Source organism: Chlorocebus sabaeus, chromosome 17 (assembly GCF_047675955.1).
Source record: "Chlorocebus sabaeus isolate Y175 chromosome 17, mChlSab1.0.hap1, whole genome shotgun sequence".
NCBI classification, from domain to species: Eukaryota; Metazoa; Chordata; class Mammalia; order Primates; family Cercopithecidae; genus Chlorocebus; species Chlorocebus sabaeus.
In genome coordinates this window covers 52,911,597-53,052,743 of record NC_132920.1, presented here as the reverse complement: position 1 = coordinate 53,052,743, position 141,147 = coordinate 52,911,597, and the positions used below count along the sequence as shown (strand labels likewise).

Genomic DNA, 141,147 nt, shown 5'->3' with positions numbered 1-141,147 from the left:
ATAATACATTTCTTTATTCTCACCCAAAATGAAATGAAAGAGCTAAGGAAACAGTAACTGTCTGAAGGAAACTTTAGCTCCTGTTGGTCCAAGGCTTTCTGGGTATTGCAAACATTTTGCCTCCACCAGACTAGGCATCCTGTTATTCCAAACCTATTCTCATTTTCAAAAACTAATCTTGGCCAGGCATGATTGCTCATGCCTGTAATTCCAGCACCTTGGGAGGCCGAGGTGTGAGAATCGTTTGAGCCTAGGAGTTTGAGACCAGCCTGGGTAACATAGCAAGACTCTAAAAAATATTTTTAAAATTAGCTGGGCATGGTGGTGTGCACTTATAGTCCCAGCTACTCGGGAGGCTGAAGCAAGAGGATTGCTTTAGCCCAGGAGGTCGAGGCTGCAGTGAGCCGTGATTGTGCCACTGCATTCCAGTCTGCGCGACAGAGCCAGATTCTGTCTCAAAAATAAATAAACAAAATCCAAAAACTATTCTATTGATATTTATCAAAGTGAGAACATACACGTAGCTCAAAGGTCAGCTAGCATCACAAAGCTTACTATGAACAACAGCTGTCTCTGCTCCCAAGTCCTATTCCCAACCCTCCAAGAGGTTTCCACTTTTTAACTCCTTGAGTTATTTCTAGTACTTACTTCTGTATTATTAGAGAATGTGCTTACACGTCTTTTAGTTTTGTATGTCTATTGTTTTCTGACTATAGGATTTAGGACATATGCACCACTCCCTGCCTAGATCATGCATTCTTCCAGCAAATTACAAAGATCAGTTGTATTGAAAAACAGTTTACGTACAATAAAACTCAACTCGGCCAGCATGGTGGCTCACGCCTGTAATCCCAGCACTTTGGGAGGCTGAGGCAGGTGGATCACCTGAGGTTGGCAGCTCAAGACCAGCCTGACCAACATGGAGAAACCCTGTCTCTACTAAAAATACAAAATTAGCCGGGCGTGGTGGTACATGCCTGTAATCCCAGCTAATCAGGAGGCTGAGGCAGGAGAATCGCTTGAACCCCGGAGGTGGAGGTTCAATCTTGCGGTGAGCCGAGATTGTGCCATTGCACTCCAGCCTGGGCAACAAGAGCGAAACTATCTCAAAACAAAAAAACAACAAAAAAAACTCAACTCATTTTACAGAGTTTTGAACACTGTACATGTGGTCATTGTATACAGTGAAACCTCACCAAAATCAAGATATGGCCATTCCCCTGAAAAGTCCTACTGTGCCTTTCGCAGTTAATTCCCTCTGGGATCCCCAGCCCCCAGCAACTCCTGGAGCCTTTTATCTCTGAACAAGTGTGGGCAGGCTGCTCTCTGATCCTGCTGCTCCTTCATCTTTGGGCTTACTTTCCTCTCCTCTCGATTGGGTTCGTGTCTTTCTCATCCTGGGTGTATTCCATCATTTTGGTAGCGCACACACCCCACTAGTTCTCTAAGAAAAGTTGCATGGGAGATACATTTTTGAAGCACTTGAATGTCTGGAAATGTCTTAATCATATACTTGGTTTTTGTTTTTGTTCTTTTACTTGATACAGAGTTTACCTGAGATTAGACGTGCAGGTTGAAAGTAGTTTTCATTCAAAATGGCCGGGTGTGGTGGCTCATGCCTGTAATCCCAGCACTTTGGGAGGGCAAGGTGGGTGGATCACCTGAGGCCAGGAGTTCGAGACCAGCCTGGCCAACATGGTGAAACCCCATCTCTACTAAAAATACACAAAAAAATTAGCCGGGTGTAGTGGCACATGCTTGTAGGCCCAGCTACGGGGGAGGCTGAGGCGAGAGAATTGCTTGAACCTGGGAGGCGGAGGTTGCAGTGAGCCGAGATTGCTCCATTGCACTCAAGCCTGGGGGACAAGGCAAAACTCTGTCTCAAAAAAAAAAAAAAAAAAAAAGCCGGACATGGTGGCTCATGCCTGCCTGTAATCCCAGTACTTTGGGAGGCCGAGGCAGGCGAATCACAAGGTCGGGAGTTCAAGACCAGCCTGGCCAATATGGTCAAACACCGTCTCTACTAAAAATAATAAAAAAAAAAATAAGCTGGGTGTGGTGGCCCATGCCTGTAGTCCCAGCTACTCGGGAGGCTGAGGCAGAAGAATTGCTTGAACCCAGGAGGCAGAGGTTGCAGTGAGCTGAGATCGTGCCACTGCACTCCAGCCTGGGCAACAGAGCGAGACTCCTTCTCAAAAAAAAAAAAAAAAAATCATTCAAAAATCTGAAGTTACTGCTCCACTGTCCTCTAGTATTCAGAGCTGCTGTTGAGAAATCTGGATATCATTTAGATTTCTGGTCCTTTGAACATGGCCTAATTTTTCTTTCTAGGAGCTTTCAGATAGTTTTATTATTTCTTGTTACTTGAAATTTCATGACAATAAGGCTTGAGATGGGCCTTTTCATTTCTTATTCATTGTATAAGGCCCTGAGGCCTTTAATATAATCATTCATATTTTTTAGTTCTTGGATATGTTCTTGTATTTTTCAAAAATTTTTTTTTTCTTTCTTTTTTCTGGTTGTCTTTTTGGAACTTTTTTCAGAAGAGTATTGCATTCAACAAATTTTCACGGAGCACCTAAGAATGCGGTCATCCTGGGCACTGTGCTTTTGTGGGCTGCTCTGCCAGGCAAAACTGCATCTGCTCTGTTTAGTGAGCATTGACTGAGGGCAAGAACCACACTTGGGCCTAGAAAATGTTACAGGATATTACACCTGACAGTGAGGATTCAAACCTGTTAAGGTTAAGATAAAATACAAACAGAAAAATATAATAGGGACCAGGCATGGTGGCTCATGCCTGTAATCCCAGCACTTTGGGAGGCCGAGGTGGGCGGCTCACCTGAGATCAGGGGTTTGAGATCAGCCTGGCCAATGTGGTAAAACCCATCTCTACTAAAAAGACAAAAATTAGCCAGGCATGGTGGCTCATGCCTGTAATCCCAGCTACTTGGGAGGCTGAAGCAGGAGAATTGATTGAACCCAGGAGGCGGAGATTGTAGCCGAGATCGTGCCACTGCACTCCAGCCTGGGCAACAGATTGAGACTCCGTCTCAAAAAAAAAAAAAAAAAAAAGGAAAGGAAAAATATGAAAGGTAAATAAAATGGGAACATGGATATTACTACAGCACTAAAATGTATTATATTTGATACTGTCTTGATTTGTACGTGTAAATCATTTCCTGTTTAGCACCTGGCTCAATGCCAGGCTCCCAGAGATGCTCAGTGTGCATAACTGCCTCAGAATGGACCAAATGTAAAGAATTATCAAAGGCCAATCAAAAGCAACTGTTGGACTGGACGCAGTGGCTCACACCTGTGATCCCAGCACTTTGGGAGGCCGAGGCGGGCTGATCACTTGAGGTCAGGAGTTTGAGACCAACCTGGCCAACATGGAGAAACCCCGTCTCTACTGAAAATGCAAAAATTAGCTGGGAGTAGTGGTGTGCACCTGTAATACCAGCTACTCGGGAGGCTGAGGAAGGACAATTGCTTGAACCCAGGAGGTGGAAGAGGTTGCAGTGAGGTGAGATTGTGCCACTGCACTCCAGCAAGCCTGGGTGACAGAGCAAGACTCCGTCTCAAACAACAACAACAAACCACCGTTGGGACTATTACCCTGATCTTAATAAAAATGTAGTATGAATAAAATATCCAAAGTAGGGACTTGTTTCACTGCCTGTTTCATATAAAAAGTCATTTATTATATAGCTTAAGGTAGCAGACCAAATGTATGCCTTTGCTGGAAATCTTAATTGTCAATAATGAGGCATAAAAAAATGAACCAAGAGAACATAAGGGAGATAATAAGTGCATCAGAAATGTTGACAAATTTCTGGGAGATGGGAAATGGATAGAGTATATGGACCTATAAGGAGGAGTCACAAAGAAGTGAAATGGAAAAGCAGGACCCTGGAAAGGCTGTGGGCTGACGTCACTGAGCTGAAGGGTAGGAATGAGGAGAGATGGGCAGGGGAAACAGAACCAATACTTGAAAGTCTTTCTGCAGATCAACTGCTACCAGTCAGGACTTCACCCAAACATGCATCCCAGGGAATACAGTTAAAAATAATAAAAATATAATAAAAATAAAAGTAAGACTTGTCTCGAGAGAAATTGAATTAACTATTCTAGGGGAACTGAGGCTTCTACTTGGGTACTTGTTCCTGAGAATAAAGCACTTTGTATTGTTGCATTTTGGAAGTCAAGGTCTAAAGGCACCCTGAAGTGAAGTCTGTCTGACATTTGATCTTGATGCTGGAATCTTTAAAGCCACAGATAAGAAAAGATGGCCCTTGCTACTATGTAGCTGTGTCCTAAGCTACTTGCGTAGACACAATTAATGGGTTCCAACTTTTTAATTAACTGCAGATGAAATACAGAAGACCCCATAATAGTTCCAGCACAGAATGTTACTGTGGTAAAGGTGTAGTTGACAGAGGCAAAAGAGAAGAAAAAGTGGAAGAAGATCTGGGTAGGGTCAACACATCTGTGTGTGCTGGCTAAGGATAGAAGAATAAACAGTGATTTAATGTTACTTTAAGTTGCAAAGGTATCTAGCAGAGGCATGGAGAATAATCATACAGCAGCATATGACTGCAAAAAGTCAAGAAGAAGAAGGTAGAGACAGGGAAAGGAACAAAACCACAAGTGAGGAAAACCCCATTTTTCATCCTGGGCAATCACTAGAGATCCAGATTTGATACATTAGGAAACTGAGGAATGAGCATGTGATTTAGAAAGATGAGGGTTACCTCAGAAAAACCAAAGTTAGAAAAGGTTTAAATTTGCTTTGTCTTGGGGAGCATTGGGGGAGGGGCAGTACTTTTTAGTATAAACTCTGTGTACTATCGTATTTCTTTACCATGTACAAATGTTTTTGATCCAAAAATGAAATAAAAATCACTAGATGAACTTATCTTAATGTGAATTTGTCACACATATTTTTAATGGCTTATGTTGTTAGTTGCATATGATTAGTATATTTGTGGAGGTTGTTTTGTTTTGTTTTGGTAGAAACAGGGTTCTCCCGTACTGCTCAGGCTGGTCTGGAACTCCTGGGCTCAAGGGAGCCTCCAGCCTCAGCCTTCCAAAGCACTGGGATTACAGGCATGAGTCACCACACCCGGCCAACATTTGTGTTTATATGCAGGTAGTAACAGCTGTGCTACTATTCAGTATTTTTCTACAAACTACTGACATATTAGCTGATCCCAAGGGCACTAATGGCCCTCCATTTAGGGGAGTGCTTTGCTGTTCACTTGTGGGTACTATTTAATTAGGAAATGGGTAAATGGAGAGGACTAAGCTCAGAGAGGCAAGGGAGAAGATATTCCTGGCCTTGTCAATGGGGTAGGATGGGGGGTGAAGGCAATTGGCTGAGGTGCTGCCAGACTGTATGTGGCCTTGACCCCAGATGGCACCCTAACAGTCGTTGCTTTTGTCCACCTGCCTCTGCCATGGAGTCCACCAGGAGGGGTCAAAGCTAAGCTGGACTTGGACATCTGGGCTGGGTTGGTAGGTGGAAATGCTGTCTTGGTGGCCAAATGGGTCCTTCCAAGCTCCTGGGATGAGTGAGAGAGAGAAACCTTCAAAAGTAGGGAGAGGGGAGGACTGGGGAAGACAGAGTGGAAGCTAAACAATTGTATGTCGCAATGAAGGGGGAAAAAATGGGACAAATTTTAAAACCAGAACCAACTCCTACACTTTAATTATGATGTTCACAACAGAAAGAATAAAGCTCAGATTCTGACTAGAATCCCTCCCTTAAATTTAGAGCGTTGTCCTGGGAAGAGAGAACGTGTCAGGCCCTGGGTGACTTCAGCGGTTTATGTGCTCATTCTGCAAATATTTACATAGAGGCCACTTCCACAACAGTTTTTTTCTGGCCAGGAGAGAAGATACATCCCCATAGCATTCTTTTCTTAGCTATTTTTTGCCTTGCCAGGAAAAAGTGATTTTGGAATCTAAACATTCCCTGCTAAGCCTTGGGATTTTTGATTTGTCACAGAGCACCTGTGTTCCTTTTGGTTTCAAATAAAATGATAATTGGATTGTAACCTAGAGACATAAGGTTTTGTGGGCTGATGGATGGTAAGATTTAAAAGCCTGAGTGTTCTTGTTTCTTCACCTTCCCTTTGTGAGACTTCATGCCAGCATTTTTCTCTTTGTGCGTACAACAAAAACAAAATTGCTATCCTCTTCTCTGAGGATAGTAAATCACTTGTATCTAGTTCCCTGTCAGTCCAGGGTCTTCACATGTCCACATGTCCACGGGATTGTTTTTCTCCAGGCTGTTTTGACCCATTGGTATTTGCTCTGAACATAAGAGAGACGGAGAACATTAATTTGGGAAACTCAAGTCCCCGAGCTGTTGAAACTTCGTTTTGAGATGCTGAACGTTTTCTATGGAGGTTGGGACAGGAGGTTAAATATTCTAATACTTTTTTATTGAGAGTGTAGAGTGTGGCAGACATTGTGCCAAATGTTTTATGTAATTATTTAATGCTTATCATGATGGCGAAGAACACGTTGTTTTCCTCACTTAACAAACAAGGAAACTGAGCTGTGAGATACAAGGAGGTAACTTACAAGGATGCCTGAGAGAGAGTATGAGTAATGGTCAGTGAAGAGTATAAGCCTTCAAACCAGGCAATACTGCCTCGTGTGTGTGTGTGTGTTTGAGTGGGTAGATGGGGTACCCAGACACCTTTCTTTTCAATTTTGGGAAGAATGTTCAAGGCAGTCTTCGCCTGAAGAGGAAATGGCAGGGGTATTTGCTGCTGCAAGTAACTGTGCTCAAGGCTAGCCTGGAGGCCAGGCACAGTGGCTCACACCTGTAATTTCAGCACATTGGGAGGTCAGGCAGGAGAACTGCCTGAGGACAGCAGTTAGAGACCAGCCCGGGCAACATAGGAGGACCCCTTCTCTACAAAAAATCAAAAAGTAGCCTGGTGTGGCGGTATACTAGGTGAAGGATGGCTTGAGCTCGAGAGTCCGAGGCTGCAGTGAGCTATGATTGTGTCACTGCACTTTAGCCTGGGCAATAGGCCAGTACCTGGGCAATAGAGCATATATATATACACATATAAAATAGAGCATATAATATATATAAAGAATATATAAAAAATATATTCTTTATATATATAAAAGAATCTTATATATAGATATATAATCTTATATATATATAAAAGAATCTTAATGTAGTTTTCCTTTGCATTTCTGTGATTATAAGGTTGAATATCCTGAAAAGAGTTCAAAAGGGATACTGAAGTAGGATATCAAAAATAAACTTGTGTGATTCACACAAATCTATTCCAGGCTAGCCTTTTATATATATATATAAAATATAATAAATATATATATATATTTAATATATATATAAAGGGCTATATATATATATGGCTAGCCTGGAATAGGTTTGTGTGATTCACACAAGTTTATTTTTGATATCCTACTTCAGTATCCCTTTTGAACTCTTTTCAGGATATTCAACCTTATGAACTCTTTTCAGGATATTCAACCTTATAATCACAGAAATGCAAAGGAAAACTGCATTAAGATTCTTTTTTCACCTCCCAGATTAGCAACAATCCAAGATTTTGACCATACAGCCTGGTGGCCAGGTACTCTGATATACATTGATGGTGAGGGGATTCATTGGTACAACCACCAGTCGCCTATCTTCTTTCAAAATTTTTTTCACGGCCGGTCACAGTAGCTCACACCTGTAATCCCACCACTTTGGGAGGCTGAGGAAGGAAGATCACTTGAGGCCAGGAACTCGAAACCAGCCTGGCCAACATGGCAAAACCCCATCTCTACTAAAAAAAAAAAAAAAAAAAAAGTAGCCAGGCATGGTGGCATGCGCCTGCAGTCCCAGCTACTGGGGAGGCTGAGGCAGGAGAATCACTTAAGCCCAGGGGGCAGAGGTTTCAGTGAGCCAAGATCACGCCACTGCACTCCACCCTGGGTGACAGAGCAAGACTCCGTCTCAAAAAATAAAAAATAAAAAATTCTTTTCACAAACACAGTCCCCATCCGTGTTTCCTTGGAGCCAGTCTGGGTGTGTCCTTTCCTTAGGACCCAGGAACCTTCCCCACAGGGTTGTGTGAGAACTACCCTCCACTTCTGTGAAAACTATCCTCTTTGTTCAGTTTTCTGCTAAAGGTCATAACGAGCTACCCTTGCAAGATTTAATGACTGCATGCTAGTAGGGGCCCTTGTGGGTCAACAATTTGGGCCTGGAGGGACTTGGATGAAAAGTCTACCTTAGCAGGATGCTGAGACATGCTAGCACCGGGGGGGTGCTTTATAGGTACTCCTCAAAACATACTCCATCACGTTGGCCCTGCTTATTTTCTAGCTAGTGGTTCACATTTACTAAGCATCTACCACATGCCAGGTTCTGTTTTAAGGACTGTATATTCATTTACCCAGTTAAGATTTACAGGAACACTGTGAGGTTAGTGCAAGTATCATCACTCCCATTGTATAAGTGATAAACTGTGGCTCAGAAAGAAATAATATTCCCAGGAGCATTTAGTTCACAGTTTGACAAAGCCAGGATTTGGACCCAGGTAGTTGTGTTCAAAGCTGACGTTCCCTCAAAGCTCAGTGATGTCCAAAACCTTTGGAACGAGGAGGAATTGCTCATGGGTAAAGGAGAAGTGCATACGTCCAACAATTGCTCTGACACCATTAGGGTGTAAAGCATCAGCACTTGGCTACCTCTCCACCTGCTCCTAGTCACCAGTACTCAGCAATCTCTCCTAGAATAGGGGCAGACCCTCTCCTTTTCACACACAACTTTTCCCAGGGAAGTCCCACTGCAGAGATGCTCGGGCTGGAAGGCCCAAGTCAGTGGTGGGAGTGGTGTCTGGGGTGTGCTGCCTTCAGAGTTTCTTTGAGGATCTAGGTCTCGGTGCTGAATCTGGCCTTTCTGCCACACTCCTTAGCAGTCGTGGAGTTTTCCTGGGATCCCCATTCTTCCTCCTTGTAGCCTCACTTCCTGCAAGCCTCCGCCACCCTTCTCAAGTCCCTCATTCATATTTGTATACACCTTTATCCTAGCCATGGAAGGATTTTATTCCACTCCTGTAGAGCTCCTGACCACCTGCAGGGCTCCCTGGCTCAAGAAGCAGAAGAAAGATGGACTGCTACATAGCAGGGGAGTAGACTTCAGGGTAACTACCAAGTGACCAACTGTAACTGACATTCAAGCGGGTAAGCCTGAGGCATACCTGGGTTACACCTGTCACACAGTGCTTAGGGACTCAGACACTGTGGCCAGGTGGGTGCTCACAACATCCAGTGACACTTACCTAGGTCCCACCATTAGGGCCCAGCAAAGCCCCCTCTGTAATACTTGGAAATAAGAATTCTTTACATTCCGTGGTGTCCCCAAGGTTCCAATAAATACATACATTTGCATATCAGTTGTCACTCCATCTACCTCAGCCTGTTTAATCTACTAGTGTTGTGGTATCTCTGGCTGGATTTTATTGCTTCTGTAGTAGCAGAAGGCGCCAGGGCTTAGGATAGAGACGTGGCACACTGGGCTGAGGTAAAGAATTCTGGGCCTAGATGTGGAAACATGCTTTGCATGAGCAGAGGTCAAAAGCTGACTTTAAATGATAGCTTTCATAGAAATGCTTGCCATTTCTTAGAAACCATCAAAGCTTGGCATTGTTTGTGTCATGAAGAAATTGTAAACAAAACACAATTTGAACCTGTCTCTCTTTCTGGCTTCTGGTTTCCCTTGGCTGGGCCACATCATCATAATGTTGATGAGATATGGGCCGCAGCTTGCTTTGGGCTACTGACGCTGAAAGATGCTGCCAAGAAACCTACAAAATGCTGGCCATGAAGACTGAGATCTCAAGCCTCACCTCACAAAATAAAGCCCATTTAGGAAAGCAGACAGAGGGGTGAGAAGGTCAGGTTTGGGTAAAAGGAGCACATGAGGATTAAGAATGGAACAATCTGGTAAATGTCATTCACTGCTGACTCAGGAGTGTGGTATCAACATCATGAAGTAGAAAGGGCATAAGTTTAAGTGCCAGGAGATTTTGTAGGGGAGGGGAAAAAGCTTTTTTTCTCTATCCTTTTCAATTCTGCAGCTGTGGCCCTGGAAATTCAATTGACAAAAGCCATAATTACAGGAGAAAAAAAGCGTATTTCACATGCACATAAGGTACCTCAGAGAAACGAAATGAAAATCCCAAAGACATGGTGAGACTTGGAGGTATATACACCATTTTAACAAAGAGCGATGAATTTCTGGAGAACTAACAAGACAAATGAAAAGGCAGTTGAGCTTCTAGAGGCAGGAAGCTATGAGAAGGTAAATATATGGGGAAGCTAATGGAAGGTAAGTGTTATTTTAGTAGAGTTTGTGTTACAGATTCCTTTTGGTGTCATGTTTGGGATGAAAAGAATCTAGAGTTATCTCTGGTAACTAAGACTTATTCTGCCTTTCCTGGTATGAGAGAGGGAAGGGGAACACCTTCACAAAGAAAAATACATGCCCTGCTTTTAAGCAAATAGGGGAAAGTAGAGAGCCTTTCTGCAGTCTGCTCTTCCCCAACTGCCTTCAGCTCAAAACAATCCTTCTACGAAGGTGATACACTCTGATCCCTCTAAATTTTATGTAATTTATTGACGGTCTCTTTCCTGCTAGGCTGGAGGCACTTTGAAGGCAGGAACTGTGTCTATTTCACTCACCTTTGTATCTGCAGAACCTAGCACAGTGCCTGGCCCATTTATTTGACTAAAAATTAACAGATGAATGATTTTGAACATCACTTTGAGTACAACTACCTGGGTCCAAATCCTGGCTTTGTCAAGCTATGAACTAAATGCTCCTGGGAATGTTAGTTCTTTCTGAGCCACAGTTTATCACTTGTACAATGGGAGTGATGATACTAGCACTAGCCTCATGGTGTTACTGTAAGTCTTAACTGGGTAAATAAATACACAGTCCTTAAAACAGAACCTGGCACATAATACGTGCTTAGTTTGAGTTGCCCTGAGTCTCAGTTTCCTTATCTGTGAAATGAAGGTAATGATCTTGTCTTAGTACTTCAATAGCTGCCTTCCTCTATTGACTTACTCTTCAGCAGAGATTCCCATGATGGCATGAGAACAAATAATAATCTCTTATTTTGAAAAAGTAGTGTAAGTGTAAACTATCTTCTTTTTTTCTCTCTCCCTTTTTTCTTAAACCAGACAGCCCCTGACCCAGAACAGGTTTGGAGAGGCTCCCAAAATGTCTTTTCTTGACTTTCATGGCAGCTATTCCTCATTTGAACGTTCCCAGGGAAATATGGCAACTGTGGGAGACCAGAATATACCTCCTCAAAATCTGAGGATTGTTGACCCAAAGATAATTAAGATGCTGGGGAGCTCCGTGTCTTCCCTTTGCTTGCCTAAAAGCGGGAGAGATTTACAGAGACAAAAGGTCTTTTTATCCTCCCTGTCTCTTTTCTTACCTAAAGATAAGATGTACATTCTTCATTACTGGAGACAACGTTGATCAGCTCAGAGATGGTGCCAGAGGGACCTGTGAGCAGACTTGACTCCACTAGTGTTTGCCCATATATTTTCCTTCCCATAGCTTCCCATCTTTGGAAGCCCAGGACTACTTTCCTTTGTCTTGTCACTTCTCTGAAATTTATTGTTCTTTATTAGACATGCTATATACGCCAGACTCGTAAACACTGCCTTGAGTTAACGCTTCACTGAGGTTTCTCCCACATGATGTGCCCTGTACGTGTTGATAAGCTGGACTGTTCTCTTGTTAATCTGTCCTTTGTTGCAGAAGTCTGTCCCAACTACAAACTTAGGAAGGTTGAGAAAGAGAGCAGACCAAGAGACACTGCAGCAAACTACCAGTGATTATTTTCTCATTTTGTCTACTTCTGTGACACGTTCTCCGGGGAGTTTGAAAAGTAGAGACAAGCACACAGACACATACCACGTATCTTCCTAAGCTAAGGAAATTACACTGAGATCAGAAGTGGCTGGAGCAGCAAATGTCACGCTCCAAATGCCACGTTCACAGAAGCAGAAAGGACAAAAACAAATCGGCAGCCCATTTTTGCACAGCTGTGAGATGGAGTGTCTGAAAAATGTAGTCTTGAGATATCTCACTTGTGTTTTTATCAGAACACTTCAAATGATAGCAGCAAAACTTTGGCTTAGTGGAAAAAAGTCTCCAGAGTTGGAGTTAGATGTCCTGGATCCTATCTAGAGTTCACCCTTATCTTGTCCTCGGGCAAATCATGCTTCTCTGGGTTTCAGTTTCCTCCTTCAGTCTAAATGGCTATATGGCCTCTCATGGCCCTCACACTGTGAGACGATAATAGTGGTATTAATTTGGATTAGTCAAACAAGGGACAGCTGCCTCAGGGCATAACTTTCTGCTTCCAGGTGATGCTGGCATCCCTCTACCAGCACCTGGATCCACTCTCCCAGGAGGAGGAGGGTGTGATTTGTGCATCCAGCTCTCCTAGCCTGAGACCTTGAGTGACCCAGGATGCAGCTAAGAGATGCTGGCCATGCCCACAAAGAGAGCAGAGGGGCTGAGAAGGGGCTGCAGAGAGATGGGAGAGTTTTGCTCTGCTTGCAGCAAGCCCAAGAACTTAATTTAAATCTAGTGAGTTAATCAGCTGCAGTCTTCCAGTTCAATCCCTTAGAGCCAAAGCTTTCAAGAAGCCTTGACAGTCTTCTGGGACCTATGAGACACTGTCCTGGATCTTGGTGGTGGTGGGAGGAGCTGGGGCGAGGAGCTGGCAGTGGGGGGGCTCTGCAGACAAGTTGCTTATGATTTAGTAGGAGAAAAGTGACACAAGTCAATTAGTCACAATTTTTTCTCTGAAGCCTTCTGAGGTGTGGCACAGGCCAGGATGTGGTAGAAAGTAAACACAGGTGAAACAGAGCTCTTTGAGAGTGCCCTGGAGGCCCAGGGGGAGTAGATTGTGTGTAATTATTTAATCATTCATTGGCTGGAGTTAAACTGTGAAAAGCCTCCAGGAGGAATATTAGAACTTCCAGGAGGAGCTGGAGGGTGGGGAAGGTGAGAGAAAAAGCATTCCAGATGCCAGCAGAGCAAAGGGGCAGGGGTAGGGAGGGGCCGCGGGTGTCCTGGGGACCAGAACCACTCTTGGCTAGCAGCAGACCTGAAGGAGGAGCAGGAGGTGAGCTGGAAAGGTGGGCCAGTGTCAAACCCGTACAGACCTAGAATGCAAAGTTTATGATTTGGGCTTTAACCTGCATACAAAGGGTCAAAAATTGGCCGATTCCACTCATCCTGCAGATGGCTTTTGTTTGATCTGTATGGTGTTTTGTTTTTATTTTTTTAATTTGAGTTTGCTTAAACATACAACATTTCACATACAACACAGATTTCCAGCTTCTCTTTAAAAATGGGAAGGCCAGGCCTTATAGAGAATCTTTGAACGAAAGCTGAGGAGCTGCTTCCCTTTCAGATGAGAGACACAGGGTCCGGCTTGCCACTGTCTGCATACCTGGTCCACCTCATTCACTAGTGGTGCCCTCTGGACCTTCACAGGTGTTTAAGTTCATCACCTTTGCCAGAGAGAACAGGCTGTAGAAAGTTTGGAAGGTCACAACTTGCGGATAACAGAGGAAGGCTGTGCCTCAGTTAGACTAACCTGAAGTCAGCGTTTTGATTGGGCAGTGGCCAATATATAGAGTCAGAATATCTGATAGGAAACTGTTTTATAGGTTCAAGCCAGAGGTGGTGAGGTCCTGACCCAGGCAGTGGCAGTGAATGAAAATACAGAGGTGGCCTTATATGCAGAAGGAACAGGGGCTGCCCAGTGCTGTGCTTTGAGGGCCAACAAGTTCTCTGTCTCAGATTCATGCTCAACAAGCTTGAAGCCCATGCTCTAATAAGAATACCACCTCAGCTAGATCAAGGCTGCAGTGAGATATGATCGCACCACTGCATTCCAGACTAGGTGACAGAGTGAGACCCTGTCTCGACAAAAAGAAAACAAATGACCTTAGCTCTAGGTAGTGAATAACACTTTAACACTTTTATCCAATGAGATCAGGAATGTCATTCCCCACCAGAACCTTGTGAGCTTGGTATTGTGACTGTCATCTTCGTCCTGCAGATAAAGAAATTGAGACTCAGAGATGATCTATTATTTGTCTACGACCATTCAGCCAGCAAAATGGCAGAACCAGAACAAACCTTCGCTCCCAGTCTGAATCCATCTCCCTTGGGCAGGGTGTACTCCTCTGCGTGACACAGAGCATCACTCTCTGTGCTCTTTAAAACTGCAAATACATCTAGGAAGGTAGGAGAAAGCACTTCACCTCCCAGCGATGGTCTGAATATTATCACTGGATCTGTATTTGTCTAGAGGCACGCTAGCATTGGGGACAGAGTGTAGGCTCTGGAACCAGCGCATCTAGATGTGAATCCCATCATAACCACTCACTGGGAAAGTTACTAAATATCTCTGTGCCTTAGTTTCCTCACTTTTAAGAAAAGGTGCTAACACCCACTTTACAGGGATGCTGCAAGGATTCAATGAGTTAATGTGAATAATGCATTTAGCACATAGAAAATGCTGTGCGAGTGTTTGTACATTATTTATTTTATTTTTGAGACAGAGTCTTGCTCTGTCACTCAAAGGCTGGAGTGTAATGGTGTGATCACTATTCACTGCCGCTTCAACCTCCTGGGCTCAAGTGATCCTCTCACCTTGACCTCCTGAGTAGCTGGGACTACAGGTGGGCATCACTGCGGCCAGCTAATTTTTGCATTTTTTGTACAGTGTTTCGCTATGTTGCCCAGGCTGGTTTCAAACTCCCAGGCTCCGGTGATCCGCCCACCTCGACTTCCCAGAGTGCTGGGATTATAGGCATAAGCCACCACACCCATCTGTTTGCACATTATTATCCACATTTTTCATAAGCCAGTCTGCAGTCCCAGGTGTCTTGTGATGAGGAGAGAATTGGAGGGAGGGAGTTGCAGAGGAGTTAGGAGAGACATAGCATGGATGTGGCAAGATAATTGGCACAACTCACTCCCCATGGTGTTTGCCAACAGCAAGACACACCACTGCATCCATCTGGGTTGTTATCTGTGGTGGAAAGTGAGCGGAAGGGATAAAATGGGGGTGGACCTTTCTTTAGCCCTCCCTACCTGAGGGTCAAGCACGGTGCTATGTATTTCTGAGCCAGCCAGAGGAAAGGGATTGGGAGCTGATGGAAGTGCCAAAATGCAAATGTCTACAGGTGCCTGAAGGAAAACTAGATATCTGAAGCTTGCTGGGATAATCGTAGGTGCCAAACTGCTGGTATTGTGCTGAGGCTAATATTAATACCTACTCTAGTGACACCATCTTCTAAAAACTCTGAGCTCATGACCTGTGTCCAGATCCCTAGAAGTGGAGGCATAGAGTGCGAGCAGTGTTGCTATAGCCCAGGAAGTCATGGCTATGGTAGGCGGAATGATGGTCCCTCAAAGATGTCCACGTCCCAACCCCTGGAACCTGTGACAAAACCTTACGTGGCAGAAAGGGCTTTATAGATGTGATTACGTTGAGGACCTTCAGATGGGAAGGCTAACCCAGATGATCCAGGTGGGTCCAATCTCATCACATGGGTCCTGTTGTTCCTGGTGAGTCCTGAGGAAGACACCCTGCTCCTCTGACTCCTCACTGAGAGGCAGCCACCCCTCAACTCAGTCCTCTGAGTCCTGAAAGTCTTGTGGTCAGTTTTTCTGCACACAGGTAGATGCAACCACAACTCAGGCATTTATGAATGGCAGTTACCTGGGTAACTGAAAGGAGATAGTTTTAATTTTGAATAGTCACTAATTGCAAAGGGGCCATCTTTCTAGAAAACACCTCCTTATCTTTTTGGTGAGTGTATCTACTGTTTCTCCTGCAGTGTTTGCACCATTCTGGCAATTATCCCCTTGACGACATCTTCCCAGGACTGAGCAGAGAATTCCAAAGACTGTTCCAATGATCAGGAACTAGAGCTAATCTTAGAACAGCATCTAATGCGTCTTTCTCCCTCTGTATTCCATCACCTCTACCAATCCAGGTAAATCGGGCAGTCACTGCCTAACTAGAGAAACGTGGCCTGGTAGAGGGGTGGGACCCAAGGTTGAGATTTATAGGCACTATTGGCAAAATCTCACTGTGTGTCTTCTGTGTCCCATAAACGGATTTGAAACAATTACTTCATTTCTAGGTTGCAGGGAACTTTGCACAATTGATCTGGTGTAAACAAAGGTCTTGAGGAGTGAAGAAATTAGGCCTTGAAAGATGTTTCTCAAACTGTGAAATACTTCTTCACCTACCAGAACACATCAGAGAAGACTAATTGTCACCAAATTATTCCCCCGTTCAACCATTTGTGTTGCCATATCTATAAACATAATACGTTAAATTTACACCATGCTCACAAATACTTTCCATTCCGCCCCCCAACTTCTTAGCATTGTAGTGATCACTGTTTTTGTCCCCTTCTTCTGCCTCCCCCATCCTAAACCCTGCCAGTACTGCTCCTGGTGAGAAAGTGGCAAGGAGACACTAAGAATCCCTTCCTAACACACCAATGTCCCACAGTACGTATGGAGAAGGATGACCCGGGTACCCATTAGTCAGTGATATATACTAAGCCAGTGAATGTAAACAGTGGTTATCTCTGATGGTAAGTTTATGGGCAATTCCTAATTTCTTTTAATGCCTCTCTGCATTTGCCAAAATCGATATATTAATGTTTGCCAAAAAGTTTGAAAATGTCACAGGTACTTCCCAGTCTGCTGTGGCATTGGAAAATGTAGGAAGAAAAGATAAAAGAATATTGGCTGTCTCAGAACTACTTCAGTGGGAATGGTACCAAAATTAAAAAGATTTACAAAAAAAAAAAAAAAAATTAAAAAGGAAAAAAGAAAGATTAGGGGGAGAGATGGACCACGCCCCTCCACGCAGCTGACCCTCGGGGTACAAGCAACAAAGTGACCACATGAGCAGCTGTCCTCACGTCAAGAGAAACCTGCTTAATGACAGTCTTTGTAGGAGAAGAAGAGCCTGTTCCAAAACTTGTTCTTTCTTAAAGTTAAGGCTCTTGATCTTTACTTTTCTCCTGACTCTTCAAGTTCTTCAGGATTATTTTTCCTAACTCAGAAGGTCTGCTTCAAATGCTGCTATTTCTTGTTGAGTCGGGGCAGGGGGCACGCAGGGCTAGGAATAGGAATTTGCTATTTATAATCTCCATGACCTCTATAAAGGTCATCTTTTCTACTCTATCATTAAGAAAGAAACAGGCTGTACTTACTCAATTCTGCTCAAGATTAGAGCTCTCAAAACAGATGTATTGAGACGTCATTCAGCAATTACAGGAAGGCCATTAGATTTTTGGAAGGAGCATTACTTTGTGGGGCATTTAAGGCTTTCTTGCTTGCGACCATTTTGGTTGTTTCCAAGCTAGTGCTTTTTTTTTTTTTTTTTTTTAAGATGGAGTTTCGCTTTTGTTGCCCAGGTATGATCTCGGTTCACTGCAACCTCTGCTTTCCAGGTTCAAGCGATTCTCCTGCCTCAGCCTCCCACGTTGCTGGGATTACAAGCATGTGCCACCACGCCAGCTAATTTTTTTATTTTTTAGTAGAGACGGGGTTTCACCATATTGGCCAGGCCGGTTTCGAACTCTTGGCCTCAGGTGATCCACCAGCCTCGGCTTAAAGCGCTAGGATTATAGGCGTGAGCCACTGCTCCCAGCCCAAGCTACTGCTTCTTAATCGAATGTTTCCAAAGACAAGGTTGGGCATTTGCTTTAATTTTACCTTATACTCTGTTGCTCTTCCCATCTCCTCCTGCACTTTAACTCACGCTCTGTGGACTGATTTAGGGTTTCCCAATATTCAGAATTTTCTCTTGGCTCTTAGAGGCAATTGCTCAGGCCCTTTTGACTACCCTTGTGGGGCTGTCCATGGGTAGAGTTAGGAAATCATTGAACTTTGCCTACATACTATCAAGATTTCCCACGATCTTCCAAACCTTCCTATTTGCATCAGTCTTTGGTGCATCACTACCTTTCATTTATTTCCCCTAAGCTACCCAAAGCCTGAGTGCTGTTCTAGACTTGCAAATTCTTCCCTGTATTAAGAGCAGTCTCATCCGCTGGTGGGCGAGGAACACAGGGTAACTATGTGGTATGCTTGCTTCTGCTTCCCAATCCTGTGCCCAGAGCAGGCATCGCTGATCAGTCAGCCACGGCACGCGTCCCCACTGAGTTGACTCAGCAGCATAATATTTCTTAACCAGCATTTCAGACAACCACTACCAATGAATCAAGCCCAGCCATTGATTTAAGTTGAAGCTTAACTTGCTGTAGTGTAAAGGGATTTCTCCTATAAACTACATAGTTGAAATGGCTCACAAGTACAGTCTTAGGGTTGTTGTTTTGAGATTTATGATTTTAGAGTCTTCTTTCTGGCATCTGGCAGTCACTGGTTCCTTTTTAGTACAGAGCTATTTTCTCAAGTGACCCTAAGTGTTACTGTCCTTTTAAATAACAATAGATTCCATATGGAGAGTCTATTATGTGCTGGAACCTAACATCTGTAGTATCTTGTTGCCATAGCAACCCTGCAGGTCGTTTTCATTATCCCCAGTTTACAAATGAGGCTCCAGGTGTTAAGTGACTTTGATTAAGTAGATGCTGGTAAGGGTAGGTGTTCAAACTCAGGGCTGGCCGGGCATAGTGGCTCATGCCTGTAATCCCAACACTTTGGGAGGCTGAGGCAGGCAGATTACCTGAGGTCAGGAGTTCAAGACCAGCCTGGCCAATATGGTGAAACTGCATCTCTACTAAAAATACAAAAAAAATTAGCTGGGCATCGTGTCCCTGTAGTCCCAGCTACTCAGGAGGCTGAGGCAGGAGAGTCCCTTCAATTCAGGAGGTCACACCACTGCATTACAGCCTGGGCGACAGGGCAAGACTACATCTCCAAAACAAACAAACACAACAACTAAAAACCCAGGGCTATCTAACCCCAAAGTCCTGATTCTGTCCACTGTTTTATGATACGTCCTTACTTCTCCTGTCAAATTCTGAGTTAGAGGAAGGCTTAACTTTTTCATGTCTGGGTAGAATATGATCCTTTCTTATTCAGGTCCCCAGGGACCTAAAGGAATCATGTTTAAGATTTAAAGGATCCATAGCTGAAAGATCCTTGATCTGTAGAGGCCTCAGTGTTGGTAGTTCTCACTTGCTCTGGATGGTCCTAGCATCTACTAGGTTTGAACTGGGGGGCACCCAGGCAAAGAACTCTTCTGACACAGTGTTGGTAGAGGCCACAGAAGTCTCCCCTCTGCTGCAATGGTTAACTAGAATGATCTGATTGGGAATCAGCTCACATTTACTGAGTATCTACTAGGGGCAGGATCTGTACCAGGTTCACTGATCTCATGTCTTCTGATCCAGTTTGTGGTCTTTGCACCACACCATGCAGCTGGCTTCTTATATCGCAGTGCTCAAAATAAATCCACTCCTCTAGGAGATCATGCAGAGGTACACACCTCTGCTGGGGATGAAGGAACAAGCAAGGAGAAGAGACTTTGCTTTTAGCCATACGCTTCAAGGACATACAAACTATAAGGCAAAGAAAGACATCTCTCTGCAACTGTCCACATTAATTTGGGATTATAGGTCTAGGCCTGGAGGAAATTAGCTAGTCTTTAAATAAATCAGACGGAAATAAAGAACAGATCATGAGAAAAGTAGAAACTGATATCTGATATGGATTCACTTTTTTAAGCTGTTGGGAATTCCTGGTACCAAAGCCTCTGTTAGCCAAATGCAGAAGTCACTGAGCATTCCGAGGGACTTCAGAATCCACTGCAGAGCAACAGATACGTTGGACTCTTCTGCAAAGTGGTTTTCCTGGTAAAATTATGGAAATTAGTGAGGTCTAATCGCAGTCACTCTGCTCATCATACACTAGGAAACACCGCTGGTATTTTCTTCTGTTGAGGAGGAAAAATAGCCAGAACAGAATGGATAACCTTCATTCTGAGTTACATCTGACAACAAGCTGAATAGGGCACTGGCCACGCCTTGTATATAGAGTGACCATCCATCCCAGTTTGCTCAGGAGCCTCCCGATTTTTGCTTGCTGTTCCAGTGCAATTACAAAAAAACACTACTCTTTCCTCTGAAAAGTGTCCTGATTTTGACAATAAATTGACTATTTGACCATCCTACTTATATAGCAGGTTTCAACTTACTGCTCCTTTGGCCTGAATACAATAAATTGGGCTGGATATATTTCCAGGACTTGAAGAATAGTCTGCACAGAAAAGCCATTTTAGCAGAAAGAAGCCTGTGTTGCTTATGTAATCTCCACACTATCCTTCTTCAGTCTACCATACACACACATGCACACCATGTCCAGAATTGGCCAGCATTCTTAGGATAGTCTTGCACAGTTTTCTGAATCTCAATTCTGCTGCTAGATATTTACTGGATTCATAAGACGAAGGTGCAAATATGGAAGCCTTGAGTGGATTTAACAGTGGTCCCCCCAAAACTCTGCACTGAGCATTAGACCCCAGCAAGAGGGGCTGTGGGCCTCCCAAGAGAGTCACAAATCAGGCACTTGCTTGTCAAATGGGGACAGGTTGGCCCCTCTTCTGGCTCTCAACAGCCCCAACCCCAGATACTAATCCCAGGATCCCTTTCCTATTCATTCCAAATCGGGATATTCAATTTCCTCACGCAGCCAGGACAAACTGGCCAGGTTTAAAAAAACAAAACAAAACAAAACAAAAACAAGAAAACAGATTTCTGGACTGCTTGCTGAAGAGCTGGCATGACAGGAGTTAGGGCACTGTCACCAATATGGCATTTCCCTTTGAATATACACCTTAAATCTTAGATCCTGTCACTTGGAGCTTTGAAGGTCAGCCAGAAAGATCTGGGATGCTTCTATTTTCTTGTGAATGTGAAAATCAGCTCCCCCTAACACTATGAAGAATAAGAGCAAAAACAAAAAGCCTGGGACAAGAGTGTCACCTAGTGACAAAGGCATGCTTTTGTTCGCTTTTTCCAATAGAGCATCAAGAGCCCATGAAATGTATCCAGTGCTTTATAGGGATTCTTTTATTTCATGTTCACAACAGAGAGGTGCTTTGGAATCAGAGATTTAAAAGAAATGGGCCCTGTCCTCAACCCACAGTTTGATGGAGGCCATTAGCATGTAAAAGCAGAATTAGCATGGAGTGTGATAACTGCTGGGATAGAGGCAATGTGGAATATTTTGGAGACAGACAAGGGACACCTTCTGGAGGAATCAGGAAAAGTATACATAGGCACTGAGCCTAACAATTAATTGGGAATTAGCTCCCTGCTCAGCTTACCTATCCCTAGGCCAATTACACAAGGAGAGAAACTGAGGTTGAACTTGGCACAAACAATCCTCTGACTCTCTTTCTTATGATGCACCCCTTGGTTGATGGCTGCGCTGTCCATTGCAGTAGTCACTGGTCACATGTGGCTAGGAGCACTCGAAACATGGCTAAGCCAATCGAAGTGTGCTGGAAGTGTAAATTACACTCCAGATTCCAAAGATTGAGAATTTTTTAAAGTGTAAAAAAATCCCATTAGTAATTTTTATTTTGAGTACGTGTCAAAATGATACTGTTTTGGATAGTACTGGATTAAAATAAATTATTAAAATTAACTTCACCTTTTTAATAAAAAATGGCTCTAGAAACTTAAAAATTACATGTGTGGTTCAAATTATATTTCTACTGGGCAGCACTGGTCTAAGCTTCAGTGGGAATTGTAACATATTGGAGTTTTGATATTATTTCTTTAGAACTGGACTCTACTCCTGGCTCTGGCTATGAGAAAGCATTCTGGAGTTAGCCTTGCTTCACTATTCAGTAATCAGGATGAGCTTGACAGGTTTATTTAAACTCTCTTAATCTGAAATTTCTTATTTATAAAATAGGAACAATAATACCTGTGTGTTGTGAGCACAAATGAGATAATCCATATAAAAGAAGGCCTTCTGCCTCATACTTAACACATAATCCCTCAACGTTTTAAAATGACTTTATTATTACTTGCATATAAGTTCTTTCTTTATTTTGAAAATAGGGTTTACTCTGTCGCCCAGGCTAGAGTGCAGTGGCATGATCTTGGCTCGTTGCAGCCTCTACTTCTCAGGCTCCCGAACAGCTGGGACTCAATTTTGTTTTTCTTTTTTCTAGAGATGAGGTCTATGTTGCCCAGGTTGAACATATAAGTTCTTGATTCTCTGCATTGTTAAATTAGCAAATAATGGTACATATTCGTGGGGTACAATGTGATGTTTTGATACACATACACATTGCAAAATGAGCAAATCAGATTAATTAACATATCTATCACCTCATATACTTATCCTTTCTTTGTGGTGAGAACATTTAAAATATACTCTTCTGGCCATTTAAACATATGCATTGTTAATAACTACAGTGAGCATATTGTGCCATAGATCACTAGAATGTATTCCTCCTAGCTGAAACTTTACATACCCTTGGACTAAAATCTCTGCTTTCTCCATCCACCCTTCCCTCCAGCCCCTGGTAACCACCACTCTACCGTCTTCTATCAGCTTGACTTTTTTAGATTTTACAAATAAGTAAGATCATGCAGTAACATCTAAGTTCTTAATAAACATTATTAAGACTAGAATTTACTGAGTGCTTACAACTGCCAGGCCCTCTGCATGAATACACGCCTTTAATTTGTGAGGGTCCTGGTTTTATCACCTGAGGCAAACAACTTCACCCTTCGTGAGCCCCTATTTCCTCACCTCCACATGGGGATAGTTGGTCAGTAAATGACCTCTAGGGAAACTTCCAGCTTTGACATTCTATGTGTCATCTGACACTTAAAAATATTTGGCTATCGCGTATGTATTATTCAAAGGATCTGACTTCCAATGTTTTCTAATAGCCTTTTATTCTTGTTTCTTCTTGCATGTCTCTGAAGAAATAGAATTTTGTCTTTCAGATTTCTTCTACTACCTGTATTTTTTGATTTCCATCACATCCCCTTTCTCTGCTTACTTAAAAAGTCTGATTCTCTGTCACTCATTTAGACTTTCTCTTCAAATGCCTGGTGTTCGTTGCTTGTCCATTGATAGCCAAGCAGCAGCCACTATGATATTGACTAGAAACTACGTGGGTAGGTGGTACTTGCTGACTGAGAGGCGTGGGAGAGGACCTATTTTGTTGATTACTAAATGTCAGTATCCGCAGGTCTTTTTTCGGGGGGAGAGATCTTTTCCTAGAGGGGAAGGCTCCACTTTCCTGCCTGATGGTGTGAGCCTGACAACTTGAGTTCTGGGAATTGGCTGCAGATGCTTCCCGCAGGGTCTTGCTGTTTCCATGTGGTAATTTACCTTCCGTGGGAGGCTACTTGAGATAAGTTGCCCTTTTTAGCTTCCCCTGCTTCTGGCTGATGTCTCAGATCTCTCTGGAACAGCAACAGTTATAATACATATAATGGCTGCTATTTATTGAGCACCAACTCAATCAGGCATTGTCCTAAGCAATTAACATGGAGTGTTATCCGTTACTCCTTTCAACTCTGTGGGTAGGTACTATGATAATATTTCCTCTAATTTATTGTGACATGGAGAGTTAACCAACTTGCTCAGACTCTGTCGTGGATCTAGCACTTCAACACAGAGCCCATTCTTAATACCACTTTACCACTTGCCCACCTGCTTTCTATTTTCCATATCCTAACCTGTCTTGTCTGCTTTCAGCACCTCTCCTCTTCTCCCTGTCTTGAAGGACTTAAGCCTTTTCTTGTTTTTTTGAAAGACGGGGGTCTCCCTATGTTACCCTCTAAAACTGGCTATGTTGCCCTCACTCAAGTGATGCCCTGGCCTCAGCCTCCCAAAGTGCTGGGATTACAGGCATGAGCCACCACACCTAGCCCTTTCTATTTCTTTACTACCATTTTAGTGGAATTTCAGGAGACAGTGGAGATAAATGTGCAGGTGTTGTTCACTACACATAACCAAAGACTGAAATCACTTTTTGGATGTGGAGGCTATCATGACTGGTCACAGTGACTGATGGATGGTCACTGTGAAACTGGGATCCCACTGCCTCACCTTGGCTTCTGTTTCTGCTCTGACTGCAGTTGGGTTCTCTGTAGCCAGAGAAGCCTTGTGAGCCTTAGCCCATACATGTCATGGTTGCCAACTTACCTAGAGCTGTTGCTGACATTCAGCATCCATTACTGGGGAAATGATTGGCCAGGTTTTAAGATCCAGAGCATGAAAGCATCAGATAAAGGAGACAGAACTGGAAGTGTTTCAATGTATGACTGAAAAATCACACATACATGTGAAAGGCCAGGATGATTAAAATCAAAAAGTGACTACAGGTGATTTATATTTTCTTCTGTCTGCTCATCTATTTTCCAGTTTTTTTAGAGTGTATATATTATTTACCAAAAATGTATATTTTAAGGTATTTAAAAATGTTCATTCTTTGATTCAGTCATTCTACTTCTTGGAAACATCTTAAGGTAATAATTCAAGAAGTATGCAAAGATTTAGCCACAGGAATGTTTATTCCAAAAACATTTACACTAGCATTAAATTAGAAAACCAAAACGCATAAAGAGGAGTATAAAGTTGGACTCTAAAGTCATTAAAAATATTTAACAAAATGCTTACATAGCATTCTTATGTGGGGAGAGAAAGCTTACAAAGCATTATTTACAATATAGTCCCATTTTTAATAGATGCACAGAATAATCCAAAGATAAATACCATAGGTTGAGGGCCTGGGATTGAGGATTCAAAGCTAATGCTTTTCCCTGGGGGCTGGGGGTGTAATTGAAGTCTACACCCACAGCCCCTATGGGCCCAAGCACTCTTACCTGGCCCTCTGCTAAGGGGTAGGAAGGGGGCTGGCAGGAAAATGCAAGACAGGAGGAGGCGATTAGACATGATGGTGCTCAGGCCAGATTCCCTCTGAGGGTATCTCCTGAACACAGACAGTTCCAGCACTATCTGAAATGAAATTTCTGTAAAATGCTTTCATTGTTTTTAAAAAGTTAATCCAGATACTGCTGCCAGCTTTCCATAGTATTGGTTTCTGTAATGTCCTAATAGAGCAAAGGAAGGGCACTCCTGAAGTTTAAAAAAAAAGCTTCTATGGCAGGATTTGCAGAGACCAGAAGAAAAAGGTTACATAGCAAAAATTTTCTTCTGGTTATCTTTGCGTGTTTTTTAAATTTTATTTTTAAATTATCTGTGTATTCTAATTTTCTCACAACAAATATATATTGCTTTTGTATTTAAAAAAAAGACATTTTAAAAATATACAGAAAATGTAATCTGGAAAAAAGTTCCTTTTTCCAGTTCCAAGTTAAATAAGTGAAAGTCACCTTACTGCTTACAAAGAAATCTTTAAATTTGAACTTGGTATGTATCATCTGCAACAGATCATTCAGTCTAGGGATGCTGCAGAACAAAGGGACTCCTCAAATCTCACTTTCCTTGGGAATTAATTTTTCTAGCTATATTTATGTCCTAATCATGTTCTATTTATTTGTATATCAAAAATAATAGTCATATCATGAAGAGCTACCTTATCTTAGGCAAGCTGCTTTTCTCCCTCTTTTCCAACTTGAAAAACACACTTCTCAGATTGCTACAAAAGGTCAAACTAAGAACTCTTTTTTTTTTTTGAGACAGGGTCTTGCTCCTTCACCCAAGCTGGTGCACAGTGGTGCAATCTTAGCTCACTGTAGCCTCAACCTCCTGACTAAGAACAAGCTGGGACCACAGGTGTGCACCACCATGCTTTTTTTTTTTTTTTTTTTTTTAATTTTTAGAAGAGATGAGGTCTTGCTATGTTGTCCAGGCTGGTCTCAAACTCCTGACCTCAAGCAATCCTCTTGCTTTGGCCTCCCAAAGTGTTGGGATTATAGGTGTGAGTCACCACACCTGGCCAATTCTCTTCCTTCTATATGCACACTTGATGTATGCTTTTCACCTTTAACATAACATGTACTATCATTATTTTTTTGAGATAAGGTCTCACTGTGTTGCCCAGGCTGGAGTGGAATGGCATGATCTTGGCTCACTGCAACTTCCACTTCCCAGGCTCAGGCAATTCTCCTGCCTCAGCCTCCCAAGTAGCTGCGACTACAGGCATGCACCACTGTACTAGGCTAATTTTTTTTTTTTTTTTTTTTGGTAGAAATGGTGTTTTGCCATGTTGCCCAGGCTGGTCTTGAACTCCTGAGCTCAGGTGATCTGCCTGTCTCCACCTCCCAAAGTGCTGGGATTACAGGCATGAACCACCATGCCTGGTCTGTATTTGCTTTTTAAAAAGCCTAACCCATACTGAATTGTGGGAACCTACAAAGCGTCTTTTAATGTCAATTAAAAGTAACAGTGGCTGCAGATATTGATTTCTGAAAGTACATGATAAATTGTCTCTAACTATGGTTGAAACATCAAAACCAAATCTGAATCAGGTAGAGGTCTACCAGACACAAACTCTGAAATTAAACACTAATAGGACTGTTACTGGGAAGGGGGACTCCTTTGAGTAAAAAGGTAAGATACAATTTTCCTAGGTGGCTGGTGCTCTCCCCCAAGTTTCATACTGGAACTAGAGTCAGGCTCAGGTTTACATGATCCTCTACTATTCTTTTGTGAAGAATGACAACTGAGTCAGTTGGTTGAGCTTGAAGTGTTCCAGTCCTAAGGGATTCCACTCTCACTTAATGTCATATATTGGTAAGGTGCCTACATGAGGTCAGTGTTTGTGGCTACATATAAAGACCAATGATGAAATGACAAAATTATTTTTTTTCTTTTAATAAGAGATAGGGTCTTGCTATGTTGCCCATGCTGGACTCAAACTCCCAGACTCAAACTCCTGGGCTTAAGTTATCCTCCTGCATCAGCCTCCCAAATAGCTGGGACCACAGGTGCAAGCCACCACACCTGGCTAGGGGCAATGATTCTTAAAGTCTCTGCTGGCTGTCTAGGACTCTTATTAAATATCCTCTTATTTTTAAAAGGCCATCCAAATATATTTTCTTGAAAGAAGCATTTATTTATGATCTTTATTGGTGAAACAATTTCAAACAAATCCAGAACAGGTTCTCACACTTTGAGCCTTTAGTGCAAAAACATTATGCCATGCGGGAAATAAAATGCTTATTCAGTGGAGCTCTCCCCTGATGCATTTAAATATTAGGATGCTCAAGTAGAAGACGACTTATGTGACAGAAATCTGCTCATAAATCTGCTTGAAAAAGGGCATGATAAACTTCATATGAAGGTTTCTCACAACATAAATATGCTAAAGCAAATTAACTCCAACTTAATTTCAAAACACCCCAAGAATCAACTATCCCTTTAAATAAAAAAAATAATCAATTTATACTCTTCTTAAAAGAACTCCAACAATTTAAAATAAGTTCCAATTCCATATATATATATACATTTATAACTTAGGTGCTCTTTTGCGCTATATACTTTAATTCATGCAAAAGTGATAGAGGACTGGACTTGAGGCTCTACAGAGGCCTTTCTGAGAAAGCTGTGTAGCTCCTAACTCTGGCGAAGAACAAAGGGGTGTACATTTTGTCAATCTCAAAAGCACTCACTGCAGTCTCACCAGTTGATCTGTAAAAACAAAGCACAAAATTACTAGTACGAGGAAATTTCAAGTCATTTAAAATCCTGTGTGTTTGGGGAAAGTTATTCTATGCTTTAGCCTTTTTTATTTTAATTCATCTTAGGAAATTCTATATAATATAGGCATATTGTAGAAAACTCAAAAAATTTAGAAATGTATATAGAAACATCACTCATAATTCCAACACCCAGATAGAGCCATATGAGGGATATTTTCTAGTGTTTCTTGAGATCAAAGTTAGTAATTTTGCTTTTTATTTCATTTAATTATTTGCATTTTCCCATACCATTATTTTTCAGAAAACATTTTTAGTGAGGATGATATTTCACTGTCTGCTTGTACCACAGTTCACTTAATTGGAGATTTAGATTGTGTCTACTATTTCTCAATGTAAAATTATGTGATTTTGATGTCCTTCAGAGAGATTCCTAAGAGTAGAATTTTTAAGTCAGAAGCTATAGACATTAGGTTCTTGTTAAAATATTTCAGAAAGAACTATATTCCTAGAATATAATTTGATTATTTAATAACTGCATGATCAACAGCATAATTATAGGCATGGGGGAGGGAAAGTAGGTGGTAAGTTATGCTACTACTGCCTTTTATTCTTTTCCTTCTGACAGAAAGAGAAACAAAAGCAGAGAATTCAAGTGATTTTATAAATATTATAAGAAGTCAACGTGATAATTAGCAGCTACAAATAATGCCTATTGTAATGTCCTTTTTTCTCCTAAATAAACAATGTTTTTCTAATGGGTCAATATAAATTATAACCATCCATTGTTCATTTGCTTGGTTCTACTTCAGGGTTTGGTTTCTTTTTTTCTTTTTTGAGACAGAGTCTTGCTCTATCACCCAGGCTGGAGTGCAGTGGTATGATCATAGCTCACTGCAGCCTTGAACTCCTGGGCTCAAATGATCTTCCCACCTCAACCTCCAAATTAGCCGGGACTTCAAGGTGCATACCACCATGCCTGGCAAATATTTTTATTTTTTGTAGAGATGGGGTCACCCAGTTTTGCCCAGGCTGGTCTCAAACTCCTGGCCTCAAGTGATCCTCTTGTCTCAGCCTCCAAAAGTCCTGGAATTACAGGCATAAGCCTTCACACCTGCCCAGGTTTCTTTCTTTGAAAAGTAGAAAAAAATTCCACAGCATTACAGAGAGAAGCAAAAAGGAGATATAGTAGAATTGGTAGGCAAAAGTGAGAAAGAAAAATGTTCTGTTGTCAGGACCTTCCAAATGAGTGGGGAAAAGTTATTTGTAAAGCGGAAATGTGACACAGTTTTCAACAATGTGGTTAAGGTTGCAAAGAGGCTAATGAAAGCTGACCTCAAAACTTCTCTCTCAGAATTTTGGATTCAAGCAGAACGAAGAGCCTTCAGTCACGTACCAATATTCTTTCAAATCGAACAAGAGCTAATTAACCTTAATAGCCACAGGACTTGATATTTCACTTCCTTTTTAAGTTTTATGTATTTCTGTATGGTGGCTCTTTTCTCACACCTCCCCTCTTCAGTTCACTGATTATGATGTACAGGTAAATGCTACTGCATAGAACAAAGAGTTTTAAATAGGAATTACCTAACAGATTTGGCTTTGGAATACCTGCGATCTTATTTTTTTAGTAGACTTACTTTCCTAACTACAATTTTATTAAATCAGTGTATAAGCCCTGAGGATAAAACAAAGGAAATAAAGCAAAAAATGGTAACTGAACTGTGGGAAAAGAAAAATGATGTGGTATTTTAAAATGGCTTTAAGTCATGCATGGACAGCTCACAGCTGACTAAGTACCATTCTCCCCATGGAATGCTACTTTTATTTCCAAAGTGGTGGTACCAATTCACATTCCAATGGGCACTATATGAGTGTTCCAGATGCTCTGCTTCCTCAAGCATGCTTAGTCTTTTTCATTTGGGCCATTTTCTTGGTTTGTAGTAGTTTGTAGTAGTATTGGTTTTAGTTTGTAATGTAACTCAGAGAAATTAGAAACATATCTGAAATTCTTAAGCTGGATATGAAGTATATATTTATAGTGTAACCTTGTTATTTTTATTGCATTCACCTACTTGTAAGTTATATGACAAGAATGATGTATCCAGATGAGTTTGTTGAACCTCTGGTGGCCACTGGAACATAGCTGTAGCCCCACATGAAAACTCTGATCTGCTTCTTGTACAGGGACACGACGAAAATATCTGTATTTATAGTCAAGTGGTTTCTGTAAAAGAAAAGATGCATAAACCTATAATGAAACCTTACCTCACTTCTACGTTTATAGAAATATTATGCAACGGTGACACTAAAAGTAACATAATATTTGCATGCAGTAAAGAGTTGTTTTGAATATTACCAGAACATATGAGTGCTTTAAAAATTGTTAAATACTCTAAAAATATCAGGTTTTCCCCATCATCATCATCTCAGTTAATCATCACAATAACCTCATGTGTTAAATACGATTGCGTTATTTCTATTTACTAGCTAAAAAAATGAAGATCCAGGGAGGTAAAACTACTATGTAACCAACGTTACATAGATGGGATGTAAAATTATTATCTCCTACCTTTAAGCCTAGTATTTTCCTTCTACTGGAAAACACTTGGACATTTTTTAAGAGGGAAAGTGATAAATTGGTGAAGGATGTAGAAAAAGCACAGAGTATAACTTATCTTTTGCAATAACAGTAAAATAAGTGAGCAAACAGCTGTGACAAGTTTCATTAGAATTACACTTCTGCAAATACTGCTGCTAAAACAAAACAAAACAAACAAAAAAAACCACTATGAATGTTTCATCACATTCTGAAGAGAAAATTGACATTCTACATGGGAGTTCCTAAAAACTCTTTTATTAGATAAAACCTAAGCAACTAAGGCCTTCCAAATTCCCAATTTTGACTTCAGGAAACCTGCAGTCACAGTCAAAGCAACTCTCTCTGTCTCTCAGGTTAGTGCTGCCCAGGCTCCAGGAACCCATCAGAGGGAACTGGGGATGCCAGCAACAGGCAGCCACAAGGTTATAGGACTTGCAGATGAAATTCTGTCCTGTCTTGACATATGATGTTAGAAAAGGGGGCATTTCATACAAGAGAAATATCCTTCAAAAGCTGCATTAATTATAAAGGCAACAAGTAAATATTAATATTTATTTCAAATACCATACAACTGGCTTCTTGGGTACACATAACAATTTTTAACCAGGATTGAAAACATGCATATGGAGAAAGGTTGTGAAAAAATTAGGCTACCATTCTGTTAAGAGAATTTAAAGCACTCTATAATGTCAGTAATCATATTTGCTTGGCATTTTTTTCCTTTTATAAGAGCAGGAAGAAAATTATCTGAAGTTACATTATTTCCAGTAGAAACTAAAGTTCTAACAGTATCCTTATGGAAAGAATTAACTGTATGAGCTAATTTAGGAAGGAAAAACCCCTGTGATTCGAAATGAGAAGAGCCAAAAACATATTCAGGTATAATTTTAGTAGTTATTTCACAAGAGATTTCAGCTTTACATTTTCATATATAAAAAACAATCTGTTAAAAAAAAACAAGCTGATCCAATAAAAAATAACCACATTTTAGAAAACTCTCCAGCTTTCTTCAGTGATTCCTAGAAGTTAATATACATTTTATAATAATCAGACAGGGTTTCTTTGTCGTTCTAATCGAGAATGCTTGCATGAATAGGCTATTAAGGTAAGAAAACTATTAATTCCACCTCGTATACTCACTTCTTCTTTTTTCTTAGTTATTACAGCAAATACTTTGGTCTGATTGTCTGTGTCTTGTGACAAGCGATAGTGACCCAGTAGAATTGCATCAGTCCTTAAAAAAACCACAAATTGAACCTAAATCAGTTATTAGGTGGATTTAAGTAATCTAAGAAGTAACAAATTACAACAGTGTTTATTCTTGCTTGAAAAGAATCAGTTAAGATTGAGTAAACCTCAATTCCAAGGCTCCAAAGACCTACTGAAGTAGATTTTCTAAGGAAAACCCCAGAAATTGGTATTTTTCCTAAGCCCCTGAATGACTGCTTTTAAAATCATCCAGTATTAAGTGAAGGAAGCACTGGGTTACTTTAACCTGCAAGCAACCATATAAAACATAGACTGGATGGAAAGCCATTAAAAAAAAAAATACTACCTGGTATTCCTAGTTCTTAAACGGGGAACAATGGACTGAGGCTCTTCAGGGGTTGTCAACATCATCACATGGCCGTCAGGAAAGAATCTTATGTACCTATGTAATAAGAAAAAGAAAACCAAAACACAACCCACACACGAAGTATAAAATATGTCCTTACCTATCAGTACCTACACCTATTCATAGCTATGAAACCAACACTGAAATACCATGGGCTAAAGAACTGCTAAAACATTAAAACAAATATGACTGACTACCTGTTAGTCCAGCAACAAAGAACCAAAGATACTTTATCATCTTCCTCAGGGAAAACTGTTGAACTTTTAAGTTTTACTCATTGAATAAGTCAAATATTGTCTTACCAAAGTTCTGTGCTTTTTCCAAAGCACAATTTCAAACAAAGTGAGATCCACACACAATGGTTAACATGTCTATTTTTTTCCTAAATGCCAGTAATATTTGGCAAGCAATAAAATGGAATAAAAGCACAAGCTATTTGAAAAGGCAAATACACCCAGGGCAAAAGACAAGGAGAAATCTAAAAGAGGCCAGAAGAAATTCTGTAATTTATATTAGCCTATTGGTTTTTTGAGTGCAATTCTTATATTGTAGTACTAGATAAAAATACTGAGGGCCATTTTGTGGGTCAATTAAAAGCAACAAAGAACAGATGTCCATTTAACTAATACATGGAGAGAGAGAATTTTCCACTCACTCAGTGTACTACAGTGGTACCTGTAATATTCCACTTGGTGCCAGGCTCTATAGAAACCATCAAGAGACTGTTCCCCTTGACGAATATATGTGGTTTTACTGATATACACTCCTATGAAAATAATTTTAAAAAGTTAAAAATTATAATATTAAGACATTTCCAGCATTATTTTACTGTGGTTTCCTTTAAACATGCTTACAGTACTCACATTCATCATGGAAAATTGAAATGGCATATTTATCAAAATCAGCATTACAGATCACTATTTCTGCTGAGTTCTACAGAATCCAACCTACCATCAAACCGAACACGAGGCCGTTCTAAAAACATCTCTCTCCAGGATGTGTATGGAACAAGTTTAATACAGCTTCTGCCCCAAACTTTCAAGCAGGCCAGACGCCATATTTCAGGGTCTCTAGGGAATAAAAGCACAATGTCAATAAAGACCAAGTCCCTACACATAGACATAAATCTTTTTGCTAACAGCCATCTTCTATTTAGCAAGTATTTGTTGAACACCTGGGAGGCACTGTTCTGAGGAGAAACTAATGGACAAGACAAAGGCCCTGCTCTTTTACTGTGGGAAAGCAAATTGAGAGAAAAGCTTCTGGTAGTATGCTTAGTGCAAAAATCAACCAACAGACAAAGTAGAGTCAGCAGACAGAAATGATGCTGATGAGGAAATAGAGGCTATCTCAGATAGGGAAGCCAGGAAATGCCTCTCTGGGAAGGTGATCACTGTGATGGGGATAAGTATCTCAGGCAGCAGTCAGAGCACGTGCAAGGCCCTCAGGCAGAAGTGTGACTGGTGGGCTCGCCCAAGGGTCAGCAGGAGCACACAGCTGTGGCAAAGAGGGCATTGTGCAGAGGGAACTATACGATGAGGCAGTTGGGGCAAGTGAGGTGGCATCATGTAGGCAGGAGTGGTTATTTACATGAGATGGATGCCACTGGAGGGTTCTGAACATAATTTATGCTTTTATTTTAGAAGATCACTCTGGTGGTTTATGGAGAATATGCTCTAGGGGTATAAGAGTGGAAACAGGAAGACCAGATAGGATGCCACTATGTAACCCAAACCAAACAGAACAGTGGCTGAGTTGGAAGGGTTGTTGCAGAAGCAGTAAAATGGTCAGACAGGAGATAAATTTTGAAGGGCGCACCAACAGGACTTTGTTTAAAAAATTAGTGCAGGGACTGGGCACGGTGGCTCATGCCTGTAATCCCAGCACTTTAGGAGGCCGAGGCAGGTGGATCACAAGGTCAGGAGGTCGAGACCAACCTGGCCAGCATAGTGAAATCCCTTCTCTACTAAAAATACAAAAATTAGCCGGGCATGGTGGCAGGTGCCTATAGTACCAGCTACTCAGGAGGCCGAGGCAGGAGAATTGCTTGAACCTGGGAGACGGAGGTTGCAGTGAGCCACGACTGCACCACTGTACTCCAGCCTAGGCGACAAGGTGAGACTCCGTCTCAAAACAAACAAACCAACCAACCCCCACCCCGCAAATTGACATGATTCTGCTTAACTAAAAATATTTTCAACTCCATCTCTAACTTAAAATATTCAGGGTTTGTTCATTTTGCTTTTTTAAAGTGATGAGGTCTCACTATGTTGTCCATGCTGGAGTGCAGAGACTATTCACAGGTATGATCCCACTACTGATCAGCATGGGAGTTCTGACCTGCTCCATTTCTAACCTGGGCTAGTTCACCCCTCCTTAGGTAACCTGGGGGTTCCCAGCACCTGGGAGTTTACTACACTGACGCTGAACTTAATGTGGACACCCAGTCAGCATAGTGCACTAGAGCTCAGAACTCCTAGGCTCAAATAATCCTCCTGCCTTAACCTTTTGAACAGCTAGGACTACAGGCACGTGCACCACCACACCCAGCTAAGTATTCGGTTTTAAAGATGCAAAAACTAGCCTGGGCAATATAGCAAGACCCTGTCTCTTAAAACATTTTTTTTTTAAATTAACCAGGGAAAAATACAAAATGAAAAAAAAAAAATTAAACAGGCATGGTGACACATGGCTGTAATTCCAGTTACTCAGGAGGCTGAGGCAGGAGGGTGGCTTGAGGCCAGGAGTTTGAGGCTGCGGTGAGCCATGATGGCGCCACTACACTCCAGCCTGGGCGACAGAACAAGACTTTGTCTTGTTCATTCATTCATAAATAAGTAAATGAAGCAAAAACTACTTATCAGTGTCAGATTGAAATAAGTCCTCTCAAATTTATGTTAAAATGTATATTTAAAACGTTTGCTTTTAAACAATTACTTTTATGATGACACATGAAGTTTTATTCCTGAATACTTGCTTAACCAATTCTTTTTTTGTTTTTAGGCTAGGCAAGTTAAGCAGTGGGAGTGGGGAAGGAACAAACAAATCTGTAACTGGTTGTGATCAATTAGATGTAAACGACCACTGCACTCAGACCAACCCAATTCCTTCTTTATAGTATTTTCTCACATACAAATACAAGTCAATGGAATAAGTATGAAAGTTGTCAAAATCAAAATGAAATCACTAATGTGAAGAAAATCCTGACAGAGCTGGGAAAGGCCATGAAAATAAGGTTCTCATGCTTGTATGCCTGATAACAAAAAATACAACCCTGCACAAAGGCCATTAAACCTTATACAAAAAATGCTTCTACAAGGACATCTGCCCAGCAAACTGCCTGTGCAAACTTGAACTGGCATTACCCTTGTTAATGATCTTTGTAGCCAAGGATAATTATTTCCAAAACAATTATGTAATCCTTCTCATTTTTTCCTTTAAAAACCTGCCTGCCTTTACCTCCCTGAATAAGCACATGGTTTACTATGGCATGTGTATTCCCATTGTGATGCTCTAATCCCAAATAATTTTTGGGAATTTGTTATTTAGGTGGTTTGTTATTTAGGTTGACATACCAAAGTGTCAGAAGTGGGATCTGAAAAGAGTATTACCTGAAGGAATCAGAGATTCTTAGAACCAGTGTGCAGTACTGACTTGAGTGCTCTGAGCACTCTACTTCCATGGCTTGCCTTTTCTGCCCTGGTGAATTTTCTCTCAGGCTGAGCCTCCTTCCTTTTGGTAGAGGCTTCTTGATATCATTTGGGATCTGGTTTGGATAAGGTCACCTTAATAAAGGATCATACATCCCTTTTTGAGATGATAAACTTTATGTATTTCCTGGTAAGTCCTTTCTGGTGTAAAGAAAAATGTCTTTTTAGATTGGGTATTCTTGGTTTCTACAGAATTTACATTCTGTTCACGTCTTCTGGTGAATTTACTTTTCATTTTGTCTGTGTACTCAGTTTAATATTTTGTTTGATCTGCAATGCCTGGGCTAAAATATTTGTGAACATTCTTATTTTGGCTTTTGATTTGGTTTGACTCTTTTTCCCTTGCTGCTTCTGAAAATCTTCCACGAGCAAAAATAAAGATTCTGAATGGTGGGCACAAGATGGCTAACTAAAAACCACTAGGGCCAGGCACAGTGGCTCACACCTGTAATTCCTGCACTTTGGGAGACTGAGGTGGGCGGATCACCTGGGGTTGGGAGTTAGAGACGAGCCTGGCCAAAATGGTGAAATCCTGTCTCTACTAGAAATACATAAATTAGCCAGGCGTGGTGGTGCATGCCTGTAATCTCAGCTTCTCAGGAGACTGAGGCAGGAGAATCGCCTGAACCCGGGAGGTGGAAGTTGCAATTAGCCAAGATCATGCCACTGTACTGCAGCCTGGGTGACAGAGTAAGACTGTCTCAAAAGAAAAAAGAAAAAAAAAAGACAAACCACTAGGGCAGTCACCACCACCTAAAACACAGGTCTAAACTCCTGACTTTCCCTGACAGGATTTGCAGAATTTTCTTTCCTCTCAAGAGGGTAATAAGAACAGAATGGGATTCTCAAATGTTAAAACATGTCAGGTTTTCTGGGATTCCAGCAGACTACATCTTACAGCCTATTCTTGTGCACATTTTTAAACTGATGAGCAAAATTACATCAAGAAAAATTTACAGCTCAAATTATCATTCAAAAACCTGCAACTATAGAATATATATAGTCTAAGTTCTTTTTTTCTTTATACTTTGAAATCTGCTGACTTTTCCATTCTGTTGAGATAAAACTCACTGCTTATGACATGTTAGCCAAGATTAAATAAAGAAGAATTTTGTGTAATTTGAAGGTTATTTAAAGCCTATTTCAAAATATGGAATAAGAAACAAATCAGTAAGTAGGAGAGAGAGATGTGAAGAAAGTTACAAAGATATATTTTTGGTTAAAAAAAAGGTGAAAAGGAGAATAATTTTGTACACTAAAGAATCTTGTATGGTAGATTTTTGTCCTAAAGTAAAATGACTGAAGAAAGAGGAAGGTATACAACAGAGCAGAAAGTCCAAGCATGTCATCAATGTAAGCTGTGATAAGGTTCATAAAAGATTTTGTATGTGGTCAAGTTGGCTATAATTGAAGAGAATTGTTTACAAGTCTTTCTAAAGATTGAGCTTTGCTATTATAAATACACTAATACAAAACTAAAAAGCTTGGTCCTCTGTTAGAACAATAAGGTTTTCTTAAAGTATTAATTTGCTCTTAGTATTAATAAAACTGAAAGAGGTTTTGATTTTAAATTCTAAAATCTGTTGAACAGCCATCTGCAAAACTACAGTTTCTATTTCTTCCTGGGATCTAATTAATTTCCCTAGTTCCAGGTTGGAAATGCTGTCTTTTTCACTCAGAATGGTAATTTCACTTCTCAAGGTAAAACTGTTCTTTCTGAAACTTCTCAGATTTATATCAGAAGTTCAACTTTTGCTGTACCCCTCCTGCACATGATTTGCAGGTCATACACCATTGCCTTCTGTTCTTTCTACCCTTGAAAAAGTGTATCTTTTTGCTTGGCTAGGGTGATAACTCTCTCCTTCAACCTTTTTGTCAGCTCCACTTAATTTTTTCCCTCCAGTTCTTGCTCTGCTGTTAATAGCCTGACACTGAAATGTTTATCTTTTTTTTTTTTTTTTTTTTTTGAGATATGCTTTCACTCTGTCATCTTGGCTGGAGTGCAGTGGCATGATCATGGTTTATTGCAGTCTTGAACTCCTGGGCTTGGGTGATCCTCCTGCTTCAGCCTCCTGAGCAGCTGGGACCGCAGGTATACAAACCATGTCCAGCTAATTTTTCTATTTTATCATAGACATGGGGTTTCACCATGTTGCTCAGACTGGTCTCGAACTCCTGGGCCCAACCCATCAATCCACATCAGCCTCCCAAATTGCTAGGATTATAAGTGTGAGCCACTGCACCTGTTTTTTTTTTTTTTTTTTTTTTTTTTTTTGAGACAGGGTCTCACTCAGGCTGTTGTGGCGTGATCATAGCTCACTGCAGCCAGGCTCCAGCCATCTTCCTGCCTCAGCCTCCCAAGTAGCTAGGCGTGCACCATCACACCTGGGTAATTTTTTTGTTTTAGTACAGATGTTGTCTAGGTTGGTCTTGAACTCCTGAGCTGAAGCAATCCTCCCACCTTGGCCTCCCAAAGTGCTGGAATTATAGGCATGAGTGACCATGTCCGGCCTGAAATGTTTAGTTTAAAGGTCTAGAAGAGCAATGTTTTCCTCCAACATAACTTGATTCTGTACTTTTGGCTTTACATAGTATCTGAATTATTCCATGTAACCAGGAAACTTCCTATGCTACTTAAGAGCAAGTTACTAGTTTTCTTGTTTATATTCCTCTCTAATGTAGATACGTAACCCTGGACACTTCCTGTCCCTAATTAAATTCAAGTACCCTTTTTATCAGGTTTAACTTCCAAGTTACCTAAATAGGTTTCCCACAAGGAGAAGCAAATACTCTACAAAAGGTATTTCTTTATCTTCTTGGCAACTGGCCTAAAAAAAATTTAATGTTCTATCAATATAACACCTGTGTTTTCTTTGTTAGGTTTTTGGTTACTTAGGAAAACTGAGCTTTAAAAGGATTAAGGCTTTTACATCCATGTAACTTTCTGCATTGCTTTTAAGATCTTTTGATTATCAGTATGGTTAAATGAGTAACTTCACAGTAGCCAGCAATTTTGTTTTGATCAAATGTTTTGAACCTTTGACATCTCTGGCAGGTTTCCCCAGAATCAAGATCCTAAATTAAGGCCTTCCAATCTAAAAATAACTTTGAGATTTTCTTTTTTTTTTTTTTTTTTGAGATGGATTTTCGCTCTTGTTGCTTAGGCTGGAGTGCAATGGTGTGGTCTCAGCTCACTGCAACCTCCGCTGGGTTCAAGCAATTCTCCTGCCTCAGCCTCCCGAGTAGCTGGGATTACAGGCATGCACCACTACGCCCAGCTAATTTTGTATTTTTAGTAGAGAAGGGGTTTCTCCATGTTCGTCAGGCTCATCTCGAACTCCTGACCTCAGGTAATCCGTCTGTCTTGTCCTCCCAAAGTGCTGGGATGACAGGTGTGAGCCACCACACCCAGCCAACTTTGGGATTTTCTAGTTGGGCTCCTGGAAAGCCTCAAAGAATGTATCTCTCATCCTGTAGATATATCAAATGATTAACCTCACTTGGTAAATTGTACAGGAGGCAGTGCTAAATAATAAGTATTAGATCTTCTTTCAGTTACATTTATGGGTATGTTATTGATATAAATGTTTCAAAAACTATGTAAACTCATAAAAATCTAGTATGCTATTACTTATAAATTTCTATTATATCAAAAATTTTCTAAAGTTGTATTTGTATAGATGTTATTAATGTGAGTATTCTAAAGATTTGATGAAATTTATATAAAAGTCTGATAGTCCTGATGTGACACTGTCAGTCATGATTCTGGTTATCTTAAAATGCTACATGTACTAAAAATAACTACATTTCCTTGTCAACTGAGAACTTTCACCAAATTTTACATGGCTATTCTAAGTTTTTGTCATCACAATTATTATTTTGAATTCCCTAAAAACATTTGCAATCAGCTACAGTCCAAAGCTGCTGTTCATGGAAAAGACTCTAGCAGTACTCTTGAACAAAGATTTCTGGTAACTTTAAGATCAATGGACTAAATAAAAATTTCCAGAACTCTAATAAATTCATGAGTTCATAGAACTGCTAATAAAGATCAAGCAGCAAAACAAAAAATTACATAAAATTGATGTAAATTATGAAGAGAATGTCTTTATGATGTCAGTAGACTTTGGTGAACAAACGTGGAACCATTTGCTTTTTCTCCCTACTTGATTTCTCCAAAATTCAGAAACTATTCATATTATTTTTATTTATATAAGTTCAATAAAAATCTACTCTCTTTATATGAGGACACAATTAGAAACATTAGTTATATTACCAAGGCTTTGACTGAAAATGTCATATTTAAGAATGTGCATAAAACATCTGGCTTCAAGAGTTCTCAGCCTTATCCTGAGTAAAACCTGTCACTTCCCAGCAGGCCCAAGAACCTTAAGACCCTAAGTGAAGTCTAAAGTCTACCTGTCTTTGACTTCCTAACCTTAAGAGATTTTTAAATCTGAAATTCCTATATGATCAATGTAGGAAAAAAATTTCTTAAAAAAAAAACTACAATATACCTGTTGTTATCCACACGTACACTGGACTGTTTCATGAATTCTCTTAGTTTCCCTCAGGATTGGACCGCAACACTCCAACTAAAAACAAAAACTTCTGCTCCTAAAGCCCTGTAAGCTGAAACTATTCAAAGTTTAAGAAACAAGTCTCATGCCTGATCTATGAGCCACACAACAATGTCATGACCAGAGACATTCAAACATAAATTAGGAGGAGAAGCTGATGTTTTTGTGAAAGCTGTAGACAGCTTTTCCCATGACACCAGAACCATTTCATAATAAGACTTTTACCCCCATTTAATGCTACTTTTTTCACTTGACAGGATAATGGTATAATTGAAATTTCATAATCAATAGCTTCTGCTGGTAACTTAACAGAACCTAACCCAAGAAATCCTTTAGTATTCATTGGTTAAAAAAGAAAATATCTGTGCTATCACTAGTACTACATGCTGTACCTAGAGAAATCCCTCTGATAAAGCTGAGACCCATGTACACAAAATAAGAAAACAGATCGCATGATTACATGGTCTCACCTAATCCCCTGTGGTCATGGATCTACTCAATTAGTGGTTTTTAAGCCTAGGTTCATGGCTCAAAACCATTATGCAAATTGGAATTATATATTACTATTAACTTTGTATCTGTTACTTGTTAAATTTCTGCAGAAGTATCACACCTAACAATAATGCTGGCCCAGCATTTTGAGTAACAAAAGACTATGGAACAGACAAAAATCAAACTTAATAATGGAATCCAGGTAGACACAGCCTGGGAGTCATTCCCTTCAAACGTCCCTTCTTGCCCAAATGCACTTTAAAAGGGTTTTGACACGGACTCCTAGTCATTAATCTATCTCCCCAACATGGGATGAGATTAGCAACCAGGATCCGTCTATCCTGGTACTATGGGATGTCAAAACCTAACTACAGGATGACTGATCAGAGAAAGATACTGATCAAAAGGGGAAAATATGAAAGTTGTTAAAATAAAAATGGAGTCACTAATGTTAAGAAAACCCTTACAAAGAGAGCTGCGGAAGGCCATGAAGAGAAGGTTCTCAGGCTTCTATAATAAGTATGGTTAACAAAAAAGACTATAAAAAACACAACTTTGCACAAAGGCCATCACGGAGTCACTAATGTTAAGAAAACCCTTACAAAGAGAGCTGCGGAAGGCCATGAAGAGAAGGTTCTCAGGCTTCTATAATAAGTATGGTTAACAAAAAAGACTATAAAAAACACAACTTTGCACAAAGGCCATCACAACCTTACACAAAAAATATTTTTGCTGCAAGGACATCTGCCCAAGAAACTGCCTGTCCAATCTCAGACTGGCATCACCCTTGTTACTGATCTTTGTAGTCAAAGATTACTTCAAAACAATTATGTAATCCTCATTTTTTCCTTTAAAAACCTTTGTTTCCCTGAATAGTTTAATATGGCATGTGTATTCCCATTGCAATGTATTATTCTCAAATAAATTTCTTTTAGAGAGTCTCTCTGCTTGTTATTTAGGTTGACACAACAGTGCTAGAGACCCTAGTGGCAATTCACTAGGTGTTTAATAGGTACTTGTTAAATAGCACACAGAATTGTGAAAAAGAGTCTTCAAGAAATTCAAACATTTTATGAAAACTACAAGATTCCAAATGGAATTAATTTTAAAATAATGCATCTGAATTTTAAGAACAAAAGTTATTTTTAAAAATTCTATATAAGGACTAAGTATATATTTTTATATAAGGTGCCCATGACAGACTAGTCTCAAATGACCTTATATTAAACTAGAATTATTCTTTGCATAGCAAAAAAAATTTTTTTTTTAACTTTTTAGTTTCGGGAGTACATGTGCAGGTTGGTTCTATGGATCAATTGTGTGTCATGGGGGTTTAGTGTATATGTTATTTTGTCATCCAGGCAATAAGCATAGTACCCAATAGGTATTTCTGATCCTCACACTCCTCTCACCCTCCATCCTCAAGTAGGCCCCAGTATCTATTGTTCCCTTGTTTGTGTCAATGTGTGCCTACACATTTAGCTCCCACTTATAAGTGAGAACACGCGGTGTTTGGTTTTCTATCCCTATGTTAATTCACTTAGGATAATGGCCCCTAGCTTCATCTACGTTGCTGCAAAGAATATTCTTTTTTTTTGAGACAAGGTCTTACTTTGTCAGGTTGGAATGCAGTGGCATGAACATGGCTCAACTCACTGCAGCCTCGACCTCCTGGCTCAAGCAATCCTCCCACCTCAGTCCCCCAAGTAACTGGGACTATAGGCGCACGCCCCCATGCCCAGCTAACTTTCATATTTTTTGTACAGATGGGGTTTCACCATGTTGCCCAGGCTGGTCTCAAACTCCTGAGCTCAACTGCTCCTCCCACCTTGGCTTCCCAAAGTGCTGGGATTACACACATGAGCCACCACATCCAGCCTGCAAAAGTTATTATCTCATTCTTTTTTATGGGTTTGTAGTATTCCCTGGCATGTATGTACCACATTTTCTTTATCCTGTCTACTGCTGATGGGCGTTTAGGCTTGAGTCCAGGTCAGCCTATTGTGAATAGTGCTGCAACGAACATGCGTGTGCATGTGTCTTTATGGCAGAATGATTTATATTTCTTTGGGTATATGCCCAATAATGGGATCGCTGGGGTCAAATGGTAGTTTCTCTCCTTTTTTTTTTTTTTTTTTTGAGACGGAGTGTCACTCTGTCGCCCAGGCTGGAGTGCAGTGCAGTGGCCCTATCTCGGCTCACTGCAAGCTCCGCCTCCCGGGTTCATGCCTCCGCTTCATCAGCCGCTGGGACTACCAGGCGTATGCCGCCAGGCCTGGCTATTTTTTTGTATTTTTAGTAGAGACGAGTTTCACCGTGTTAGCCAGGATGGTCTCGATCTCGTGACCTCATGATCCGCCCCGCCTTGGCCTCCCAAAGTGCTGGGATTACAGGTGTTAGCCACCGCGGCTGGCCGCTGGTTTCTCTTTTAAGTTCTTTGAGGAATCGCCAAACTTGCTTTTACAGTGACTGAACTAGTTTACATTCCCACCAACAGCACAGAAGCGTTCCCTTCTCTCAGCAGCCTCACCAGCATCTGTTTATTTTTAATAATAGCCACTCTGACTGGTGGAAGATGATATCTCACTGTGATTTTGATTTGCATTTCTCTAATGATTAGTGATGCTGAGAATTCTTTCACACACTTGTTTGTCACATATATATCTTTTGAAAAGTGTTCACATCCTTTGCCCACTTTTTTTTTTTTTTTTTTTTGAGATGGAGTCTCAGTCTGTCGCCCAGGCTGGAGTGCAGTGGCGCGATCTGGGCTCACTGCAAGCTCTGCCTCCCAGGTTCACGCCATTCTCCTGCCTCAGCCTCCTGAGCAGCTGGGACTACAGGCGCCCGCCACCTCACTCGGCTAATTTTTGTGTGTGTGTGTATTTTTTAGTAGAGACGGGGTTTCACTGTGTTAGCCAGGATGGTCTCGATCTCCTGACCTCATGATCTGCCCGTCTCGGCCTCCCAAAGTGCTGGGATTACAGGCTTGAGCCACCGCGCCCGGCCTGCCCACTTTTTAATGGGGTTGATTTTTGCTTGTGAATTTAAGTTCCTTATAAATTTTATTTATTCTTTTTTTTTTTTGAGACAGAGTCTTGCTCTGTCCCCCAGGCTGGACACACCCAGTTGCTGGCACAACTGCAATCTCCATCTCCTGGGTTCAAACAACTGTCCTACCTTAGCCTCCCAAGTAGCAGGAACTACAGACTCATGCCACTACGCCCAGCTAATTTTTGTATTTTTAGTAGAGATGGGGTTTCACCATGTTGGCCAGGCTGATCTCAAACTCCTGACCTCAGGTGATCTGTCCGCCTTGGCCTAAGGGTTTTTGTAGTTTTAGGTTTTACATTTAAGTCTTTAATCCATCTTGATTTGATTTCTGTGTATTGTGTAAGGAAAGGATCCAGTTTCTACCTTCTGCACATGGCTAGCCAGTTATCTCAGCACCATTTATTGAATAAAATCCTTTCCCACACATAGAAAAATTTTCAAAATATAGAATAACTTTTAATGAGCCACAAGAAAATTCGAGTGCTGTTTTATTCTAAACCATTACCACAATGGATTTACAGTTACTATAAAGATGACTTGAATATATTTTTCTAATATAATTCTTTTTCCCAAATCAGTTAGGCTGGCATGCAAACCCTATGGAAGCAGTATGGGTTACTACATCTGTCCTATATATTATTCTATACCCTAGAAACCCAGCATATTCTAGCCTTTAAATTCTAAGTTATTTGAGAAAATTAAGTAGAGCTTAACAAAACTTGTTTATTTTAAGCTTTAACTCAGAATACCAATCAAGTAATTTTATCAAAATTGGCAAAGGAGCATCTTTCTTTTCACCGTTGCCTGAGTTGTTTAAAAAACAAAAACAAAACTTAGTACCTGGCACAGATGTAGAATCCTCTGCATACCAGCGACAACTGCTCCAATGATCTGAGGTCCAAGTCACTAGACACCACCCATCGGAAGATGTACATCAAGACCTCCATTGGCAGCACTGCAAAAGAAAATCAGCCTTCAGCGACTCTTCTGTATGTCATTCTGTTGTCACAACCACATTCCCAGTACATTTATACCTTCCTAGAAATTTATAAATGACACCCTCTGTATTGCTCAGAGCTGAAGCACGAATGTATTTAGCTACTCAATAATAATAATGAATGGTTCTTAACATCAAGACATAAATATCTTTGTTTTTTCAGTATAGATCTAAAACTACTTTTTATAAAACACTATTTTCCCTCATACCAGATATATTAAATGTTTTACAAAAATAATCTACTGTGTGTGATCCATATTGCATCTATTAACACTAAAGTTATTTTCATCTCCTTGAAAACTTTCAATTGTTCTCCTCTGAAAAAGCCCCGAGCCAAACAATATTTAACATATTAAAAATACATTAATTTCTTTCTTTTTGTTTTGAGACAGAGTCTTGCTGTGTTGCCCAGGCTAGAGTACAGTGGCGCAATCTCAGGTCACTGCAGCCTCTGCCTCCTAGGTTCAAGTAATTCTCGGCCTCAGCCTCCCAAGTAGCTGGGACTACCAGTATGCGCCACCACGCCCAGCTAATTTTTGTATTTTTAGTAGAGGTGGGGTTTCACCATGTTGGCCAGGCTTGTCTTGAACTCCTGGCCTCAAGTGACCCTCCCACCTCAGCCTCCCAAAGTGCTGAGATTACAGGTGAGGCATGAGCCACCATGCCCAGCCAAAAATACATTAATTTCTAAACATTCAGCCTGTCTCAGGACAATTGTCCAACATGGTTGAAATGCTTCATGATACTAGTATTCCTCCAGTTTTCTTAGGGCTACCTCAACAACTCAGACTTACCCTGTTAGATCTTTACTGAAAAAGGTATGGCATCCTTAAACAACAGCACTACAAACTGTTCTGCTTTAGATTTTAAAACAGCTTACTAGTGGGTTGGGTGTGGTGCCTCATGCCTGTAATCCCAGCACTTTCAGAGGCCGAGGCCAGCGGATCGTGAAGTCAGGAGTTTGAGACCAGCCTGGCCAACATAGTGAAACCCTGTCTTTACTAAAGATACAAAAAATTAGCAGGGCGTGGTGGCACACGCCCGTAATCCCAGCTACTTGGGAGGCTGAGGCAGGAGAATCGCTTGAACCCGGAAGGCAGAGGTTGCAGTGAGCCAAGATTGCACCATTGCACTCCAGCGTGGGTGACAAGGTGAGACTCTGTCCCAAAAAAAACAAAACAAAACTACAAAACAGCTTAATAGTATATGCAAATGATAATTATAACTAGATCTTCCATCATATTCTGAACTAAAGCAGCAGTTATCTGGCAAATTATCTGACCTTATAAATTTGGAAATCTTTAATCTAAGGTTAAGATATTTCTCACTGAGTTATAAAAAACAAGTATTCACACCTGATATATGAGTCTGACTGCTCTCAAGCTCAGGCTGACACAGTTTGAGCACAGACTCCTGAAATGTGAGTTGCTGCTGGAAGTAGGACAAGAGATCTGCCATTTTGCTATCATCATCATTATCTTCAATGCTGAAAAAAGGAAGGTGAATAAATTAAGTGCCTCAGTCTATAAGCGTATAGTTTAGAACTGATTTTTCATAGCATTTTCAAATTTGCTTTACAAAAAGTCACCTAAAGCTTATTCAACATGTGATACATTTTTAAATGTGATGAATTTCTCCTGCCTTACAAAGGAATACCATACCAGTTTTTCAAAGAAAAAAGCTTCAGTAATTATCATCCAGAAAGAATTAGAATTTTTGGATACAGGTGCTGAGATTTAACTAATTTTATTGTAACGTAGAGATTTTATGAGTTAGTGAAAACTTTCAAATGATTTCAAAAATCTTAACGTAATATGTTCTTTAACCTTAATTTATTCTAACTGGATAAAAACCAAATCTACAGATGTCATCTGAGGTACTTACTTGCCAAGAGTTTTCTAACAGATTTGCCTTATCAGTCTACCTTCAGAGAGGAAAATACCTACTTTCAAAACATCTTAGGGTTCACAAATCATCTATCAATATATGCAAATATGTAGTGAAGGGTGCTAGAAAAAAGTCTGAGCTTTCTATTTTTACTGAAGGTAAACCTTAAAAATGATCAGACTTACAAAGAGGATTGGATGAAGGCGAAGTTAGAAAACCAGGAAGTTTCAAGTGATGCAGACTTAAAAAAAAAAAAAAAAAAACCACGAAGGGCATTTTATAATACAACAAAATATAAGTGTGGCTGAGGCTAGATGGACTCAATGGCTATTCTACAAACATGTTACAGGAAAGAAAAAAAAAGGCAAACTTTTAGGGCTTATCAGATCTTATTTAAAAAAAAAAAAGATGAATCCTTAAAGAACTTTCGTAGCCTCTGGGTTTGTATAAAAAATGGGAAAGAAAAGAAATGCCTCTTCAATATTTTAATATAATCTTTCTTAACAGCATCTGGCACACATTTACAAAACTGGCGAAGAGCTGAATCTAAACAACTCTACCCAAATATAAAGAAGGTTTAGAAAAAACCCAAGTGATTCATTTTAAGTATGAACTACCTCACACTGTTAACTCTGATTTGGTGAACAATATTATTAGCTGAAAATTTAAACACTTCTATTAATATTGACCTCGTTGGGATGTTTTTAATATGACTTATTCAAAGCTTAAGTGTTAATACCATATGCAGTTAAAAAACATTGGCAATAAGCATATGTTATCAATAAAGGTGACAATTATTTCATGACAGAGGGAATATATTAATATAACAGCTAATAATTCATTACCAAAACTTTTTTCTCTGTACTGTCTATTTTTAACCTGACATTCTCTCATGGGTACAGACCCCCTTCCCTTCTAATATCAGCAAATTGAGTTTTGGAAGACAGTGGAATTAAACCAAAACAATTTTATAATTGTCTTGCAAACAGCTTCAAAAGTATTGCCTTAAAATTATGTTTTCTTGATCTTTATCCACACAAAACCAGCGCTACTTCATGGCTCTGATGCAAGTGGCAACTATATAATTCAAATATGATTTCCTTTAGGAATATATTAGCACCTGTGTTTTTAAATAAATGTTCGAGTTTTAATGTTCTACTAAAAAACATTAAGAGAATAATAACGACTTTTATAGTTCAGCATTTTCCTAATAAAATTAGAAGCTTTTAAAATGTAAAATTTCAAATATATACAAAAGGAAACTAGTGTAATAAAATCCCATGAACCCATCACTCAATTTTAACCATTATTAACATTTTGCCAAATTTAGCCTAATTACATTTTAAAACTTTCTACTTAAAATAGGTTTCAGAAAGTTGAAATGTGTCCTTTAATTTACTCCTTTCAGTAACTACTGCTTTTATTTTTTTAAACCGTTTTCATTATTTTTGTATCTGTTTAAAAGGTGCATTTCCATGTCTTAATCTTTCAATTTCCCTAATTAAAAAATTTCTACAACTTTATAAACAAAGATATACTAAAGAGTATAGAGCTTAATAGAATTAGCACCATCTTATGTTAAGAGTCAACAGGACAAAGATGCTTAACTTTAACAAATTCTATGCATTACTGTCTATCAAATTATATACGCACTAGCTGTTTCCAACGCCATCACCATCTGGAGACCGGGTGTAAGTAATCTTGAACTCTATATCAGGTACAAGTTGCATAGCCCTACGATAAAACTTGATGGCTAAAAGAAGAAATAAAGCTAAATTAGCTATGACCACACATTTTTGTCATTTCCTTTGATTACCCTTAACTGTGGTTTAATTTGGTAACTTTCTCTACAATCAGCCAAATTCTGTTTTTCTACATGCAACAGTAGTTCAGTGACACAAAACTATTTCCAAACCTTACTGCTCAGAAAGAAACTTTTCCCTAAACTTTAGATGTTGTATTTTACTCTTACATATTAGCCCTTCCCATCTTTTTCCTCACCCTCTTATGTATCATGATTTTTAAATAGTTGTCTTTCTTTGGGCTCTGAAGATGCAATTGTTATAGCCAACAAAAATACTTCTTTTTTTTTTTTTTAAGATAGGGTCTCACTCTGTTGTCCAGGCTGGAGTGCAGTTGGCACGATCTTGGCTCACTGCAGACTCCACCTCCCAGGCTCAAGTGATTCTCCCACCTCAGTCTCTTGAGTAGCTAGGGCTACAGGCATGCATCAGTCAGCACTCTCAGCTAATTTTTAAATTTTTTGTAGAGACAACGTCTTGCCATGTTGCCCAGGCTGGTCTTGAACTCCTGGATTCAAGCGATCCTCCTGCCTCAGCCTGCCCAGTGCTGAGATTAGAGGCATCAGCTACCACGCTTGGCCAAAAACACTTCTAAGCAAACTTTTCTAAGACACAAAGTTGAGGAAAATTAAATGCTTCCTACAGGGTGGAATAAATAATAATTTTTTTGTTTGTTTAATTATCCTTTAAATTTAACTTCCTTTAGCCCAGCTGCCTCTTATTTACACAAGCAATCTTCAAAACTTATTTTTTACAAATCTAGACAAGTAGTTTAGAGCTGTAATATTCACTAACTCTCCCCACAGAGATACACCAGTAGAACTTGGAGCTGTAGAGGCTGACTAGTTCTTTTTCCCTACAAAGAAGTTTATAATTCAATATATTCTGCCATGTTCTATCATTCTGGATGAATTACCATACACTAAGTGGAGATGCGAATTTCACAAACCAATGAAGGCTGCACAGGGACTTGATCAATTGGGCCTTTCTAAAAATCTAAAGAAAATTATCACTAGAAGAAACTTGCACATAAATGCAGTAACTCTGAATGATGTAACTTTTGGGGCATTTTCAAATGATTCAAGCACAAGGATTTTTCCTATGCCTCAATTATTATCTTTGCTATCACAAAATGAAAGCATAGTTACAAACTTAATATGGTAAATAGTCCTATCACTTTATTTACACATTTCTATTGGGTTAATAAAAGACACAAAGCTGACACATATATTACCACATATTTCTGTTAGTAATATGTAAATTGGAACTTAGAAAGAAAAACATGTATTTTTTCCTCAATTTATCCTTTATATTCCCATCCTCTGAAGTAATTTTCACCTATAAAAAGAGCATATTGTAAAATTAACAATATTAAATACTATATTAATGAAGAAAAACTAAAGTTAAATGTAAAAAAAAAAGTTATTTTGCTTATCCTACCAATATGATGATGTTTCCCAGCAATATTTTTTTGCAAAAAGACAGGTTATATAGAAAAACAATTTCTATTTTTCATTTCTTAAAAAACAATTTCAAATATAGTTGGCCCTCTGTATTCATGGGTTTCACATTCTCTGATTCAACCAACTGCAGATCAAAAATATTTAAAATAAAACAAAAAAATACAGTATAACAACTATTTACATAAGTAAGTTATATGTAAATATTAGACCATTCATATAAGGGACTTGAGCATTTTGGTAGCTACAAAGGCTCCTGGAACCAATTTCCAATGAGTACTGAAGGAAGAATGTATTAAGAAAACTGATGTTCTATACCAAATATGTTATAGTAAAAAAAAAATATGGTTAATAACAGAGTCATTATTCAGAAATGTTATGATGATATGAACCTGGGCTCTGAATTCTTACCTTCATAGAGAGCTCCATTTTGTTCTTCTTCTACTGCTTTTAGGAAGAGTTCTCGAGCCTATAAAAATATAAAATAAAAATTTTTGAAAACCTGCATTAAAAATTAGTATGGGTGGCAGGAGGGCCTTTTTAATAAATTGTGTCAAATAACTGGACATTCATAGGCAAAATAATGAACCTTGACCTAAACCTCATACTTTACATAAAAATTAACTTGAATGGATCATGGACTTAAATGTAAAACCCATAAAACTTTTAGAAGAAAAGAAAACAAAGAAAATCTTGGAGACCTAGGACTCAGCAAAGAGTTCTTATATTTGACACCAAAAGCACCATTCATAAAAGGAAAAATTGATAAACTGGACCTCATCAAAATTAAAAATTTTTGCTCTGTGAAATGCCCTGTTAAGAGGATGAAAATATTTACAAGCCACATATTCTATAAAAGACTTGTATCTAGAATACAAAAAGAACTTCCAAAACACAACATTGAAAATATTAGCAATCTGGCTGGGCATGGTGGCTTACGCCTGTAATCCCAGCACTTTTGGAGGCTGAAGCAGGTGGATTGCTTGAGGTCAGGAGTTCGAGACAAGCCTGATCAACATGGTGAAACCCCGTCTCTACTAAAAATACAAAAATTAGGCCAGCATTACTGGCGGGGCCTGTAATCCCAGCTACTCAGGAGACTAAGGCACGAGAATCACTTGAACCCGGGAGGCAGAGGTTGCAGTGAGCTGAGATCACGCCACTGTACTCCAGCCTTGACGACAAAGCGAGACTCTGCCTTAAAATAAATAAATAATAAAAATAAAATTAAAAAGTAGAGCAACACTAAATGCTGATGAGGATGAACTGGATCACTCACACATTGCTGGTGGGAACTTAATATAAGATACTCTAGAAAACACTTTGGCAGTTTCTTTTAAAATCAAACATGCACTTACTATAGAACTTAGCAACTGCACTCTTGGGGTTTCATCCCAGAGAAATGAAAATTATGTTCACGCAAAAACCTACACATATATTTCCACAGCTCCATTCATAATAGCCAAATATTGGAAACAACTCAAATGTCCTTCAACCAATAAATGGTTAAACTGGGGGTACATCCATACCATGCAATACTATTCTGCAATAAAAAGGAACAAGCTACTGATACATAATAACTTGGACTGATCTTGAGGGAATTATACTTAGTGAAAAAAGCCAATCTCAAAAGGTTACATACTGGATGATTCCACTTATACAACATTCTTGGAATATCAAAATTACAAAATGGAGAACAGACCAGCGGTTGTCAGTGGTTATGAATGACTAGGGAAAGGAGTATATAACTATAAAACAGTTCTGTATCTTGATTGTGGTGGCGGTTACATGAGGCTACCTTGTAATAAAACTGCAAACAACTATTTATACACATACACACAGACAAGTGCTTATAAACCCAGGAAATCTAAGTAAACTGTGGATTATTCCAATGTCTATTTCCTCATTTTTGATATTGTACTATAGTTATGCAAGTTGTTACTATCGGAGAAGGCTGAAGGGTACACCGGACTTCCCTATACCTATGGACTTGTAATTATTTCAAAATACAAATTAAGAGGAGATAGAAGATAAGTCATTATGGTAATGCCAATTATTTAATGACTAATTGTAAACACAAACTTGGGTCTGATGGTAAAAAGATGGCAGCCTCTATAGAAGAAGAAGAATAAGAAATGAAATGGTATGCTGTGCCTGCTCTGTGTAAGTACCAGAAGAGATATGAATATTAGACAGCATTCAAAATATTATCAGTGTGAAAATATTTCAAAATTTCCCAGAATAAGAAAAAGATTAATGCATTATTGTAAGCTGATCAACTCAAAATATAACAAAATACTGCATGAAATTAGGACCTCTGGAAAGACACTAACATGTGAGCAATCTTTTCAGTTCTATTAATAAATTCAGAAAATTCTGTTTTTTCTTTTTGGTTCTGTTAATAAATTCAAAGACATCAATCTTTTAGAAACCACATGAATCCCAGAGGTCTATAAATTAACAAGACAGCTCAATGAAGATAGTGTACCTACAGAGAAAAAAGCCGTGCAGGAGTAGTGGTACCATCCAAAGTACCTAGAAGAAATTGTGAGAAATAGTATACTAGTCAAAATTTTTATTTTACAAGATACGTGTTTATGTCCCAAAAATCTGGTTTTAATGACTACTGTGTCAGTGAAAATGTCCATGTGCCAAAATAAAATTTTTAAAAAAGGTAATTTGTTACAACATCTGTAATACTTAACTTTTCTTCTTTTGCCTGTTCTTGTTTTCCTTTGGTATCTGCTGCTGTTTTCTGGAGAGAGCCTCTTGGTGCTCTGCAAGGTCGATTTTCTAAATTGCTAGAGCTTACACCTGGAGCAAGTTCAAACATCCACTGAGCTCGGAACATCTGGAGTTGTGCCTACCGGGAGAACAGCATTTTAGGACTCATCAAGGAAGGGTAGCTCAACTCTGGAACAATGTATCGATATGTCCAATATGTCCAATACCTACTTCCATGTATATACTTATTACTCTAAGTCCAGTCTTCTAAATTATTAAATATCCATTAAATACATGTTATCTTTTAAAATAATTTTCTGCTCAAAACTTAAAGAATCAAGAAATTAGCATAAAATACATATCAACACAGCAAAAGTCGAATTATATTAAAGAACTGAATTTTAATTAGGATGAAAATATAAGCCATCACTTACAGGCTGAAGTTATAAGCTTCCAATAATTTTTTAATGACTATATCATCTAGTAGATATTAAGAATGCTGCCAAAAATTCTATAGGTAAGCCTGAAGTCTTTCTCTTAATTAACATTCTGTATTTCAAAAAGAAAATATTTTTTCAAATATTTGTTATTTAAAAAATTTAAAGGTCAGGCACAGTGGCTCATGCCTATAATCCCAGCACTTTGGGAGGCCAAGGCAGGTGGACCACCTGAGGTCAGGAGTTCAAGAACAGCCTGGCCAACATGGCAAAATCCTGTCTCTACTAAAAATGCAAAAAAGAATTAGCCAGATGTGGTGGCAGGCACCTGTAATCCCAGCTACTCAGGAGGCTGAGGCATGAGAATTGCTTGAACTTGGGTAGCAGAGGTTGGCAGTGAGCTGAGATTGCACCACTGAACTCCAGCCTGGGTGACGGAGCGAGACTCCATTTCAAAAAAAAAAAAAAAAAATTCAAAGCACATAAAAAGTAAACCCTATAAGGTAGACTCTGGTGTGTTGCCCAAATTCCCTTTTAGAAATAAAGAACTTGTTACCCAAACTGCTGAGAGTTTTATCTGAAAACACTTGAGTTATCAGTCCTTCTGGGTACTGCCTCAGCAAAATCACACTGTCCTCTCAATCCCCACCCAATGACTGATCAATGGCTAATAAAGGCTTGGCTCTCTGCAAATCAGGTCAGCCCTGAAAGGGTATTTCATCTTCAGAACTCCCTCGAGGATGGCTAAGCAGTCCATTAAGACAGCATTGCAGCTGGTCTTCTCCCTGCCCATTTGTTTCCCTCACTCCCTTCCACAGGTGTTGATCCCAAGAGTACTCCTTAACGAACTTCCTGCATAGCAGTCTTCACCTAGTCTGCTTCCTGGGGAACCCAAACTGGGTTACACACTCTGCCCAAAGGCAGCCATTGCATATGTTATTCCTGGCTTCCTTTTTTTTTTTAAAAAAAAGACATATCTAGAAGGTTTTAAATTAATTTTTCTCTATATTCTGTACACTGCTTTGTTGCTATGCTTTTAACATGTTACACACAGATCTCTGACCTGCAGAATCTTTAGTAGTATTCAATGTCTACTAGACGATCCATTCCAATTATTAACCTTACAAGTGCAGTGAGACACACTTAACTAGTTATAGTAACTTTTTTTCTCTTTTAATGCATATTTACTTCATCCTTTTAAATGGCTGTAGTGTTTTCACTGTATGGATGTATCACTACTTAATAACAGGTAACGAATATTTAAGTTGTATGATGTTTTTCCAGATAAACAATGTTATACCAAACATCTTTATACTTGCATATTTACTTACTTTCCCCACTATTTCCTTAAAATTAATTTCCTGGAAGCAGAATTGCTGTATCAAGGGAATGCATGTTTTTCATTTTGATACATATTACCGGCCTGCCCTCCAGAAAGCTGTAGCATGTACATTTTCATGTACACTGCATGAGTGTTCTCACAGCCTGGATAGCAACACACATTATTCACCAATCTGATTAAATTATTAATGAGGCTAATTATCGCTTCAAATATTTAATGGCCATTTGTATTATTTTGCCATTAACAGTCCATTCATATCTTTTTATCCTCTGTTCCTCCAAATATATGAGTGCTCTATGTAATGAGAAGATGAACCCTCTGCCCATATATGGTAAACAGTTTTTCCAGTTGGCTATTTCTCTTAACTTTATTTATGATGCCTTGCCTTTTCTTATACACAGGTTTTAAACTTTTAGGTGGTCAAACCCATCAATCTTTTTAAGATTATGGGTTCTGAGTCATGTGTAAGCCTTAGTTTGAATACTTTAAACCCATATGTTAAACTACAAGCAGCCATTATTGATACTTCTTTTCACAAAGTCATAACATAGTTTAAGTATTCTACAAACCAGTAAGAAAACAGTTAAATTCAATGCAAACAGTAATAACCTACAAATACCCATGATTATGATCAATTTCTGCATATGTATGGGAACAATGGAATAAAAATCAAAGATACAATTGAAGAAACATGCCTGTAGATCTGTTCCAGCAGGACTTTCATTTTCTTCATCATCATCTGCTCTGACAGTATCAGAATGACAATCTTCCTCAGCTTCTGCCTGAGGGGAAAAAAACCCAAATAACATCAGAAATATACACACACCAGTTGCCCTCTGTAACCTACATTTCCCATTCAGCCACTTGCTATTTAGTACCATACTGCCCACTTAAGAGTAGCAAGGCTGTAGGGTGCACTTGAGACCTGACTATTAATTTCCAAAGGAAAATGAGTCTGAAAAGCATATTCTCTACTCCAAACCACAGCACTCACGTTATCGTGAATCCTAACGTTCCCCACCTCGCCGCCCCTGCCAAATTTAACATCAGTTGCGTCCATCCAAAAATCAATTTAATTACAGTTGTCCCTCAGTATCTACAGGGGATTAGTTCTAGAAGCCCCCAGGACACCAAAATCCCTGGGTGTTCCAGTCCCTCATATGCCATATTCACATATGACCTATGCACATCTTCTCATATACTTTAAGTCATCTCTAGGTTACTAATAATACCTAATACAATGTAAATGCCATGTAAATAGTTCTTGTAGTATATTGTTTCATAATTTGTATTATTTTTTATTGTTGCATTGCTTTTTTTTCCCCCAAATATTTTTGATCCACAGTTGAATCCCAGGATGCAGAACCTGCAGGTACAGAGGGCCAACTGTGTCATAAAAAGTAACAATTCAAGTTTATTACTATTCATAAATGATTTATGATTAATCTAATTAGGTAAATGAAGCCAAATCCTTCATTAATATACATAACTACTGATAATCTGTAATAAAAATTATTTTCTCTTCTTCTGGCCAGGCATGGTGGCTCATACCTATAATCCCAGCACTTTGGGAGGCTGAGGCAGGAGCATCACTTGAGGTCAGGAGTTCAAGGCCAGCCTGGTCAACATAGTGAAAACTCATCTCTACTAAAAATACAAAAGATCAGCCGGGCGTGGTGGTGCATGCCTGTGGTCCCAGCTAATCGGAAGGCTGAGGAGGGAGGGTTGCTTCAGCCTGGGAGATGGAGGTTGCAGTGAGCAGAGATAGAGCCACTGTGCTCCAGCCTGGACGACAGAGACCCCATCTCAAAAAAAAAAAAAAAAGAAAGAAAGAAAGAAAAAAAATAAAAAGAAAAAAAGAAAAATTATTTTCACTTTTTCTTCTTAGAAAAAAATGAAATAAAACAGGAACATCTTTAGTATTCTTTTAGTTCTACAAGATTTTAAAAGTTTTTAGGAGAAAAATATTTAAAGAGAATCCCTAAGTACTCATGACCCAACTTCAATAATTATTAATGTAATTCCTTATATCAAATACCAAGTCACAGTATTCATATTTCTCAAGATGTCATATGTAAAATACATATATTTCAGTTTGTGAAATCAAGATTCAAATAAAGTCCACATTGTAATTGACTGATAGGTCTCAAGTCTTTTATAATCCTCTCTTTTTCTTGTAATTTATTTGGGATGAAACTGGGTCATTTTTCTGTAGAAGCTAGATTTTGCTGAAGTTTTAATAAATATGTTCCTTTGACCTCTTACTCTTATTTTCTGTAAATTGTGGCTGGATCTTGAGAGGCTAGATTAGATTTTGCCAAGATTTTTTTTTTTTCTTTTGTAAGACTACCTCATAGGTCATGTTGTATTTTCCATCAGGAGGAGAAATGTTCTAGAATGCAGTTGACAAGGTGCTGTGACAGATGTTCTAAACATAATTGAGTCTAAGGCAAAAAGCCCAAATAATTTTAGTGTCCATAAACTTCTACAAGTACTAAAACAGAAAATACTATAATGTTTCATGCTAATGAAATACAACATTGCTTCTTTGTAGATATCTTCTTCACAGGTAAGTTTAACAATGCCAATCAGATATAACTTGATACTTGAATTTTTTTTGATACTGTAGAATAAACAAATTCACTGGGCTCTAGTTTAAAATGTATTGTTAGGTGGCTAAAAATAACAACTTTATTTCAGAAAACAGTAACATTTAGTTGTCCTATGGAGTTCAGCAAATAATTTGTTTTCTTGTGACAGAGTCTCCTAAGGATGGCCTCAAGCTCCTGGGTTCCAAAGATCCTTCTGCTCCACCTCTTGAGTAGCTGAGACTACAGGCTTGTGCAGTCATGCCTGGCTGTAGCAGATAGTTTTTGTTTCATGGATCACTTAAGAAAATATAGTTCAGGCAGGGTATGGTGGCTCATGCCTATAATCCCAACACTTTGGAAGGCTGCGGTGGGAGGATTGGTTGAGCCCAGGAGTTTGACACAAGCCTGGGCAACATGGCAAGACCCCGTCTCTACAAAAATTACCAGGGCATGGTGGTGCCCGCCAGTAGTCTCAGCTAATTGGGAGGCTGAGGTGAGAGGATTGCTTGAGCCTGGGAGATGGAGGTTACAGTGAGCCGAGATTGTACCACTGCTCTCCAACCCGGGAAACAGAGTGAGACCCTGTCTCAAAAAAAAAAAAAAAAAAGAATATAGTCCATAAGATGATGTCACTTCTTTTATACAGCTAGCATGTTATTAAATGTGTTCTATGCAAATAAGACTTCTGTGTATTTTATATGTACTAGGAAAGCTTCTTTGTCAGACTTTTAATAGTAAATGCTTTTGTAAAGAAACCCCTTCTATTTTATCTGTCTATAAATTAAATTTTTATATATTGGATTGGCTTCAGTGGAATAAAGCTAGACTGGAATTACTGTGTGACTTGGAACTTAATAGAGGTTTCAGTCAGATGACTTTCATTTTATCCTTTTGTTCTCCATAAATGTTTGCTAAATTAAACTAAATCCTACCTTCCAGTGAAAATGGCATGTTGCCTCAGCTCAGTCTGTTAGCTAATAGACTTATTAGCAAATGAAACTTGCTCCACACTTACTGTAAAGAAATGTGGCAATCAGGGAAATGACCTTAAAGGTTAGCTAGACAATAATAAAACCCATTTAATTTTACTAGTTCCAAAGATGGTAAGTTTTACAATTGCAAATTTTAGTCATATGTTATTTCGGGGCAGGACGGGGTGGGGGGGCGGTATTTATATTAACACACGTCTTTAACACAGCTACCAGATATACTTGCACTATATTACAGAACATAAATTAGCCTTGCCTCCTATCTTATCTCTGGCAAGCAGACTCAAAGCAGAGGTGCCTTTCATACTTGAAGCAGTTAGTATATGGTAAAATGCTAGGCACACTGTAAAGCATATATCTGTGAAGAAATAAATGAGATCAGGAACTCAGATGCATTTCTAGAAAAATGGAAAATTTAAGGATTAATGTATTGTCAAATACATTGCTTTTTAGTCTCTTCAAGTTGGGAGATTTTCCTACTAAGAACACCACCAGCAGGAAAGTATGTAATGAAAGACTGAATGTATAAATCCCACTGAGAAGTGTATTTCTCTCTCTTCTCAAGTAAGAGTCTGCTTTATTATTGTAAACTCTAAGTAGAGGTAATGGGGGGGGGGGACCTGAGCTCTGTGGGGCATCTTTTGTAATTCAGTTTTCTAACTCTTGCCTAGTAGTCATTCTAAACTGACTTCAAGAGCTTCCCCTGCTCTGTCCAGTTGGCTTGCATAAGCTGCTTGCTCTATCTGGAATGCCTTCTTCCTCACTTAGCTATTTCTTCTCACGCTTCAAGATTCAGCTCAGGGTTCATCTTAGAAGCATTTTTCAACCTTTCTAATGGCCTCTTTTGTGTTCCCATAACACTTGTGCTTATTATTATGACAACATTTGTACTGAGGTTGGCTGTTTCATTTACTAGAGTTAAAGCATCGAGGACAGGAACACATCTCAGTTACCTCTGTAACCATAAGGCCAAACACATTGTTTGATTTGTCGTAAAGGCCCGTCTAGGCCTCAGCTGTCATGTCTGTGGGACATCAATAAAAAGATATGATGATCTACTGAGGTCCCTTTTCATATGTGACATTCTCTGATTAAAAGTTTATCATAAATCACCTTGCAGGTTTGGTTATACTGAAGATCTAGTATTGTACCAGAGTCTCACACTATGCCAGGCTGATAATAGGTACTCAAAAATACTGGTTGAATTGACAAAATGTCATGTGGATAATGTGTATCTGAAGGATGAGGAAAGGAAATGGGAGAAGTGTAATATAGACAGCACCTTTCTTCTCCCCTGTATTATAGTGGAACTCTAAACCACTCTTACTTTGATTTTGACAGTATGATCACAAAAACAAACTATTGTATCTGGGATCTGGCTGAGTTGACATTTGGTCAATTCTACTACTACTTGAAATAAGTAGGGCCTCAGTTACCACTTGGAAGTTTTCCTTTTATTTTTCATAATCGAGTTTGACCTAAATATCACCTTCACTTGAGTAGTTCATGTGTATGAGTAGCCCATGTCTTCATCATGTTACCCCCGTTTCACAGGTGGGATTAATAAACCCATAAAGGCTAAGTGCTTAATCCTGGTCAGAGAACTACTTTTGAGAGTTTAGGAGCAGGGGCAATTGACGCCTTTTCTATCCTCCAGATTAATTTAATAAAAATAAATTCAGCCATTCATTTATGCAATAAATATTTGAGTCTACTATAAATTAATTCGTTTGGAATTATTTCATCCCTGATTCTTTAAGCCCCAGTCACAGATTAGTTTCTCAGATGAACAATTTATTCTAAACCAAAGGAAGGCATAGGGCAGAGAATACGTATTCTAGTAGAGAACAGTCCCATGGAATCTGCGCTGTCAAACTCTGCAACTTAGCTCAGTCTCTCCATTTGCACCGCACCGACGCCGCAGAGACGAACCCTCCAACCCCACTCCGCCAGGACCACCTGCCAACATACTACCCAGGGAACTGACGCCTCGCGGGGTAAATGCGTCCTCCACCCAGGGCTCTTCAAGGTGCCGGCAGGGCCTGTCGGTGGGCCTGGCTTTTCGGCAGAAGGACAATCAACAAGTGTCTCCGCTTACCAGAGCTCCCTTCCGAATTCAGGCGCTGTGACAGCTCACCTCAATCTATGCTCAATGCTTCTGATAAAATCCCTCGAGAGGACCGAGACTGGTTCAACATACTCAGCGAGCCGAGAAGGGACATTTTCCCCGGCTGTCCTGCAAACCCTCCTCCTCACATCGAGCCCGGCGGGGGTTGGGGAGGCGCAGCAGGAAGGAACCCTGGGGAGAAGCCAGGGTTGGCAACCCCCGCCCCCCGACGCACTCCCTGTCAGGCCAGGGCCCTCTAACGGGTGGTGGCCGTGAAGCTCCCGCTCCTCCCAGAGTCCCCGCCGACCCCCAGCCCTAGGCCCGGCCCCTCCTGCACACCGCGCTCCCGCCCCGCGGCGTCCACCCTCGAGCTCCCTGGCCAGGTTACCATGCTGGCGGGGCGGCCTGCTGCGCTCGAGGGGCTCTCCGTGCCCCCACTGCACCGCCCCCCGGAGGAGGGGTGCTGGGTGTCTGGGTGTCTACTCCTGCCTGTCTCTGCAGCAGAGCTTAGCAGAGTTCTCGGTCGGAGAAGCGCACCAGGCAGCGGCAATAACTGCGGGCCCGGCGTACGGCAGCCATCTTCGCGGGGCAGGGGGCCAGATCGGGGCGCGCTGGGGTGGCGGCGGCGGCCGGGGACTCGGGGAGTGGAGGGACGCCCGTTGCCAGCCGAAGCAGGGGATTATGCGAACACCGGAGCGTCAGCCCTACGGGAGACCCCGGACGCCGCTGCGGTGCTGCCCCCTCAGCTGCGCAAACCTGCGCCGACGCGCCGAGCATGCGCAGTGTCGGTGCTGCCCGTGTGCGCTGCCCGGCCACCTAGTCCCGCGGGCTGCCTCGTGGTAGGCTAGGGGTTGCGGACCTACTGTATGCGCGCGCCTGACGCTGGGTGAGGCTGCCCGGGTGCCGAACCTCAAGCTCAACCCGCGTGTTGGGCTAAGTGAACACTTAAGCGAACTTGAACAAGCACTACCTCAAAAATGTTTACAACCCAAATTTAGGGGTGGGCCCCTAAAGCAAGCCGCCCTGAGAAGCATCGAACTGGACGCTTGGGACAGTCGCAACAAAGTCCTCGGAGCCTCTGGCTAGAGTCCCGCGCCAAGAATGCGGGAAAACAAACTTCTCAACAGTCACAGTTGTTATAACGACTAAAGTTTTTGAGAGCACAGACAGACTGGAGGTTGAGGAAAAGACACGCTTTGGTGCCCAGCAGGAGGAAAGAGCCCACGCAAGGCACGTCTCACTACAGATCCCATAATGCAGTGAGAGAAGGGCTTGCGACTCCATAGCCCTGAAACCCAAGTGCCGTGGAGACGGCGCCCGCGAGGCACTCTGGGATTTGTAGTCGGCCTCTCAGGTTTGAGCACCGGAACTTACACTTGGTCCTCCGCCCCCCCTCTTAAAGCCCATACTACCTTATTTCTTCTCAAGTGAATGTACTTGTTTATCAGGTGATACTTTGTTTTTACACAATTTAAATCTTTTTAACTACGGGTTTGCCTGTGAAAATTGACAGTCTTCATATTACCTTCATTTAGCAAACATATACTGAGTTTTTAAAGTTTTTACTGGTGCCAGGAACTAATAGGCTTCCAAACATTCAACGAATTTACAGAGTTTAAATTTCTAATCCATTCTATTCTGGAGAGATTAAAAATGCGGTACATCGGCTGGGCGCGGCGGCTCACGCCTGTAATCCCAGTACTTTCGGAGGCCGAGGCGGGTGGATCACGAGATCAAGAGTTCGAGATCAGCCTCACCAACATGGTGAAACCCCCGTCTCTACTAAAAGTACAAAACTTAGCCGGGTGTGGTGGGGCGCGCCTGTAATCCCAGTTACTCAGGAGGCTGAGGCAGGAGAATCGCTTGAACCTGGGAGGCGGAGGTGGCAGTGTTCGCGCCACTGCACTACAGCGTGGGCGACAGAGTGAGACTCCGTCTAAAAAAAAAAAATTGTAGTACATCTTTGGCACAGAAATGGAGGTGAAAGTGCTGGGGGAGAGGGGAGAGAGAGAGAGTGAAGGGGAGGGAGAACGAGCTACAATAAGGTAGTCCAAATGCCATGTTTTGTTTTGTTTCGAACGGAGTGTCGCTGTCGCCCAGGCTGGATTGCAGTGGCGCCATCTCTGCTCACTGTAACCTCCGCCTCCCGGGTTCAAGGGATTCTCTTGCTTCAGCCTCCTTAGTAACTGGGATTACAGCGCACGCCACCAAGCCCAGCTAATTTTTGTATTTTTAGTAGAGACGGGGTTTCACCATGTTGGTGAGGCTGGTCTCGAACTCCTGGTCTCGTGATCCACCAGCCTTGGCCTCCCAAAGTGCTGGGATTACAGGCGTGAGCCACCGCGCCCGGCCTGCCATGTTTTAATATTGGGATCCACCCTTCGGATACGTGTGTTTTTATTTGCACGGTAAGTCAGGTACCTATAAAAGATGCCTTAGTGTTTAAAAGAAGCCAAAAAATTTAAGTTTTTAGTTTTAAAGGAGACTCTAGGGCTTAAATCTTTTTAGGGATAAATTTCCTCCCAAAGAACTCCTTAAATTTGGACTTTGAAATTTAAATTGGGGGGAAAGGTTAAATCTAAAGATTTACAATAGAATAAAATGATAAATGTGATTCTTTTACAAACTGAGAATGAAGTATTGAAATAGTTTCAGAACAAATCTGTTTCATTTAAAATGTTGAGTGCTAGTTTAAAATAGCCTGGTCAATTACACAGATGGTTTCTTTTATTCTAGCAAGTAGTTAAAGCTTAATAAAATAATATTTGTAAAGATAAATTGAGCATTAAAACACTATTATGCTTCATAGCTACTAATTTTCTATTTTCAGTCAATTCCACAGTATACACTAGACCTCATTACAAGGTTATATTCTTATATTATATTTACAAGATTATAATTTCCTGAGGCCAAAACTACTGATCTAAGCTACTTACTAGCCTAGCGGACTCTTGCTAAAAGGTAGACCTCTGTTTGCCAGGTAGACCTGCTTGGACAATTTGACTAAAACTGATCATTTTACTTTAGAAATTGCTTTTCATGGCCGTAGTATATGACTTGTTAGATTCCTTGTCATGTCTCTCTATCTTTTCACTGATAATGATTTTCAGTTTTCATTTGCCATATGGGCTGGCTGTTAAATAGGTAAGCACAAAGGTAGATATCAATGTTATACATACGTCAAGTGACCAGATGACCTTTTTCCATTTGGGAGAGGAAATCTAAAGAAGCTTGACTATCTTATATCTTGCATGCTTCTTCCACAAGATCAAGAGGAGAGAGGGATTCAGACCTTGGTATAGATTTTTTCAGTAAAAAACAATCTTCAGTCTGTAGAATTAAAAAATAAAAATAGTGAGAAAAAACTGATATGATGATCAGCTGGGAATTGTAAACTCAGAGAACAGTCCACGAAGTGTTAAAGAGTTATTGCTTTATTGGTTAAATTTGTGTTGCTTATGGCAGTGTGACCAGCAACATTAGCACCAGAATCTGAGAGTGCAGTCCAGATACTTGGTTTAACAAGTCCTCCAGGTGGTTCTGATGCTTCCCGCTAATGCTGAACAACTGTTGGCTTAGAACAATTATGTAAATTTAAAAATCAGGGACCTGGAAGCAACTTCTTTATTCAAAGCCCTGTAGCCTCATAAAGATGATTTTAGGTAATGTCTACCATATCACTTATGACATAAATGAATTTGTTATAAAATTACATGTTAGTGTTAGATTCCCTATAACTAGTTATAGGGAATCTAACATGTTGTGTAGAGGATAATCTGACTAGAGTCAGTTTCCCATCTGGATAAGAGTCTAGTCTTTACAACTACTTGCTAACAACATAAAAACTGTTAAGAGTTCAAAGGAATGCTAACAATCAGTTGGGTTTTCATTTTATTTTTCTATAAAGGTAACATGAAATTTGCTGTTTAACCACTTTGAATCCAATTCAGTGGCATTGATTACTTTATTAGGTGCCATTAATGTCGTGCCACCTCAGCTACGTTTTTTCAAGTAAGAAAAATGTTTTCACAACGATTACCTTTCATTAAATGTGCTCAGAACGTCCATCGACAGCCTCCATATTTCTAAGTCTTGATGGTTGGTCGAGCCGATCTGCAACGAGGCGTTCGTTTGGAGTCGGAGATGGCCTTGTGGTCAGCACGCGTTAGGGGTCCCCCGGGCTCTGTGCCGCCCTAGGCCCAGAGCTGCGCCGCGCGGCTCGACCGGGCGAGCCGGGGCGAACGGGACGCGGTGCAGGGACGCGCAGGGCCAGCGAGGGGAGCTGCAGGGTAACTTTTCCCAGGGAAAGCAGCCGGTCGTCCCCAGCAGAAGCCACCCAGCCTTTTGTTTGTTTTCCTGCCGGAGGCTGGAAAACGGCCGGGTTCCTGCTGCACTACCATGCGCCGCGCGGCCCGTGCGACTCGGCGGACCTCGCGGGCGTCCCTGCACGCAGCCCTCGGCCGGTCTTAGCAGGGATTGTCCCCATTTCCAGCTCCGGAGCTGGCGGCTGTGCCCCGCTCGTCGAGGAGCTGCGCTCACCGCAGGGGCGGGCCCCTGCCTGAGTTCGCGGCGCCAGTAAGTGGGGCTCCGGGATTTGGGGGCTTATGCCGGGCGACCTGTCACTTTAGTAGCTGCTGGGCTGGGGCGGCTGGGAGACCCCTGGCCGGTGGCCCCGTGACGGATCGGAGGCGCAGGAAGAGGCTAATGGGTTATAGTTTCTTTCTGCGATCATATGGGTCTCTCCTTCCTGGTATGAAAACTCGGAGCCTAGAGGATTTTGATGGGTGTTTATCTTTTAGTCTTAAAGAAAGGGAAGACCCTAGCCCATCTGAAGCCTCGATGCGGGGCACGTTGAGGACTTGCTCTTGGAATTTCCCTGACTAGGCCCTTGGCTGTCCCACAAGGGGTCTGAGCAAAAATCCTCGCGTACTTATTTTGCAACCATTTTTTTACTGGATTTCTTTCTGCTCTGATTTCTTTCTTATTACTCTGAGTAGCTGTTATGAGAAGGATATTGAAGAATTTTTCAGAACAACTGATTCTTTTGTAATGTTAACCTTTTAAAGTTTGACACTAACATTAAGGACTTATATGTAAGGTAGCTAATGCATCATTCTGCAGAGAAGAGTATTCCTTTCCACTTATAACTAAATAAGACCTGCTTTTGCTGGAGCTGGGCTAGGCTGAGGGATTTCCATACTGAATTTTACAAGTGGGACTGGATTTCTCTAAGGTATTGGCGCTTGTGGGTTTTTTTTTTTTTAAACCGGGAGAACTCTTTGTAGTAACAGAAGTTTGATAGTTACAGTTTTCATTTCTCACATTTCCCAGTGAGTGGGGTTTCAGGGTGTGCTTCAATAGTGAATGGCACCATTGCCGAATATAAAGTTTAAATGAGCTTTAAATTTCTGTAGTCAATATATAAATTATTAAGAAGAATTTGTGTCTCAATCATATGCTGAACTGTGCTGGGAGTTAATATATGCATAAATATGCACATTTAAAATAGTTTCTGAACAATGCGCTACAATTTGGTAAAGACTCTTTAAGGCTTTCCTATCTACTTGAGATCAGGACTTGTAAAACACTAGGAAGTAAGTGTAGAAAGGAAAGCAGTCCTGGAATCCTTTATTTAAAATGACATCCCGTACCATTCCCCATTCTCTAAATGACCCTGCCCACTTTTTATTTCTCCCTTTCCACTTTGCCTTGTCCCCTTCTCCAAAGTCAAAACTGGTGGCCAGGCAGCGGCGAGGCTGCCACATTTCCTAATGAAACCAATCTAGGTTCAGATGGTGGAGGGGGTTGCTGGAGGGTTGATGGAGCCTGTCTGATTAGGCAGACCCCTGCTGTCCTGGCCAAGGGAACTCAGCATTTAATCACACAAAAAAGGTCTTTTCACTGAAGTTTCTTCTCCACAGACTAAGTGTAAATGAGCTACTAGGATGTCAAACAAGCCATTTAGGCGTTTTATTTATTGACTGTTCAGTATCATCAGAGCCCTTTTTATACTTTATTGTTTGTTACTCTCATTGCTTTTTGAGATTCCTAGTACAGTGGAAATTACGTTAATCTTGAAACGTTGGAATTATCTTTAACCATCTTTTCCTTCGTTTCCTTCATCCTCTGTATCAATGAGTCATCAAGACCTTTGAAATATGTTTTATATAGATCCCTCCTTCTATATTCTAATCTAGTCCTCACTCTTCCTCTCCTGCAGTACTGCAACAGCCTCCCAAGCCTGACTCTTAGTAAGCTCTCATTAAATGTTTGCTGAATAAATGAATGAGAAGCTTCCCTCTGGTCTTTTCAGTGTTCTCTTGCCTGTCTAATCTTTAAAATGACCACTTCATCATGTCTATTCTGGATGTGCAACCTTCAGTTTCTCTCCATTATGTACTATCTCAAGTCTAAAATATTATGCCTGACTTCCCAAGGCCTATCATCATCAGCCTCGCCCTTCCTGTCTAAAATCCTCTTTTCTTTTCAGCATGCATCTTTGCACTCTAAGCAGTCTTGTTTTCTTGCTGTCCTGCTAGTGGTGCCAGGCTCCTTCCCACCACAGTGCCACTGCTCATAGTGCTTTCCCTAGAAACCCCCTCCCTTCTCTTCACTCTCCTGTGTGACTCCTACCTGTCCTCAGAGGAGCCTAAGTCTACTTCTCTTACAATATTTTCTCTTTCTATTTCTCAGGATACTTGCTTGTTGGCCCTTTATTATACTGGCTGTATTGATCTCTGATTGGTTTAGGTTAGTTTAAGCCTCTTTAAGGCCGGAGCCATATTTTATGCATGGTAATGTGGTATCATGGGCTTTGAAGTACGGCAGAATTGGGGCAAGGGCCTGACTCCACTTATTAGTTGTGTGGCCTTCTGTAAATCTCCCAGTGTTAATCTCACATGCAAAATAGGGAAAATGCTTCCCCACAGTTTCACCCCTGAGTTGTGGTGTGAAGATGGTCTATAGTGCCTACCCATAACTAGCATATACCTGATAAAGATCTGCTTGTCCCTTGACAGTAACTTAACAGAGTCCAATTCCTGAACACTCAGCCTGGAGGCCTAGAGAACCAGGGTAACCATGCAGTGAATCCTTAGTAAGTATTATCCTGCCCTTACTTAAAATGGCTTGAGCTTAGGTTATTCCTGGCTGCAGCTCTGCTTCTGGGATCTGTTGCTGTTTTTCCATCTGAACCATGCCAGGAACACTACTGCTTAAATCTTTTTTTTTTTTTTTTTTTTTTTTTGTATTGCTGCTCTTGCAGCAGTCTCCTCGGTTTCATTTTGTGGGATCTTGCAGAGCTGGAGTGGTCCCTAACCCTTCTATTGATGTTTGCCCTGATAAAATGCATTTTTCTGCTTGTGGGATCTGTGTGAGTGTGTATATTTGCCTGGTGGTTCCTTGGGAGAATTCTGGGTCTAATGACCCCTCTGTATGTTGATCTGAAAGCCTGTGAATAGTATCTCACTTAACTGTTGAGTCTTTCACCTGTGGTCTTTGATAACTGTCGCTTTCTGAGAAGGGCCTATGTTTAGAGTATTAGAAATCTCCTATCTGTGGACCTCAGTGTTTATGACTGACGTGGTTGACAGGGAGAATGTGCAAACAGAGGTGTGTGCCAGATGACTTATACACATGTTTTGGGATTATAGTATAATTGTATCTTAGTTTGTGGTTGTGCTTACCTTTGAAATACAGTTTTAACTTCCTCATAAAAACACATGTGTTCTAGAAAATTACCTAGTAAAAAGAATTTAGTGAAACAGATCATTTTCTGGGGTGAATTGCATTAAAATGCTAAGGAAATGTTGTGGCAGTAAGAGAAATGTTGTGGCAGAAAGAAAATCAGAGATGCCTTTGATTGCAACCAAAGAAGTAAAAGCAGCAGTTTAGCTCTATGTCAAGATGGTACCAAGGTTGATGTGGGCATCCTCATTCAATCTGTCTGCTCCTAGTGAAGTGCTGTCCAATATTAGGAAAAACTACTACTCAACAGGTTTTAGGGAAACGCTCAACCCAAACAGTAGGCTTCTATTCCTGATTTTCTTCCAAGGAAACTGAACTATCCTTGCACATTAAGTACCTGACTCACTGTGCTTTGAAAGTCTTCCTGGGTAGGAAGAGTGTCTTGTGGTGGCACTCACTTGAGCAGGCTGAAATCAAATCCAGCATATGTTGACATGTCGTGGCACTCACTTGAGCAGGCTGAAATCAAATCCAGCATATGTTGACATGTGAAGTCATCTTTGAGTTTGAGGATAGCACATCTTCAAAGATCTGCTCCCCCTTTTTTTTAAAACTATATGGGCTCAGAATTAGCAAAATATTCATATGCTTTTTACTAAGGGGAACGTGGGGAACATTTGATACATCTTTAGTTGGCTAGAAAACATGTATTATATTCACACATTTAAAAAATATGCTACTTGGGGCGGGGCGAGGTAGCTCATGCCTGTAATCCCAGCACGTTGGGAGGCCGAGGTGGGCAGATCACAAGGTCAGGAGATCAAGACCATCCTGGCTAACACTGTGAAACCCTGTCTCTACTAAAAATACAAAAAATTAGCCAGGTGTGGTGACGGGTGCCTGTAGTACCAGCTACTCAGGAGGCAGAGGCAGGAGAATGGCGTGAACCTGGGAGGCGGAGCTTGCAGTGAACCAAGATCGTGCCACTGCACTCTAGTCTGGGTGACAGAGCGAGACTCCGTCTCAAAAAAAAAAAAAAAGGAAAAAAAAAGCTACTCAGAAGATAACAAGGATTCTGTTCTTCTTAGTTGGGTCTCTGGATCTCATCTGTAAAGTGAGGATGTTGAATAATCATTAAGGTCCTTTACAGAAAAAAAAAATTGTAACTCTATTGTCTGAAGTTTCTTCAACATTAGGCTTTGAACATAGGTCCTAATGAATTTAGCATTCAAATCTATATTAATTAGCATTCAGTTATATTTTATCTTTAAATAAGCTAATCATAGCTGTATAAAAAATAATGCCTCCGAACCAAACGATAAAGTATTGTAGTGTGATGTCCAACTGTATTTGACAATATCATGAAAGTAACTATCTGCGTGAACTTGTAGTTCCTAGCAAATGATTGTCATCCTCACTCACTTTTTTTGAAATGAAAGGGCCAAAATGGTGCCTGGCTTTTCATTTGGTGCTTTTCCCACCATGTCAAGAACCCTTAGTAGCCACTTGATAAATGTACAACAATGGCCCAGAGCTTATGAGAACCACACGTTTTTTAGGAGAGATCAGTGTGAGTTATTTTTTTACCTTTCTATAGGTGAAGCATGACCTGTGATAAAGTATTGATAACATGTAACTGCCCTTGTGACTACCATAAAAGATGATGCCTGAGAACCGGAAAGGTAAAGTACTGCTGTGTGATGCCCAGCTACATGTTTGGCAATATCGTGAAAGTTACAAGCTGCTTGAACTTGTGGTTCCCCGAAGATAGTTATTAATGGTTTTGCCCTCTTGGACATTGCCTTTGCTTTAAAAGAGAATTTACTAGAGAATGATTTAACTAAGACAAAGGTGAGGGAGAAAAATGTAAGATATACATGCCTTCATGTTATCTTAGCTGTTGAAAAGCAAATTTTTTCCTAAATAAGTGTAAAAGTTTTTAGAAGGAGTCATAATTTTGGTACCGTAGTCCCGACACAGTTGTCCAGTTTGCAAAGAAGTGGGGCGTGACAGGATGGCAGTGAGGGTGGACATGGTAGTATAGGAAAATCACCTAAGGTCAGGATTGCCTTTTGAAGCTCCATAAGTTGTTCATTCATTAGTTAATTCATTCAACCTGTCTTTATTGTGAGTCCGTACTTGTGCCAACTATGCCAATTCTCTGGGAACTGAGTACTAGGAATACAGTTGTGAACAGAGGGCAGCAATGTTTCTGCCCTCACAGAGCTTATATTCTAAGGTTAAACACAGCTTGTATGTAGCCCTGCAACCTACGGGTAAATGAGGGTTCTATGGAGAGTACTAAAGTGCTTCTGCTTATTTGGGAGGTTTCCTCATTTTCAGGGCTTGACAAACTATGGCTTGTGTGCCAATCCTTCCTGCTGCCTGTTTTTGTAAATAAATTTGTACTGGAACACAGCCATGCCCATGTATTTACATATTGTCTTTGACTGCTTTCATGCTACAATGGCAGAGTGAAGTTGTGACGGAGATGGAGAGCCTGCAAAGCCTAACCTGTTTACTGACCCTTCACAGAATAAGTGTGCTGATCCCTGCCCTATTTTATTTTTACATTTAGCCTTTACTTCCTTTATGTTAATTCATTTTGATTTTTTTATACATGCTAGGAAAGCATCTTACCCTGAGATCAGCTCCTCTGTCAAATGTGTTGTAATATGTATATAGATACTGATAATACGTGGCTGACCTTGTAACTACCATAAAAGATAATGGTTTAGAACCAGAAAGGTAAAGTATTATTGTGTAATGTCCAGCTACTTATTTGCCAATATCATGAAAGTTATTATCCACATGAACTTGTATATGATATGCTCTTAGTCACTCCCCTATCTTCACTATCCCTTATCTTGCCCACCCCTGAAACACAGGCAAGCAGGACTGTTGCCACCCTCGGCAGTTTTCATTAAGCTGGGGACTGTCATTCTAGCTCATCTACAGTTTCACACATGGCAGGGTAAAGGTTTGTTTTTCTGGCTGTTTTATTTTTTATTTTTTTAACATTTCACCTTTACGTCAGTTCTTTACAGTCCACCAAAGCCAACTGTGTGTCCTAGTTTAAAAATCATCTGCAAGCAATTGAAGAATTTTTTTAAGGTTCAAGGCATGAGCACCTTTGATATTGTAAGAGAAGCAACAGGGAGTTGTGGAAGCTTCTCGTGGGATTAAGGACCTAGTGCAGGATGAGTTCTTTTTTCAGATGCTGGGATTGAAAGAGGAGAGGGATGGTAAAGGTATGAAGCAGTTTCTGGGGCACAGAAGAGGGCACATCACGTAACGGATTATCTTCTCTTGTTAGCATCCAGTTGATGAAATAGCTGAATGCATCTTTAATTCACTCCTCTGTCAAAGTAAAGACAAAGCAAGATCCATGTAAAGAAGGTCCCTTTGGCTTTGTAGCTACTATTCCATATGCAGAAAAAAAGCAGTAGTCCAAGAGGCAAAATGCTTTACAGTTTTGCTTGCTAAAATGTACAGAGGCAGAAGAATTAGGTCCAGGAGAAAAATGAAAACCCAGATGTACTATTTCTAGTAACTTTTTAAAAGAAATTAACAGTGTTCACTGACTTTTGTAAAGTTAGGACACATTCAAACCTAGAATACAAAGTGTAATTATAAACCTGTAAGGGTAAAATGGAACTCAGAAGTACCATGAGAAGGGTCATCTAATGATTTTGCATATAAATCCACTTTTCCCAGGAGGATAAATGAAAGTAACAGAATCTTTTCCATGTAAGATAATTAATGCAAAGGGCGACAAGCTTCTTCTAAGGAACTGAATGGTGTCAATGGGCCTGGTAAACCACAACTCCCAGAGAACGCCAAGTTTGTTGTAATTTTTTGTCTTCTGTCTTAGAAAATGTGTAATGATGGCATTAATTCATTGATTAAGATTTCAAAATAAAGAATGAACTACAATTTTCCCTGCCCCTCGCCTCCGTTTTTTAGGCTGTGAATGAGCAAGGCACCTGATGCGAGCTGCTGGCCATGAGCAGATGTTCTTTGCCTGCACCGAGGATTGAAGCTGAGGGGAGGGAATTGGGGCAAATCACAGGAAGGTTTTTCCCAATGTCACCTAGCCAGGAACATCCTAACATTGACTTCAGAGGTTTGCTGGAACTCTTTGAAAGAGAGATAAAGCTGTCTTTCTTTGTTAGTTGGGTACAGCCTTACCCAAAGGCCAGAGGCCTGATCTGACCGCATGGAGGGGCCTTTCTGTGACTCTCTGAGACTCAGTCGTCCTGGCATTGTTGTGGGAGGGCCCAGGCTGCCTCCCTGCCCCAGCTATTCTGTGGTATTCACTGTTCTTCTACTTCAGAACTTCCAAACTTTTAGTTGGACCCAACAGTTTATCTTTATTTTGCGTATGACAAAATAGAAGCACTGAGAATTTTGAGGTACTTAGCCAAGGTGGTACAGAAAATAAATAGCAAAGACTAAAACTCAAATTTGGGCCCTTCAAACAATCTTTGAGGACTTGCTACTGCCAGTGGAGTGAGAACACGAAGATAAAGGAATCTTGGAGAGTGTCGAGGATGAAGCAGAGGGTGCACCTGCAGGTCACTGCCACGGGGAAGGGGCCGGCAGTGAGGTGAGGACAAGGCACTATGGCATCAAGAGAGAGGGGCCATTCTCTGGGTCTATATGTGTGGGTTGGGGCAGGAGGCTTAGAAGATGTGATGTGTGATCTCGGAAGAGAAGGAATTGATGTTTAATGTTCACTGGGGCCTGGCTGAGGCACTGGGGTGCTTGTGCGTCTCTTGAAAGAAAGGTGTGTAGCATACGGGATCCTTCAGTGGTACTGTCTTCTCCACTAACCTTTGTTCTTGTGATGCAAAAAGCAGAAATATTTATCCGTTTTTTTCTTAGACAAATACTAGCTCGATTCCTGATACAGAGTCACAGAATCACGCAGCTTTAGAGGAAGAAACCACCTTAGAGCAAGTCCAATGCCCTGATTCCACTGAAAGTAAACCCAAGGACCAAGAGATGCCCCGAGGCACAGCAGGTCAGTGCTGAGTGGAAACTGGGACCCTCACTTTGCCTCCACCGTGGGCCTGTTGGTGCTGCTGATGGCTCCAGTGGATTCGCTGATGTTTAATTGCGGAATGAAGCCAACAAGAGCATAGCCATATCACTGGTTTCCATATTTGGGCTTTGAGATACAAAGTACTACTTCTGTTCCTCTTGTTTTCAGATCCTCCAAAGATTTCATGATCTTTTGAAACCTTTTCCTTAAGTTTGCTACAGTCAGCCTGGGTTCCTGTCTCATTTCTGCCATATTAGTCGTATAACCTAGACATGTAACTTGTGTCTCAGTTTCCTTCTCTGTAAAATAGGGATAATAGTAATAGTACCTACCTGGTGGAGTTACGAGGGTTAAATATACTAATAATATATGCATAAGCACTTATAATAGTACTGTGTACATACTACTAAAATTACTATGTTTTCGGCATATTTCATATATTAGGCTGCTAAGTGTAGATTCGTTATAGTGAATGATTTATCCAAGTGAATTCTTAGAGTCAAAGTAGAATTTAGAAATACTGCAAGTTAGAAATACATGCTAATTCTCAAGGTAATGGACAGGCTGCTACATTCCATTCATTTCTCAAGCAGTGTTAACTGTCTGTACCAGAAGCTGAATTTAAATGCTGTCAGGGCAGAGGAGGAAAATAAAAGACTCAAGGAAGCTGGGTGTGTGCTTGTCAAACAGTAAGAAATTGCTCTTCTCTTCTCAAAAAGAACAATTTTTGTTCCCTTCCAATTTTTCTTTAAGCATAAGGTGTTTTTTTTTGTTCTTCAGGCTTTTACTTTGTCACTTTTGATATAGGCATAGGAACAGAGAAATATTTTTCATCCAGTAAAACAAGTGGCTATGAAGGGACACACAAAAAAGGACAGCTTTAAAAAAAAAAAATGGCAAGTGACAACAAGGAAAAAATGGGGACTGTGGTGAGCTGCAGAGCACACACCCAGCCTGAAGAGGTGGGGACATTTCTTCCATTTCTTATTACCATGAAGGGCTAAGGACCCCAGGTGGCTCCAAATCGGGATTTATATAGGACATTCCATTTTTTCTTTTGAGACGGAGTCTCACTCTGTCCCAGGATGGAGTGCAGTGGCGTGATCTTGGCTCACTGCAACCTCTGCCTCCCTGGTTCAAGCAATTCTCCTGCCTCAGCCTTGCGAGTAGCTAGGATTACAGGTGCACACCACCATGCTCGGCTAATTTTTGTGTTTTTAGTAGAGACAGGGTTTCACCATTTTGACCAGGCTGGTCTCGAACTCCTGACCTAGTGATCTGCCACCCTTGGCCTCCCAGAGTGTTGGGATTACAGGTGTGAGCCACTGCGCCAGGCCGAAATTCCTTATTTTTAAATCTGGGATTCAGCCCCCCGAGTGCCAGTGTGCCATCCCTGGTCCACACAGCATGGAATCTCCATATGCTAATGTCGTATACTCAGAGATTTCACGCTAGAATTGTCAAGTCTTGTTCACTGTGCAAAGTTAAAGAGAAGTACGCTTTGATAAAGAAAATGTGGTACATACACACCATGGAATACTTCGCTGCCTTAAAAGATATGAGATCATGTCCTCTGCAGGGACATGGATGAAGCTGGAAGCCATCATCCTCAGCAAACTAACACAGGAACAGAAAACCAAACACCGCATGTTCTCACTTGTAAGCAGGAGTTGAACAATGAGAATACATGGACAGAGGTAGGGGAACAGCACACACCAGGGCCTGTTGTGGGGTAGGGGAGCAAGGGGAGGGAACTTAGAGGACGGGTTAATAGGTGCAGCAAACCTCCATGGCACACGTATAGCTATGTAACAAACCTGCACATTCTGCACATGAATTCTGGAACTTAAAGTAAAATCAAAGAGATGAGTACATTCTATATTTTAAAATGGAATGTCCTTGTTCACTGGGTAAGTAAGCACAGATTTCTGATTTCATTTCTAAAACACCCAGCTTTGAATGAATGAAAATCGCTGCTGTGCAATTTAGATGACTGTGTAAAAGTCTTTGGGATGTTTTGCTGGGGAGCGATAGGCTAAATAATAACCTGCAAATATACCAGGTTCTAATCCTTGGAACCTGTGAGTGTTACTTTATGTGACACAATGGACTTTGCAGATGTGATTGAATCAAAGAATCGGAAATGGAGAGATTATCCTGCAGTATCTTGGTGGCCTTAAATGAAAACACAAGTCCTTATAAGCGAGAGACAGAGGAAGATTTAAAAACAGAAGACAAGAAAATGTGATCATAGAGGCAGAGATTGGAGTGATGTGGTCACAAGCCAAGGAGTGCTTGCAACCACCAGAAGCTGGAAGAGACAAAGAATGGATTCCCTCTAGAGCCTCTGAAGGAAGTGCCAGCACCTTTACTTCAGTGCAGGAATGTTAGTTTCGGACTTCAGACCTCCAGAAACCTGAGAGAATAAGTTTCTGCTCTTTTCAGCCACCAACTTTGTGAACATTTGTTGGAGCAGCTGTGGGAAATTAATATAACTGACAAGGAAAACTTTGTATAGTTTAAAAAAATTAATTTTTGTTATCTATACCTGGATCGGAATATGGCTAAGTGACATGTCCTTAACAAGAAAAGTTAGCTGTAGTTTAGAAATTGGTGGCCCAGAGCCTTCCTTGAGATTCCTAGCCAGTGATCCACAAAGTAACTCCTTCCTTGTGCACCAGTAGCACTCTCATCTCCACTCCACGTAGGAACTTAAGCCAGTGTCCATGTCTCCTGGTCATTTGTGTATTTCCCACCTCTCCAACTGCATGAGAAGTCCCCAGAGGCCAGATCTGCCACCCACAGCTCTGTGGATCTTCTATCTCAATACTGAACATAGGGCCTTATACTTAATTTTTCACTTGAGTGATGCTTTGTTGATACTTTAGTGTCTTGAGCATATTTCACATATTGCTGTATATCAAAAACGTTTATTTATATGCTTTTTTAAATTAAGAAAAACCTTTTTTTGTGGGGGGGATGGTCTTGCTCTGTTGCCCAGGCTGGAGTGCAGTGGTGTGTCCTAGGCCCATTGCAACCTCCACCTCCCAGGCTCCAGCAATCCTCCCACCTCAGCCCCATAAGTAGCTAGGACTACAGGAATGCACCATCACGCCCAACTAATTTTTGTATTTTGTAGAGATGGGGTTTTGCCATGTTGTCCAGGCTGGGCTTGAACTCCCGGATAAGCAGTATGCTCACCTAGGCCTCCCAAAGTGCTAGGATTACAGGTGTGAGCTACCACACCCAGCCTATATAATTTTATAAAATAAATATCACATATTTACATATATATTTATATATAATATACTTATATGAATATTATATTTATATGTATGTGAATATGTGTATAGATACACACACACACAAATGCGAGTAAACCTCACAACCATAGAAAAGACAATAGTTGGCTTTTTTAACAAATTGTAAAGAATCCAACAGTAGAAACAGCCTTCTACTTATGGACTGAGGTCTCAATGGAGTGACTTATGGGTAAAATATTATGCTGCCAGTGTGTGGTGTCTGGTCTACACAGTGTGAAATCTTTGTATGCTAATGTCATATACTCAGAGATTTCAGGCTGGAATTGTGATGTCTTGTCAAGTATCAAATTTTTGATATTTGCCTGCTTCTTTGAAGCACTGACTCTGTAGATGTAGATGTCTCCCATTAAGTATCAAAGAAGGATGTATTAATATTAATACACTAAAAATAGTCATTAGAGTGCTGAAACCTTTTTTCCTGTTAGAACTCCGATTGAGGCTGGGCACAGTGGCTCCCACCTATAACCCCAACACTTTGGGAGGCTGAGGTGGGCAGAGTGCTTGAACTCAGGAGTTCAAGACCAACCTGGGCAACATAGCAAGTCCCCGTCTCTACAAAAAATACAAAAGTTAACCAGGCATGGTGGTGTGTGCCTGTAGTCCCAGCCAATTAGGAGGCTGAGGTGGGAGGATTATCTGAGCCCATGAGGCTGCAGTGAGCCATGATCACACCACTGCACTCATCTGGGAGACAGAGCAAGACCCTGTCTCACAAAAAGAAAAAAGAACTCAGCTTTAGAGTTCTGTGCTTGCCTTGGTTGTCTTTGACTGAAGCTCTGTGGCTGTCTATAGTAAATGTCACTATCGATGACATGCAGAGTGGTCCCCACGCTGTGCCCCACTTGTCATGCAAGGTGGAATCCTTTCATGTTTCCCACCTGCCATGTTACAGGCACATGACTGGTTTCCACAAGGTCACACAGCTTCAGCTAGCTAGTTGTCCAAGCAACCTGGAGTGATACCGAGTGCTGTTTTTGGACATTCTTTTACCACAATAGGTTTGTATCTTATTTGCATCATATTTTCTTTCAAAATGGAAGCAGATAATGGAAAGGAAATGAACATCAGGCTGACAGTTACTTCTAATTTGTCTCCAGCTATACACCTCTTTCAGTCTTCAAAACTATGCTAACCATAAAGGTCTATCTGTCACCTCCTATAGAGAATTTTGTATTTTGTCACTTAAGTTAGCATAACCCACTGTATCAGGAATGCCTTCAGCTGTACTGGATAGATTAACAGTGACTTCAACAGAGACCTTCAGTTAGGTTGCAAAACAATAAACCCAAAGGCATATATTTTCAGGGTTCAAGCAGCAGCCCACTGATGTCATCAAGGACTCAGCCTCTTTCTATGAATACATCCTTCACAGATGGGATTCTCATCTTTAGGGTTGATGTCTTGTCGTCATCTCTGCTTCAGCCCTTAATGTCACAACTTTACACAGCCATGTTCAATGCAGCTTCTTTGTCAACTGTCTTTATTAGGGAGTAGATTCCTTCTCAGAAGCTCTTCTCCTTCCTCACCAGCTCACTTCACTTTCATTCTCATAAGTCCGAGCTACGGCACCACTCCCAAACAGATTTTAGTAAGGAAGTAGAATTCCTTTGCTTGGCTTAGATCTATCGTAGTTCATGCCCTGGGGTGGCTGCTGTGCCTGAGTATGTCGAATCCTGAGTAAAATCAGGGCCCTGTAAACTAAGCAAGAAGGGGAGCATTCCTGTGGAGTAGAGCAGCGAAGGTGCCTGCCATGGCTCCCTTCTTTTTTCTAGTGCGTTGTCGATCGCCCTGTTTTCCCAGAGCAACAGTAGGTTTTTGTTCTTTACTTTCAGATTATGACATGAGTCATCATATTTGGGCAACCACAAAAAGGATGAATAACTGAACAACACCATTCTCAAGTGTATTTAACCACATCCTGCTAGGATATGCTCAGATTTGACTATGAGCTGACTGGTGCTTCTTGTCTAATGCTAGTTTGGCTAATACCATTCACTTTTTTTCAGTATGGGAAAATTCACTAATGTGAATAATAGAAAGCTCAAAGAGTGGTCATGGTTCTGTCTTCTGGATCCCTATCTAGTGTAACTAACCCTTCTCTCTGATGTCCCTTTGTACACTTGGGACAGTTATCATGGCTTTCCAAGTCTCCTTTGCTTCCAGCATCCGGTGTTTCTTCATCTACCCTTCTTGTACTTTCATTTAGATGCCACACTATGTTCTTCAATATTTATCTTGAAGCATCTGGAGCAGTAAACCAAGGGTGTGATGGGACTATTGCATTCCTTATTCTGAACACAGGCTGCCTTATTGAACGACTCCAGTGGGCACCTTTCACATTGTGTTCTTTGTGAATGGAGTACCCTGGAGTGATACGGTGTATCAGCCTTGTCTGAATGCTGTGTTCCCAATAAGGGCTCCAATAATACTCTGTCTTTGGGGAAAAATAAAACAACCTTAGAGCTATTTGCTTATTGAGCATCTCCAGTGAGAGGTTTGGTACATACCTCAAATTCAGCCCCCCAGAAAACAGAACCCATATCTCTGTACATTGTCCAAATAGCACAAGCACACACATTCGCTATCTCAAACCCATAGTCTCCTGTTGTATCTAAGACTCACCCAGTCCAGTGCCTTTGTTCAGGCCTTCATCATATTTCACCTGGGCTACTGGAGTAACCTCCTAATTAGTCTCTGCCTCTGATCTCTGTATGCTAACATCTATGTAGTCTCCAGAGGAGTTTTATTCATGCTGTTTCTCTGCTTTAAAAACTCTGAGAAACTCCCTTCTGTAGGACAAAAATCAGACTCCTGCATGAGGCCAGGTGCACTCACGCCTATAATCCTAGCACTTTGGGAAGCCAAAGTGGGAGGATTGCTTGAGCCCAAAAGTTCCAGACCAACCTGGGCAAAAAAAAAAAAGAGACCTCGTCTCTTAAAAAAAAAAAAAAATCATGCCTCGTATTGTACACTAAGTACCCCCAGCTAGTTGGGAGGCTGAGGTGGGAGGATGACTTGGGCTTAGGAGGTTGAGGCTGCAGTGAGCTGTGTTTTGCGCCACTATACTTCAGCCTGGGTGACAGAGACCCTGTCTCAAAAAAATAACAAAACAAAAGCAAAAAAAAAATTCCTGCATGACACACATACGTTCATAATTGGGCCCATCCTAACTTTCTAGCTATTTCCTGCCATTTCCCCCACTGCCCTCCGTTGGATTGATTTTATACCCTAGCCTTGTACTTATCCCTGGTTGCACATTAGACCTGGAAAACTTTCAGAACTCTCAAAGCTCAGCCCCCATCCCGACCTGCTTCTTGGGGCTGGGGCTAGGCGTGAGTAAATGTTAAAGGTTCTCTAGGTGATTCTGTATTCAACCAGGGTGAGAACCACTAGGCTGTGCCTGCCCTCTTGTGAACACACCAAGCTCTTGTATTCACCAACATTTTTACAGTTTCTTCCACTTATAATTTCTTTCTCTCCTTTTCTGCGTAAGAAAACCTTTTTCATTTTTTAATATCTTGATACTACCTCTTCTCTGAAGGATTGTCAGATCTCTCTCCTCATCCCAAGAGTTGGTTGCTGTCTACTGCATTCTCATAGCAGTTTCTACATTTTTTGTGTATTTGTCAGTTGTGAGTGATTTAAAGGAGAGACCCTAGCCTTATCCATAGTGTGCCCAAGAACCTTGCATAATGCTTAGCATCTCATTAAAGTTTAAATAAAATTATACCATCTGCCATCAATGCTTGAAGAGACACTAGTCTGATCCATTGTATAGTTGTTAGGTAATTACCTGAAGTAGCATAAGAAATTAGAAAGTAACTACCATGGTATAGTGAGAGTCATATCTTGCCAGAGTACTTAGATTTTGTTCCTTGATAATATAACAGACTATAACAAGGAGGAATTGTTGGGGTGACTGTGCATTGAATGAATCCAATGTATCTGGATTTCCATGAAGCTCTTAATTCTTTCATAAATAGCTTTCTCAGTGATAATCTAGGAAACCATTGTTCCCATTGTACAATTTAAGTGGATGATGAAGGGACATTAACTATCCAAAAAAGACTTTATTATTAATAACTGACATAAATCAGTAGTATAATGCCATTGCAAAAAGCATGAGGGAATCCACATGCTACTGTAATACAAGTTATTATTAAGTTTTGGTCACTATAGTTCATCAAGGAGATGGAGAAATGAGAAATGTGTGAGGATTCAGAGATGAATGCCAAAGGTAATTAAAGGAGTGGAAAATGCTTCCTCTGAGAAAAGGTCGTGTAATTAAGGCAGGAGAAGGCTGAGAGACACATGCTTGATTACTAATTTCATGTGCATAGACATTTTTATCACATGGCTTCTTTATATCCACAGGTACTAGGCATGAAGAAATTTGCTTAAATTAGACTGCAAGTTTTGGTTGGACATGAAAAATATTCTAACTGGATTACAAAATGCAGATCTGATCATGTTAGCCCCTAGTTACAAAACTTGAGTTGACTTCCCATTGTCTCTAGGGCAAAGCCTCCTTCAAACAAAACATTGTTTATCAGTTGGCTGATTTTTTTTGACAAATCAAGCTTCCAGTGATTTTTTTTTTTTAGGAAGATGACATACAACAATGGTTTGGGAGTCTTAATTTATTAGAAAGTGAAATGACGAATGATAGAGAATTCATACACAGATGTGTCTCAACTGAGAGTGGGATTACATCATAAGTTAAAAAATCATTGGAAAAAAATACACATTTAATTCACCTAACCTACTGAGCATCACTGTAAGCCTCCCGTCTTTTTTTTTTTTTTTTTTTTATGAACAAGTGTAACTCTTTATTAAGATAGAATTGTTCTTATTCAAGAAATAGATGAAAATGGTTAAGTACAATTAAATGGCTCCAAAAGTCTTAAAATGAAAACAACAGTCCTGCCAGTTATTCTTTCCAGAGGCAAACACTTTTCATTCTTAGTTTTTCCTTCTGTTAGTTACCTTCATGGGTTTTTCCAAATTGTTATCTTTTTAGTTTTTCAAGTGAATGCATATATTAATACATAAAATTTTAAAAAGCTTCTTCAGTTTATAATGCATCCTAACAGTCCCCTGCCCCATCCCTCCTAATTCTCCAGAGCAATGACTTTTAACTCTTCCAGCAATGTCTTCTGTTTTTTCCCTCACATAACTACTTAGTCATTTCTTGATTATTTTATACATAATATAGTGATTTCTGGATATGACAGGTGAGGATTTAGCTCTTACACCATCGTTATCTTCACTTCCTCCCATATTGTCCCAAAGTGGTTACCATATTTAGGGGCTAAGCAGTCACCACATCATTATGACTGTGTATGTATTGCTCCTTGTTGAGAAAAACAGCGTATTATGCTCTTCCTATCCTGTACTTCTTTCTGCCCTAAAATTAATGATTGCCTAACCAACCCTTCCCCCTCATTTTTTTACTTTTGCTTTATCTTCAATGAACTTCTTTCCAAATGCCCCAAATTTGGCAATAACTTGTTATTTTTAAGAGAAGGGATCTCACTAAGGTAGCCAGGCTTGTCTGGAACTCTTGGGCTCAAGCCGTCCTCTTGCTGAGCCTCCTGAGTAGCTGGGACTACAGGCATGGGCCATTCCACCCAGCTAACCTATTAATATTTTTACTGTTTCTTTTTAAGCCAGCTCCATAGCTGGAATATTGCCTGTGTTGGATCCTATTTGCTGGATCTATGTCATTCTCTGGTTTGTGTACTCCTTCACTTTGCTGGAGTATTTTCTCCAATAGCTTCTCAAAAAAGGGTACATGGAGGTAACCCGTGAGTCTTTGCTTGTCTAAAAATGTATTTTACCTTCACCCTTGATTATTCGGGTGAATATAGATTTATCAGTTGAAAATAACTTTCTAGAATTCTGAAGGCATGGTTCCATTGTTTTCAGATTCCTTTTCAAGACAAGGTCTCTTCTGTCACCCAGGCTGGAGTGCAGTGGCACAATTATGACTAGCCTCCCCTGTCTTAAACATGTTCAGAACACTTACATTGGCCTATCATTGGGCAAAATTATCTAACACAAAGCCCATTTTATAATAATGCATTGAATAGCTCATGGATATATTGAATACTTCACTGAAAGTGAAAAACAGAATAGTTGTATAGGCACTCGAAATATGATTTCTACTAAATGCATGTAGCTTTGGCGTCATTGTAAAGTCAAAATATCATAAGTCAAACCATCATAAGTTGAGGACTGTGTGTATGCTATATGAAAAAAATAGTTGAAGATAAATATTAAGAAGAAAAAGGGGAAAACAAATGCAGAGCCAAAACTGCTTGTGCTGTGGTCCAAGTGTACTTTTTGGGCTAAAGCACAGCCTGAATCCAATCTATTCCATAATACAGTAATCATGAAGTGAAGGAACCATGGTATATGATAGTGTTCTGTCCTCTCAACAAGTTGTATTAAATAAGTCTGCATTTGTATATTTTGATCTAAAATAAAACATTTAAGATGCCTGTATCTTTTAAAAATTTCCCTTCTACCATTTTAGGGATAATTGAAATTTTTAATCTATAATAATTTAAAATTTACATAAATTGCAAGAATACTAAAAGAATACCCATACATCCTATCTTAGTCTGCTTGGGCTACCATATATAACATAATATCAAAGACTGGGTATCTTAACAGAAATTTATTTTTTTCACAGTTCTGGAGGCTGGAGAGTCCAAGATCAAATGGTTTGGTTTCTGGTGAGGGCTGTCTTCCTGGCTTTTAGATGGCTGCCTTTTTCCTGTGTCCTCGTGGTAGGGGGTGTGGGGGAGAGGTACAAGACACTAGCCCTATTGTATCAGACCCCTATCCTATGACCTCTGTAGCCTAATTACCTTTTCGTAAGTCTGTCTCCAAATACAATCACATTGGAGGTTAGGGCTTTAACATGTGAATTTGGAGGAGGGATATCATTCAGTCCATAGCATACCCTTTACCCAGATTTACCTGTTGTTAACATTTTACCCCATTTGTTCTCCCCGCAATGCACATAAAAATTTTGTTCTACCCACTTGAGAATAAATTGCATACATCATGGTCTTTTAACTGTAAACCCCTCAGAGTATATTTCCCAAGAATGAAACTACATTCTTACTGAATCACAGGACAGTAACTACAGCTACAGTACTTTAACACAGATAAATATTTTTTTTTTTTTTTTTTTTTTTTTTTTTTTTTTTTTTTGAGACGGAGTCTCGCTCTGCCGCCCAGGCTGGAGTGCAGTGGCCGGATCTCAGCTCACTGCAAGCTCCGCCTCCCGGGTTCACGCCATTCTCCTGCCTCCGCCTCCCGAGTAGCTGGGACTACAGGCGCCCGCCACCTCGCCCGGCTAGTTTTTGTATTTTTTAGTAGAGACGGGGTTTCACCATGTTAACCAGGATGGTCTCGATCTCCTGACCTCGTGATCCGCCCGTCTCGGCCTCCCAAAGTGCTGGGATTACAGGCTTGAGCCACCGCGCCCGGCCCCAGATAAATATTTTTATCTAATATACTGTCCATGGTTTCAGGATGAAACTGTTCCACCTCACATCAGGCATTAGTGTCCTAAGGAGCATGCAACCTAGATCCCTTCCATGGGCAGTTTCACAATAGGGTTCGTGCTTCTGTGAGAATCTAATGCCGCCGCTGCTGATCTGACAAGAGGCGGAGCTCAGGCAATAATGCTCACTCACCCACTGCTCTCCTCCTGCTGTGTGACCTAGCTCCTAACAGGCCACAGACTGGTTCACAGCCCTGGGTTTGGGGACCCCTGCTTTATAGCATTTTCTTCTCCAGTGCAGATTCCAGTCAAAACCTGTATTTTAAAAAATGGCATCTGGGTTCCTCCATAAACAAAACTCTGCCAACTCTTTCTACAAGCTCCCCCTTTCCCACCCCCCAATTTCAAGCCCCTGTCTCTTAGTTTCTGCTTCTTGGAGTACTAGAATCCCATTTGCCCTACAAAACACCTGCTTTTCTCTTTTTTAAGACAATCTTTTATGAAGATTTTTTTCTGCCCTCCCTAAGCCCAGATGGAATTGACCCAGCTGGAAACCAAGAGGGCTTTCTCCTTAATTCCCCTCCACATCTTGTGCCCTAAGCATACTGGAAATATCTTAGTTTGTATTCATGATTGGTACATATCTGCTTCCCCCTTCCCATCCACACCCCATCCCCTGCCAGGAGACTCTAAGCTCTTTAAAAAGAAGGGACCATATTTTATTGGTCTTTGTATCCTCAGAGCTTAAAGATAGGATCTGTCACACAGAATGTACTTTATAAATATTTATTAGTCATCAATGGAATACATCAGCCTAAAGAGCTGCTGAAGGAGGTTGTAGGGAGTCTGATCCTGAAGAGTTTCAAGAAGGAAAATGCCCCTCCAGCCAGTGGTTCTAGGGGAAAGGGAATGAGCGCAGGGTGGGTAGAGCGGGGCTTGATCTGTAAGCTTGTTTGATTCTGTGATAAAGCATGGTGAAATCAGGCAGGATCTTTATATTTCTTAAGATTTTTCAAGCTCACACACAGCTTTCAGGAGAACGTAGTCTGGATTTATTTATTTATTTATTTTATTTAAGAAAATTGTTTTTGAGAGCGAGTCTCACTGTGTTACCCAGGCTGGTGTGCAGTGGTGTGATCTTGACTTAACTGCAGTCTGTGCCTCCTGTGTTCAAGCGATTCTCCTGCCCCAGCCTCCCGAGTAGTTGGGACTACAGGCACATGCCACCACGCCCGGCTAATTTTTGTGTTTTTAGTAGAGACGGGGTTTCGCCATGTTGGCCAGGCTGGTCTCAAATTCCTGACCTCAGCCTCCCAAAGTGCTGGGATTATAGTCGTGAGCCACCGCGCCCGGCCTATTTTTAAATTTTTAATCTTGAACTAATTTTAGACTTACAGAAAACTTGCAAAAATAGTACAGAGTTCCTAGAAACCCTTCACTCCACTTTCCCTAATATTAATAGCTTACATAACCATAGAACATTGATCAAAACCAGGAAATTAGCATTGGCACAATACTACTAACAACAGATCTTACCAACTTTTTCACTAGTGTCCTTTTCTATTCCAGGGTCCTGTCAAGGATCCCACATTGCATTTAGTTGGCATGTCTGCTTAATTGCCTCCAATCTCTGACAAATCCTTAGTCTGTCCTTGTCTTTTATGATCTGTACACTTTGTAGGAGTACTAGTCACTTTATATTATTACTATAGTTTCTTTATTATAGGCAGACTGAATTATATAAATGAAAAATCAGTGACATTTTTTTAAGACACAAACTGAATGACTTTAAAAGGAGCACACCCTGCACATAGGCCTTGAATTCCTAGTTCTTTCTTTGGCTTCTGAATGTCTAGTAGTGATGATAATACAATTGATGCTTGGCCACACATAGTTCATGGAGCACACATAAGTTCTCTATCAGGAGAACTTTAGTTTAGCATTTCTTAGCTTTTGTATGTTTACATTGTTAATTGTAGCTCAAGTGTACAGAACACAGTATATTTAGCAGAAATTTTCATAGCTTGACAATTTTCATCGACCACAGTTATCTCTCAGTGTTTGCCCAGAATGGTTAGTCAGCAGAAAAGCATTGAATTGGAGCTGATTCATTTCTGAGTCAGTGACAAATTTACTTTCCAAGCATAATATCTCTAGTTGTATAAGAAATTATAAAAGAGCATTATTTAGACCAAGGGTTAGTGAACTGTGTAAAGGGCAACATAGTCAATACACTAAGTCCTCATTTAACCTATCAGTAGATTCTTTGGAAACTGCAGCTTTATGCCAAACAACACATAACAAAACCAATTTTGCCATAGGCTAATTGATAAAAACAAGAGTTAAGTTCCTACAGCATATTTCTGGTCATAAAAACATCACCGAACTTCTAAATAAAGACTAAAACACTTTGAATATTAAACATTGGAATACATGTAAGTTATAAATACATTTAAGAAAGATTAAAAAAAAAAGGTAAGGTAATTATTACCTGCTTATTCCAGTTTACAGTTGTGGGTGGTAAACCTAAGCCTATCCCAGCAGCTTAGGGCCCAGAGTGGGAACCAACCCTAGACAGACACCAATTGCAGGGCACATTCACACACACCCCCTACACTCACTCAGGCCTGGGACAGTATAGACATACCAGTTCACCTAGTGTGCACCTCTTTGGAATGTGGAAGGAAACTGGAGCACCTGGAGAAAACCCACACAGACACAGGGAGAATGTGGAAGTTCCACATGGACAGCAGCCCCAGCTGGGAATCAAGTTTTTTTCCCTCATCAACATTATAACGAAACAACATTGTTCCAAAACCTGCTGTACTTTGGGCTTTGCAGGCTATACAGCATCACACAACTATTCAGCTCTGCTGTTGTAGTCATGAATGGTATGCAAGTATGTGGGTATGACTGTTCAATAAAACACAGATTTAGACTTACAAAAATATATATACTCAAAATGTATATATTAGCATTTATCCTTGTCTCTCATTTTTCTCTGCAGGCAGAAGACTGATTTTTGAAAATATGTATTTGGGAGATAGTCACGTCCTATTGAATACCTTGTGCTGGTGCTGCCATCGAAAAATCTGGTTACATTCTGGGGAGGACTGCTACCACTGCAGGACTGAACCGCTTCGGCCGTGAGATGAGTGTCTGGCCTGAGCAGGCACACCATGAATAGATACACAACAATCAGGCAGCTCGGGGATGGAACCTATGGTTCCGTGCTGCTGGGAAGAAGCATTGAATCTGGAGAGCTGATTGCTATTAAAAAGTAAGTTTGATCCTTCACTCCTGTGATAATTTTATCTCTACCCTCACCATTTCCCGTCTTTGAAACAGTTCTAAAGGGGAGTGGGTGGGATGCCTGGAGAAGAACCTTAGATAATGATTGCTGTGGGTTAGATGATTATTGATTCTGTAATACTCATGTTAGAGGTATTAAAAACATTTCCACTTTACATTTACTACTTTGCGCATAGTAAAAGTACTTGTTATCAAAGTGTTTTCTCATATTGTGAGGTAGTAACAAGCAGGTTAATAAACATCATTTTACATGAGAGGAAACTGAAACTCCAGGAAATTAAGTGACTTTGTTTGGGCCATCTACATGCATGTGGTGGTCTGGTGACTGCTGTCTTGTTCCCTCTGCCCCCTTTGCCCTTCACAACCTGAGTCCAGACACATTGTATTAGTTATCTGTTGTTGTGTAACAATTTACTCCAAGACTTGGTTGTTTAAAACAACACACATTTATTATCTCAGTTTCTCTGGGTCAGGAGTCTGAACACAGCTGAGCTAAGTTCTTTGCCTCAGTATCTCTCATGAGGCTGTAGTCAAGGTGTTGGCCAAGGCTGGGGTCTCATCCAAAGGTTGGACTGGGGAAGAATCTACTTCTGAGCTCATTTTGTGATTGTGGGTTGATCTATGGGTGGTTGGCCTGAGGGCCTCAGTTCCCCGCTGGCTGTTGGCGGGAGGCTGCCCTCAGTTCCTTGCCATGTGGGCCTCTAAAGAGCGGCTTACAACATGGCAATTTGCTGCATCAAGACATGGGAGTCAAGAAGGCAATGAGAGACTCGTACTAAGATGGAAGTCATATCTTGCTTTTGTAAATTAATCACGGAAGTGACATCCTTGTCAAATTGCTATATTCTGCTGGTTAGAAGCAAGTTGTTGAAGGAGAGGGGGTTCTAAAAGGCTCTGGGTAGCAGGAGGTGGGAGTCTCTGGGAACCACATTGGAGACTGCCACAACCATCTCTATCTAGTTGCCTTATCAGCATCTATATTTGGATGCCCGGCAGACGTTTCAAACTCACCATGCCCAAAACTACACTCATATTTAGCATATTTTCTCACTCTTACCCCAAATTTGTTTCTTCTTCAGTGTTCCCTATTTCAATAATTGGCACTATACCCTCAAAACCTGGGAGTCCTCCTGCCTTCCCTCCCCATTATGCCTCACCTTTAGTCATCTAGTCCTGTCAATTCTACATAATATTTATGTGATCCACCTACTTCTGTATATTCCCACTGCTAACCTCCATTCAACCCATTACCATTTGCCACCTCCACCATGAGGTCCTCCGCCACTAGGCCTCCTGGCTTTTTTTCCCCCTATTCATATCAGACCAAAGGGATTATTTTAAACATACAACTTCAATCATCTAAAACTACTTGACCAAATGTTCTTTGTATTCCATGAACATATCCCTTGCTCCCACCTGATGTCAGTGCAGTTGTAGTGCACAGCTCTATGCCCATGCCAGCACCCCACCCCAAGTGCATGTGGGAGACTTTCAACCAAGGTGCATTCCATCCAGCTCCTTAAAAGGTCCCCAGCAGGCTTGAGCCAGTTGCCAGCCCTGTTATTGACTTACTCATACACCCGTTATTGGGTTCCCTACCTCTCTTTTCTCAGTCTCCTGCTCCTTGCCCTGCTTCCTGGAATCACCTCCCAAATAAACTACCTGCACCCAAGTTCTCGCCCAGGCCCTGCTTTTGGAGGAATCCAAACTAAGGCAGCTTCCAATGTCTTCTGTCCGTTTTAGGATGAAGCCCCAAATGTTTAATGTGACCTACAAATTGCTGCATCATTTGGCTGAGCCACTGCTCCCTTCAGGTTCACTTTTATAGGCTCTTTTCCTTTCTTCACAGCACTTGGTACAGAAAATTATTGTCTACCTTCCTGCCATGATGTCAGTTTCATGAGGGATGTCTTTCTCATCATTGTCTCTCCATTGCCTGACAAAGCACCTATTGTACCACATAGCAGGGGCTAAATAATATTTGGGGCATGAATAAAGGATTTGATTACTCTACCAGGAGACAGTGTGGCAAGGACAGAGTGAGCTGGAGAGATGGGAAGTTTGTTACTGGCCAGCAGTGAGGCCTCGGGAAAGTCGTGTACCTTCTCTGTTTCTCAGTTTCCTCAGCTGTCCTATCTGTTTCACAGGGCTGCTATAAGACAAATGAGACAATGTAATTGAAATGCACTGAAAAATATAACCTTGAAACCTGGATTTCTGATTAACTCATGGAGTTTTCTTTTCTCCACTCAGGCTCTAGACCAGGGGTTGGCAAACTTTCTCTATGAAGGGCCAGGCTGTAAATATTTTAAGCTTCACAGGCCATATGGTCTCTTGCAACTACTCAGTTCTGCTGTTGTAGTTCGAAAGCAGCCACAGGCAGTATATAAATGAATGAGTACGGTTGTGTTCCAATAAAATTTCACTTATAGAAACTGGAATTTGAATTTCACAAAATTTTCACATCGTGAAATATTATTCTTCTTTTGACTTGTCCCCCAATTTAAAAAGGTAAATGTCGTTCTTAGCTCATGGGCCGTACAGAAACAGATGGTGGGGAGGTTTTGGCCCATGGGTCATAGTTTGCTGACTCCTGCACTAGAGGGTCTAGAGCTCTGCTGTCTAGTATGATAGCAAGTAGCCATATGTGGCATTTAAATTTCAATTTAATTAAAATTAAAATTGAGTTCCCACATTGTGCTAGCCACATGCCAAGTGCTCGGTAGCCACATTTGTCTGGTGGCTACCATCCTGGACAGCACAGAACAGTTTCATCAATGTAGAAAGTTCTACTGGACAGCTCTGGTCTAGATAGAATAAGCCTGAGCAAGTTCCTTCCAGGGCAAGGTTAGCTGGTTAGTATAGAGCAAGACAGTAGTCCAGGCCTCTCTGGACTGCACCACACCACTGCTACTGGCAAAGTTTGTGACTTAGGATTGATTATTGCACTGCCATTTGAAAATAAATGCTAGTTTGGGATAGTATAATACTGGGTAGAAATTTAAACCCACTTTAAGTCCTATTAATTAGGTTCAGAAGGAAAGCATTTTTCTAAAAGCAAAGTTTAATCTATTACTGAGAATAAGTGTGCTGTTTGTTCCTTTCTTCTCTTCTAGAATGAAAAGAAAGTTTTATTCCTGGGAGGAATGCATGAACCTTCGGGAGGTTAAGGTATTTATTAATATACCAAGGAATAATTTATGGATGATTAAAATAGCTTTGTACATGCTTAGATTTATAGTTGATATAGTCATTTCGTTTGAATTTTTTCACTAATGCTGGAAAGGGAGGCAAATGATAACATTACAGCTGAAGCAGAAGATTATGATGTAATTGTATATACTGTTATTAGAAAGCTTTCATCTTTAATGGATCTCTTATATCAATGTATTTCAATATAAAGAAGTTGAATGTGTTGATTTAGTGAATTATTATTGCCTAATTATTTTCTTAATTATTAACATAAAGGAAAATCTATTTGTTGAGTGTTTTTCCCTAGACATAATGGCAGTACTTACTTCAGTTTCTTGCTCTAATAATTTGCACTCCACTTTCTGTGAGGAAATTCATTGACCAAGGTACACCCATGTCAAGCATTGTGGAGCACAGATCTTTACTTTTATTCAGCCTCTGACTGGATTCACCATTCTCCTTCTTTCCCCCTGCACCTTCTTCTATTGATTTTGTTCCAGTTTTTCTCTCTGTCAGAGTAGATTGACCACATTGAGTTTTACATGCATAATTCTCTTCCTTGTGCAGTGGAGTGGCGCTTCATCTAATTTTAGTCCTCTCACCCAGCCCTGTTTGAAACACCTAATAGAATATTGAAAAACACCCTTTCTTTTTCTCCAAAGGAGTCCTGTACATGAAAGTGGGGTTACAAGTCGAAAGCAGGGATCGGCAAATGTTTTCTGTAAAGGGCTAGATAGTCAGTCTCTTATGCTTCTAGTACCAAAGGTCACATTGAAGATGTTATATAAATATGTGTGTAACAAGAGCAAAAACAAATTTCCATAAAGTTTTTATTCATAAAATATAAAACTTAATAATGATTTAGTATAATTTTCTGTATTAGGGGTCTTCCAATGAGAAAAATGATATTCTTTTTGAGGGGACATAATATTTAACTTAATTGGAGTTCAAAGTTAGTGTTCCCTATCATCAAACTGATTGCAACCGTTCATTTATAAAAGTATTCTTTTTTATCTTTTTTGGGCTGGGTGTGGTGGCTCACACCTGTAATCCCAGCACTTTGGGAGGCTGAAGCAGGTGGATCACTTGAGGTCAGGAGTTCGAGACTAGCCTGGCCAACACGGTGAAACCCCATCTCTACTAAAAATACAAAAATTAGCCAGGTGTTATGGTGGGCACCTGTAATTCCAGCTACTCAGGAAGCTGAGGCTTGAACCCGGGAGGTGGAGGTTGCAGTGAGCTGAGATTGTGCTACTGCTCTAGCCTGGGTGACAAAGCAAGACTCAGTCTCAAAAAAACAAAAACAAAAATATTCTTAGCTTGTGGACCATACAAAAACATGTGGTGGGCTGGATTTCACCCATGGGACATGGTTTGCCAACCTCTGTTCTAGAGAATAAAAGTTCGAGATGATCCCAAAACATCAGATGTAAAAAAACAAACATCAGAGATTAAAAAAACAAAGATAATCCAAGGACATTATCTCTGTGACATGAAGTTCTGAGAGGTATCCATGGCTTGGATGTTAAACCTTTATTTTTCCATACAGCTAATTGTGTATTAGTTCTAATGCAAAAGAGATTACTCATATAAACAGTTTAGAAAAACTGTGAGCACATAGCATCATAGGAAGCAAGTGACTGCCTCAGCCAGGTAGTTGAAGAAACTGCTCCTCTAGCTGATGACCACCAGACAACTCCCACTCTTTTTCCTTGCCTGCACAGATACCACATCGGCTGCCAACTGGGATCCTCCCCACCCCCACACCCCCACGCTTGTTGAGCCTCACACAGACTTACCAGCACTGGGCCACAGCCTAACCCTGAACACAGGGGAGGGAAGGCGGAAGCGGGTAGAAAGGAGGCACCTTACAAGATTCCTCATCCCTTCCTCCCTGCTGAGGTCCTTCTTTTGTGCCTGCTGACTCAGAAGGGGAAGGGAAAGGAAGATCATTTCTCATGTCCTGCCAGCTGCTTCATTCCAGCAGCAGAGGGAACTGAAGGGAAATTTTGGTACTCACCACATCACTGTTCCTTCTTCATTTCCTTTCTCCTTGTTGCCACCTGTCTGTACATTTCCGTGTCTGCTCGTGAAGACCCTGTGGACTTCAGGGAGATTCTGCACCTGACGGCCACGGCAGGGAGGGGAATCCCTGCTCCCGTGATGTCCTGCGGGAATGGTACCTGGTGCTATTTTTCTTAGAAGCATAGCCTTACATGGCACTATGCTATTCTAGACACCATCTTGAAACCATAGGCTGCCTATATTCTGCCTACTGTGTTCCTTTGCTGTTTCGGGTTTTTTTTTTAACCATCTTAATTTTTTATGTCAGTAGGTTCTTGCTCCAACAATTTCCCCCTCCTTCCCGTATCTTTAAACTCTTTTTTTTCCACCAGCTCATTCTCGTTAGTCTATAAATGTGCCCACCATTCTCTTTAACCCAAAAAAGTCCCAAACCTCTCTCCCCTTGAGTTTCTACCTCTTTCCTTTTCTTACATTACCTTCCAAACTTCTTTCTTCAGTGCAGCTTTCCCACACCCGTTACTTTTCAACCTCATTGAGTCAGGCATCTCCCTCTGCAACTCTACTTGAGGCAGCAGATTCACCAGAAGAACTCAGCAGGTATATACCTGGCATCCAAATGGTTTGCCCCCTGCCCACTTCTCCAGCCAAAGTCTTACAGATGAGTCTCCCTCAGAACCAAATTAGGTTGATTCTCATCCTTCATCCCCCAGACAGAGTCCTGCACTGAGTTTCCAGGCCTCAGCTGCAGTGGGCTTCCCTCCTGACATGCCCGCTCCCTCCCAGCAAGCTCATCCGGGTGTCACTCTTCCTTCAAGTCACATCTCGGTGATGCTCCCACTGACCACTCAGGGTTTGCTGATTACTCCTTGACACATCTCTGATGGTCCTTGTTTCTGTCATTCCCTTGGCACTTAATATGATCTTTCTTATTTTATTAGATGTATTTTATATCCATGTCGTGACTTTCCAATTAGGTTGTTTGCCTCTTAAGAGCAAGCACTGCATCTTAAGCCTCAGTATACCCTGGGGGCCCAGTACATTGTTGTTTTAATAGTTAGAAACTGTTGATCAGTCCCTGATGTGGACAACACTGGTAATATCCAACTGAAAGCTTCATCCATGAGGATAAACAGTCTCCATTTGGACTGTTGATCAGGCTTAATTTCCTACTTCTGCTTCTCCACTCTGACACAACTGACCTGCCTCTATCTCTGCTTTGGAATCCTTTCCTGAGCCAAAATAAGATGCTTCTTTGGAAATACAGCTTCATAAAGCCAGTCACATGACATCCCCCACACAAAATTAATTCTTCTTATTTTAATCTACTATGGACTTTCTTGTTCATGAGCCTCACCTAGAAACAAGAGCTGTGAGCTGCTATAGAGTTGGGCCAGTAATTCATGGCTCCAAACACACTTCAGGCCAGGAGCTGGAGGCACCCCACTCCTTGCCTAGAATTCTCTCCCAGAAAAGCTTTAAAACCACTTCATTTTCCACTGAATGAATTTTCCCCAAGGCTGCTCATCCACTAGCTTCCTCAGGCATGCTTGTGATGCGTTTTAAGCAAACAGGCATAAAAGATAGCTGTGATCACTGAGATTTTAGTGAATACTTACAAGTTAAGCAAAGTTTATATTTGTTACTCATGGAGAACCAGGAATCCAACTCAACTAAAAGAAGTAATCAACCCCTTTGGTCCATACTAGAAGGATCTAGCAAAACAATTGACCAAAACAGCTGAGGATTCCCTGCCAGAGAAGTATCTTGGCAGGAACTATTCTTCTGGGGAGGAAGCTCCAGAGAGTCTTATTTTGTTCTCTTTTACCGACCATATTTCGTCTCTCTTGCCAGCTGCTTGAAGTAACTGATCATATTACACATTCCCAAGCTTTGAACCCTGGGTACTTTATCACTGAGTGTTCTTCTAGATGAGGATATTCGTTTTAACACTTTCCTCTTCATATGTTTTCTTTGTTTTATAAAAAAGGATGTTGTTTTTAGTGAAATTCAAAGATATCAACTTAATATTGGACTCCCTTCTCTATGTATGAGGAAAGGGCTATTTTAATTAAAGGACTCATCTCACTGGCCAAAGTGACACTTGGAGGCTTTCATGAAGGAGACAGTCGATCAGATTCTGACTATCCAAAGCAATAGTTTTTAGGTATGTCTGCTGTACAAGAACAGGGATGCTGCTCACTAGTACAGAAGTGATTTGTTCACTATCAACGGAACTAAGGATACAAACAGAAAACAGTGTGCACATGGCTATACTCACATGTATGCATGTGTTCAGGAAGACGAAAGGTACATATGTGTGAAGATGAGTAATTGGAAGGCCATGCACCATTTTCTGAGCCACCCTCTAATTCCTCATCCACTGCCTGACTTTTTGCCTTTGTTCTTGGAAGCAGAAGGATTTCTGTTGTCTTACTTCAGGGTCCTCCCATCTCCTTCTGGTCCTCTGTAACTCAAACTCACATTGAAGAAGAAGTGCTCTATGCCTCGTGGACACACACGAGTCCGACAAAAGTCAAGAGAAGCAGGCCATCAACCCTTCATCATTTTGAACAATTTCCTATTCAAAGTGTCTGCAGCCTGTTATCTGGTGATCTCAGCCCAACACAGCTGCATTCTCCAGTGCTTAGAAAAATCTAAGCTTCTTTTATTGATTCCCCTCTGGCTACTTCCACAGCCTGAATTCCATCATCTGGAGGGGGTGGGCCCAAAATAGCCCTGATACATTGCCTGGTGCTGGGGGCAGCTAGAAATACCAGTTACTGGTCGAATATGTACCTTTTGTCAGTTCATTGAAGTAGTTTTTCTATATAAGGTTACTATCAATTTCAGAGATATACTGTTTATTAAATTGTCAATAAAATATAATTTAGGACATTGCTGTGGTTCTAAAATTAGATGTTTCTTTCCAAGTATACATAGGATTACTTTTCTATTTCAACAACAGATTTTCTCTAATATTTGTTTTGTTTTGTTTTTCTTCCTTGCCTTTAGTCTTTAAAGAAGCTCAACCATGCCAACGTAGTCAAATTAAAAGAAGTTATCAGGGAAAATGATCATCTTTATTTTATCTTCGAGTACATGAAGGAAAATCTTTACCAGCTCATTAAAGAAAGGTACAGTTTGGTCATCATTATCTTATTATAGAAATAAATAGGAAATGCAGATGTGTTTTCTTTCTCTGTCTCTTCTTTTCTTACTGCATTATTCTGATTCTTTCTCCAATCCTTTAACTTTCATGCTACTGGGCTTTAATGTTGAAAGCTGCCAGTTAGGTTTGGGGCCCACCCATATTTCTACTTTAGAGGCCCTCTGTTAGATTCAGGGAAACTGTTCTTAATGCAGTCATTTTCTTGTTTTAAAGAGTTATTCATACAGGCTGGGCGCAGTGGCTGGCGCCTGTAATCCCAGCACTTTGGGAGGCCAAGGTGGGCGGATCACCTGAGGTCAAGACCAGCCTGACCAACATGGAGAAACCCCGTCTCTACTAAAAATACAAAATTAGCCGGGATGGTGGGGTATGCCTGTAATCCCAGCTACTAGGGAGACTGAGGCAGGAGAATCGCTTGAACATGGGAGGTGGAGGTTGGCGTGAGCCGAGATCGCACCATTGCACTCCAGCCTGGTCAACAAGGGCGAAACTCCATCTCAAAAAAAATAATAATAATAAGAGTTATTCATCCAAAGAAGCTCAGGTTTAATAGACATTGCAGTTTTCCATTCCCACTAGGACATATGGGCAGAGCAACTATAAGTCAAGGGTAGACACAGCTTCCTGGATTTTGAGACCTTTGTTGAAAAGTCTTAGGTTTATTTCAGTTCCTCTCTTGCTGCAGTACTCAGGTGCTTGCATGCTGGCAAAAGGAGGCTAATAAGAAATTTACCTATGACAGTAATTTTGAACTTTAAAGGTGAACCATGTGGAACCTCTTGGGCACATTTTTTGTGGCAAAATGAATGCCATTCTCAGTACCCCTCTGAGTGATCTGAGTGAACAAATATCATCTTTATTGACAGTGACAGCAGTGTGCTGTGTGTTTTGCTCAGCCAGGAGGAAAATATTAGCCATTGCATTACATAAGGGCTTCATCTGGAAGACCTCAAATTTTCCCCACCAAATTATTTTAAAGTTTTAGTTTATATCATGGAGAGAGGAGATTTTTTGATTTTTATATGCTATATTGGAGGAAAATCTTTTTTTTTTTTTGGCTTACTATCGAATGTTTAATCTTTTCGTTTTTGTAACATGTGAATATATTTGGTGTTTATAAGGTAGCCCCCCTGTATAGACAAATGGTATTCTTTAGTATTTATTGTCAAAGGATCTGGCCTTTGATTTATAACTTTGTTTTCCTCTGCCTCATACAGAAATAAGTTGTTTCCTGAGTCTGCTATAAGGAATATCATGTATCAGATATTACAAGGACTTGCATTTATTCACAAACACGGTAGGTGATTTGGAGTGTCGTGCTTTTGAAGAGCAGTGAAATGTTGTTATCAAGTAGAAGTTGTAGGAAACATTAATATTTTTTGTAGCTGACTGCCAGAAAAGGTTAAAGAGTTAAGAGGCTGACAATGGATTTTAAAATATATTAACTTTTATAACTTGATCTCTGAATTTCCCTTGTTGCTTATTGTGTCTTTACGTTTTTATTCTGTAGGCTTTAACATTAAGCTTGTTGGTTATAGATCTAAATATTATTCCTGACCGTTGACTAGTATGTTAAATGAAAAACTTACAATTAGAATTCTGAGAAGTTTCATGTATTATGTTTGGTCCACTAACAGTGCTTCACTGTTATTTCTCATTTTTCTAATGTATTTATATTTCAATTTGTTTCAAACGAGTTTCAAAGTAGTCTAACAAAATGTATGTGACACAGGAAAATAGAATAAATTTTAAATTAGCAAACTGTAAAAAGAGACAAAGGCAAAACAAGGTGTGGATATAGCCAGAGGTGAGGTTAGTCCTCAAAATACATGCCAGCAAGTTTTATTTCGGTAGAAGAAGCAGGCTAAGATTTGATTGTGAGCTCGTTGTCAGACCATGCAAAATGTGAAATAGTACCAGTTACAACACACGTAGGTAAAAACAGACCAGTTGCCCAAGAAAAGCAGAACTATTCTTGATGCCAAGACCAGGGAGAAGCTTTTTTCATGGACCCTTTAGAAAGGATGGTATGTAACATGACTTTATCATAAACACAGTGACGGGTTTTAGAGGGCAGTTTGATGTCAGTCATATCCCTCAATGGAGGCCAATTACATCACCTAATCAGAGAAAACATTTCTACAGGGGCCAGAATTACATCACCTAATCAGAGAAAAAATCTCTACAGGGGCCAGTCTGAGTTGTTCTACAGATGGTCTGGTTAGGCTGGGGAGAAATTTAGAATATCCGAACGAACGATGACCACATACTATTCTGGAAATCCCCCATCACTGTTGTTCTTAGCTGAGCTTTTGAAAGGTATTAAGAAGCAATGAGTTTGAGGTTCTATTTTCCAGCAACTACCTGGAGTATTGCTGCTTGTCGTTACTAATTAGACACAGACCCAGCTGGGGTTGGATCAATACTTGTGAGTGCAGAGCCACCAGATGGATGTATCCACAGGTGGGTCAGATGTCTTCGCAGGAGGTCATTTGAGGTCATTGTAGTATACAGACAGATGGGCCAAGCTGATTTTGCATAGGTAGAAATCCATTTACTCTCAGTCCAAGGATGTTGTTGCCCTTGTCAATATTGTACCAACAAATGAGTTTTATTACTCAATAAGGAGACTGGGTTGAAGCCCTTTGATAATATAGTCAGTTCAGATTTTAAAACTTTTTTTAAGAGATGGTCTCTTTATGCTGCCCAGGCTGGCCTTAGACTCCTGGGCTGTAGCGATCCTCCTGCCTCAGCCTCCTGATTAGCTGGTTTAGATTTGATGTAAATTGACAGTGAGTAGAAAAGACCTTGTGCTGAAGAAGGTGGCATAGTACATCTGGGATCATTACCAGCCTGTCCTTTACTTCCGAGGTAGCCCCTTACAATTAGAGACTAAATGAAACATAGACAAACTTAGGCTATCTACAAGTCCTAGTCTGCCTCAGGCACATACTGAGTAATCAGCATGTCATGCGCAAGACTGAGTCAAATTGTGAACCAGTTCTAGTCAAAAGTTTCTAGTACAAGTTTTCTCTGATTCCACTGACATTTGTAGAACTAGCACTTGGGCCTTTATTCACAAGAATTCACAAGAGATAGTGTGAATTTGCAAAACATTAAAAACTTCTGGCATGGTATCTTAGGGACAAATAGGAGAAAGGTCACTTATTAGATTAAGAGCTCAGGAAAAAAAATTAACGAGAACTCAGTGGGATTCTCAAAAGAGACAGCATATTTTCAGATAGAGATCAGTCATTGTGTCTCAGTTATTCAGGCTATTTTCTCAGTACTGGGAACTGAATGGTAGACTTAAACAAAAGTTAATATTCTTTGGTTTTCTTTTCTTTCTCATTTTTGTTGCTATTCTTTAGACCCAGATACTTGTTGCCAGAAAGTAGCCTTTTGTCCAGGCTTCTACCTAATCAAATGTATGCATATATATACACACACACACACACACACACACACACACACACAAACACATAGACCACACATAAGCACCCCAAGCCCCAAGACACGTGCTTACACATGCAAACATCTACATGTACACATACCCACATGCATATATACCTACATATACATTCATCTTACACACACACACACACACACTCATCTGTAGTACATAATTTAGCATCCATATATTACTATGTCAAAACAGTCTGTTGGAACTGCACTGTGTTTCCCTCTATGCACTAGACACTCAGACCACAAGGTACCAGGGAAGGCTCAGTTTATGGAGAAGGTTGGACCTCGGCTTTTATAACCTCAACACCATTGCCATTATCAGAGATTCTTGTTGACACTTTTCTTCAGCAATTAAGTGCCCAGTTCCAGTTTGAGCTTAACATTTTATCTGTTACCTTATTTCATTGCCAATTTATCAGGTAGAACGGATAGGTGATATCTAGTCTTTACAAAAAAGAGGAAACTTAGGTTCAGAGAGGTTCAAAAACCTGTGAAAGTTCTCATTGCAATAAAGTGGTTGAGTGGAGATTCAGAAAGCCTATGCCTGTTTGCCACGCTTGATTAGAAAAACTGTCTGTGCTCAGAGAGAACAAGAGAATAAGAGGTGAAGAAAATAATAATCATTATAAGTGGTATAGTTACTAATTTCAGTCTCACTCTGTCACCCAGGCTGGAGTGCAGTCATGCAGTCTCGGCTCACTGCAGCCTCCGCCTCCCAGCTTCTAGTGATTCTAATGCCTCAGCCACCGGAGTAGCTGGGACTACAGGTGCGTGCCACCACGCCCGGCTAATTTTTGTGTTTTTAGTAGAGATGGGGTTTCACCATGTTGGCCAACCTGGTCTCGAACTCCTGCTGTCAAGTGATCCACCCATCTTGGCCTCCCAAAGTGCAGGATTACAGGATTGAGCCACTGCACCCAGCCCCTATCCTATTTTCACTGATAATGATTTTTAGAAACTGTTTAATGGTTTTTGTGTGGTATTGACTTTGGTTAAGTGCACATGTACCTCTATATTCCTTTCCTTCAGCAATGGAAAAAAAGCACTTAAAGCACTTCAAAGTCACATGAATTTCCGGTTTGTCTCTGGTAGCCCATTCTCACTGTGAGGAGGTGCACTCTGCCCCTGAGGAGTAGACTCCTCTGAGGGGAGAACAGTGCTGCCGTTAGTTGCTATGGCCATACTTCGTGTCACTGAGTGTTTTCCTCCCACAGGAAATGAAAATGCAGCTCTACTTGGTACTGATTGAGCAATGCCAAAGCATATGTCCTTTGCAGGAATTAAATAATTAATGCAAATAGTCTGTTTCAACTCCGACTTGACCTTACAGATATCCAGGTCACACTTATCCGTGCCAGAAATAGAAATGCATTGGGCAGTCTGAAGGACAATGTTTTGCACCAAGAGATGGTTCTCTGCCTCTGTGTTTCCTCACTGTCTTGCTGTGCATGACCTTGAGACAACCCGTTGCCTTTCTATGCATTGCTGTCCTTGTAGCCTTCTTGATAAAAACATTATAGGTTTGAATTTAATAATATCTGGGAAATTAAAGTTTCCACAGCAGGAAAGTGTCCTATATAAATTCATAGTGTTTGAAGATTCTCTGGTTATTTCCATATATTCATATCCGATTCATCAATAACAAAATGTGGTAGAGGGGAGAAAGCCTTCTTTGTAGCTTGATGTTTTCCTTGCCCAAGGGTTATTAATGAAAAAGTAAGCACACACATTTTCTGCCAGGATGAAAGAAAATCCCTCTATTATTCAACGGGCATATAGGACTCTGAAATTAAATTGAAGGTCTGTTCCTGTCTTCTGGAAGTCAAACAGTTTTGAACAGGAAAGTTCTTACCATAACAGCACTTTGCTGTTGCGTGATCTCTGAATGACCCCAACTAAAAGGGTTTCCATTGTGAATCAGAAGCCCAGGGGAGGAAGTAGGCTTATTGTTATAGGTCACATTGCACAAATCAGCAGAACTGGAACCCTACAAATCAGTTTTAGTACCACCTCCTCACCGATGGGGCATGTCAGATGTAATTCTTATTGGCAAAAAATGGAGCCATGTCTGCCTCCGTACTTTAACAGGTTGTGGGAGGGTAAAATGAGAGAATGTGTTAATAGTAGTACTGTTAATGACCAACTCTTGCAAGATATTAATGTGCAAGCACTGCTCAAAAAGCTTTACATGCTGGGCACGGTGGCTTATGCCTGTAATCCCAGCACTTTGTGAAGCCACAGTGGACGGATCATCTGAGGTCAGGAGTTCAAGACCAGCCTGACCAACATGGCGAAACCCCGTTTCTACTAAAAATACAAAAATTAGCTGGTCATAATCCCAGCTACTCTGGAGGCTGAGGCAGGAGAATAGCTTGAACCCAGGAGGCAAAGGTTGCAGTGACCCGAGATGGCACCACTGTACTCCAGCCTGGGTGACAGAGTGAGACTCTATCTCAAAAAAAAAAAAAAAAAAAAAAAGCTTTACAAATATAACATATTTAATCCTGCAGAACAACCCCATTAGGTGCTATTATTTCCCCATTTTACAGATAAGAAAACTAAGGCATAGGAAGGATAAGTACTTTCCAGCCAGTGAGTAACGGAATTATGATTTGAAATCAGGCAACTTGGCTGGTCTGCGCACCAACCCACTATGTGACATTGCTACTCATAAGGAAATACTAATGTCATGTTAAAATAGACATGGAAAGCACCTGTATATGACATAAGGATCTTATACTTTTAATTACCAGGAATAGATCTTGTGTGTATAAGGCTGATAATAGCCCATTGCTATATTATTCAGTACTTAACAGAGGGCTAGATAGTCTACAGATATATTCACAAATCTGTTATAAAAGCTTCTACTTGAAGACAGTGTAACAAATACAGCATATGTCAACCTATAGATACAGTCTTTCATCAGTCATTTTTATAGTCTGTTAGCGGTTAATTTTCTTTCCCAGCCATTTTCCCTCACTTGTTTTGAGCCTGAAGTACGGCCCATAAAAAGAGAAGCTGCTTAAAGAGATATGTGAGGAATTGGAATCTTCCTTCCCCTCATTTCATTAGTGTGCATGTCCTCTGTGGAAGTAGGATTAAAGAAGAGTTAGCAGTGAGGGAGAGGATAAAGCTTGGCTGATGGGAGGGGTGGCCAGTGTTTACAGGAGCATGACTATGGTGGAAACAAAGAACGAGGTCTGGAGTATGAGCACAATACTTGCATCTGAGTACAAATTGATGATAAGATGAACTGAGCAGAGAGAAGACACAAGTTTGTTGTGGTGGGTGTTCTAGATGATGCCAGAGGAAGTTGCCGTAGTGGGTAGAGACTGCAGAACAGAGGACTCATTATAGGGGAACTGCCACATAAGTTTGGAAACAATAATTACCCCAAGTAAATGAGAAAAAGGGAGTCTATGAGGAGAAACAGCATTAATCTAGGCTTGAGAGGATCAAAACAACAAATCAGGATTTAGCTATGTGGGCCAGGCACAGTGGCTCACGCCTGTAATCCTAGCACTTTGGGAGGCTGAGGCGGGTGGATTACTTGAGGCCAGGAGTTGGAGACCAGCCTGACCAACATGGCGAAATCCTGTCTCTACTAAAAATACAAAAATTAACCGGGCGTGGTGGTACAGGCCTGTAATCCCAGCTACTTGGGAGTCTGAGGCACGAGAATTGCTTGAACCTGGGAGGTGGAGGTTGCAGTGAGCTGAGATGGTGCCACTTCACTCCAGCCTGGGCGACAGAGCAAGACTCTGTCTTACAAAGGGAAAAAAAAAAAAAGATTTAGCTACGTGCATTGAAAGGGAGAGTAGAGCTGGACACTATAACAGCTATGACACATTTCTTGGTGGAATTGGGAGTAATTCATCTACCGCCCCCTGCCACCATGACTCAGTTTTCCCATCTGTTCAGTAAGAAAATGATGCCTGCCATTCCTTTTTTTCACTGGAATGTTTTGAACGCTCTGAGTTTTTAGGAAGACAAACCATGGTCTCACAATTCGTCTATTTTCAGAGGTTGCAGGTGCATTGACAAAAGATCACTGTAATCACTGCTTGTATCCTTACACATTCTTAAGCCAATTCCAAAATGGAAACACACAATCAGGCCTTCTGCAAGCTGGAGGGTGCTCTGAAGAACGGAGGGTCCAAACACAATGACTCAGTTATACTAAGTCTTAGAGATGTCACCCCCTGTGGTAGGCATGAATAAATCTTCATTTAATTAGGCTGATCATAAGCATCCAAATGTGTCCGTATCAGAAATCTTTTCTTTCATTTTAAAGGCCATTCTTGACTGATACTGAATGCTCTTTGCATTTATTGAGTTGACAACCTCAAGTTTGGTTCTTATTATAATTTTGGTTTAATTTACTATTAAGTTCACTAGGATATTTCAAGGAATTGTATGAGGAATGCCATTAGGTATGTACCAGTACAATGGCAGGATAAAGAATGAGCAGTGGAATATATATTCATAAATATTTCACAATATACATACAAACCTGTGTATGCATGTGCTATAAAATAGCAAACTTGCTGTGCCTGTCTCTGGTTTAACCCATGTCTAACTTTTTTGAACTTGTCAATGCCTTGGATTGTGGAAAATAGAAGCAACCTCGTGATGGGAAGGAAGTACTTCTTCCTCTCACTTATGCCCTCTTGAATGTATCTGATCACTTCTATACCTTCATCCTCTTCTGTGTTTACTGGGTTCTAAGCTCTGTAATTACATTCACTTTGTCCATCTAAGCCAGCTACTTCTCCTACAGATCTGCCATTATGCCATAGTTTAATACTATCCATTTGGAACTTGACCCAGTATTAAGTACTGTTATCTTTAGAATGATGAACAGAGAGGATTGTCCTTTTACTAAAATATTGTTCCTTTCCATGATAATGGCAATTAGTATATTTTCACATATAACCACATCACAATCACCCTCCCTTTGCTCTAGGGCAGAGACAGAAAACAACCTTCACCAATAGATTTAGTCCTACTAGAGTTCCTGCCTTCATTCATTCATTCAACTAATACTAGTACAACTCCCTCTGTCACAAGGACAACAAGCTCTGAGCCCTCATTGTCCCCCGCACTACCGGGTTATTGTTCTCGCTCAGTTCTCAGTGCTGTCTCATGGATTTCCTCCCTTCTATCCTCCTCACAGCTCTGGTCTGCTCTCTGGTTGACCCTGGCACTTGGCTCAGGTAGATGTGTTGACATTAAGCTGTTTATGTTCCCTACAGATGAAAGTCCTTTGTTCAACGAACAAGAATATATTATGAGACCACTGTGTTCCTGCCACTGTGCCAGGCATTCACAAGAAATATAAATGTGGCCTCTGCCCTTAAAGTGCCTCCATCTAATTCATAAAAAATAGTTAACATACCTGAAGTTGATAGAGCTCAACTGGAGTTAGAGGGGAGGGCCTATTATGTCCATGAGGGCAAGAGTCATGTCCATTGCATTGCTTCTGAATCCTTAGAACATAATCTGTTGCCTGGCATGGAGTAGATGCTCAGTGAAAATTTGTTGGTAGAATGAATGAATGAATGAATGAATGAAGGCTAGCATATTAGAATGGCATCATGCTGTAGTCCCAGCTACTTGGGAGGCTGAGGCAGGAGAATGGCATGAACCCGGGAGTTGGGGCTTGCAGTGAGCCGAGCTGGCACCACTGTACTCCAGCCTGGGTGAAGAGTGAGACTCCGTCTCAAAAAAAAAAAAAAAAAAAAAAGAATGGCATCCTGGAAGAAGCAAAACTCAAAACAGGTGTTGGAGGATAGCAAAAGTTGGGATTGATATAGACAAAAAGGAGCAAAGGGCACATTATTAATGTAAATAAATACAGTATGCATAAGCTGATGACTGGATATGTTTTGAGAAATGTGTGGTTAGATGATTTCGTTGTTGTGCAAACATCATAGAGTGTATACTTACTTAGACACAGCTAGATGGTTTAGTCTACTATGTAGCTAGACTATATGGTACAGCCTATTGTTCCTAGACTGTAAGCCTCTACAGTATGTTACTGTACTGAATACTACAGGCAATTGTAACACAATGGTAAGTATTTGTGTATCTAAACATAGAAAAGGTATAGTAAAAATATAGTATAAAATATTTTTTTAAATGATACACCTGTATAGGGCACTTACCGTGAATGGAGCTTGTAGGAAATGGCTCTGGGTGAATCAATGAGTGAGTATGAAGGCCTAGGACACTTTATAAACATTGTACACTGAGGCTACACTAATTTTTTAAAATTTCTTTCTTTAATAATTGATCTTAGCTTGCTGAAACTTTTTATTTCATAAAGATACATTTTTTAACTTTTTGACTTTTTTGTAATAACATTTGGCTTAACACACATACACATTATATGGCTGTACAAAAATATTTTCTTTATATCCTTATTCTATAAGCTTTTTCTGTTCTTAAATTATTATTATTACTTTTTAAACTTTTTTGCTAAAAACGAAAACACAAATACACACATTAGCCTAGGCTTACACAGGGTTAGGACCGTGAGTATCATTGCCTTCCACCTCCACATCTTGTCCCACTGGAATGTTTTGAGGTGCAGTAATACACAGGGAGCTGTCTTCTCCCATGATAACAATGCCTTCTAGGTACCTCCTGAAGGACCTGCCTCAGGCCATTTTACAGTTAACTTTTGTTTTTCGTTTTGTTTTGTTTTGTTTTGTTAGTAAGTAGAAGGAGTACAATTCTAAAATAATGATTAAAAGTATAGTATAGTAAATACCAGATAAGTATTTTTCAGCTTCATTATAATATTATAAGACCACCGTTATACATGCAGTCCATCATTAACTGAAACTTCGTTATGTAGTGCACGACTGTACAGTGAACTTAAAAGGAATGAGGAGTTGTACCTGATCGGAGCACACTTTACATGTATTAATAAGTGTTGGAAAATAAGTTTCTCTCTTTAGGTAGAGTGAAAGGAGTTCAGCCCTGTTAAATATAAAAAGGAGTCATGGATGGCTTTTGTGGGTGAATGAGAGAGTGACAAGGGAAAGATAGTGTTTAAATGATCAGGATTATAGGAGAGAACCTGGAGCAAGGAAGATCTGCAAGAAAGTAGTGTCAATGCAGGCATAGGCAGTGAGAAAGTAGAAAGAGACAGATATGAGATTCCCGCTCCCCCAAACCCCCTGCGCCGCTCCAAAATGAAGTCTTGCTTTGTTGCCCAGCCTAGAGTGCAGTGGTGTGATCTCAGCTCACTTCAACCTCCACCTCACAGGTTCAAGCAATTCTCCCACCTCAGCCTCCTGAGTAGCTGGGATTACAGGCATGTGCCACCACGCCCGGCTAATTTTTAAAATATTTTTAGTAGAGATGGCGTTTCACCATATTGGCCAGGCTGGTCTCAAACTCCTGACCTTCAAATGATCTGCCCGCCTCAGCCTCCCAAAGTGCTGGGATTACAGGCGTGAGCCACCACGCCTGGCTGATATGAGATGTTTTGATAGAAAATACAACACAATCTCATAACTGGGTAAGGATGGATCCAACATAACTACAAGGTACCTAGAAATCTTATCCAAAGTTTAGGAAGGAGAGATGATTTGGGAGAGGACAAAAGTGGTTTTGGATAAGTTAACATAGGGATGATAGTGACATCCAGTTGCTATCCAAATAGAGATTTAGGTCTTCAGAAGGGTAGAGAAGGCACATTAGAAATGTAGACTTGAGCATTGTCAACATACAGGTTGTCAAGGAATCGTGTAGATCTTCAGTGATCGCTTTTAATTTCTCCCATAATGTGCTAGTTAGAATCCAGCTTTCACAACATTGATACAGATTGAGTATCTCTTATTTGAAATGCTTGGGTCCAGAAGTGTTTCTGAATTTGGGGTTTTTTTAGATTTTTGGAATATTTGCATTATATTTTACCAGTTGAACATCCCTAACCCAAAAATCCAAAATCCAGAATGCTGCAATAAGCAATTTCTTTAAGTGTCGGGTTGGTGCTCAAAAAGTTTCAGGTTTTGGAGCATCTCAGATTTTGGATTTTCAGAGTAGGGAATAGTCAGCCTGTAATGATAGCAATGATAACGTGTAACAAATAATAGCAGCAGCAGCAGGTGAGTTATATTTCCTGTGTTGGTGTCCCATTGAGATTTGGAGCCACATTGAATGATGTCTAGGTTGGTGATACTCTCAGGAAGTGGGAGGTTTGGGGTTTTCAGTGACATATATTGCAATTCACTGGGTGTTTGAGTGAGCTTGGAAGATTGCCACGTTGGCTATCTCCTGCCTGTACCTCCAAAGCTCTGCTATAGCTGAGACGGGCTTCCCACGTGATGAGTTATCTTTGCCTTTCATGTGAGCTGTAGATGTACCATTGTACTTCCTCATTAGGCAAAGTAATAAGTACTTAACATTTAAACATATGTTGCAACATACTCCACAATCTCAGATATGAGTAGGTCGTATTCATAAATTCTTTCTTAAACAAAAATTATAATTGTGTTTCTGCGGTGGTATAAACTCTCAATTCCCATCAGACAGTTATCTGGGCCGGGCATGGTGGCTCACACTTATAATCCCAGCACTTTGGGAGGCTGAGGCAGGAGGATAACTTGAAGCCACGAGTTCAAGACAAGCCTGGGCAACAGAGCAAGACCCTGTCTTTACAAAAAAAAAAAAAAAAACTAGCCGGGCACCATGGTTTGTGCCTGTAGTCCCAGCTACTTGGAAGGCTGAGACAGGCGGATTGCTTGAGCCCACACTGCAGTGAACTATGGTTGTGCCACTGCACTCCCACCTAGGCAATAGAATGAGATGCCATCTGTGATATTTTTCCCTTGAGTGACAGTTTATTTTTGCAAAGTTATCTCAGCCTATGATCCAGTTTGATATTTTAAAAGAAATTTTCTCTCTTGTAAATAAAATTATGAAGATCACCTTTGAATGATTTGCAAAGGGAAATGAATGTAATCCTATGAGAAGTTCAAAGGACTCTACATTATCTGTGGGAAGAACACATAAAGCCTTTGGTGCCATGCTAGACTACTTTTTAAATTTTAAGTATTTTGCAGAGAGCAATACAATTGCAAAGAATAATATGGAAGCAAACCTGCATTTGGATTTCTTCTCCTCTACTGTCTCTATAGGCTTCTTTCATCGAGACTTAAAGCCTGAGAACCTCCTCTGCATGGGACCAGAACTTGTGAAAATCGCAGACTTTGGTTTGGCCCGAGAAATCCGATCAAAACCTCCATATACAGATTATGTATCTACCAGATGGTGAATACTATTTTTCTCAAAATTATTTAATTGCACTTCTTTAAAAAGATATCATTATGCTAAGGATAATGTTAAAGTCACAAACGTTAACTTTTCACTAAGAGAAACAGTGCAGTCTGAAACACATATTTATAGATGTGTTGGTAGTGTATAAGGTTAAAAATCTTGTGTTCTAAATCATGTTAAAAGAAAACCTATTATGCTTTTCTATAATGTAAATCAAATTTTATATATAGGCCTTCCTGAGGACAACTTCCCAAAAGAATTGTGTAAAATATTTTGCAAAGACCTGTCTGAGAACCATCTAATTGCTATTGTGAAAACTTCGAGACACTGGGAATTTGATTTAAGCAGTTTGCCGTGACCAAGTAGCCTACACACAAGTTGTAGGTTTTTTCCTCCCTCTCCCTTTCTCTCTTAGTTTTCCCTTCCTCTTTCTCTTTTCTCTCTTTTTTCCTAATTCTTACTTTCTCAGTGTTTCTCAAAGATGCCATAGAGAAGTCTCCTGTAGAGAAATGCTCAATAGAAAATATTGTGAACTAGAGAGGCACTACTTGTCAACAGCAGACCACGGCAGTTGCCAAGTTCTCACAATTCCATTACACCACAGTGAACTAGAGAGAAAATAGGAACATATACACCCCCTCACTGAGAACTGATTGTTATTTAATTTAATGTCTGAACGGTGGAAGCAATAGCTAGCAGTTAACCTTTGTTCCTCCAGGTACAGGGCTCCAGAAGTACTCCTGAGGTCTACTAACTACAGCTCCCCCATTGACGTCTGGGCCGTGGGCTGCATCATGGCAGAAGTTTACACCCTCAGGCCGCTCTTCCCGGGAGCCAGTGAAATTGACACGATATTCAAAATTTGCCAAGTGCTGGGGACACCAAAAAAGGTAATGATACAGAACAAAGGCCGGTGGGCCAAAGCCAACAGCCTGCCATGCTCCCTCCACTCAGCCCTGTTCAGCACTGGCACGATTGAGCACCTGCCCATTCTAGACTTTCTCTTGACCTCAGTCATTCTCCACTGCCCACATTCTCAGACACGGCCGACTTCTCTTCTTCCTCCTGTTCTTAAGTATGACATCTGTCATGGCTCCTTCTGTCTTCCTCTCTATATCATCTCGCCTCCCTTGCAGAACTTCTCAGTTCTCGTTGCTACAACTCTTATGCCTATTCAGAAGTCTCCTGAATGTAATCCTTAGCCCCTGGCTCTCTCCATTATTACTCCACTCACATGTTTACAACTCTCTATGGGATTTTCTCCTGACTCCCTCACCATCATCTCAAAGTCATCATTGCCTTTTGTTTACCACCCTACTAGCTTCCTTCTTTCATTCTCCATGTTCATTTGTGATCTGATCATAATCCCAGAGCCCCCACCTTGAAGCTGAATTTCAGCTTTACCTTCTATCTTTCTCCTACTCCCCGTTCCCTTCATCCAAGCAGCTGGTGGGTAAATCCTCTTGAATATTGCCACATTACATATCTCATGTGGCTCTTGTTCCTTCAAGTCCACTGTTGCCATCACAGACTGGACCGCAGTCACCTGCCTGTGTCTAATGGCATCTTCCCCATCTTTCTGCCTTCAAGTATTTTCACTCTGGCTTCTTGTCCAGTCTGTGGCCAGATTCAACCTCCTAAAGAACAGCTCTGGTACTGACTTGCCCTCATAAAAGTATTGGTTGACTCCCCATTGCCCAGCCTCGTAACTCCTATTCCTATCGCTCACTTCATTCATTCGTGTGTGTGACTTGGTTGGCGACAGGGCAGGAGGGATTGGCTTAATGTGAGGAGGTGGGCCTGCCTTTTCCAGGATGCCTTTCTGTGGTTTTTCTGAATCCTGAAGGTTCTGTGTGGTGCTGCCTAGTGGGTGTCCAACTTGGAAGTAAGGATATCGAAGTGCCTGGAATGACAAATAAGGCTGGACTTGAAGCCAAGAGTTCAAGACAAGCCTGGGCAACAAAGCAAGACCCTGTCTTTATAAAAAATAAAAATAAAAAAAATAAAAAAAAACCTGCGATCCTCCTGTCTCAGCCTTCCAAGTAGCTGGGACTACAGGCACAAACCATGGTGCCCAGCTAGTTTTTTTTTTTTTTTTGGTAAAGACAGGGTCTTGCTCTGTTGCCCCGGCTTGTCTTGAACTCTTGGCTTCAAGTCCGGCCTTATTTGTTGAAGTGCCTAGAATGACAAACAGCTGCATGCCCTGAAATTTCCCTGCTTCTGTGCTCTGCACATAACACCCTCTGCCTGAGTGATATCTGTCACATGGCCATCAGTAATCCCCCTCCTCACTGTTTCCCTAATCTCCTCCCCATCTTCATCTGTGTCCTATGTTATTAATATAATTATTTGTGTACATAGTTGTTTCTTAGACCATAAGCTCACTCAGGACAAGGATTTGTTGTACGTTTATTTTCCCAGGTCCCAGCACCATTGCTGGTACAAACCAGATCCTCAAAAAAATTTTTTAATCATTTGAATGAATTACTAATGCCACCTCTTCAAGAAAATTTCCTGAGTCCAATGCTGGAATCTTTCTCCTCTGCATGTCTGTACCTGTACCTCTCTTGCAGCTTTTGTCACTTTTTACTCTGCATTATTACTTTGTTTTTAAATAAATGCTCTTTTCTCTTTTAAGAACAGTAATACTCTTATGCACAGGATTTATATTGGATCATTTTTGGATCTCCAGCAACACTAAGCATATAGTAGGCATTCCAGAACTGTCAAGTGAATGAATGATAAAAGCTATATGTATTGCCACTTGGCTTTAAAAAAGAGTAGAGGAACAATTACCTTAGGCTGTATGTTATAAAATAGTAGAGTGTTAGAACTAGAAGGAACCTTAAAGACCATTTCTTTAGCATTTTCCATCATTCACTCCAGCATTTAGTGTCCCATAGAAATGATGCATGAAAAAGTGGAAAGCTTGAGACTGGATGAAACACCTTTCTTTGCTGCTGGTCTTCACATGTATACTTTGAATTATCAAGTTGAAGACAGCATAGGTAGAGTTTCACAAATTTATTTATCCAGGAACGGGATTTTGTTTTATTTTGTTTTCTCCAAAAGAATATCTCATTTGCAGTTTCAAAAACCTCTGTCTCATGGAACACAGTTGGGGAAATATTAATTTGTTTCAATCCCAAAATCTCAAGAGATGGACTATCTTATGTAAAGATTATTAAACAAGTTGGCAAATCCAGTGTCTTTTCCACTATTCCCCCAATTTCATGATCTTGATAGTCTCTCTATTAATCCAAATCTATGTCTCATTCCACACAGTGCCACGGTAGTGAATGTGGGTGGTTAATGAATGTGGGTGGGTAATGGCATGGTTGCCTTTCCATTTGAGGCACACATGCCAGAATACAAACTTATATCACAACAATTGGCTGAGCAAGATTTTCTATCTTTTCCTTCTTTCAGACTGACTGGCCTGAAGGCTATCAACTTTCAAGTGCAATGAACTTCCGTTGGCCACAGTGTGTACCCAATAACTTAAAGACCTTGATTCCCAATGCTAGCAGTGAAGCAATCCAGCTCCTGAGAGACATGCTTCAGTGGGATCCCAAGAAACGACCAACAGCTAGTCAGGTTTTCTTCCATTTTCTTCTGTTATGGAGTTCATATCTAACTCTGAATAATTTCTATAAATTGCACGGGAAATATTTAGTATTTAGTATTATGGGTGAGGAATAGTACAGAATACCACTAATGGTGTACTATACAAGGTATGAGAACTTAAAATAGTTTGAAACTTACTGGGTATAAAGTAGTTATGATGTAAACAATACAGTTGCTTTGAAAATGGGCATGTATTTCACATGATACATCACCATTTATATGAAAATGGAAATAAACATATATTTATCTGTCTTTGGAGAATGCTTTCAAATCTATTCTCTAAGAGTTTCAATTATATAGTAGTTGGTTTATAAGCCGGTACTGGTTGTTGAAAGGCAACTTCTTGTTATGTAAAGTCCAACTGATTCATGACCTAGAGAGATTGACAGATGAGACAGAGCTAGGATAGTAACTGCACTTAGCATTTCATAGCACTTTACACTGTGCAAATGCTTGAGTATATTTTATATGATTTTTAATCCAATGAAGACTCCATGAGACAGACATTATTGTTTTCAATTCTGTAAGTGAGAAAACTCAATCTTGGAAAGTTTAGGCAATTTGCTGTAATAACTCATCTGCTAATTAGTTCAAATAGTGCAACTAACTACAATTAAACCAACTGACCTGAAGTATGAAGTCAGGCCCACTGATTTCATAGCTCCTGCTTTCCCAATCCATCTTCCCATGGGCCACTTAGACTTAAATAATGAAATATACCCAAAAGAGGTATAGTAATGCTGTGGTCTCTTATCACTCACAGGCCTCTTGCAAGCCTCCTTTTGTGGTAGTTACATCTGGCTCCTTCTCAACTTGTCTCACTGACAGTTACTTTGCTCAGAGGATCAAATAAGCGACCAATTCTAATCAGAGAAGATGATTCAGAAGAAGAAGAGTGATGAGGGTATTTGAAGAAAGTGCCAATGTGGTGGTAGAATTTGTGATAGCTGGAGAGATGATAGTTGGAGGAATAATTAAGGAGTGTAGAAAAGCAATTTTTCCGAAAGCTGAAGGAAAAAAGAACTACAGTTTGGTGTTGTAAGACTTTGGATGGCTCAAGGGTTGGAAAGCTCTCAGGAATGCACTTCTGGTGGTGAAATTCACAACTGGCTGCAGGGCAGAGAAGAAGCTTTTCGATGAACCCAGTTTTTTCATAGATGCATGTAAGAAATGAAAAGAAAAAGATTCTGTAACAAGGAACCAAGAGAGGAATGTATGCTTTTAAGAATAGTGTGAAAAGCTAAAAATACCCCCCAAATCAGTTAAGACTTGCAAAAATGTCTGCGACTACAGAGAAGGCTCTCAAGTTATAATAGATGCTAGAGTCTGGGACCTCTACCAGGCTATTCCCATTAATTGCCTCTGTATCTACACTTGCATATAATCATTACAGATGATTTAACTGTCCCAGGCCTACTCAGAAAGATTATGTTATGCTTAATAACTTTCATTCAAAAAGACAAGAGAATACAGGGAATATTTCAGAAAGAATTGTAAACCCCTAAACTTTAAGTTATCTCTTGGCCATCCAGAAAACTCAGTTATCCAGAACAACTGACACGGTATTGTTCTTGATAGGGAAGGGTTAACTATATCATGTGTTACACTCCTGGCACTTTTGGGATAAAAGCATATGTGCCTGCTTATTTTGTACTCAATTCTTCAGAGTCTTCCAGGATCATTATGTTTGGCTCTTTCGGTTTTATATTATTTTTTTCTTCTGTGGAATGAGGAAATAGGCTTGGAAGGATGAAATACCCTATTTAAGACACATAGCAAATAAGTTACAAAACCAGGATCTGTGTTGATCCAGAATGCTTTTTAGAAGTAGCCAGGGTAACAGCAGTGTAACTGACTACTATATATAAATAACTTTGTGTTGCAATCATTACATATATTTTATGGTATCTTAGATAAGAAAAATCACAAGAGGTGTTAAAAATTCAAGATGCTGTTTTCTAGTTGGGCTAAGAAACAGTAGTAAACTGGTCACAATGAAATATAGCCCAGTAATCAAGACAGTGGTAATTTTCCTGGCTAGATTTTTCTCCTAAAGCCTTTTTTGTCATTCCAGGCACTTCGATATCCTTACTTCCAAGTTGGACACCCACTAGGCAGCACCACACAGAACCTTCAGGATTCAGAAAAACCACAGAAAGGCATCCTGGAAAAGGCAGGCCCACCTCCTCATATTAAGCCAGTCCCTCCTGCCCAGCCGCCAACCAAGCCACACACACGAATTTCTTCACGACAGCATCAAGCCAGCCAGCCCCCTCTGCATCTCACGTACCCCTACAAAGCAGAGGTCTCCAGGACAGATCACCCAAGCCATCTCCAGGAGGACAAGCCAAGCCCGTTGCTTTTCCCATCCCTTCACAACAAGAATCCCCAGTCGGTGAGCAGCCCAGATTCACCAGTGAGCTTCGTGTCTGTTTATTCCTCTTCTGACGCCATTATTGGGTGAAATATTTTCTTTTTCAGTATACAGAGTGCAATCATGGTAGATTTATGTTTGCAACAGGATGGAATTGTAAAAAGACCCTTGGCTTTGGAGTGAAAGATCTAAATTCAAGTTCTGGCTGTGCCTGTTAATAACGTTGTCACTAATGGGGGCAGTGTAGGGTAGTGGTTGAGAGCTGGCTTCTGCAGCCAGACTGCCAGGGGCTCAAATCTCAGCTCTGCTGTTTAGTAGCTTGATACTTGTGCAAGTGATCTGGCCGCTCTGCTCCTGATTTTCCTCATCTGTAAAATAAGGATAATAATAGTACTTACCTGATACAATTGCTTTGAGGACTAATGAGTTAATACTTGAAAAGACTGTAGAATAATACCTGGCACCTAGTTACAACTCTGTAAAGGTTAGTAATTGTTATTAACCCCTATGGACTCAGTTTCCTCATTTGTAAAAGGAAGATTATAGTACATGTCTTACCTACCAGACAGGGTTGTTCATAAGGATCAAAGGTCATGATGTTTTTAAGATGGTTTGAAAAGCATAAAGTGCCGTATTAATATTTTTAGATTGTTATCCACATTATTGCTGTTAATCGATACTGTTAATGCTAGGCTATTAACTGAGCCCAGATCTTTCTGCTCCTCTTGGGCTGGTTTTCAAAAGAAAACAATGAGTGTTAGATTTAATAAAATAATAACTTGACAGGGGGTTCTATTTTTCATTAACTTTGCAGTGCTGTCTGAAGAGGCCAACTGTCTATCCTTTATGAAAAAGTGGCACTTTCTGTGTCAGGTAGTATTTGCTGAGTGCTGGCTCCCAACCACTGCGATGTGAGACACTGCCAGAAGCTGCAAGGGTGGTATCTCTGGCCTGCTCACTTAATTGCAGCGCACAGTTTAGAAGTGCTGTGTGTATGGAAATGTCCTGTTGTAGCTAATTCTTTATAGCTAAGAGATAGTAACCATATCTAATGAGAAGGCAAAAAAAACATTGTTTGCATTGATTTCTATAGAAGGACAAGCTAACTGACATCTTAACCTTAATTTCTTACATCCATATTTTTAACAGTGGAGATCGTATTAACTCATCTAGGATGAGACTGAGTATGAATTTAGCCATCTTCCTGGTGTGTGAGAAGTATCTTAAAATTTTTTTTATCCTTATTTTATACAACTTTAACATTCTCCATGGATGGCAGCCGATGTGATCCGTGAAGGATGAGTGAGACAGAAAGACTGGGAATGTGTTTTCCACAGTTGCCCCTTCAGATAAGTCATGTTATGCCCCAGGAGCCTCCTTTGCGTAGCAGAGGAAGTTCAGAATGGATATTACTCATGGATGAATTCTGTTAATGCCATATATTGCTTCCCCCCAACCCAATTTGTTTACACAGAAAATCACAGCTGGCCTGGAGCACAAAAATGGTGAGATAAAGCCAAAGAGTAGGAGAAGGTGGGGTCTTATTTCCAGGTCAACAAAGGATTCAGATGATTGGGCTGACTTGGATGACTTGGATTTCAGTCCATCCCTCAGCAGGATTGACCTGAAAAACAAGAAAAGACAGAGTGATGACACTCTCTGCAGGCAAGTGTGCTGCTTACATTTGTAAACAGACTGATTCTGGGATTTGTGAGATTATCGGTATGTATCTGATGATACACACTGTCTCTCATGCTGACCCAAGCCATGCTTTCTTCATTCAGGTTTGAGAGTGTTTTGGACCTGAAGCCCTCTGAGCCTGTGGGCACAGGAAACAGCGCCCCCACCCAGATGTCATATCAGCGGCGAGACACGCCCACCCTGAGATCTGCAGCGAAGCAACACTATTTGAAGCATTCTCGATACTTGCCTGGTAATATAAATGACTTGGCTTTACTTTGATTATTAATAAGAAACCCTGTCCTTGCAATCACACATTCACGAAGGTTCTGTTTTAGAAGGCAGATACTAGGGGGCTTCCCTTCAGAACTGAGGGGAACGTCATAGAAATATTTGCTGAAGCCCAAGCCTCACTTTTTGTTTCTGTTTTTTTTTTTTTTTTTTTTTTTTTTTTTGAGATGGAGTCTCTCTATCGCCCAGGCTGGAATGCAATGGTGCCATCTCGGCTCACTGTAGCCTCTGCCTCCTGGATTCAAGCAATTCTCCTGACTCAGCCTCCTGAGTAGCTGGGACGACAGCTGCCCGCCACCATGCCCGGCTAATTTTTATATTTTTTAGTAGAGACAGGGTTTCACCATGTTGGCCAGGCTGGTCTTGAACTCCTGATCTCAAGTGATCCACCCGCCTCCGCCTCCCAAAGTGCTGGAATTACAGGCATTAGCCACCGTGCCTGGGCCCAGGCCTCACATTTTTATCTTTTATAGCCACCCAAGATAAGAAATATGGTATAGGAAACTGGGTCCAGCCTCCAGGGAGGGAGGAACTGGCAAAAGCTGGGCAGCATGTCTGAGGCTCCTCTACCAGACCAGGTTTAGGGGAAATGGCCACTAGGGAAACCAGGGTGGGAGCTTAGTCACACCATCCTGGCAGTACTACAGGGGTTAAATGTCAATGCTATAGTTTGGTGGGTACCCAAGCCTCTCTTCTGATTTTCTATATTCCAAACTTACAGCATTAGTGAATCATTCATTCAGTACACATGTATTAAGCATCTACTGCGTGCCAAGCACTGCGAATATTATTGTAAACAAAACAGCCAGGCAGGGCCACTGGGTCACGCAACTCTGGGGAATTCCTTCACTCTGTAGTCTACACAGTGGCTTTATACAGCAGCTTTGCAGACAATATCCTCACCCTCACACAGCTTATATGCTAGTGGTGGGAGAGAGACTTTAACAAATAGACACACAGTCATCACAGATTGTTAAAGAATGGTCTCAATAAGCAACTTGGCTGGGCCCCCAAAGACTGAGAAGGAACCAAATGTGCAGAGAGCTGAGGGCAGAGCACACCAGGGAGAGAGTAAACAGTGAGTGCAAAGGTCTGGAGGCAGGAGAGGGCTTGTCTTGTGAGAGGAATAGCAGAGGCCAGTGTGGCCAGAGTTTAGTGAGAAAGGAGGTGACGTAGTGTGTAGTATGAGGCATCTTTTGGGGCCTTGTAAGAAATTTGGATTTTGCTTCATGAGCGATGAGAAGTCCTTGAAGGGTTTTAACTGAAGGAGTGATGTGGTTGTATCAACACCTGTGTGCTGAATAGGGGAGGGGCCAGCAAGCTGCAGCTGTCGTCCAGGTGTGAGGGGGTGGTGGCACAGGCTGGGGTGCAGTCAGAAGGGAGGAATGGGGTGAGAATGGCAGGCCCTCTTGATGCATGAAATTCCTACCCTCTGATTGGGAATGTGGCTTCTAAAGATTGCTAGACTTCATCAGGATTGGCATTTTGTTCTTAGAAGACTGGCCTGACAGGCCCCAGGGTGAGCTGGAAGAAGAGAGATCCAGATGACAGGTATAGAGTGATCCAGTATGAGGGGCCAAGCCTTGAATTACAGTGACCACAGGCAAAAAGGAGCAGGGAGTGAATCAGAGAGCTATTTTATTTCTTTTTGGTTGTAGGGGAAGAAGAAGAAGGATAAAGGGGGAATTTAAACCTTCAGTTCTGGAAAAAAGTCGCAGCGCCTGTGGGAATGGGAGTGATCTGGATGAAAAGTGGCTTTTGTCTTGAGGTCAGGGTCAAGGCAACCCTGTTCTGGGAGGCCTTGGGTGTGAGAGAGAACAGTTGGTGAGGGTTCCTTGTATATATCAGAGTCATCAGCATACGATGGCAGTAATGGTCCGGGTCGGGTGAGAATATGGAACCCTGGGGACAAGACAGAAAGAGGAGAACAGAGGGCTGCAGAGTTGGAGGTTGGGGTTGAGGGATGGAGAAGAAACTGAAAAGGTGACTGAAAGGAAGTGGTCTGTGAAGGGGAAGAACAGCATGTCCAGTAGCAGTGAAGCCCAGGATGGCACCAGAGGGTCAAGATGTGGGACAGGTCCATTGGTAGAAGCATAAGAGGCCTCTCTTGGGCCACCCACCAGTGAGATATCTTTCCTCGGACATCTGTCAGATGACAGCATCACAGTCAGTTTTTGCTTTGATTAATGCGTCATACAGAGGTTTTTGACAAATTGAGTTCTGCATTAATTTTATCTTTGTAGTCTGGTGTAAGATTCATTGTGTGTTTTGCATTTTAAAATCATTTCTTCTCTATTAGGCATCAATATAAGAAACGGCATACTCTCAAGTCCAGGCAAGGACTTTATTCCACCTAATCCATGGTCAAGTTCTGGCTTGTCTGGAAAATCTTCAGGGACAGTGTCAGTAATCAGCAAAGTAAATTCAGGTGAGTAATGATCATTAACCCCTAAATGGCAAAAAGCAAATTCCCTGGATGCAGCAAGGTGGGCAAAAGGAGCCATGGGACAAGCTTTGGAAGCACAGGGGCCTTTGTGGTCTGAAAGCTCAGTCCTCTTTTCCAGCCCTATCCTCCTCTCTTTCTTGGCAGCAGTCCCTTGGGACTCAGCCAGCTCCCATGGGAGTCTGCCTTCAAGGGCAGCTGGAGAGTAGAGCATAGTCTTTGCTGGCTCAAGGGGAAAAGAAAAATACCTTTACAGACTCCTGCTAGGCCTGACAGCTAAGGCCCTGGCTGCAACAGACCCTCCTCCTGAGGTGGAAGTCACCCTTGGCTGTGACTGCCTTGTTCCAGCCCGTCCCCTCCTTCTGATGACCCAGCCGCAGGCCCAGAGTATCAAGATCCTTTCTAGTTGGAAGGTGGACAGCTTGGAAGACCCTCCCCACTTGTTTTGTTAAATGGATGAATGAATTTCCTGAGTCCCAAGGCTGACCAACCCTGTTCACAGTAGAGGCATTTCCTGCATCATTTTTCCCTCATGCAGGCAGCCCCTGCTATGTGCTGCTTCCCCTCTGCACTTCCAAGTGCACTGCCTTCATCCATTAGGTGTTTGTTTACTTTAAGGAATACAAAAAAGAAGGAGATAATATAGCAACACCTGTGTAGCCATCACCCAGCTTAAGAAGTCAAACTTTGGCCAGGTGTGGTGGCTCATGCCTGTAATCCCAGCACTTTGCCCGGCTGAGGCTGAGGCAGGCATATCACTTGAGGTCAGGAGTTTGAGACCAGCCTGGCCAACATGGTAAAACCCTGTCTCTACAGGCGTGGTGGCAGCAGGCCTGTAATCCCAGCTACTGAGGAGGCTGAGGCAGGAGATCACTTGAACCTGGGAGGCAGAGGTTGCAGTGAGCCAAGGTCGCACCACTGCACTCCAACCTGGGGAGATTCTGTCTCAAAAAAAAAAAAAAAATGTTAAACCTGGCAAATACACATGAAGCCCAGTGTCTGTGCCTTTCCCGCCTCCCTGCTTCCCCTTACCTCCCCCCATGCCAGCCTGATCGACTGTTTATTTAGGTTTGTATAAACTTCATAGTGTGGTTTTGCAGGTTTTAAAATTTATTTGAGCATAATCTTGGATTACTGCTACATGTATTTAAATAGATATATGTGTAGCAATTATAGAGATATATATCATATATTATATAACATATACATCTATACAACACCGTAACATTATTTATATAGACCATAATTTATGTATGCCTTCTCTTCTTGATAAATACATAAGTTGATTGCAATTTTTGCTATTAGAAAGAGTGCTGAAATGATTATTGTACCCCTATTGTTATGCACATGTGTGAGGATTCCTCTGGGTACGAGAACTAGGAGTCAACATTTTATTTTATTTTATTTTATTTATTTTTATGTATTTATGTATTTTAAGATGAAGTCTTGCTCTGTTGCCCAGGCTGGAGTGTAGTGGCGCAATCCTGGCTCACTGTAACCTCTGCCTCCCTGGTTCAAGCAATTCTCCTGCCTCAGCCTCCCGAGTAGCTAGGATTACAGGTGTGTGCCACCACACCCAGCTAATTTTTTTTTTTTTTTTTTGTATTTTTAGTAGAAACAGGTTTCACCATGTTGGCCAGGCTGGTCTCGAACTCCTGACCTCAGGTAATCTACCCGCCTTGGTCTCCTATTGTGCTGGGATTACAGGTGTGAGCCACCATGCCCGGCCAGAGTCAACATTTTAGGTTAAAGGGTGGGCTCATCTTCAGCTTCACAGATATTGCCAAACTGCTCTCCAGAGGGATATGGGAGTTGCTCTACATCCTTGATGACACTTGGTACTGTCAAGACTAAAATTTGTGCTAATCTGATGAGTGTGAAATGGTATTCTATTGTGGTTTAAACTTGCATGTCCTGTTTACTAATGAGGTTCATCACCGTTTCTTGTGTTTATTGACTATAAGTTTTTTCTCTTTTGTGACTTACCTGTTCAAATTCTCTTCCCATTTTTCTTCATATTTCTTCATTCACCAGAGTGCAAAATACACCCCACCTGACCAACACAACTCCTCACACAGGCATTCTAGACTGTGTTTCCTACTCTGCCTTAAGCAATTGCTGAAAAGGCTCTGTGTTGTGGAAACAGAGCAACTCTACCACTTACTGACTTCTTAATGGTTAGAACTTCTGTTTCTATAAAGAGCAATAATAGCAGTCTTCATTATTCCATGTGTACCTTTAAGCCTAAATAATAAGAATTATATTCATACACCTATCCAATCTTAATTGATTATCTGCTATATGCAAGGCATTCCGTTATCCTCCCCAGAATACAAAGATGAGTAGCATACAGTCCCTGCCCTTAAAGCACTCTCATGTGGAAATGACATAAAAAGTGAAGGTATTTAATATTTTAAAAAATGGTTAATTTTTCTGATGTGGATAAGAATATTTAGTGTGTAATTACTTGTCACAGCTAAATAATTGAATATAACGTGTGTTATTTATATGTACTGTTATTTATATGTACTGACATGGAAGGACAACTATACTATATTATGGAGTGAAAAAAGCAAATTTTAGAACAGTCTACATCTACTTTTACAAAAGAAAATAAAGAACAAATGTCACCTTTCCCTTTTTTAAAAAAATTTCACAACCAACCCACCCTCTATTTGGTTGCCCCCACGGAAGCAGCACTGTCTTTGACCCTTGCAGTCTTTCTGACAGGGTGATATGGTGGGATGCTTGGCTCTGAACCCATTTTCATCATGATTTGCTCTTTTCCCTAAAAGTAAAAACTTAGTTTGTTATTGCTCTGCAGTGCTGTTATTTAACCTTGTTGGTGTCCTGGGTACATGTCTTTGTAGTAAAGAGCTTTTTGCTTTTGCAAATCAGTTGGTTCCAGCTCTACAAGTTCTAGTGGACTGACTGGAAACTATGTCCCTTCCTTTCTGAAAAAAGAAATCGGTTCTGCTATGCAGAGGGTACACCTGGCACCTATTCCAGACCCTTCCCCTGGTAAGTTGTATTTTAAATTATTCATGGATTGACTCAACAAATGGCTACTCAACAACTGCTTTGTGCCAGGCATGTTTTAGGCCTGGGATCCACCAATAAATGAAACTTGCACTCTACAGACAATAAGTAAGCGAAATAAGTGCTATATAATATATAGTAAGTCAGATGCTTACTGACTTAGTGCTAAGGAGAAAAATACAGCAGACAGGAGGTAGAGATTGTGGGGGCTGGAGTGTGGGGTACAGGTTGCAATTTTAGATAGAGTAGCTAAAGAAGAGCTCACTGCAAAGGAGTTGTTGAGTAAAGACCTGGAGGAGGTGATTGAGCAAGCGTGCGTTATGAGTGAGGCTTTTCCAGACAGGAGATTCCTCTGTGCTTGAGCTTTGAGGCAGAACTAGCCTGGCAAATTCAAGGAGCATCAAGGAGGCCAGAGTGCAGGAGTGACAGGAGTGAGAAGGGGAGTAGCAAGATGAGGTCAGGGGCGATATGATGCCTGTAAGCACATTGCCATGGATTCTGAGTGACGTGGAGTCCCTGGAGTGCTTTGAGTCCATAAGTGAGGTGATCTGACAGCCATCTCCACAGGCTCCCTCAAGCTGCTATTGTCATGAGACTGAAGCAAGGGCAAGGTAGGAAACAGGGAATCCAATTAGAAGGACGTTGAAATTATCCAGGTAAGAAATGATGCTAGCTTGGGCCAGCGTGGCAATAGTTCAGTTGGTAAAAAGTTACCAGGTTCTGTAAATATTTGGAAGGTAGAACTAATAGGATATCCTGACAAATTATATGTGGGATATGAAAAAAAGAGGGGTCAAGAATGATGCCATTATTTTTAGCCTGACAACTTTAAAACGTTGTCTTTAACTGCAGTAGAGAAGATTATAAGTAGGAGACAAGATGCTCCTCTTGAATGAACTCCTTATTTTCTCATGTTTTTGTCACCAAAATGCATTTATTTGCACTTTACTTGCATTGGCCCCATATCAGTCATGCCGGCCTTTTTCTTTCATTGCAGGTTATTCCTCCCTGAAGGCCCTGAGACCTCATCCTGGGCGACCATTCTTCCACACCCAGCCTAGAAGCACTCCTGGGTTGATACCACGGCCTCCAGCCGCCCAGCCAGTGCATGGCCGGACAGACTGGGCTTCCAAGTACGCGTCTCGGCGATGACTATCTGCCTTGGTGATGAATCTCTTCATAGGGAGAAGCAGGACACTTTCCCTCAGCTGACTGGTGTTCTTCCTGCAAGATGTACAGAGGGCAGAAAAGCAAATCAACACTTTATAGTTATTCTTCTGAACTAAGACATGTCAATATTCTTTTTTAAAGTTTTTTTTAAAATATTGATTTGAATGCAGTACGCTTTTTTGTATAAAATTATTTTATTCTAAAACTGGGTCCCATTATTTTCTTAAACAACAGCATTTTGTATATATGGATTATGTTTTAGCATTTTATACAGTCAACTTTGTAATGAACTTTTTAAAGATTAATTGATTTTCCTTTGGGGTTCCAGATAATATTTTCTACAGACTTTGAAAAATGTAATAATATTAATGCAGTATTGCAACAGGGGTGCAATTTAAGGCTATGTGATAGAGGGTTATTTACTCAGTATGTGCAGATATTTATGAAGTGGTTACATTTTAAGTGTGGCTCACTAGGTACTTCAGGCCTTCTTGGACTGTTGTTAGAAAAGTGATCCTCTGCTTTTCTTAACAGGTCATTGGTTTGATTTTTGGATACCACTCTGCTATTCTGAAAGGACTATTATATAATTCACTTTGTTTTACTTTTGTTCCCCAGATGAAAGAACTCTAAGTAAATACGTTTTAAAAAACTATTTCAACACCCTTTAATGTGGTCGCAGATATCAGATGAAACCAACCTTAATCATTCTATGCCATTGTATTCTAATTTATTCCACTTTTGAAATCAAGTTGTATGTGTACCAATAAAAGGAGAGCTTTTTGTTTCAAAAGGCTCTCAACATGAAGCTTAACACAGTCAATCAAACTTACATTCCTGCCAAGATGCATGGCCAAAAATCTAAGTATCAAAGCAGCAGAAAGTTTTTGATTATAGTAACTGAGATGGAATTTTGCACCTAGCTCAGTTCTCCAGATCTGGCTAGGAGCAGTCAATGACTAATCTTCTGTCCTAGCCAAATTCTCAGGACAATTTGGGGAGCAGAAAGAGTTATGGCAGAGGTTCCACTCATCTACGAAGTCACAGTCACGTGCCACATTTGATCTCCTAACCCTGGTGTAGTTTCTTTCAAGAATGAGAACTCTATTTGTTGGGCAGAGGCTGTTCCATTGAGAGGAATGTTTACAGCAATTTTGAAAATGACAAAGCCAGTTTGGAGACAGAAAAAGACAAAAGGTCCAGTCTCATCCACCTCTATATGGTACATTTGCCTCACTTATGGTTGCCTTAAAGGCAAGAGGGAAGGTCACCATCAGTGAACGCAATGCAGTCTGAACAGTGTATTGACTCATATTCTCCTAGGGCTCAAACTACTTTCTTGGTTCCAGGATAATGACAAGTTGAACCATATGTAAGTAATCTTTTTGTTGTTGTTTTTGAGACGGAGTCTCACTCTCGCCCAGGCTGGAGTGCAGTGGCGTGATCTTGGCTCTCTGCAACCTCCATCTCCCAGGTTCAAGCGATTCTCCTGCCTTAGACTCCCGAGTAACTGGGACTACAGGTGCCCGCCACCACGCCCAGCTAATTTTTGTATTTTTATTAGAGATGGTGTTTCACCATGTTAGCCAGGATGGCCTCGATCTCCTGACCTCGTGATCCATCCTACTCCACCTCCCAAAGTGCTGGGATTACAGGCATGAGCCACCGCATCCAGCCAAGTGATCATTTTTATAGGTTAAAATGATAGGTGAAATGAATCTAGACACTTTCATATGGTTCAACCTAATGACTTGGTAAATTATTGCTTTGGTATATTAATAATATGTTGCATTCATTCTGAACAAATTACCATGGCTTCCAAAGAGCCTTAACCTAAAATCAGAGAGTAATTTACGCTTTGGAGAATCTGACTCAAAAATATACTTGACCAAGCACCATGGTCCCTAGGGGCATGAGAAAAGCACATAATGGATGTGGATGTGATAGGTGGTCTTTTCCTGTTGACAAGCTGGCAGCAAAGCTTCAGAAAATATATATGCAAGCACAATTTGAAGCTGAATTCATTTCTGTATTATATTCTCAACTCATTATCTAAAGCATCAGAAAATGTGTTTTCAGAGATGAGTCCTTTACTATAAGGTTAATATTTATTTTCATTTTCTGTATTATATATGAAAAGTAAATTAATGTGAAACCTTGCCCAGCTTGCTGGAAAGCAGGTTTTAAATTGTAAATATTCCTTAGAGGAGCAAATGGATTGTTTAATACCATAGTCTCAGTAATCTAGCTTATATAAGGTCATTACATTTTTTAATTGAAAAACCTAGTTACCTGATTATTACACATTATAAAATTGCTTTTCTTCTAATACTTTATAGGGCCCAACTTCAGAAAATACTTTGCTTTCTTCCTTTTACACTTTCCTTTGTTTACCAGCAAACAGCTTCCCTGGGGAAGCCAAACATATTCATAAAAAAATCAAGTAGCTGATGTGCAGTTGAGAAAAACTAAAAGATGGAGAAAACAAATTCTAACTAGCAAATGCTGTGAAGTACTCTTCCTCCCCCTCTCTGAAATGGGTAAAGGACCAATTGTGTAAAAAACCTATGCGCTATAGAAGGGAATAGTAACCATTTCTTTTGTCTCTCTGTTTTTGTTCTGACTGAGAATCTGTGCAGCCATTTCTTGTTATATGAAAACAAAATGCTACTTGTGACCTCTATTTTTTGTTACTGTAGAATTATAAAATGTAATGTAAGACACCAACAGAAATGATATACCTGTAACTGTACCTATCAGGACTATACCTCATTTACAGTCAGAAAGCTTACTGGGACGTCAGGAAATGATACAGGGTTGGTTCTCATTTCGTGCTGAAATGAGACAGAAGTTCAGTGACAAAGGTGCGCTGTGGGGGTATCGAGGTCCCCCAGGTAGAGCCAGCAGAGCAGGGAAAACTGCATTTGCATAAAAACTACTCTTAACATGATTGTTCATTTTACAGTAAAATTCCATTAATTACCAAGCCCTCACCCAGCTCATGTATGATAAAATTTATGTTGGAAGAAACTTGATTTTCAAATAATTTTTTAAATGTATCTCTTGCCTAAAGGACTATATACATCTAATATGGTAACACTATGTCATCTTCTGGAGTTATCAAAAATTGTATGCAATCAAGACAACACAAAATAAGAATTATTTTATTTTTAAGTGCACATACAGGTACTGTTGGAGTTGATGGGCACCATGCTTTCTCATGAAGTAGCATTTCCCTACCATCAAGCCATTGTTTTGTGCCATTCAGCAGATGAAAAAAAGGACTTTATGCTGTACATTTCAGTTCAGTGTATGACCAAAAGCAATATGTTTATAAGAAGATGTTTGACATACTAATTATTTTATATCATTTAAACCATACTGTAGCAACATAATATATGTAGCTAATTTTTAGAATTATTTTTACAATTTCCAACCAAATGTACTGTACTGTTATATAATTTATTGTGAGGATCTTCTCATGGAAACCATTAGGAAGACAAACTGGAGGTAAATATCACATTAATCTCTATTATCAATTTCTTATAGACACTGTGCTAATGTGAATTTTAAATGACCTGCATCAAGTCTTCTGATTTCAGATAACTCAGTACAGATAGCAATTAGTCACCTGATTTGATTACAATGGAGTAACTGACAATATATTTATTTATAAAGCAAATATTCATAATAATGAGAAGAATTCAGAGTAACCACTTAAGCAAGACCCTTCTGAAATAAAAATGTTGCTTTTTAAATAGTTTGTCCTAAGGTGTTTAAAAATGTCAACCTTATGTAAGGAAAAATTTCCTGCTCCAAATAAAGTTGAAGTTTAAGAAAAATTGATTTGAGTGTTCTGTTTTTGTTTTCATGTTCTTCCATTAGTGTTTTCTAATTTTTGTCCTTTGTTAGTTCATTTGGAACTTTGATGTTTTATAACTTCTCCTGAATGCTTAGTATCGTGTTACTGCTATGAAATTAGATGCATACACTTTGAGTAGCAGAATGAAGAGTTATCCTGCAATGTGGAGGTTTTTTTAAAATTCAGCTTTTAGAAAGTTAGGCGTCTGGAAGTGGTGGCTCATACCTCTAATCCCAGCACTTTGGGAGGCGGAGGCAGGAGGATCCCTGGAACCTAGTAGTTGGAGACCAGCCTGGGCAACATGGCAAGACCCTCTACCAAAAATCTGTACCAAAATTACAAAATTTAGCCGGTGTGGTGGTGTGCACCTGTGGTCCCAGTTACCTGAGGGGCTGAGGAAGGGGAATCGCTTAAGCCTGGGAGACAGAGGTTACAGTGAGCCCAGATCACCCCCCTGCACCCCAGCCTGGGCAACAGCAAGGCCGTGTCTCAAAAACAAAAACAAACAACAACAACAAAAAAGCAAAAGCAGGTGGAAACAGTTTCTTGTTCCTGATTTCATCATTTTAACCTGCCTTGTATGTCTTTTAGCTTTTCACAGCACATTCTCATATACAATATAAACCTTCAAAAGAAGTTCATAACTTCGTGAACTACAGAAAGAATGTCACAAGAAATTCATTTTCTAAACATTCTTTGACTCCTTGACAGGATTTTCTAGGAACATGATCTACCAATCAAACTTGCATTGGTGAATCCCTAACTGTGCCTCTTGCCATCAGAACACAGTGACTTTACTGTGTAATCATGGGCATTCGTCTTTTTGGCATCACGCTGGGCCCATGGCTGCCCCTTCAGAAACCCTGAAGAAGCCATTTCAAGCTCTCAACCATCTTTCCTGATAAGAAAACCCACTTGTTAGAATAGGGTCTTACACCAATCACTCACAGCTAAGGCTGAATTTAAGTCAAATGTTTCCCTCTTCTGGGAGTATACAAAGCTCTTAAACTGAGATTTGAAGCTCTTGACTTTTGTGCAAGCAGTTTTACCTACTACTGAGCAGATGAGGGAAGGGTTGAGACTAAGAAGATTTCTCAGGGCCTCTGAAAATGTATCAGGTACGTAGGTGGATAGGTAGGTAGAATAGATAGATAAAATGAGTAAGACTGTCTCAGGATGAGGGCAACTCTAAGGGTCTTCAAGAATAAGCAGGTTGACGATGTCGGGGCTTCAAAGGAATAAAATGCCTTTGGGGTGTCTGACATAGAATGCAGAACTATTATAACAGGATTTTTCATTTCTCCCCAAGCCTGTGTAATAACAGAGTCATGCTGCTGCCTTAGTTACACTTTCAGGTGAACAAGGCTGAGTGTTGCCAGAAAAAGGTGTCCTGATCCAGATCCTAAAAGAGGGTTCTTGGATCTCGCACAGGAAGGAATGTAAGGCGAGTCACAGAGTGCCATGAGAAGCAACAGTTTATTGAAAGCTACTCAGTTACAGAGTAGAGCGTCCTCAGAAAGCAAGAGGAGGAATGCCTCCTCTTTGATTTTTATTCGATAGGGGTCTTATCTATGTAAAAGGTAAGCTAAGCAATGTCTACGTGCGAGTAGGCTAACAGAATGAAAAAAATTAGTACTTTGTTAATTTAAAGAAAGGTATCCTTGGCATTTCCATGCGTAAGTACGTGAAAACATGACTATAATTACCTTAAAGGCATTTAGCGTTATGCAATATTGGAACATCTGGACATTCTACTGTCATAGGAACTTGTCCTTCCAGGTATCATTAAGCTATTTCCTCAGCTATAGACATCTTAAGATGGAGTTGACTTTTTTTTTAAATTTTACTTTAAGTTCCAGGATACAAGCGCAGAACAAACAGACAAGAAGTGTGTGTGTGTGTGTGTGTGTGTGTGTGTGTGTGTGTGTGTGTGTTGGACAGGGCATCATTCTAGACTTTTCTTCCTCTTCCCTTCCCTTTGACCTGATTAGTAAATCCTTTACCACCTACCTCTTTACTATTACACCTTTTCTTACCCATTTTCTTCAAACGCATGGTGCTACTTTAATTTACACAGACACAACAGGTTTCTTTCTCTACCCCTACTACCCCAATTCATTCGCCTCACTTTGGCCAGAGAAACCTACTGAAAATAAAATCTGATCATGTTAGCGGCTGCAATTGTTCAGCACCCAGGCTTGTCAAGCAAGGTACTCTCGAGCACCCCTGCGGGTGAAGAAAATAGCATCTATAGCCTGAGAAATAGCAGAAGCTGCCTCTAAAAACAAGATGTATTTTCGAAGGCATGTATTTCAAACTTTGAAATCCATGTGAATTTTGCAATTGTTCCATAATATAGCCCTGATAGTTTTAAAATATTTTTAACGTTTTAACTAACTTGCCAGCCAAATTAGTTTTTTTTTAGCACCACCTCCAACCCCAAAGACCCCCCTTCCAAGCAGGTGCTGACTTGAGGCCATGACTATAGAGCACGTGACTCTAAAATGTACAAAATGAAGAAAAATCTCAAGATGTCCCACTGAGATGAAGAAAGAAAGAAGTTAGGGTCTACTGTTTAATTAAATAAGGGTTGACGGCGCTTTCGATTTTAATCTGTATGTGGTACTTAGCCTACTTAACACCCATATGTGGATTTCCTGACGGACTTGACATTCCTGTCAGGAAAGCATTGCGTACTTGCTGTTTAAAACGCATCCAAGGGCCGGGCGCGGTGGCTCACACCTGTAATCCCAGCACTTTGGGAGGACGAGGCAGGGGGATCACCTGATGTCAGGAGTTCAAGACCACCCTGGTCAACATGGCGAAACCCCGTCTTTACTAAAAAAACAAAAATTAGCCGAGAATGGTAGCGCGCACCTGTAATCCCAGCTACGCGGGAGGCTGAGTCAGGAGAATCGCTTGAATCCGAGAGGTAGAGGTTTCAGTGAGCCAAGATTACAGCCTAGAGGTGGGCCTGTTGGCTGGAGCTGGGGTCCTTCTTGGAATGTGCGTATTTTTTTTAAACCCCTTCTGAGGAGTCTGAATGCATTGGTGGAAGGCGGGCCCAGATGGGACTGACTGGGCGGCCGCTACGCCCCTGCGTGGGCTGGGCTGGGAAGCCGAGCATGGGAGAGTGCAGTCTCAGATGTGATACTCCGTCTCAAAAAATAAAAATAAAAATAAAAATAAATAAATAAATTAATTAATTTTTAAAAAGGGTCGTGGATCAAAAAAGAAAGGCAGACTGCCACATGCAGCGCCTCATTTGGATGTGTCTGGAGTCTTGGAAGCTTGACTACCCTACGTTCTCCTACAAATGGACCTTGAGAGCTTGTTTGGAGGTTCTAGCAGGGGAGCGCAGCTACTCGTATACCCTTGACCGAAGACCGGTCCTCCTCTAGCGGGGATGGTCGTCCTCTTCGACCGAGCGCGCAGCTTCGGGAGGGACGCACATGGAGCGGTGAGGGAGGAAGGGGACACCCGCCTAGCCAGCCAGATCAGCCGAATCAACCCTGGCGATCAATGGGGTGACAGATGTCGCAGCCAGATCGCCCTCACATCCGAAACTTAGTTGCGTCGCACAAGCTATATAAACCTGAAGGAAATTCCAACTTTACACTTAGGTCAAGTTATTTATCGCACTAGAGCTTCAGCTGGTAATTTTAACTCAAATCAAATTTAACCAGCATAGCAAATATCATTTATTCCCCAAATGCTAAAGTTTGAGAGAAACATACTGGATTTCGGGCTGTTTTGACACTATCCAGAATGCCTTGCAGATGGGTGGGGCATGCTAAATACTGCAGTCTCTATTGGTGAGGTCGTTCCGGAGCCTCGCCCAGCTCCCGCGCGCTAGAGCCGCCTGCTGGTCTCGCCTAGCCGCGGACTGCTGGCCTTGCGCTTTGTGCGGCTCCAGGTCTCCGAGCGGACTCCAGGTCTGTCTCCCTCCTGCGGTCACCCCCTTCCCCGCTCTTTCTCTCTTCTTTTTTTCCGAGTCTCACTCTCACATTCTTCCTTCATCCCCCCAATTCAGTCCTTCTTTTTTCTCCCTCTTGTCCTTTGCCCTCCATCTCCAGTCTGGGCAGAGGTGGGCCTGTTGGCTGGAGCTGGGGTCCTTTTTGGAGTGTGCGTATTTTTTTTTAACCCCTTCTGCGGAGTCTGAATGCATTGGTGGAAGGTGGGCCTGGATGGTCCCCAGGGCCTGGCTGGGCGGCCGCTACGCCCCTGCGTGGGCTGAGCGGGGAAGCTGAGCATGGGAGAGTGCAGTCTCAGATGGCCAAACCCTGGCCCCGGCTCATTTTACAAGGCCGGGGGCTCATCTCCCAGTTGGGGTGGGGGACACGTGGGACCTGGGGGGCAGCCCCCGCATGCGTGACGATGGATGCACATTTTGCAGACAATAGTAGTACTCGGCCTGTTCACCTTCCAGTTGCCGTGATAATAAAATATGATATATGTAAAAGCATGAATACTTGAAGAGGTTCCTGTGGCTGTGGGATTTTCCTTCGCGACCCTCTTCAACGCTTGCCACCCCCTATCCCCAAGCTGAATCTGGAAAATCTGAGATTCTCAAGGTCAAAATATATAATGTTCTGAATTTGTGAAATCCCGTACTGCTAGCACATATGTTTTTACAACAAATGGCCCCAGCTTCCCAAGATCCAGGATAAGAAGTCATAAATAGAAATCATATAAAAGCCAAGGGGTTTTTTTGGTCCATGTTTTAAAATGGTGGTATGTTTTTTCTTGAGTGAGGGAAAATGCAAAAACAAAAATAAAGAACAGTTTCTCGTGCCAACATCCTGAATATTCATTTAGCCCCTGAGCACTGGGTTGAAGACGCGAAATTGGGACTGTTGGTGTGCGAGGAGCTGCTGCATTTGTTTTTCAGAAAGCCTGAAAAGCTATCATGGCAGCAAGGCCCAAGCTCCACTATCCCAACGGAAGAGGCCGGATGGAGTCCGTGAGATGGGTTTTAGCCGCCGCCGGAGTCGAGGTACCTTATATGCTGTTTCCTCACAGATTTGTTATACAGTTTTTGAAACCTTTGAAAGAAAAATAGGTTTTGAAGCACCATTCAGGTCTCGTTCTCGTCCACCAAAATCACAGGCATGCTTCACTGAATCAGATTCCATCCCTGAAGGGACTTTTCTTTATAATTAGAATGTAGTTGGTGGAATTTTATTTTCCTTTTGACTGTTACTTAATTATTGGCTTCTGATCTAGCGCCAATGAATATTTATTAATAAGAAGAAAGGAAATGTACCTGGAAATTGTCAGTTACTCTGAGCTCTTATTATGCATTCTTAGGGTAAATTTCGTGTTTTCTTCAGTGGCTTCAAACTGGCAGCCTTGGTATCTTGCTTGCATATTGATTTTATACTTTAGATTATAGTCCAATGACCTAAATTGCCTAAATTGTTTCAGCTTTGGCCACGGTGCTCTTTCAGGTTTACCTTTGTTTATTTCACATTGGCCTCTTTTTTGTTCTCAGCACTTTTTGACACTATAAAATGCTCTGTGCTCATCTTGTATTAATATTTTCCCTGCCCTAGCCCTAGAATCAGGAATTTCTTAGATAGAAAAATGGTATTAACAGGCTGGCACAGTGGCTCACACCTATAATCCCAGCACTTTGGGAGTTCGAGGTGGGCAGATCATGAGGTCAGGAGTTCGAGACCAGCCTGACCAACATGGTGAAACCCCGTGTCTCCCCAAAATACAAAAACTAGCCAGGTGTGGTGGTGCGCGCCTGTCCTCCCAGCTACTCAGGAGGCTGAAGCGGGAGAATCGGTTGAACTGGGAAGCGGAGGTTACAGTGAACCAAGATCATGCCACTGCACTGCAGCCTGGACCGCAGAACGAGACTCGGTCACAAATAAAAAATAAAAAAAAAAAAGAAAAGAAAAGATATTAACATCAAGATCTGGGTGCTAGATGTCTACGTTTGTTTCTAGTGCCATTTGTTTATGGAAGAAACTGCCCTGTAAAATTTTCCCTATTCTGGATTTGGTTTACTTACCCTCCAGGTGTTGCTTTGAGGTAACATGGTAAAGTGAGGCTACCCTTATTTGAACATGCTCCTCTATTTTCTGTACTTCCCATAAATTACTAGCTGGACCCAGAGGCATGATCACTTCAGGCTCCTTTTTTCTTTCTCTTTATTTTAATTTTTTTTCCTGCCAGACTATGTCAGAGGAGATACTGTGAACACACTTCTCTTGTACCACGTCAGGGCCTGTCTGGTGTCTGGTTGTCTCGTTTTCAGTGATGCCGAGCTTCATCGGTGTGTTCCTGTGATGTCAATCCCTATCCACACATTATAGTTTCTCCCAGTTTCTTTTCAACTTGTAGTTTTAGCAGCTATTGCTCATCATCACTGTTAGGGTTTACAAAATGGCAATTCTTTTCATTTCCATCATTTCACCTACGTTTATGAACTGTGATTCTCTTCTAAGACAGTACTCATCACTCATTAACTTTAAAATGTGTAAAAATGTTATGTTTAAATCATAAACTTTAAAACTCAGTTACTTTAAAATGTGCTTCATATAGGAAAGGCAAGGTAAATGCTTGATTATAAATTTTCACAATAATGTGTTGTTACCCTAGCAACCTCCAAAGATGGCAAATGTGAGTTGTTGGGTTATGGGTTTCGTGTTTGTTTTTTGTTTTTATTTTTTGCATATGATAACTTGCCACATGGTGTTTTACAGTTTTCTAAATGAGTTGACATTATGTTCATATGCAAATTCTGATTTCTGACTTGTCTTTAGAAATTCGAAGATGTGGTGATCCTGAGTCCTTATTTTCACAGGGCAGCAATTGTTGGATCTGAATAAGGACTGCCCCACCTCGCCCTCTTGTCTCAGGGTGTATTTGCTAACTGTTAAGAGGAAAGTGAAAAACATTCATGGTCCCAGGACCTGAACCTGCCTGACTTCACTTGTGTCTGTCATATGTGTAACCCCCATAGGCTTCTGAGTTTGTAATTCTTGATTCATTTCATAGGTTTTGAATGGATATAACCCTTTGTCAAATCTTCTTTCTTCATTCTACCCTGCCCCTCCTACTCACCTATGAGTCAACATTTTTGGTTACAGTAATAAAAACCCAACCTTAAGTAAGTTAAACAAAAAAAGAACATGAGTTATCTGACCCTCCTACCCCAGTCCAATCTGTGACAGGAACAGGCTGATCTGGTAGAGTAAAGAGCCCACTCCTCAGACCAGAGTGGAGGAAGCTGCATTGGTCTCTCTCCCAGGGCAACCACATGGTTTACAAGGTGGTGGAGAGGGGGCCCCTCCCCATCTCTTTGCCAGTTAAGTTTGTGCTCACGTAGATCTGAGACAGTCAGGAGGGACCAGCTGGCAGCCACCAGACAAGTCCATGATTCTCAATATCCCATGATTGAGTTGAACCTAAAGTTGAAGCACACACATCTGAGTAACTAGGTCGCTAAAACCTACTGAAAAACAGCCTGTTCTAATTCAGGGAGTCCTCAATGTCGGTCAGTCACTTAATTTGAGTCATCATTGACATTGCTCTATGTTGGTTGTTTCTTCCATGCTTGGAACTTTATTTGCCTGAAGACCCCTTAAAACCCAGGCAAATCCCCATTGAGACGTGGGAGATGTACACCATTTCTACCATTAACTAGGAGCATCAGTTGAGCACCTTGTCCCTGCATATATCATATAAACTTTCTGAGCCAAATGTGGTGGCTTGAGCCTATAATCTCAGCTTCTTGGGAGGCTGAGAGTGGCAGGATCCCTTGAGCCCAGGAGTTTGAGGCTGCAGTGAACTGTGATTGAGCCACTGCACTCCAGCCTAGGTGACAGACCTCTAAGAAAAAATAAATAAATAACCCTTTCTGTTAACTAATACGATGTTTTAACTTTTGATTTTAGTGTGTTGTAGTACAAATATCCAGGGACAAATTCCTCAACTGAATCTATCTGAGAGACATTGTCAATTGATCCAGGAGTACTGCCTGCACCACATCTGACTATCTAGGCTTCGAGCATTGTTGCCCCACGGATACTGTTCATGAGCATTAGATGAAGATCCTCTGGGAGTACTGAGTCTCCTTTCCTCACACCATGAGCACCCACCCTGGCAAGCAGCAGAAGCCAAGCCTCCACCCTATGATCCTGATTCTCCCCTACCCCTCCAAGTTGAATGTTTTTCAACTAAATCCACCAATTCTTAACATTTTGCTACATTTGCTTTCTTCTTTCCTTTTTTTTTCTGAATTGTTTCAAAGTAGTTGCAGACATCAGCATGTGTCTTCCTCCCAGGGTTACAGGAAAGCGGTCCTGATCCAGACCCCAAGCGAGGGTTCTTGGATCTCGCACAAGAAAGAATTTTGGGTGAGCCTGCAGTGCAAAGCAAAAGCAAGTTTATTAGGAAAGTAAAGGAATAAAAGAATGGCTACTCCATAGAGCAGCCCCAAGGGCTGCTGGTTTCCCATTTTGATAGTTATTTCTTGATAATATGCTAAACAATGGGGTGACCCCGAGTAGGCCTCAGCCTCATTTTACCCAACTCCTATTCAAGATGGAGTTGCTCTGGTTCACACGCCTCTGACACCAAGGCAAAATAAATAATTGTCCTAATAACCACAATACCATTGTCACCACCAAGAAAATTAACACTGCCTTCACAACATCTAATATGCAATCCATATTCAGATTTTCCCTATTTTCCCCCAAATGTCTAACTGTTACACATCTGTTTAGCAGTTATAACAGTTTCCTCTCCTCCGAGATCTACTTCCAATTTGGTTGTTAAGTATCTTTAGTTGATTTTCATCGACAGGACCTGACTTTTTTTCCATGCCCTTGACTCTTGAGAAGTCCAGGCCATTATGTTTGTAAGGTCCCACATCCTGAATATACCTGATTTTCACCTTTCGCGTAGATTCAGGGTAAATATTTTTGGTGCTGTTTTAGCAGGTGTGACTGTGCCTTTCTCACTGTGTTACAACAGAAGGCTCAGGATGTCAGAGTGTTCTCCACTGGGGAGCCAAGTTTGATTGTTTGGTTAGACCGAGGGTGAGAGATCTCCCGATCTCTCCATTGTAAATCGATACTTTCCCTTTATCATAATTAAGTAACTTAATTAAGTCTTCTGTACAAAAGAGCTTTTTCTTCTCCTTACCTTTTTTTTTTTTAGCATCATCATTTATGGACATAGATATTTTGTTGTTGTATGTTATAATCCATAATTGACATCATTCTTTTTGATGCTTAAATTTTCCCAAATTTGGTAGGGAATTCCCCTCACAGGGCCCTCCATGCCTTTCTCTTTCACCTTTGAGCACTTCCTTGCTTCGGCATAACAAAATCAACCTTCTTTTATAGGAGCCCTAGTTCCTTTTAGGGGGCAGTGATATTTAGAAACCAAGATGTGGATGCTAAGTCTGCTCTTTCTGTCTGCTTCTTAAGACTGTTTAACTTGGTATTTTTAGTCCTGAGTCTCTATGATGTTTACCTCCTTTTGGAGGGTGAGGATATCTTTTTAAAAAATTGATACACAATGTACATATTTGGGGGATACATTTGATATTTTGATACATGCATATCATGTGTAGTGATCAAATCAGGGTAATTAGGATGTCCATTACCCACCTCAAACATTTATCTTTCCTTTATGGTGGAACATTCCAATTCTTCTAGCCATTTTGAACTGTGTAATACGTTATTGTTAACTATAGCCTACCATACTATTGAACACTAGATCTTATTTCTTCTGTCTAGCTGTATTTATGTATCATTAACCAACCTCTTTTCACATCCTCTTCCTCTCTACACTTCCCAGCCTCTAGTAAGCACCAATAACTTTCTATTTCCATGAGATCCACCTTTTTAGCTCCCACATATGAATCAGAACATGCAGTCTTTGTCTTCCTGTGTCTGGCTTATTTCACTTAACGTAATGACTTTTGTTTCTGTCCGTGTTGCTGAAAATGACAGGATTTTGGTTTTTTTAATGGCTGAATAATATTCCACTATGTATATATACATTTCTTTTTTTAAAATTTAGTTTGATGAAGAATTTCTGGAAACAAAAGAACAGTTACACAAGTTGCAGGATGGTGAGTATGAAAACGAAACAACTGCCTCTAATATTGATTCTCCTTTAAGAACTGCAGTTTATGTGGAAGGGCAAAAATATTCAATGACACTGAACATTCAGAACAGTATCCTAAAACCAAAAAAAGCAAGAGGGAATAAATAGTTGAAATTGCCAGGAAATCACTTCTTATTCAATAGTTCCATAAAAGCTGGCTGAAGGGGGTGAGCAGTTCCTTCCCCACCCAAGTGAACAGCTCTCCTCCATCCCTTTCTTCTCCCCTCTCTCCCCTCTAATCTCCTCCTCCCCCTTTCTTTCTCTCCCTTGCCCCTTCCCTCCTTCTCATCTTTCCCTACTTCCTTCATACTATCTGAGGCATCCTGGCCTGTTTGAAGTATGCAAATAAATACCCACAATGGGGATACTTTCTGAAGTGAATACCACACAGAAGTGAAATCGAGGAACTGCTCCCCTCCCTTCACCTTTAATTCCTGGTCAGCCTTGCTCCCTCCTTCCCCATCCATTATAGCAGGAGCCACCAGTAGACCCATAAAGAATGCACCCATCAACCTGTGAGCAGCCTCCCTCCCAGCCAACAGCAGGGTCCTCAGGCCCAGCTGGAGGCTCCCTTGTATGGCACCAGCACTCCAGGGCTGTAAGGCCACCTTTTGTGTGCGACGGTGGCTGGAAGCCACTAGGCATGTGCTAAAGTACTCCTTTCCCCTCTACCCTCTCCCGTTCCGAATGCCCAAACCCTCAAGGGCCAAGCTGTACCCTATACAGGCATCTCTCCCCAGGGTTTGGTATGTGGAAAGTGTTGGATTCAGGTTTGTTAAAGAAAACAATGGGTTGTTTTTTTAACTAGTGACAGCCAACTTGGTAGTAAACAATCTGTTCTGTGGCTACAGAGTAGCCACAGAGTATACATGGGCCAAAGAGTATACATGAGTCTCAGCTAGTTACTTAGGTTTCATGATCAGATTCTCTAAAAACAGTGCTGTCCAGCAGAACATTCTACAGTGAAGGAAACATTGTGTTCTGCACTGTCCAATATGGTAGCCACTAGGCACGTGTGACTGTTGAGTACATGAAATATGTCTAGTGCAACTGAGGAACTGAATTTTAAGTTTTAAAAATTGTAATTAATTTAAATTTAGATTTATATAGCTGCATGTAGCTTTGACTGCTGTATTGGCCTGTGTAGCACTGAAGAAATATCTTCAGTACATTCCCCTCAATCCCTTATCACTGTGGATAGGTATTTTTCCTGGGGTGAAAATGAAAAGGGAACGTTTATAACAATGCTAGTTTTCAGGCTTCTTTTTTTTTTTTTTTCCGAGACAGAGTCTTGATCTGTCGCCCAGGCTGGAGTACAATGGCATGATCTCAGCTCATTGCAACCTCCGCCTCCTGGGTTCAAGCAATTCTCCTGCCTCAGCCTCCCAAGTAGCTGGGATAACAGGCATCTGCTACCACATCCGGCTAACTTTTGTATTTTTTTTTTTTTTTTTTTTTGAGGCGGAGTCTCGCTCTGTCGCCCAGGCTGGAGTGCAGTGGCCGGATCTCAGCTCACTGCAAGCTCCGCCTCCCAGGTTTACGCCATTCTCCTGCCTCAGCCTCCCGAGTAGCTGGGACTACAGGCGCCTGCCACCTCGCCCGGCTAGTTTTTTGTATTTCTTAGTAGAGGCGGGGTTTCACGATGTTGGCCAGGCTGGTCTCGAACTCGTAACCTCATGATCCACCTGCCTCGGCCTCCCAAAGTGCTGGGATTACAGGCTTGAGCCACCGTGCCTGACCCCTTCAGGTTTCTTTTGTGGCTAAATCTGCTCTCCTGAATGAAGTTAAAGTTATCTGTCATCTGGAAGCTTTACATTATTTCCTAAGGCCATGATTCCACGTTTGTTTTCATTCAACAGAACATTTTTTAGGGGTTGGGGGACAGAGAAGAAGAGATCACTTCTAACTCTGGGCTTCCATTCTCAGGTAACCACCTGCTGTTCCAACAAGTGCCCATGGTTGAAATTGACGGGATGAAGTTGGTACAGACCCGAAGCATTCTCCACTACATAGCAGACAAGCACAATCTCTTTGGCAAGGACCTCAAGGAGAGAACCCTGTACTGTGGCCCCTCTCGAGTGTTGTCACTTGTCAGCTTACTGATGCCTTAGCTGATTAGCAGTCCTCTGCAGCACACCACATTTACTTTATGTCTTACATAGTTATGAGGTCAGGGAACAAAAACCCAAGAAGGTCACGAAGACCAGTTGGAACTTCAATAGAGAGAGTCTGAGTAAAACAAAAGAAAATAATTGGATTCAGATGTTGAATACTATATCTAGGGTGTCATTGTTTCAGATTTCAACATTTTAAAATGCTTTGATACTGCTTTTTACATTTCTTACACATTCACTATTGTTAAGTATTAGGAATGAGGAGCTGCTGTGACGTTCAAGGCCTGGGAGAGTGACCATTAGAGACCATTAGATTATAATTTGAATTCAAAGCCTGGTCCTTGCACCCCTTAGATGTATGACCCTGGGCAACGTGGGTATAAGAATAGTACATTTCTCATAGTGTCATGTGATTTAATGAGATAATGAATAGAGAGTGTTTAGCACCATTCCTGGTACACTCTAAGCACTCAATAAATGGTATTCACTACTTTCATGAAGATGAAGTTTGACCCATACTAAGAGACCAAAACACAGATGCTGGGGTGAAGGTGGAGGAGTAGGATGCCAGAAAGAGAGCACTCGTGACTCTCAAGCTGTCTGATCTGTGACAGATTTTTGTGAGTTACAACTAGAATTGACCTTATCTCTTTGCTCTTAAGAGACAGGTATAGGTAAATGCTGCTAGGGACTTAAGTTACCAGCATCTTAAAAAAAAAAAAAAAAAGCACTCTGAATTCTTAGTTGTGGAAACCGATGGCTTCAAAGAAAGGAGAAACTGAGACAACTGCTTTTTTGTTTTAAGGATTGACATGTATGTGGAGGGGACGCTGGATCTGCTGGAACTGCTTATCATGCATCCTTTCTTAAAACCAGATGATCAACAAAAGGAAGTGGTTAACATGGCCCAGAAGGCTATAATTAGATACTTTCCTGTGTTTGAAAAGGTAGGTGGCAGAGATGCCTATGTACACAGAGTAACCAAACCACAAAGAAGCTGCCACAAACACCCTTTTCTGTCCAAGCATTTTAAAACTGAGCCCAGCTGGACTAACCTAAGAGCTAATGGACTCCTAAGAGCTAATAGTAGCCACAGCACAAAGCTGGTGTCTTAGAGCCCCTTAGACTCTGCTAGGACCACATGATTCAGGAGTCTAGAAAAAGTATGGGCTCCCTGCCTTTGTCCCTTATTGTTCCTTGCATTCACCAAGTTCCCACCTTGTGTGGATACAGCAGAAACTTCAGAAGATACAGAAAACAGAAACTGCCTCATTCATTCAACAAACAGTTGTTGAACAGCTATCTCATAGCTGACATCCTCCCTGATAATTTGATATGAGGAAAAGAACATTTCCATTTTATTTGTCTTCTCTTTGCTCTTTTTGTTTTTGGTTTTGTTGTTTTTCTCTTCTTGTTATATCTGCTTTTCTGAGCTTCCAATTCTTTATTCCTGAACTGGGAGGAGTATTTTTAGTGTTTCAGTGCAAACACTAAATAAGAGGATGTGAAAATATGGGAAGGCCTATCTGGCAAGCTTCCTCTGACCATCTTTATGGAACTAGATTTAGGAAAAAGGAGAGGTATTTTCTGGGGTTTCTGTAGCTAGGTTTTATGGTATCTTTCCCACAGGCACTTTGTGAATGTAAAATAGGATAATGCAGAAATGTGGTCTGGAAAGGGCACAGAGGACATGGTGCTTTGGCAAAGGGTCACTGCTCATTCTTAGGTCCCAAGGGCCCAGGCTATGTCAGGGTTTCTTGCAACACGCCTATGAGGTGAGAACTGTTGTCCCTTTTACACATAATGAAGTCATGGAGAGATTCAGTGGACCTGTCCAAGGTAACATGGCCAGAAAACGGAGAGCAGGGTTGAAACTCTGGCCTCTGACTACAAATTCAGGATACATTGTACTATGCCACTCTGACTCCAGCAGCTATATTTGACCTGAAATTGTGTTCAGAATTCCTGTCACACACACACTTGTGCACATGCAGACACCCATGGGCATCCAAGAGTTCCCTGTGAAGGGGATCTCCCCATTGCTACCAGTGCTCCTTGCCTTTCCCTAATCACAATCTATTCTTATAAAGTCCCACACCTGTATGTTACCCTCAGAATGGGAGTCAAGATGGACTCAAGCTTTTAATTTTCTCTGTTTTGGGACATGTAAGAGGAAGCCTAATTTTTAATTGGGTTGAGTTTATTACTACACATCTTGATGTTCTAGCAACAGAACTGGGAAGTAAGAGTGGGCCCCTTAAAGATGATCTAT

The 141,147-nt window shown here is 40.9% G+C and overlaps 5 protein-coding genes across 13 annotated transcripts in view; 3 read left to right on the top strand and 2 right to left on the bottom strand.

Annotated features, from left to right (window-relative positions):
• Positions 1–27,122: 27,122 nt before the first annotated feature.
• Positions 27,123–64,268, bottom strand: FBXO9 (F-box protein 9). 4 transcript variants are annotated; one of them, XM_073006066.1, is made up of 14 exons: positions 64,152–64,268; positions 63,292–63,442; positions 55,121–55,207; positions 52,629–52,785; positions 50,334–50,393; positions 48,314–48,413; positions 46,129–46,259; positions 44,617–44,731; positions 32,895–33,013; positions 32,619–32,709; positions 31,884–31,979; positions 31,469–31,562; positions 29,802–29,953; positions 27,123–27,718 (listed from the first exon to the last, which is right to left on the bottom strand). In XM_073006066.1, the coding sequence occupies exons 4-14, from the start codon at positions 52,771–52,773 to the stop codon at positions 27,610–27,612; spliced, it is 1,212 nt and encodes a 403-aa protein (XP_072862167.1). In that variant the 5' UTR covers positions 52,774–52,785; positions 55,121–55,207; positions 63,292–63,442; positions 64,152–64,268; the 3' UTR covers positions 27,123–27,609. The 4 variants fall into 4 exon arrangements, with proteins under 4 accessions (XP_072862167.1, XP_072862166.1, XP_072862169.1 ...); XM_073006065.1 differs by lacking the exons at positions 63,292–63,442; positions 64,152–64,268 and adding an exon at positions 60,501–60,896; XM_073006068.1 differs by lacking the exons at positions 63,292–63,442; positions 64,152–64,268 and adding an exon at positions 60,143–60,286.
• LOC140708890 (uncharacterized) lies at positions 60,620–60,907 on the bottom strand. The gene has a single exon (XM_073006069.1). The coding sequence runs from the start codon at positions 60,887–60,889 to the stop codon at positions 60,620–60,622; it is 270 nt and encodes an 89-aa protein (XP_072862170.1). The 5' UTR covers positions 60,890–60,907.
• Positions 64,269–64,379: 111 nt separating the features above from the next.
• Positions 64,380–86,837, top strand: LOC140708891 (uncharacterized). 5 transcript variants are annotated; one of them, XM_073006074.1, is made up of 4 exons: positions 64,380–64,687; positions 67,132–67,208; positions 72,686–72,824; positions 86,695–86,837. In XM_073006074.1, exons 3-4 carry the CDS (start codon positions 72,806–72,808, stop codon positions 86,835–86,837), a joined length of 162 nt encoding a protein of 53 aa, XP_072862175.1. In that variant the 5' UTR covers positions 64,380–64,687; positions 67,132–67,208; positions 72,686–72,805. The 5 variants fall into 5 exon arrangements, with proteins under 5 accessions (XP_072862175.1, XP_072862172.1, XP_072862173.1 ...); XM_073006071.1 differs by lacking the exon at positions 72,686–72,824 and adding an exon at positions 69,396–69,480; XM_073006072.1 differs by lacking the exon at positions 67,132–67,208.
• Positions 86,838–86,865: 28 nt separating this feature from the next.
• On the top strand, positions 86,866–126,611 carry CILK1 (ciliogenesis associated kinase 1). 2 transcript variants are annotated; one of them, XM_007972240.3, is made up of 13 exons: positions 86,866–86,967; positions 90,116–90,170; positions 95,229–95,350; positions 96,603–96,682; positions 108,003–108,135; positions 108,860–109,031; positions 111,571–111,738; positions 113,843–114,163; positions 115,617–115,807; positions 115,927–116,075; positions 118,413–118,541; positions 121,455–121,577; positions 122,593–126,611. In XM_007972240.3, the coding sequence occupies exons 1-13, from the start codon at positions 86,867–86,869 to the stop codon at positions 122,745–122,747; spliced, it is 1,899 nt and encodes a 632-aa protein (XP_007970431.1). In that variant the 5' UTR covers position 86,866; the 3' UTR covers positions 122,748–126,611. The 2 variants fall into 2 exon arrangements, with proteins under 2 accessions (XP_007970431.1, XP_007970428.1); XM_007972237.3 differs by having other exon boundaries at positions 113,843–114,184.
• A 3,851-nt stretch (positions 126,612–130,462) lies between these two features.
• Positions 130,463–141,147, top strand: part of LOC103221351 (glutathione S-transferase A4) — a 15,848-nt gene continuing 5,163 nt past the window's right edge. Inside the window, exons 1-5 of the mRNA XM_007972246.3 lie at positions 130,463–130,562; positions 131,519–131,623; positions 136,675–136,726; positions 138,688–138,820; positions 139,681–139,822. Of these exons, the coding sequence (XP_007970437.1) occupies positions 131,537–131,623; positions 136,675–136,726; positions 138,688–138,820; positions 139,681–139,822 (414 nt within the window). The 5' untranslated portion in view covers positions 130,463–130,562; positions 131,519–131,536. The remainder of the gene's footprint in view (positions 130,563–131,518; positions 131,624–136,674; positions 136,727–138,687; positions 138,821–139,680; positions 139,823–141,147) is intronic.

Bases quoted from the DNA above. Each gene is read 5' to 3' on its own strand.
- FBXO9 (XM_073006065.1), bottom strand. The intron at 48,414-50,333 runs GTAAGAATTCAG...TTCTTCTTTTAG, and splicing joins AAATGGAGCTCTCTATGAAG to CCATCAAGTTTTATCGTAGG. The intron at 44,732-46,128 runs GTGTGAATACTT...TTTCTTTTGCAG, and splicing joins CAGTCAGACTCATATATCAG to TGCTGCCAATGGAGGTCTTG.
- LOC140708890 (XM_073006069.1), bottom strand. From the start codon at position 60,889: ATGCTCGGCGCGTCGGCGCAGGTTTGCGCAGCTGAGGGGGCAGCACCG.
- LOC140708891 (XM_073006070.1), top strand. From the start codon at position 69,459: ATGATGCCTGAGAACCGGAAAG. The intron at 69,481-86,694 runs GTAAAGTACTGC...TTTTCTCTGCAG, and splicing joins GATGCCTGAGAACCGGAAAG to GCAGAAGACTGATTTTTGAA.
- CILK1 (XM_007972237.3), top strand. From the start codon at position 86,867: ATGAATAGATACACAACAATCAGGCAGCTCGGGGATGGAACCTATGGT. The intron at 111,739-113,842 runs GTTTTCTTCCAT...TTGTCATTCCAG, and splicing joins AACGACCAACAGCTAGTCAG to GCACTTCGATATCCTTACTT. The intron at 118,542-121,454 runs GTGAGTAATGAT...TTTGCAAATCAG, and splicing joins AATCAGCAAAGTAAATTCAG to TTGGTTCCAGCTCTACAAGT.